Source organism: Melitaea cinxia, chromosome 15 (assembly GCF_905220565.1).
Source record: "Melitaea cinxia chromosome 15, ilMelCinx1.1, whole genome shotgun sequence".
Taxonomy (NCBI): domain Eukaryota; kingdom Metazoa; phylum Arthropoda; class Insecta; order Lepidoptera; family Nymphalidae; genus Melitaea; species Melitaea cinxia.
The window spans coordinates 10,817,955-10,962,133 of record NC_059408.1 but is presented as its reverse complement, the minus strand read 5'-3'; the positions used below and the strand labels follow the sequence as shown (position 1 = coordinate 10,962,133).

The 144,179-nt window shown below is 33.6% G+C and overlaps 2 protein-coding genes across 2 annotated transcripts; one reads left to right on the top strand and one right to left on the bottom strand.

Annotated features, from left to right (window-relative positions):
- Positions 1–6,948: 6,948 nt before the first annotated feature.
- Positions 6,949–14,728, bottom strand: LOC123660526 (segmentation protein Runt). The gene is made up of 3 exons (XM_045595584.1): positions 14,281–14,728; positions 9,235–9,369; positions 6,949–7,595 (listed from the first exon to the last, which is right to left on the bottom strand). The coding sequence occupies exons 1-3, from the start codon at positions 14,726–14,728 to the stop codon at positions 6,949–6,951; spliced, it is 1,230 nt and encodes a 409-aa protein (XP_045451540.1).
- A 73,249-nt stretch (positions 14,729–87,977) lies between these two features.
- Positions 87,978–119,655, top strand: LOC123660494 (runt-related transcription factor 3). Its single transcript, XM_045595558.1, has 5 exons — positions 87,978–88,395; positions 105,528–105,641; positions 117,185–117,301; positions 118,315–118,497; positions 119,033–119,655. The coding sequence occupies exons 1-5, from the start codon at positions 87,978–87,980 to the stop codon at positions 119,653–119,655; spliced, it is 1,455 nt and encodes a 484-aa protein (XP_045451514.1).
- The last annotated feature ends 24,524 nt before the right edge of the window (positions 119,656–144,179 follow it).

The following is a 144,179-nucleotide window of genomic DNA, read 5'->3' as shown; positions in this document are numbered from 1 at the left end:
TAGCGATCGTTACTCATAATAGTATATCCGTCATTTCGCAGTGGAGCAGCGTGGTGGTTTAGCTCCAATCCTTCTCCAACATGTGGAAAGAGATGTTAAAAAGATAATAGGTTGAAAAAGCTTAAGAAACCAACTCAAAATTTCAGAACAGTAATCATAAAAATTAAAACAAGTGAAAGCGAGAAATGTCTAGTATTGAGTAAGTAGATAGAATTCAATCAATACAAAATATATGCGGGATAACGCATTGGGCAGTCAACGCGACATGAAGGCCGCACATACGGAGCGCAAATATCGCCTAATCCAACCCGAGCCACCCCACATTGTAAGCCAACATTATCTCATGTTATTTTTCGATATTACCCCGTTTTACGTAGGCCAGGGGCGCGTAAATCAAATTTATAGCCTTTTTATAAAGGCATTAAAATTTTATCGGCGTGATTTCTTTCTATTCCATTGTCCAGTTGAGTTTGTATCCATATCGATCCCTATCCCTATCCATTTACGAGTGGCGATGTTAAATAATTGAATTATTAGACTTTCACTTTAGACATTTTATTATGAATGTGTTTTTGGTAGCGAGAAACATAATAATAGCAAACCCATAATACACGACATATTAAAGATATTTTATTTGTCTTGGCATGTATTTGGCGTATTTTTATTAATTGTGAGTAATGTAGTAAAGAAAGAAAGAAAAGTTGTTTATTGGTCATTAAAATGTGTTTAGCAATTTTTCGACTGCATACTAATGACAACCATAACGATATAAAAATATAAAATAACAATAATAGAAACATAAAAAGAATAATAAATTCAGAAAACATAACAAAAAAAGAAAAAAAAAAAAATACAAGTATGTTAGATTAGAAGAAGAGCAGAGTGTTTTTACAAATACTGCATGATTAGTATTCTGCATATGTAGCGTAGCATTTCTTTCACATTTACCTAGAAGAAAACTTAGTAAATATTTATATCACAAAGTCTATAATTTAACAACCATCTGATACACATATTATAAAAGAACTGGAATGCCCAAATTCGGGGCGGGAATCGAACAAACAGCCTCAACAACGATGACAAAAAAACAGCAAATAACACCAACAGACCAGTCGATGTCTCCCATTAAACAATACCCTATTGCCAAAAATATTAATAGTATAAAGAATTCTCAAAAAAAGGTGATATATTTTTCAAAAACATCTCGTAACGAGAGTAGATATTCGAGCAACGGTAGAGTGTGAAAAAGATCACATGTTTCCTACTTCCTGTACTTTCTCGTATCAAAAATGTGTCCATTTAAAAATTTCCAACGTAAAGGCGCCCCGAGCGCTTCGGACCATCTCGTGTTAGTGGAACAATAAAACCACGTGGATCGATCTTATATATCTGTTGGAATATTGTGAAAGGAATATAGCGATATTGTATGTTCATTATGATATAAAATTGATTGAAAAACAAACGTTTAGCTGATTTCAAGGATAAAAGTTAATAAACTCTTCACTTTATTGTAATGTTTCTAACTTGTAATTAATGATGTGAATATTTATTTTATTTATCAGTCCTTCCATTTGTTCAAAATAAGCTGTTAAAATTTAAACTTAATATATGTAACTATGACCGCTATAACGATAACTAATGAAAAGGAAACTCACGAGAAGTTTATTTTAATACCTTTTTGTAGTTCGTTCTCACTAACTTTTCTGTCAAAGTCACTGGGTTACATAACTCACTTGAGCCAACTTAGCCAACTCACCCTTGACCATTTTTTATTTAATGTAAGCCAAATATTTAGCATAATATATTCGTACATGTGTACGGCGATTTGAAATATTACAATTTTTAAAAAGCTATAAGCATAGTTACAAGTTCAATACCGAAATAACTTCAGTACCGTTTTAATCAATACTAGCTCAGCCCCGCCTTAATTTGAGAAAAAATAGTCTTATAGCCTTCGTTGGTAAATTGGCTATTCAACATAAATAATTTTTCTACCACTAGTTTTTGAAATTGGCGCGTTTAAAGAAAACAAGCATACTTCATCTTTATAATATTAGTATACATAAAAATCTATTTCCAATGGCGAAGCTTTAAAGAAGAATTTTGTTAGAGAATTTTGTAAGAGAATCATTGATGAAAGTTCCTAAAAAAATAAAGAATTAAGTTATTTTCTTAATTAGACACTAAATGTACATAAATAATTGAAAATATCCGAAATGGTTACAAAATGATGCTTTTATACTTACTGGCTCAGACTAAATTTATGTAAAAATGTTAATCAAAATGTACTTTAATTAAAACGTAAAATAAAAGGAGAAAGATTTTCAATAATTTAACATAACGGGTCTTGTCTTTGAGATTAGTAATGGTTAATTGTTTATGTGATAATTATTAAAACACCTTAAATTATTAAAATAAACTGCGTGCAATTTACACACGGCAGAACTGAATCTTCTGAAAAGAAGCCTATACGAGAATTATTTTTTTTTCGGTGAAATGTCTGTATAAAAAAAAAAAACATTGTGATGTGATGACCTATTATTTGACTAGGCCGTTGGCGCAGTTTGCCCCCCTGATTTCTGCTCCGCGGTTGTTGGTTCGATTCCCGCCTGTATCTATGGGTGTAATATTTGTGTTTATATATTGATATATGTCTTATTTTCAGGTATATTTATAAAAAAATATATTTGGCAGTCAGCTGTTACCTGCAACATAAGCAATAAGTTGTTTACTTTAGAGCACCGTGTAAATATCATAAGATATATATTTATTTATGTATTCTATCTCATTCTCTCGTCGAGTTAATCCTATACGTTTATGATTGTTTCTTTATCGTGACGCATTTTAATTTTATCGACTTTCTAAACAGAACGTTTCTAAAGAAGTTTTACTATAGAAATATTTATTAAAAAGATGTAAAATCTTAACGAATTTACGTTTCCTAGCTTATTATTGTTTATAAAAAGGGTTTGCAAATTTTCGTATTCAATCGATACGATACTTAAATAATAAAAAATTACATGAAATAATAATAAAAACCGTACACTCTCACGTCGGATACTGCGCTCGATTGTATTTAGAAAAGGTTCCATTTCGATTTTTGTTGGGTCTTCCCCGGTCGCTACAATAAAAGTACGTGGCTATCTTATCGATATGCGATGTTCGGCCCGCGGGCGAGAGCTTAAGCCGCAGTTCAATAACGGATAAAGTAATGTAGAATGAGTGAAACCTTTTTAGAAATTTTATAGTATATTGTCAAATACATTTAATTTATTTATACATTAAATCTATACCTGTATATATAAATAAATAGCCGAAATGTATATATGGACGCACATAACTTCCAAGCGACTGCACTAAATTTGATAATTGTTTTTTTTTTGGTATTTGATATTATTAGGAAATCCTCATTATCATCGTCGTCCCACACTGCGTTTGCCAAGACTCGGTCTCCACTCCAGGACCCGTCTGCTCCAACGGCCATCGGTCCTGCGACACAGATGACCAGCCCACGGCCACTTCAACTTGCTGATTCTGTGTTAGGCTTATTGTGTAGGCTATGTCGGTTACTTTCGTTCTCTCGTGGATAGTCTCATTTCTAATCCTATCTTTGAGAGAAACCCCAAGCGTAGCCCGTTCCATTGCATAGGACAAGTTAGGACATAGTTTTTATAAAAGGAAATTAAAAAAAATGGACATTTCCAGAAAAAATATGGCAGTACGAAGTTTGCCAGTTTCTTATAAATTAATTGGATCATAGATGATATAATTAGATGACAGTAATAAGTACAGTATTTTTAATTTTTATTGTTAAATCTTGATTATTCAGTTATTGTAGGAGTTTGTTTTCTGCGAATATCTTATTGACAATATATTAAATAATAACTAAGGCACATATTTGAAAACAAAACACTTAAACGTAAGTAACGTTTATAATTCTAATATTAATATACATTATATAAAGACACACGTATTTTTGAATCTTTGAAATATGCACTGAATAATCATGACGCATTGAAGCCGCTCAAACAAAATTTTATACTCAAAATACATCTACTGACGCAGGTCGGCCGTCTGGCCACAGCTTTTTAATACATCCAAATAGGACGGCTGTGATGTATGGACTCGTTTTCACCAAAAAGCGAATCATAAAGTCGACGCCTGAGATAGGAATCAAAGGCAGCATAATGAGGATACTCTATTCATTGCAAGCTCTACGAGCCCAGAGCTGGATAGGACAAGATAGGTTTAGTACGAAGTTTTGAGCAACCATACAAATTATTTATGATCAAACATGATCGTACCTATTTGTAAACGATTTTACAATTGCCTATGAATTGATTTAATGTTTATATGAAAAAAAAAATTCAATAGCCAAAGATGATTGAAGAAATCTATACAAATAAACAAATTTGGAGTGTATGTTTGTATTATTAAAATAACCGATTTTTACTAAATACACATGATGGATGGACACTATACATATACCAAAATAACATTTTTACAATTTTTGTCTGTCTGTCGGTTTGTTTCAGCTAACCTCATAAACGGCTAGACCGATTTTGACGGGAATTTTACTGGCAGATAGCCAATGTAATAAGAAGTAACTTTGTCTAGTTTTATTTAAGAAGTTTATTTATTATGTAACTCTACGAGCTAAACAATATTTTTTTTAATTCCACGTGTTCTAATATTATATTATGTTAGAATATATAATAATTATCAAGTTTTCAGATTACGTAACGATGGAGATAACAACTATAAATATGATGATGAAATAATGAGCATGAGCACTCATCCAGTTTTTAGTGTATCCCTGTGAGTTGGGCGTTGTTTGAGGAGCGGGCGGCTGACCGCGGGGCGCAGGGCTGCAATCAGCTAACCGGATCAGCTCGGGTGCAAACACAATTGATAGCGCCACGCCATCGCTTCTTTGCACCACACGCGCCTCGACAAATTTTACCTTCCCTGATGAATGGCTGACTCGAAATAAAATCTTATTGTTTTATTTACTGTGAGATTCTAAAGTACGGTGGTCTTATAAAAAATGATGAAATTTACTTATTGTTCTTTCTTTCATACGATATATGTATTTACTTATTATTCATTTTTTATGTGATTTTGTTGCATGACGACTACTATTTACAATTAAATAATGTAATAAATAAAGTAATCTTAGACATTTTGTTAGCAATCTTTTACGAAGTTACTACGTTTATAGTCACTGTTCTGTTCTAAAGAGTGGTATACTCCATTTTATTACAACCTGAAGTCTTATAACTATTCTTAATAAGGAAAGGGTTTCGTAAAAATAATTTTGAAGCTCGAATCAAAAAGGATTTGCGTGTTCAGACGAATAAATAATTAAAATAAATCTTATTATCCTGCTTAAAGTTCAGATTTTCTCTTTATTTTTATTTTATTTTCTTAATAAAATTTAAAACCATAACGTAACCTGACATAAAAAATAAAGAATAAATTTTAAGCTCAAGAGTTATTGCAAATTAAAACCTACAAAAAGTATGTATATAAGAAAGCCGACGGCATCAGAATGTGATTTCGTCATATGCATTAAGTACAATTTTTACCACGCTTTTTCTAATACCATTACCCTTAATTCGAGCGGTCCGTTTATATAAATTAACTTCAATAATACACAGTTCGTATGCAATGGTATAGTGAATAGAACTACATACGAAGTTACCATACACGTGCATTGCACGTTGTGTCCAACGAACATAAACATTCTCGGACCGTCGTCTTTATAGTCAACTTGTCTTTATAGTAATTTTATGTAGTAGGTAACTAATAACACTTTTATAAAATAATGATTGAATTAATTTTAGTAGAAATTTGTTTTCATTTGTTAAAAAATTATATATTACAGTAAGTGTACTAGAGTTTAGAAGTATAAGATTTTTTTGCGTTTGTCTTAGAAGATCAAAAATCAATTTAAATTACATTTAAAATCAATTGAAATGAATTACCTATTAAAAAAATATAAGAATATTCTATCAAATGACAATTAAAACAACAACAACAAACATATTTAAATAGAGAAATTTTTGGTTTCAAAAAGTAAAACGATAATTTTATTTAGTGATTTACAATAGGTATATTATAATAAAGTAAAGCTCGGGAATATAAAAATCCTGTTTTACTATTATATAACAAAAAGCTTAGCGAAGGTTTATTTCGATAAAAATAAAATACAGTAAATTTTTCATAATTCGTTTTTTTTTTAAATTTTCTACATATTTACACTTAATTAATTGCTTATTGTTTAGATCGAATGTACATTATTCATTAACACATAATATACATTTATACAAAGTTAGCAAGTTCCTATCATTGCCGTTAAATTTGATAGTAATCAGTCGATGGAAAGATTAATGTTATATAATCCATTAAATGAATCTACGTAATTATTTAAAGTATCTACATTTTTAACAATCAAATATCTTTAATGTAATATTTCTATAATTAAAAGCTTTAACAACCACCCATAACAATCATATTACAATTTTACATTTCTAAAGGTCTATTAGACCAGTTGCCGATAAAATTTATCTCTAACGTAAGTTATTAATGTTACATATCGGCAGCAGGTTATTAGTAGGAGTAAAACACGCCCTTACGGCCTGTTTTGCGTCAACTAATGAACTAAAGCTTTCGACAGTGTGTGTGTGTGAGTGAAGTGGAGTGTAATGGTGAAAAAGTAAAATATATCATAAACTCTTATCTGACGGATACCGTTATACGTCAGATAAATTTAGCAGCAACAGATTTAACACACCTTAAGACACCTTTCCATTAAATTATTCTCAACGAAATATCTATCTCTATTAATAAATATCTGAATTTAAAAATACAGTATGTACAAGCTCGATTTATCACATTTCAATGGTTCCGTTCCGTACGGAGATTAAGTCACTTACACTAAAAATGTCAATATGGTCGCCATACAGATTTTTGGGTTGATATTGAACCATTAGTAATTTTCGTTGATTTCGGGCTAGTGGATAGGGCGCGGGTTGTGCGTTGCGACAGCGCTCTCAGTTCATTACGCATTCTCGGCCGGTCTGTCACCGTAGAGTCCGCAGCTTGAACTTGCTTCATCTCTTGAAGTTCCACATTCGCCGGCCTCGTTGGATGAAAAGCTGATTTCACCACCTCGATTTGTTCTTCATCGGAGTCGTCAGATATCGTCGCATCATGTGTGGAGTTTACTTCTGACTTCGAATCGGTCTTCGATCTCGGGCTGACATTTGCGATACTTCTCGGACTTCCACTTTGTCTGCTACTTGTTGGTGATAAGCGAGCGCTAGAGGTGTCCATCGAGGAAACGTTGCTTTGTAAATGCCTCAGGGCATCATAAGGATTAACACCGTTTTTCAACGAAAGTTCTGGTGGTATCGTTTTCAATGCTAGTTCTGCTGGATGAGGCGGAAATGGTAGCAAACCATTTGGAGGTAGAAATGCTCCAGGAGGAGGAATTAGTCCTCCTGGTGGTAACGTGGCTATCGCTGGAGAGAAAGGAAATAGTTCACTTCCCGGCAATGCGACTGGTGATGTAGTTATCGGTGCGCTTCCTCCTATAGACAAAGCAAATTTTAAATTAGTAATTACATTACAATATATAATGCTTTGTTCGACAGCTTCCACTGTCTGATTTGACGACATGACGTAATATGAGAGACGAGCCCCCGGGGACTGCCAGTGGCACTCGGGCACTCTGGTGATTCCCTGTACAACGAGGGTGCATAATCGTGCTAAGGATAATGTACAATCTGTAGGCGTTTAAAGGCAGCTTCATCGAAAGGGATGTTTTTTTAGTACGATATTAGGAGGGTGAGGGTGCAATATTTATTTATCCGAACAGAACGTCCTTCTTTACGACCCAGACACGACATTCTACCTTAATTTTGTTCAACATGTCTCCTCTCTATTCTCGGTGTAGAAACCGCATAAGCGATGCGCGGCACGTGTGAGGTGTTACATCGGACACATGTTCGGCACAAAGCCGGGTCTATCGCGATAAGGAAGTTCGTTATCTCCGTGCGCGACTGACAAAGAGGATTCGAAACGTGAAATTTTCATTAGCAACACTGTTCAAAAGTTCTTATAGCTACTGCGAGCTTTGATTCTCGATAAGTGTAAGAGAAACGGGCGCATAAAAAGGACACGATGGAGGCGCAGATTGGGCCACAAAGAGCTCGGAGGTGGTGCAGCGCTCGTATCTCTTTTACACTTTTTATATTTGCAGCAGTGGCAGTGGTGCGCAGACCACTTTAAAAGGCAAAGGGGGTGGGTGGGGTCGTAACTAGGGGGTAATTTGGTGAGGTGGGGGCCAATATCGGCGTCGCGTCTGATTGAGGTGATCCCGACGCTCAGATTTGAAAATACTGTAAGATAATTATGTTTATACAATTAATTTTCAACTTATTACAATGTTATGACTTTCTCTTTTGACTTGGAACTTTGTTTTTAGTTCCGAATGCATAATGATATACCTTTTTAAGTAAGTATATTAAAAAGTATGATGATATGAACTTTTATAATACCGTATAAAAGTATAGGGAGTATGTAGAGTTACCGAAGAAATCTTTGAATACAAATTGCAAAGTTAAGCGTATCGCTTTGTGAAAATGAACCGAGCTTAGGTTTAATAAAAGTCGGTAGGTGTTTGAGTACAACGCTCCTCGCGTTTCAGCGTCGGAAACAAAAAGTGGCTGGTGGCGCGGTCGCCTACATTGGAATAAAATTGACTCCACACTCTCTCGAACGTGAAGGTGGTGCTTTTTATACTTTTTCCGTTCTGCACCCCCACTTCCCCCAACGAACGGACTTCAGCGGGTGGTTTTGCTTCGGTCGGACCGGTGTTGTTTTGCAGCGCTCAAGAGCCGCTTCTTTTATTTGAGCCTTTGCGTTGTACGGCCTTGAGGGGTGGTTCCGTTGCGAGCAACATGTTTTCGAGTGTTGTTTCCTAAATCGGGAATTTTTAAATTAACGAATGCCAAATAATCCGTCGATAGGAAGTTTAGCAGGAATCGTAGAATGGTTAATATCTATTTTAAGCCCTATGTAGTTTATGTTTATATTTTCTGATTATTCACATTTTCAGCATTTCCTTTGAATACTTCGTAATTTAACTATCTTAAAACTAGAAATTCTTAAAATTTGTTGAGACCAAAATTGGTTTCATAACTAAAAAAAAAAAAAAAAATGCATTACCTTTTACAAGAGCCTGATCTCTTAATTGGGGTGCCCTAAAATAATCAGCCCATGCGTAATTCAAGTATGCTGCATCTAACCATCCAGGGTTTAATAAGAACGGATTGAATGCTCCAGGGTGACCGTAACCATAATCTGAAACAAAGAAAGCAAACAATTATATTAGAAACTTTAAAGCAAATTATTAAAAAAATATAAGTTGCCGAGTTGAGAGTTGAGAGATTAGGTTGTTTTTCGTAGGTGAAAGATTTTTAAGACGCAGTTATGGCGAGGTCAAACCTCGGGTATTTCCGCAAGGAGTCGCAATCACAACTCACAAAGGCAAGGCAGTAAAGGCGGCGACACACGGCCAGCGCAATGTTTACCGCGCCCGCCGACTATAATAAGGGGCTTGTATACAAAACGACCGGTTTACTACTGCAGTTAGCCGGCATCTCTGTGCTATACGTTTTTACGACCCACCACCATCACGTTGCCTTTCGCCTTTCAGCTAGCGAAACGCTTTTTTATTTGTTTAATCGATAGGCTACTGAAGACGCCACTGCCGACGTCTATTTTCGTTTTATGATCGTTTTTAATCCGGTCGCGAGTCATCTCAATCGATTCGATCAGGTGTATCGACGTTTTTACTACGAGATTAACTATTTACGAGCACTTTGTCTACTTTGTTTTGAATTACTGAACATTGTTTAGTGACTCTTCTTGTGATGTTTTATGTTAAGCAACTTTTTAAGTAGCTAGCCTAAATTCTATCGAAATCCAGATTGCTCTTGATCGTTACATATATTTTTTTTCTCGTAAATAATCAGGTGCGTAGACATTTTTATTGCAACTTAAGAATGTTTACAAAAGCGATCACTTTATTTTCGTTTACACAATCCGTTCAGATCCGTGATTAGCGAGTGTTTCGGGCGAGCGTTTCCCAAATCGCGGGTATTTTAAATTAAGAACGTGATGGATGGCCCGTCGCGCTGTCACGTGGCAATCCAGCTGAAGAGCTCCGCCATCATGGTACATAATAAGTTAAATGTGGAACTCGGAAATGGTCCGCTCCATTTGTTAATGCCAGTATTCAATTAAATTCGGTTCCCCAACCCTTTGCACATGCGGGGCTCTGAATATTAACATGGAACGAGAGTCGGTCTAACTGTTAAGAGACATTTTGGATTAATAATGATATGTTGCTTTAGCTTTGCATCTAATTAATAATCATTATTAAGCTATAGCGAACTATTATTAAAGTGTATGTGAATTTTATAAAAAAATATTATGTGCAGCTAAACGTATTAATGCGGAGCTCCGATAATAAAGACATAGGCAATCAGACACAAGTGTCAAAATAGGCGTTAAATAACTGGGATGAGAAACGAGCGTTTTTTACTCGTAAATTAATGTGGAAGACGTGTTGGGCGCGTGTTGGATAAATGGAATCAGAGTTATAGCTCATAAGTTGGGGCGAGTGGCGACATCGTCTCATGACTAGCACCACATTTATATTGTCTTTTACTTTTGATTGTGTTGCGTTATTTTGAGACGTTCTTATAGATTCGTATTTCTAATTCTATACGCGACTTAATTTAAAATTATGTTTCGTTATTTTAAATATTATTAGTCAGATATATTCGACATTTAAATATAATTAACTTGTCTTAGAAACATTGGAAGTTACAAAATTCGTTTCGAATTCAATAAAGCCAGTTTCGAAATGGGCCAATGTATGAGTCTTTCGATTTCAGAGTTACGAGAGGACACAAATCGGTGGTAACTCCATCACATACGTCGGTTATGAGGGTCGCTGGGTGTGGATGTGGTATTAGCAGCGGAGAGACATAAAATCCATATTTTAGAGGCAGCGGGCGTTGGCGGGGAGATCAAACGGACTTTACGACGGGCCCCGAGATTGTTTACATCTGTTACGCGACCGTGGCCGCACCATGAAACTTGGTAAGCGCTTGTACAGCAAGTGTCGCCTACCTATTAAACTTTGAAATTGATCACTTTTCTCTTTGTTCGCATAATTATTTTCGAAACAGTCTTTGATACTTTACAGAGTCTTTTGAGTTCTAATTACAACTAACATCACGCCATTTTAAATTTATTTAACAAGACTTCCGATTAAGATTGTATTACAATAATTTCTAATGAAAACGTTTGATATTTAAACCGCCAATTTCATGTAAACAATTTGAGCTATGTTAATTTATAAGTCTGCGAATAAATTCAATGGTAAGACGAATTAATTAATTAGTGCCCCAGCGCGGTATTAACTCGGACGCCACCGTACGCGTTATTATACTCAGCCTTTGATGTTTATCGTCGTTAGTTAGGATGTTAGTTTTTCCGCGTCTTTTTATTATTGACCAAAGTTTGGGCGCATCGGTTTGTTTATACAGACGGTCGTATATAACGAAAATAGTTCTGTGGTGTCAAAACGTTATGATTCGAGCGTGATTTGTTGTCTCGTTTCTAATTGAGATGGGTTTTGTGTGACATATTTTTAAATTGTTCTTGATTTATTGAAGTGGGGATCGCTTTGTAAATGTGATTTTTATTTTATGAACGCTTTTGTAATCATTGTTCGTTAATACTTTTGTCGCTACGAAATTATTTATTTTTGGAATCTGTAATAAAATTATCATTTTTTTTATCTATTAACATTTTTTAGTAGTTATATTTATAAGGATTATTAAAGGATAACTACAAATTTAATTTATTAAATAATTATAAAAATAATTTTAAAAATATTTCCTTGTAATATTTAATTTTATTTCCAAAACGTTACGAATTTTATTCCAGTTCTTTTTATAATTTTTGTGTTATTTTAAAATTATTTAGAGATAAAACCACCTTTATACCTAAGTACATATATTTTGTTTGTTACCTTTATTGGTATTTTCTTAGTAAGTAATTTATAATAAAAACCATTATCGTTTTTAACTGTAATTATTTACAAAGCCATACATTACTTTTAAAAACAATTGTTTTAAAGTCCCCCGTTTCAAAGCATCGAGTCATTATTTACTTGCAAGGATATTTTTAAAAGCTCTTACCATCAACAATTTACAAGACGACGTCAACACATTACAAGTCTCTTAAAGACAATCAAAGTTATTTCTGTAGTACGCCTACTACCCGGTTGTGAAGGATTAAGAGGAGTGCGTTATTAATGTCCGCTTGATTGACTGATTCTCACGTTCCTACAATCGCACACATGTTGGGTTTTATTTATATCTGATCTACATTCTTAATAGTATTACATTTTTGATATATTTATAATTGACGAGGTTTCACGAACGCTTTTAACAATGTATAAATTTTTCAAAAAAAATTGTCAATTTTTTTTTTTTTTTAATAAATAAATACCTACTTACTTATTTTAAAAATCTTTTTAAATTTTCAGTATATGACATTTCATGATGAGTAGATTATTTTCTTAAATAGCAACTAAATATAAAAAGACTAAGTGTAATTTATTGAATATAAAAAAACTCGTGTAAATTATAATTACCTACCGGTAAAAAATGCCACATAGAAGTAACACATAATTGAGAGATAGTTCTTTCTGTTCATAAATATAACACGTGTATTTTATTACAGCGACCATTTCCGTAACTATTTTTTTATCTATTAGCAATTATTTGGTAAAGTACTATTTTATGACGCATAAACAATAAAATAGCGCAAAAATGAAATGACTTGGCTATTTTAAATGTGGTCGAATGGTCGGGACCACAGAATCTCTTGTGGACTGGCGGCTAGCCAGCGCGCGCGCATGATAAAATAATTTCACTTTGTGTGCTACGTTTATAACAAAATTATAACGCACGTTTTATTTTCCAAGGTAATAGTTATCTGGCGTTTATTTTTGCGAAGTAATTGCGAAATAAAGTTGATTATAATTTAATGTTCACGGAATTAAAGTCGGTTAAATTTTTCCAGGAATTATTTACAGTTTATCTGCATAATATATTTATGTAAAAAGTTAAATATTATTTTATTTTTAAATATATGTCCGAACATTGTGCTTCTTTATATATATAACATTAATCGTAATAAAAAAAATGTAATAATAATTAAATACACGTTTTGCACTCAACGGTAGTTGGATTATTTCATGTGTCAGGAGGTCCCGCAACACACAATGCACAAGCATAAATGCTCAGACCACGACAAATATCTATATAGCCAATTCAAATATCTGTCGTGAGTGGGGATAGAACCCGCAACCGCCACCGCAGCGGCCAGTGCTGTGATCGCTGGGCCAACGCATCGTCATTGTAATTGATAAAGTTGTAGTATGCTATCTAATTATTACTAGATACGACACGCGATAGCGATATACGCGATATATATTGGTTTTGTCATACCCACATTATTTTAAGTAAGCTGTTTATTTTCTGTTATTGTTGTTTACTGTGTGGGTTGCACCTCATATCAGTGTGTTGTGTATATACTTATTATTAACGTTTACCTTATTTTATCAAACTTTTAAAGTGAAGATATATTTTTTTTAAGAAACAATTTTGTTTTATCCAAAGGAGTAAAATACTTATAAATATTTATTAAGGAATTTAATTACTGTTACAATTTTAATCTTACAAAATTGTGTCGTTGCAAAAACATTAGTACTTAATTATATAAATTAATAACGATTAAAAAACTCAGTTGATAATATTTATCATTCAGGCAGGTACTCAAATACATTTTTTATTTATTCCCGATTTTTGTAATATTACAAATGTAAAAGATTCTAAAGTTCAAATGAGGATAGGATGTTCAACTCTTCTACACTTAAATTAGTTTAAAAAAAATAAGCTTAAAAACACTTTTTATCCGTAAGTTACGGACATACAAAAACGCGCGTAAATTCACGAAACAAAGCATATTTTAAGATTTAGTCATTTATTAAAAATCATTTAAATATACAAACACAGTATCTAATAAAAAAAGTTAGCGTCAAGTAGCAGGTAGGTATTCGCGCTGTAATTAAAATATATACAAAGTTTTAAATTTAAACACAAAATTCATAAAGAATACAATACTTACTTTGCTTAGTTCTTGGTTCTCGCGGGCCGTCTACTGTAACTTTTATAGCTTTTGTATATGTCGCCACTTGAGATGGAAAGGTACTGATGGTGATTGTGAGCGAGAAGGACTTGCCACGACCGCTCCGACCCACGAACCTCAGATCATTGAACTTTGCCACTTGGTTCTTCATCACTGCCGTGTAGTTTCTCATCTCGGCCATTAAGTTTTCGTCGTTACCAGCCTTAATAGTAACTAACGTGCCATCTTGCACGTCGTCCAAGGCGACGACCTTGAAGGCCACCGGTAAGGACTTGTTCGACCTCCAGTGGCCAGGCAGAGCAGAACACAGTACAGCAGGTGAACCGGTCTGCACCAGGTCTCCGTGGCTCTGCCGGTAATACTCGTGGATGTGTGAATAAACGTCAGTCATCATAGGAACCGGGGGGCTCGCGTGCGGAAGGTGCATCGACTCCAGTTTACCCTAAAACACTTTTCTACATGCCACTAAAGTTCTCCGTCACGTCACTAGTCTTTAAAACACTCCGCTAAAAGTTTTAAACACGCGATCTAAATTCAAACTCCCGGCAAAACGGGCGCGGAGCACTCTGACAAGTTGTTCAAAGTCTGGGCGCGAGACGTCGTGTGAGCCGTGACCCGTCTACACCACTTGTTGGGTGCGGGCAAGACGCCGGGCGGGGGACTCGGAAAAATAAATGGGCGACTCAGCGAGACCGCAACCCGAAGACGCACGATGCGTGCCGAAGTTGCGGCGAAGGGACGCGTGCTCGCGAGGACTGAGTTTCGACTGATGACTGCGATACGACGCGACTTTTTCCGATGGTCAATATTTTGCGTTCGCGCGGTCGCCGCCCCCACCCGGGTGGCGGCCCCTACGTCTCGTAAAAAGTGGGAAGGAGACGAAGGGTGCGGGCAGCGCGGAGCCGCAGTGGGAACGAACGGGATGGTCGCGGTCGATCTCTGCGTTTTTATAAAAATGCTAGCGGGAACGAGACGCCGGAGCCCCACGCCGCTCGGTGGGAGAAGGATGGGTGGATTTTTTTGAATTACCGTGGTGACGTATCACGAGGCGGCGGTAATTAGGCCACGGGGCGGCGGAAAACCGCGGCCGGTGCGAAAACCTATCAACGAGCTCATGAAAAATTATGATTTTCATGTTTGTGTCGAAAGCTTCACTCGTGGGGTGGCACTTCATTTGGCCAAAGCATGCGTGGAACTCAGATCACAATGTTCATCGAGTGACATTTTTATTCACAGAATTCAAATGAACTGCCGTTGTTTGAGCCGCACTCAGTAATTATGCTACTGTAGTTGAACTTGTACCCATTTTTCCTACTCGTACTTTTCATTAAGGAAAAGCTTAAAAGTTTGTTAAAGTAAGTAATGATTTTAACACAGTGTCACGAGTCTCGGAAGAAACGAAAAGTTTTTAAGAGTTGTGAAGTTAGTCAGAGTAACCACGTCGCGGTCGGTTTGCGGTGTGAGCGGGACGGCGCGAGGGGCGGGCCGGCGGGCGGGGCAAACAAACTTGGCTACAACTTCGGACGGAGTTTCCCGCGCTATACAATCAGAGACTCATACACGAACGTGTCAAGCTATTTCAATATCAAAAATCAAATAATTTTAAAATATATTTTTTAGAAGAAGAAAAAAAAAACGTTCTGTCAAGCAGTAGGTACCTATTTGATGTCTTTTCAGTTAACAAAAAAAAAAAAAAAAAAAAAATGAAGAGATTGCTTATAGCAATACGAACGTTTTTTGTATATTTTTCTACTAATTATTGTTAATGTTGCTTATTTATTTTATTTCTTGTTTGGTATACAATAAAGTGTAAAAATAATATACTTAATAAAATAAATAAAATAAACAATTAGATAAAGTTAACCCCTAAAATTACCTATGTTAAAAAAAGATGTAGTGGGTTTGTTCTTGCATATTATAACTATTTGTGTAGGTCATACAGATAATTTTTGTTTACATACCACGCGATCCTATGTATATAAATCCTAGAATACTTTTGAATATGAAGCGTTAATTTTTTTATACATATAGTACTAGCTGCGTGCGTTGCTGTGCCTTTTTTAGCCGACTTCCAAAAAAGGAGTTTGTTTTTTTATGTATACATCAGTTACTTTGAGTAGGTACATCTACTACCTATTAGTTACTAGGCTAGATCTCATTAGTACACATTGAGGCAATATTATACTATAATGATTATTGTACAACTATAGTATAGCTAGTCTATTTAAAGTAATTGGGTTTCTTCTAAAAAAAAACCGATTACAATTTATATTGTCAAGTAGATAATAAACTGAGAACATCATCAAACTTGATACGTTACGTTTATGATATTCTCATTTTACTAACTGTCGAAATAATAATCAATTAAACAAAGGCTACTCAAGCTTGGGAAAAAATTAAATCACAAATATTATAGCTATTCTTTATTTTATTTATTTTTATTTTTCTTTTATTTTATTCTGGAAACAAACAGTACAATAATACAGTAAATTAATAAATTCATACAGCCAATACACAAACCAACAAAGTTTCCAACAGTAAATAGAACACCTTAACAAGAAATAATCGATAAATAATATACAGAAATATAAATATAAATAATTCAAGCAAAACCAAAATAAACAATTAGAAAAACAAATAGGAAAATTCAATATAATCATCAATTAAATAATAAACAATTAAAGGATAACAAATTAAATTTTAAACAAGCAATTATCTATAAAATGATATATAATTTATGTATATATCTATATAAATAAATAAAATAGAAGTGTCTGTTTGTAATATTAAAATAACTGCTTTTTAATAGATGCATATGGATGCATACATGGTACATATACCGAAATAACATTTTTTACAAGTCATGTCTGTCTGTCTATCTGTTTGTTCAGGCTAATCAGTAAAACAGCTGAACCAATTTTGACGGGACTTTCACTGGCAGATAGTTGATCTAGTAAGGAGTAACTTAGGCTACTTTTTTTTAGAAATTTATTTATTTTATAGCTCTGCAAACTGAACAAAAGCTTTCTTGTTTAAATCCACGTGGACGAAGTCGCACGCACAGTTAGTTTTAAAATATTATTTTGTTTAGGATCGTAAGAATTATCATCAATATTTATAATAAAAGAATTCTTCGAGTTGTATAAAGTTTGAATGTCCAACGTTTTTTCTTCGATTTGTAGTTCTACTATAAAAATTATTGACCCAAGTTTATTTTTACGAATAGCTTTTGAATTGACAAAAAACGCGTCCGCACTGTCTAAAGGTACCAATATACCTATACAATGTGAACTGGCCGTTCTATTTATACATTATTATTCCTCAAACATGGTTTTTTTAATTTTTTTGTATGACTACGGTGGCAAACAACTTTACGATTCTTCTGATGGTAAATTGGTACCTGCCTAGGAACGAATGCAAATTCAAAAACACGTTGCTTCCTCAGGAGCCCTGGTCACCTCACTCACCTCAGGAACAGGAGCACAACACTACTCGAGAACAGCATTATTTACCTTGTGGTTCCCAATCGGGCTGCTCCAGATTTTGAGGAGGATATTTCCTGCTGCACCTCAATTAAAAAGTCATTAGTTTAATTTCACAGATCACGGTTAAGTAATTTATTTATAATAAAATAAATACAGAGAATTAAATAAGAAAAGGTAATAATATTTGTTTTCTTTGTAAATGAATATAATATCAAGAATTAATTTTATTTTTAAATTTTTTCAGTATCTCCACGTGATATATACGTCTTCTACACGTGAAGCAAACACTTTGTACCCCTATTTAAGAAAATTGCACCGACGGAGGAGTATGAAACTTCGCACACTTATAGTTTATATAAAGAAGGAGTGTAAAATTGTAATACTTTTTTTTTATTTATGCCTAAGGAATACATTAAATCATTAAAAAAACATTTCACACACTACCATTTATTTGACATACACACACACGCACGCATGCATATATACTCTTTTGTTTATTATTACAGAAGTAGAGTCTTTGTCAACAGAACCTTAATAATGTTCAAATTTATAGTTAAAATTAATTATGGTCGAATTTCGACCACTGGGCGACCACAAGTTAATACAAATATGTAACTATTAGTTACTATGGCAACGAATAGTTCCTTCTTACTTTTCGGCACCTACAATAATTTTGATTGTCGACTATCACAACGTAGACGGACACTGCAAGCGAAAATATATCTTAACAGTCGACTTTTAAGTCGTTATTGCATCACAGCTCAGCATCAGTAAAGCGACACTAAAACGGGCATGCTCTTTTTTACCCGACTCCGTAGTCGGGTAAAAAAGCTAAGAATGGTAATGGATTATTCCCTAAAAGAGAAGTAATGGTCTTTCCAGTATTATATGTATATTCTAATTATAAGAAATTGAGATAATTTTACTTTAATTTTACTATTTAGTTATTGTGAAGTTATTAATTTATAAAAATAATAGAAATCACGAAAAAATATTAATAAAACTTTTGTCACATGTTTTTACATAAATTCAGAAAATACCTTAACTACTTTACCTGGACTTACAGCTTACGGTGAAACATTACAACTATATCTACCTACCTATTTTTAAAGTGAGTAAGTATATTAAGACTATTACCAAACAAAAATGTATTAAAGTATTAATAGTTTTTACCGTCTTTTTGTAAAAAGCGCTTAACTTAGCTACTTAGCTAAGCGCTTTAGTGATAAGTAGATAAGGGGGGAGGTAATATGTTTTACATTTTAATAGTACCTGCGTAAATTATTTTACCTTCTACCTTGTTTGTTCTTATGGTAAGTAACTTAATGCTTGTGTTATAGGTAACAGCCGGCTGATATAGCTAAATACTTTTTTTTATAAATATACATAGAAATATTACATATATAAATACTAATATTACACCCAAACTCAGGCGAGAATCGAACCCGCAACCCGTGAAACAGAAAGCAGGGTCACTACAAACTGCGCCAACGAGCTAGTAAAAGTTCAGAGTTAAACCTAAGTACCTAGTTAAGTCAAGAAGTTAAGAAGTAGGTAATAACTTCATAGTAATGACGTAATAACTTCAATTTGATTAAAATCGAACAGGAATATGTTATTTTACAAATGATGATTTTGATATTATTTTGATATGATGGAAGATTTCTGAAACGAAGGTGTGCTAGAATATATTTTAGAAATAAATGGCACAACGTAAAAAAGCCACAGGGCAATAATCATAAAATTAGAAAGTCTTAACGCGACGGTCGTTGATTTGGTCGTTTACAGACATTTTACAATGAAATTCACTCAATTACGGTAATAAAAAATATATTGTAGGCAAACACAGACCTTTGAGTTAGAAGCCGACAGCTACCGATCGGTTTTATGCAACCCTCGAAACTATGGCGAGGAACAATGCGCCAGCGCACAACAATGACTGCTCCTTCAAAGGTCTCTTTCCTTTATTTTGACCCAAACATTGGCATCGCAGCATTGTGGGTCCTTTGTTAGCTATTTACCGACTTTTGGGTTGCTACATTGAAGGGCTGCCATCAATTCTACATGGTTGAAAAAAAAAGTGTGTACTGATCCGACATTTTTTGTGAAAAGATTCAACGACGCAGCTCAGTTGACGACTTAATTTCGTTCGTTATTTAACAAGTCGAAATCGAGTTATTCGTATTGAATAGAAATGCAATTACGTTACATCGGTGTGGTCTTTAAGGAACACCTACCGATGTTATTTACGCCTTTATTCTACATTTACTAATAATATTAATTAATTAATAAAATTATAGAGATAATCATTACATTTCGTAATATTATTATAGAAAATAAAAATAAAAAATAATAGTAGTATTACAAAGGCTCCTAAAATGATTTCATAGTAAAATATGACTTACAGTTTCAATGTAATAGGTAATTACAGCTATGCAGAATCGCATCTAAATTCGGTAGCGACCTTTCGCTAGTTGTTAGTATTGTGCCCCTTATAAGCCAACAATTTTATAATTGAATATTTATTTTTACTTTTTTTATTATTAAATATCATTTTTATGTAAATGGAAACGTTATAATCGCTAACGACTTATAACAACTAATTGTTACAAATTAAAGTTTAAGAAAACATGTGATTCTGATTCTTGCCAGAAACGAACAATACCACCTAATATCTTTTCTATGGAATTTTGGAACTGTAACAAAATCAACACATGATACATTTTTTGTTTTAAATTATGACGTCAACAATAGTTTGCGAATTCTGTGGTGCAGTAAACATTTTCGACTCATTTTATATTGCTATTTTTTGCTTGTAAATATCTTGCTTAGATTTATTTAACAGATAAGCGAGACATGATTATTATTATTATCCTTTTGAGTTTATAATGTACATAGAAATTTTTTTTTGAGTTTACTCCTTAAGTATCGATTGTTATCATATAAGGCCACCGGTATGAAAAAAATGTGAGAAAGAAATCTACTGAACGAATGAACTCGTTACGTTTCTCGTAACGCCATCTATCGCATAAAGTCTGAAGGCGCAACGACGTTTTCTAATAACGCCATCTATCCCTATAGAGTTCCGATAGATAGCGTTATTTGATTCGTTTATTTACTAATATTTGATATGGTATTAATCTTTTTCTTAGACTAGTAAGCCTCTTTGGGCCTATTTAGACAGTCGATCTGAAGGAGTAAACTCCAGTTTTGCGTAGGAGCTGACACACACACTTTTTTATTATTATGCGTAATTCCAGAGATGTAATAACGTTGAGTTTGTCTATATTAATTTTTAATATTATAATAAAGAATAAAAGATATTTTACATTGTCAACAATGCATTGAATGCTTTTTTTATTGCATTACTAGCTGTGCCTGCGACTTCGTCCGCGTGGAATTTAATAAAATAGATATTGTTCAATTCGCAGAGTTATAAAATAATAAAAAATTTAAAATAAAAGTAGCCTAAGCTACTCCTTATTACATCAGCTATCTGCCAACGAAAGTCTCGTCAAAATCAGTTCAGCCGTTTCAGAGATTAGCCGAAAAAATCAGACAGACGCACAGACAAAAACTATAAAAAATATGTTTTTTGTATATTTACAGTGTATGTATATAGTAACAAAATATGACTTTAATAAAAAGCGGTTATTTTAATATTAAAAAACAGACACTCCAATTTTATTTATTTGTATAGATGTGTCGAATGGCCTTACGAAATGACGTGTGTATTTAGTAGTATTTTTAAAATTTTATCGTAAACTAGCGGACCCGGCAGACGTTGTCCTGCCCGAAAAACAGCTACCAAATTTGATAGCTTACATACCGATAGCAGCGCCACCTACCATTTGAGATAACTACCCTATCTCCCAAGTTAGACCAAATTACAGATGCTTACAAAATTTGATAAAAATTGATTCAGTAGTTTCGGAGCTACATACAGACAGCAGCGCCACCTACCGGGTCCTATTGAGATAAAAACTACCATACCTTCCAAGTTAGACAAAATTACAGATGCTTACAAAACTTGATAAAAATTGGTTTTGTAGTTTCGGAGCTACATACAGATAGCAGCGCCACCTACCAGGTCCGATTGAGATAAAAACTACCCTATCTCCCAAGTTGGACCAAATTATAGATGCGTACAAAATTTGATAAAAATTGGTTCAGTAGTTTCGGAGTTACATACCAATAGCAGCGCCACCTATCGGGTCCAATTGAGATAAAAACTACCCTATCTCCCAAGTTGGACCAAATTACAGATGCTTAAAAAATTTGATAATAATTGGTTCAGTTGTTTCGGAGTTACATACATTTAAAATTTTTATTGTTAACGCTCACCCGCGCAATCCTTATTGGGGATGAGTTATCCTAAAATTCGCTCATTGATCATTTCTACATCCCATAAAGGAAATTCGTACCAAATTTGGAGTCGATAGTTTAAAAACGGGAATTTTCCATTGTTAACGCCCCCGCAAGAACATTATAAGTAATGTGAAATAGCTAGTTAATATCATTTTTACTGTATGTAAAATTAAATTAAAATGCGGTCTACAATTAAGATCAATTTAATCATTAATAACTTACGTAAAATGCGCCCTAATATATTACTTAACATGAACTTTATTGAATAGCAATAAAGTTCAAATTGACTCTATATTTTAGTTAGAAAACGTTTTTGTGGGAAAAGAAAAGGCATGTTTTTAGGGTTTTCCTGGAAATTATTCGAATTTTTCTCGCCGTAAAAACCATTCTTGGACTTCAATGAACATTTAAAAGAAAGAATTGGTAAAATTAGTCTAGGTGTTGTTGAGTTATGCGCTTACCAACACATTTTGCGATTCATTTTTATATATAAGAGATATATATAGTTATTGTATATTTAGTTCAAATTGACTTTTAAGTATTATTACAAATCTTTTGTATGGGAGTATAGAAAAGTGTTGTTTTTAGACTTTTTCAGGAAAATTATTTTTTTTTTTTAGAATTTTTCTCTCCGTAAGAACCATCCTCGTACTTCAAGGAACATTTTAAAAAAAGAATTAGCGAAATCGGTCCAACCGTTCTCGAGTTTTGCGCTTAGCAACACATTCAGCGACTCATTTTTATATTATAGATTACTATTATCGTAATAAGTTCAAAATGTACTAACCTGGCATCATATTTAGTACAAAATATCACACCTAAATAATACTGAACATAAGCAGTGTTGTATTCCTGTGGTGAGTAAGGTGGCAAAAGCTCCAGGGGTATGGTTAGGGGTAGGCAGTATTGGTGTTGCAGGTCTTTATAATATAGTAACTCCTTAGGGGTGTCCTTAAATTACGTGAGGTGTTTTTTTTTTTTAATTTTCTGTTCTGACTATGGGCAACACACATGAGTTCACACCATCTTTGGCGTGAACTTATGAAGGCCTATGTCCAGCAGTGGACTGTGATAGGCTGAAATGATGATGATGATGATAATCATCATATCAAAACAATAAATTTAGAAAAAAAATAGTATTGTTGTAATTAATATAATTATAGCTTCGTTTTCTTCCTGGTTAAACTTAACATTTAAATCAGTTGATAACACGATCTATTTTTAATTGATCAGGCCACATATGGTTAACATTTGACATAACGAAAAAACGGAAACGAACCCCAAGAACTTGTAACCCTTTTCATATTATCAAACTTTAATTGTTACCGAATGCCGTTTATAATTCAAACTTTTTATAATATCGTATAGTTATTTTAGTTTTTAGCTTTATATTACCTAATTTTATAATATTTAGGATTATGCGTACTCAAATCCGAAATGCTGAAGAATTTAGTTTCATTGGATTACAGTGTGTTATGTCTTGTTGTATTTACAAAACTAGTTATGATCGACACAACCTCAATAAAATGTATTCAAATAGTTTTTAATGTAATGAAATAAATTAAAAAAAAGTAATGTTTTATGAAAATCCTTAATATTTAAGATCTAGTAGTATCTAATCTTCTAAGTCTAGTAGTCACTAACTTATATTGTGGAGTTTTAAAACAACTAATGTAGTAATTTGGGGTAAATTTTTCTAAAATGTTGTTCATATAACTTAAAATTTTACTTTTGTGTATAAAATCCTGTTAATCCGAGTCTACGAAGTTAACTCATGAAGAGTTCATCTGATTGCATGCGACGAAAATCGCCCGAGTAGAATTTTTTTCGTGTTCCTTATAAGGACCGGACCGGGAATACTCGATCTGGACCGGATAAGGTATGTAACGCAGAAAATTTGTCTGGACCTGATCAGGATGAGATGAGATTTCCTTCTTTCTTTTTTTTCCAGATCAATCATCTGCGTTACATACCTTGCCTGGTCCGGGTCGGGTATGCCTGGTCCGGTCCTTTTAAAAAACACGCATTCTTGAAAAAATTGTTACCTAAAAAAAATGAATTGATATTATAGATATGTTACTTAACATAATTATTATTATATTTGTTTCCGTTTATTTTTTCCAATGTATTATTTATTTTCGTTTTTACTTTGATTTTTTAAATTATTTTTATTTATTTTTATATTGTTAATTAATTATTATTATGAATTAAATTTTATTTTTTAACTTCTATTAATTAACTACTAATTAACTACTTCCTCGTACTAACGATTGCTCCACTGTGTAGAAATGAACTCCCTGCTAGACTGTCCTGATAACTGTATAATATATATACTAAGTGCGCTTAAAAACATCGATTGCGCGATTCAGGCTCAGTTCACGTAATTTCTTTCAGGCTATCCTGATTGAACCAGACCTAGTCCTGATGCAGTTATGCCTTACCATACTTGATTATATTTTACATCAGGCTACCCTTGTCTGGACCAGACCTGGTCCTGATAGAGCTTGCCGGATATGGCATGCCTCATTCTATCCTAATCCGGTCCAGGTACATGATCTGGTTGAGCCTGACTTTTTTTCTAGTCGGGCTGGTGTATTGGTGCGTATGCCGTGACGGCAGCGCCTAAATACCGACGGTCGCAGGTTCGATTCCCGCTCGCAGTGGAAATTTGTGTTTATACAAATAAAAATTTGACGATTTTCTTTCATTTACTAAAATACTAATAAAATTTGTTTTAAATTGAGTACATTGTATTTATTTATAATGTGTAGGTACTTAAGAAACTTATAGTAATTGAATTGTTAGAACCTGCATACTTGAGACCGTACTTAAAATCCTATTACACTATACACCAAATAAAAAAATTGTAATCTTCAAACGTCTATAGCATTTAAAGTGAAAATAATTTATAATATTCATAAAGAGGTAATGTCTATCAATAAAGGAATCCATTAAAAACTTAACGTAAGTATATACCGGGGTGTGTTTTGTAATTTATTATTATTGAAGTGCGAACAATGAATAGAATTAAAACGTCCCGCTGTTACGAACGCACTTATTTCGCTATGTTTTTAAACTTTATACCGACACAAAAGGTAAATCGTTCTCAAAAATTTGGCAAAAGGTAAAGACCAAAACGTAACTCTATAATTGGCCACTTGAATTTTAAGGGAATCCTTTCCGGTTCGTAAGTAGAATTATAAATATGTGTAGAGCTGGCGATAGTTAAATAAAAATGATTTAAGATTATTTTTTGTTAATAATTTTTAGTTAATTTTACTATAAGTAAAATTTTGGTAGGAAAAACCCATTAAAAACATAAATTAAAGATTCAAAAAATAAATAATATAATAGATAGACATAATAGGTGTGCATAAATGTGCTTCAAATATGATTCGTCGTCATCGTGCCTTTAAATAAATTATAATATTTGTATATGTAGCTTAACAGCCTCCGTAAACGTATGTTTAAGTTACACGTAAGTTCCAACGTGACTTAATGTTCCATGGGCCCTAAGTTGGGCAGAGGACCTCCACAATGTATATATTTGATTGCTTATACATGTATAACACTGTAACAGCCATAATTTGATATATTTTAATATTCGGTCGATTTCTACCGTTTCATTCGCTCTACAATATTTCCTCACTCGGCCAGAAGTATTGTATAAACAGAGGAAATCCGGTAAGCGCCTGCGGACCAGTTTAAGGTTTTATGTTAAACTAATGTTGATCGTCGGATCAGGACGTGCATTTATGTAACGATTACTGCAATTATTGCGTAAAAGGAATTACATAATAGACATGAATTAAGGGAACTTAACAATGAAACTTTTAAAATTCTTGTAACTTCAATACCTACTCAAATTTAAGCTCCATTAAATGGCATTTAAATTTTCGTTTTTAATAAGTCAACGCGTTAGTTATGCGTGCACAATTTTTTTATAGCGAATAATATTTTGTGTTCACATGAAATATCGGGCATTTTTAATATAATTTGTTATGAAAATATATTAGTTCAATAAAAAATGTATAAAAAAGGAAACATTAAACGAATATATCGCTTTGGAATTGCGTAGCTATCGAAAAAATGTGACGCTGTAAATCAAAATAATCAGAGTTGGGTGTATGTGTGAAATTCCATACTAACATTGGGGAGAGTGGGGCGAATACTCATTACCGGCACGTGACACGAGTCTCACCGCGCCCACTCGACCCCCTCGACTGTTACATTCGGCAATGAGTTATTGAGTGCGCTGAAAGCTCATGTATTCAACCGTCACTACTCGTGTTTCGTGACGAGAAGAATTCGGTACGTAATTACTGATAGTCACTCTGAATTAATCACCTGCCCTTTATTGCAATGCGTCCACTAATTAGAATCTTCTCTTCTTGAGATTTAAAAATGTAACTAATTCTACAGTTGTTATAACAACTTAGCACTATAGTGGTAGGTATAACTAAGTATCTATTCTTTGGTGGCAATATTTTTTCGCAAAAGTAATAAAATATATGTACATCACGGAATAGCGCATTGTTAATTGCGTTTGATTGATGACGCAATACGAACCGTCAAATTACCCTCCAAATGTGACCCGCATCAGTGGAAAGGCGACAAAATATCAACGGTTTTTCGCTTGCCCGCCGTATTTTTCTAATTGAACCATGTGTGATTTATTATTGGTGTGATGATGCATCATTCTTTCAACAGCAGCCGCGGCACCCCACGGGCTTGCGGCCCGAATGATTGCTACAAATGTTCACATCCGCGCTTTTTAACTGCCGGCCCACTCCGCCCCGACTTCCCCTCGATTCTTTTTTATTAAACTGAGTAATCGATTTTTTGAGACTTTATTGAAGTATTTGAAGTATCGAATTGCGTTAAGTGAAAGAGATTTCCTGCTATTGTGTCATATTAGAAACAAAAAAAAAAACGCCGCGTATATTTTTCAAATTTGCGATTAAGGGTTCCGATGGTCTAGAAATTTCGATTTTTTTTCATATTTCGAAAGTATAGTATTTCAAAAATATATAGTTAAACTTTGATTAGCACGTTGGCGCAGTTTGTAGTGGTTCTGCTTTCTGTTCCGCGGGTTGCGGGTTCGATTCCCGCCTAAGTCTGGCTGTAATGTTTGTATTTACATATTTCTATATGTATTATTTGTATGTATATTAAAAAAAATAGTTCTAACAGTAGGATGTTACCCGTAACACAAGCATTAAGTTGCTTATCATAGGAACAGACGACCGTGTGTGAATATTATAAAGAAAAAAAAATAAAGCGTTTGAAAGGACTTAGGGGTATATTATATGGTGCTGGAATAGCTAATTAATCGTCAGTATACGTTCATATCTAATTTTCTTGAAAATTTCCTTGACTCATATTTTAAACGTGTTTGTCTCAAAACAAGCCTGGCGCTAGGCAAAAAATACTACTCAGTCGATTCGTTTCAAATTTTAATGTTTAAAATTTAAAAATGAATACATTAACTGCTTTCTCAAGACGAAAAATATTTTTTTTGCGTTGAATATAAAAGTAATTTAATCTTTAGTCATTGCAGAAATAACATACCTACTAGATCATTAAAATAATTGTGTTTGCAGGCAAACGAAGAAAAACCGACTTCAATTATATCGACAAGTAATACAACGTAGGTAGACGAAAAAATAGTCAAGTAAATACGCATTATCAAAGATTACTCCAAAAGTTGTAATCAGATCTCGATGAAGTTTAAATATGACCACATGATAAACACCGGCTTTCGATTAAATTAAAAATCATAAAAATCGGTAAACCCCGAAAAAAGTTATGCGGTAAGGTATAACTTATTTTCGAGAGTTTCCCTCGATTTATCTGGGATCCCATCATCAGATCCTGGTTTGTTGGAAAGGAAGAAGATATTTGGGTTATCTGGAAGAAATGGCTAAATAGCCATAAGTCCGGCCATTGTACTTCACTGTCTGTAAATATTTCTAAATGTGTTTATTGTTTAAAAAATGTAGTTGTGGTGTACAATAAAGTATAAATAAATAAATAAATATCCCAAGTGTGGTACTCTGATAAGAAAACTAGAATCTGATGACGAAATTCCAGAGAAATCGAGGGAAAATGGTCGAAAATCGTAGTGACGCCTAGTGTGTTTGTTAATTTTTTTTGTCTTGTAATTGAAGTCAGTTTTTTTCGTTTGCGAACAAACACAATTATTTTACCTGCAATACGTGATAAAAAAAAAATTGAAATTTTCGGCCTACAATTTTCAACAATGCGCCATTTCTTCAAAAAATGCGATCTGCGGTAGATTTACTTATAAAGAATAATGCGTTTTTTTTTTAATTTCAGACCCATAGAAGAGCTAAATCATCGCCCGCCGCCTAGGATCTTTTTTTAAGGAGACTGATTTCAACGCCATCTTTAAAATAGTTAAAATATTTTTTTTTCTTTGTAATAATGATTTTTGTGTATTTAAATAGTAATAAAATACTCCTTCAAAAGTTTCAAAAGTTTTGGTTGTTTTAGATATATATATTTTTTTGTCTTTAATAATCAAGCTTAGCAAAATGTTAATAAATTATAATATCCTTTATTAAACGTTTTTGTTCAACTTTTCTGACACATTGCTACAAAAAACTTACTAATTTGATTGTTTGTAACTTAGCATGCACTTTTTAAAAGTAAATGTGTCAACATTTCAAGAAGGACAATATCATGGGACAGCGTTCAAAATAAACGCTAAAATAATACACGAATCTAAGATAAAGTATCGAGAATCTAAAAATGAAAACGTGTCATTTCGATAGTTGCTCGCACTTTCATCATCTCCATAAAGGAAGTTTCCAGCACGCGGTCCCATTGTCGCTGATACCATTGTTCTCAGCCGGATCCGGACGAGCATGTGTTCCCATGCATCACAATTAATGAGAATTTTAAGGTAGTGTTTTTCATCTTCACACCTACTCGGTCACAGAACATTTGTCACAGAACAGAAAACTTGGAAATTTTAAAACCTCGGCCTATATGAAATATCTGTATGTGTAACGATAAATTTATTTAATTTGTCATGGTCATACACTTAATGTTGATTTAAAAAATAATTAATTTATATGTTGCTTTTAAAAATTATCTTTCAATTAGAAATATTTTGTTAGTAGCAAATAAGACACTGATTATTTCATTGTTAAATAAAAAAGATGCAAGTAAAAGTAGATAAACATTTTTTTAGAATTTGTTAATTTAACCTAAATAGATGGCCTGCTGTGGGGTTGCAGTAGTAAAGAATAAAGTCATCTCCTCTCTTCCCGTGGGTATCGTAAGAGGCGACTAAGGTCCACCTCCACCTTGGAACTTAAAAAGCCGACCGATGGCATCCAACTGCTGGCTTTGAAATACACAGGCCGGAGACGGGCAGCAGCTTCTTCGGTGCAACAAAGCCAGCCCTGCGGTCACCAACCCACCTGCCCAGCGTGGTGTCTATGGGCAAAACGTATGAGTTCACGCAGCTGAAGTAATGAAATGACATGACGACATGTTTGATATTATGCAGTTTTTGTTGTAAACATCACGATCTCTCTACGAGATGAAATTAACTATTTTATTTCATTAAAATTTATGATAATTGTTATATATTTTTGTAAATATATGCAAATTATGCTTTATTACAAACAAAATGTTACTTTTATGAATTTGGTTCTAATTAAAACTTCATAATGTATGTCTAAACTTTTGCAATAAAATTTCAATTATTTCTCTAATTAAATCTCTAAATTGTAACTTATATCACACAAATTGCTTTAAAAGCGATTTTTGGCTTTAATTAAGCACTCTAACCTCTGATGTAATAAGCAATGATGTAGTGAAATATGTGCGTGTGTACATGCGCGCGTGCGCGTGCTTTTTTATTTTTTTCGGGAAAAAGTTTGTGATAGTTAAATTTAAGAGACATTTTATCGAAATAATTATTTACAAAAATGTAATTTTAGTTAGTTTCAATCATACTGCAATATAGTATATTATAAACGAACAGTTAAGGTGAATTGTATATATCAAATTTAAATCTTTATTAAAAGAGGCTTAGGATACAGAAAAATTGTTAGATATATTATATTTAATACTTTATTTTTATATTATTTTAAATATAATAATTAAGCTTCTAAAACCAGCTCTAGCTATGTCAGAGGAAATTATTCTCATGGCGGGCGTGGCGAGGGTTGTCACAATGGCCGCGTTTCCGCGCCGCTGCCCGCCGACAAAAACCGCGCTCGGGCACAGGCGCACACCCCTAATGTCACCGGTTTGTGTGATCTATGGGTGATCAGTTTGAGTGTTTTTATTATCTGTCTTCTTATTATTACTACAATATACTTAGAATTACTAGATATGTTTTATTTTCGCATCTGGTGTTACCCACAAAAATATATTTAAAAACGTCAGAATATAATATCTGGGGGCACGGTAGTGCCCCCGCCAAGACGAACCAAAAAAAAAAAAAAAAAAACCGAAAAGCACTACCTATCTTTTCTCGAAGTGCTTCGTCGTTTTTTTGAACCCTCATAACTTGGGTTTGGATTATACCAGATAAACAAAATTCTGGGGATATGATGTCAATAGTGGACTTATTAAACATATAAAGTTTCAATTGCATAGCTTTTATACTTTAGATTTTATTGATATCTAAAAAACCCCGATTTCGTCACTCACTGATGATCATCAAAATTCTTAGAGTACTTCCTGAAGTCCAAGAAAGCTGAAATTTGGTATGTAAGCTAGTATTAGTACACAAACAACAAAAAAATTCTAAAACTTGGAACTTTTACCCCCCAACCCCTTAAACTAGGGGATGAAAGTTTGTATGAGACTTACGCAAATTTTGATGCTAGAGGTCTGAAAATTGATATAGGGATTCCTTGTTATTAATAATAATAATAAAATACATAAAAAATAAAAATCGGTTATTAGTTCATGTCGAAAATTTACATTTTGTAATTTTGAAATTTAAGTTTTGGCGGAGATCACCGTTTGCATATCAGTTCAACATAAAATCAAAAACAGCGTGCTTAAACCGAATATGGTGAAGATTGGATAATATTTATGGTATAAAATGTGTCGGAGGTAAAATGCAACTATAATATTGTCATAAGCAACTTACAAAAAGAAGTGAAATCCCACCAAAAACATTTTCATGTAAAATGTTGCCAAGACGAGATCATATGGCTCGCACTGTCAAAAAGTTGTCAGATCTCATGTAGAGCTAAGCTTCTAACTCTACACGTCCTAACTCTACAAGCCCTAACTTCACAAACTCTACACCTTAGTCAAAATATGTGGCTTGGCCGTTTCGTTACTACCGGCTGCCGATGTTGTAGATGACGACTTTCCTGTCTCATTTATATAAATATATTTTCTGTTTTTATTTTTATTTGTATTATATGTATATCAATTATTCTTCTTCTTTTTATTTTTTCTTTAATAGAACTATTGTATGACAGAAAAGTAAAAAACAGTGAAAAAAATTTTCACCTTACGCCCACGTGACGGTAGCGATATTATAGCGGATCAGATATTACAATTAACTCCGTCTTACACTTTTATTTTATTAAAATTATGTATAAAATTTAGATACAACTAACCAATTGATAAAATATAGTTGTTTAATACATTCAAGTATTTTTTATGGCATAATTTCATAAAACTATGATTGTATGTTTGGTTTTTGCTCAGTTGTGTAATAAGTACTTATCCCAAACAAATCACTTACACCGAAGTTCATTATCAAGCTCAGTTATGTTCGCTTATCCCATGTAGTTTTTTTTATAGGTAAGCTATTATACTATCACTGCACATGGAGTGAAAAAAAAAATTACAAATAATAATATGTGTTTTCATCAAAGCTTCTGCGTTCATAATATTTATATGAATTTTTCAATATGTGAGTAGCCTCGTGTCAACCCTTGCGCTGCCGCTGTGGGCGCGCTGAGACGCCCCGCGGAGTGATTGTTCGCGCCGAACGTATGACTTTCAATGCGCCTTTTGTTTCGCACCACCTTAATTATCTAGATTATACTTTGGCAATTATTCTGTATGGTTTAGTTCCTGGTAAATTAATTGCTAATGGATAGTCATTACACAAAATTGGTAAAAGTATACTTTCGTACAAAAATTATAATTTTATCGGAATAGTATAAATTAGCATAATTGTGTTTGCAGGCAAACAAAAACACACACACACACTTCAGCCTATCGCAGTCCACTGCTGGACATAGGCCTCCCCAAGTTCGCGCCACACATCCCGGTCTTCCGCAATCCTCATCCAGCCTACACCAGCAATCTTACGTAGATCGTCGCTCCAACGGGCCGGAGGACGTCCCACACTGCGTTTGCCAAGACGCGGTCTCCACTCTAGGACCCGTCTACTCCAACGGCCATCGGTCCTGCGACACAGATGACCAGCCCACTGCCACTTCAACTTGCTAATTCTGTGGGCTATGTCGGTTACCTTCGTTCTCTCACGGATAGTCTCATTTCTAATCCTGTCTTTGAGAGAGACCCCAAGCATAGCCCGTTCCATTGCACGTTGAGCGACTTTAAGCTTGTGGACCAGTCCCTTGGTCAGTGTCCACGTCTCGGCTCCGTATGTTAACACAGGCAGGACGCATTGCTCGAAAACTTTTGTCTTCAAGCATTGCGGAATCTTCGAAGTGAAGACTCGACGGAGTCTGCCAAACGCCGCCCAGCCCAATCGAATCCTCCTATCGGCCTCCTTCTCGAAGTTGTTGCGGCCTAGTTGGATAGTATGGCCTAGGTAAATATAATCCTGAACAACTTCGAGAAGGGTACCATCGACCGATACCGGTATCGGTATGACTTGGTTGTTAAACATAACTTTCGTCTTATCCAAGTTCATACATAGACCGACACGTCGGGAGGACTCGTTTAGGCCGGCCAGCATTTGGCCTAACTCATCCAGCGTCTCCGCAAAGATGACAATATCGTCGGCGAAACGAAGGTGAGAGATGAATTCACCGTTGACGTTGATGCCCCGTTCCCCCCAATCCAAGGTCTTAAAAACATCCTCTAGCGCAGTGGTAAACAGTTTCGGTGATATTACATCCCCCTGTCTTACCCCGCGCCGGAGGGAAATAGGTCTTGTTCTTTGGTCATTGACATGAACGGTCATCGTCGCCGCGTCGTACATAGATTTTAGTACCTCGATATATCGCCAGTCGATATGACATCTCTGCAGAGAGTCCAGGACAGCCCAGGTCTCGACGGAGTCGAAGGCTTTCTCGTAGTCCACAAATGCCATACACAGCGGTTGATTATATTCTTCCGTCTTTTGGATAATCTGCCGAACAGTATGGATGTGGTCCACGGTGCTGTAGCCATTTCGAAACCCAGCCTGCTCTGGTGGTTGGAATTCGTCGAGTCTTCTGGCGAGACGATTCGTAACAACCCTCGAAAACAGCTTATAGACGTGGCTCAGAAGTGAGATCGGTCTGTAATTCTTTAACAGAGACTTATCGCCTCTCTTAAAGAACAGCACCACCACACTCCTGGACCACGCCTCCGGCGTGGTACCTCGGTGGATGACGGCGTTAAATAGTCTTGCCAAGGCTTTCAGGACAGGTCGCCCTGCGGCTTTAAGGAGTTCAGTGGTAACTCCGTCATCCCCCGGGGCCCTTCCGTTTTTAAGCTGCCCGAGCGCTGCACCAATCTCATCCTCTTCGAAGTCCGGGATACACTCCGAATAATGGCGCAACAATGGTGCCCGTGGATCTTCGGTGTCCCAAGTCGCAGGCTTGCGTGCGCTCGACGAGTACAGCTGTCCATAAAAATTCTCAACCTCTTCTCGGACCTGAGGGCGAGAGCAGACGGTTCTGCCATCTGCTGTTTTAAGCTTCGCAAGAAGGCTTCTCCCCAATGGTCTTTGGAAAACTTTGGACCCCCTATTCTGCTCAATCAGAGTAGCAACCTCTCTCGTATTTGAGCAGCGGAGGTCTCGGCGAATAATTTTCCGTACCCTCTTGGAAAGAGCCCTCTGTTCTGGCGAAGCAGCCGGCAACTCGCGCCTCTGCCGCATCAGATCCAAGGCTTCGGGAGAAAGTTTGGACTGCTTCGTTGGCTTTGTTGGTGGAAAGTGCCTGCGACCCAGTGTACACACCGTCTTCACCACGTTGTCGGTTATCTCGTCCACGTCGCTAGTAGTTTCCAGCGAATCGAATCGGTTTTGGAGTTCCAACTGAAACTGCTCGGAGCCACATAGTATTTGGGGCAGCGTAGGTCGGAGAGTAGATTTCATCAAGCGGGTCCGCTCCTTTCGGAGACATATATTCAGAGTGCCCCGTACTAGCCGGTGGTCGCTGCCGGTGTTAAACCTGTTAACCACTGAGACATCTCTGAATATATGCCTTTTATCCGCTATGATGAAATCTATCTCGTTCCTCGTCACAGTATCGGGGCTTTGCCATGTCCACCTCCTTTGGGGCTTCTTCTCAAAAAATGAGTTCATCAAGAAGAGCCCCTCCGATTCGAGGAAGTTGACAAGCGTCTGCCCCCTGTGATTCCTGTGCCCCAATCCGTGTGGTCCGATGCTCGATCCGTCGCGGCCTTGTACTCCCACTTTAGCGTTGAAGTCTCCCATAACAACGCTGTAGAAGGTCGAAGTAGTGCCATGTATGGCCCTTGTAATATCTTCATACAAGGCTTCGACTTCATCGTATCACTTTCAGGGAGTACCTGTCGGTGAGCTTAAGTACAAGGTACGCTACCCGGGTCGACACACTACTGACTTCCACAACGTTGTTAGTGAGAGTCTTGTGAACCAGAAAACCGACGCCACCTTGGGAAAGCCCATCACCTTCACGGAAGTAGAACAAGTGCCCGGAGTCCAGGATCATCGTGTCCTCTCCCTCTCTTCGGACTTCAGACAACCCCAGTATGCTCCACTTAATGTGACTAAGTTCTACCTCAAGTTCGGTGAGGTGATGGTCCAACCGTAGCGTGCGTCCATTATACGTAGCCAGGAATATTTTTCTATGGCAGCCTCCCGTACCCCGGTGATTCTTGGCACCCTCTACCCCACCGTAACCACGGCCGCTGCCGTAGCCGGGAATAGTGGGGCTGCCGGGAACTGAGGGCCTTATTTTTAGGTTCGAACTCATGGGGGTTTTTGCCCATAGTCACCACGCTGGGCAGGCGGGTTGGTGTTGGTGGGCAAACAAAAAAACCGACTTCAATTATATCGACAAGTAATACAACGTAGGTAGACAAAAAAAAATGTTAAGTAAATACGCATTATGAAAGATTACTCCAAAAGTTGTAATCATATCTCGATGAAATTTAAATATGATCACAATCAACATCGGCTTTCGATTAAATTAAAAATCATCAAAATCGGTACACCCAGTAAAAAGTTATGCAGATTTTCGAGAGTTTCCCTCGATTTCTCTGGGATTCCATCATCAGATCCTGGTTTCCTTATCATGGTACCAAACTAGGGATATCTCCTTTCCAACAAAAAAAGAATTATCGAAAAGCGACGGTCCATAAGCGACGGAGTTATCCCCGAACAAACATAAAAAATAAAAAAAATAAAATAAAAAAAATATATACGGTCGAATTGAGTGACTGAGGTAGGGCACAGCAGGAATTTCCTGCTCAAAATATGGAGCAGCCCGACTGGGGTAGTACCTCGACCTTACAGAAGATCACAGCGAAATATTACTGCTTTCAAGCAGTATTGTGTTCCTGTTGATGGGTAAGGTGATCAGAGCTCCTGGGGGGGATTGGGGATTGGGTCGGCAACTCCCTTGCGATGTTTCTGGTGTTGCAGGCGTCTATAAGCTACGGTAATCTCTTACCATCAGGTGAGCCGTACGCTTGTTTGCCGAACTAGTGATTTAAAAAAAACCCTCCTCGTTTTTTTGAAGTCGGTTAAAAATAAAATTAAAGTAACTAATTGACGTTATCAAGCTATGTCTATATAAACACTTAAAATTACTTATCAACTTATGTACAGGTAAGTCTAGCTTACTGCCTTGGTGGAATAATAAGGTCAACTAACAATTAGTATACACAGGAATGGGCAATTGAAGCTGTCAATACTAACAGTGCCTGGATTGCAAATAATGATAATTTGATATTTCATTGAAGATGACGTATTAAATTCATTTAATTGCGTTTTAAAGTTTTGTAAGCTGATATTATCTAAAAAAAACTAAACAAAATATCGATTTGTGAAATCGATACAGAATAAGAAAATAAAAGGGATATCAAAAATTGCCTTGAGGTATTCCAGCTCGGATATTTCATCGCTGCTACATTAGAGAAAGTCTTTTAAATATTATAGGTACTTAGATTATTTCATTTAGTTAAGGGGCAAGTTTAAGCTCCTGATGAAAACAACAAGCTTCACGAAACAAACTTGGTATGATCTCGTAATCGATGCAGTTGAATGTATTGCTAAAATTCGAGAATAGGAAATAAGAAAAACGAGCGTGCTTTAGACCACACGACTGAAGTAAAACTTACGAAACGTAACTCTCTCTTCTATCTTCACTATCTTATATCTCCCTCTCAACTTCCGTTCGCCCCGCCCAATCACATTTTTCGTAACGCTCTCGTTAAGCATTCTCCAGTTTACTCCCTAAATAAAGCACGCGTAAAAAAAATTAATTAAAAAAAGAGATAGAATTGTTAAGCAAACTAACCCTGTACACTTATGTCCTGATGAGGAACGATTGCATTCTTTTTAAATATAGGTAGGATTAGAGTTCAATGAACCAAGTTTGTAAACTGCTGATTGGCGATAATTCTCACTCCATAACTAACGACCAATATAAGGTACCTATCTATGATATTAGCCATAACTAACGACCAATATAAGGTACCTATCTATGATATTAGCCATGACCAATGGGATAGTTCATGTTACGTTAAGTCAACTTCTTGCTCCACTACAGCACGGTTATCTAAGACATATTTACTTTCTACAGCTTATGTGATTTTGTCACTGATATTGATAAACATCGAGACAATTCAGTATCCAGAACAATATCCAAACCGAAACGCGCATTTTGAGTAATTGATAGTTGTATGATTGTGATTATTGATTACTTTTCTTAATTATCACCCGATAAATTAAAACATATAATCTGTGGTATGCTACACAGATCCAAATTACTGTGTCGAGTGATAACCAAAGGCTGATCAACCACTAACCACATATGAAGTGTTAAGTATAGCCACACGGTATTAAAGTAAAGCCACTAGTTGGCGTTGGTGTTCCACATTATTCTAGTAGATATACAAAATGATGAAAAGATTATTATCGGTCAAAATTGTTATTGTTTCGTTCATATTATTGTTTCTTTACAACTATTACGGTTTTAAATTGATTTCAAATACCTTCATCATAATTTTCAAAATTATTTTAAAATATTTTTTATAGTTAGATTACAAAACTTTTACACATAAATCTATAACAAAATTGACTTTTTAGCAAGTAAGTTCGACCGGTAGTAGTTCGCCATAGCGACCTAGAAACCAACCCGAACCCGCAATAGGTGTTCAATTCACCCAGCAGTGAGAAATATTAGAAGAGAATACTGCTACAGTACCTACAGCAAAATAAACGTTATTTCTTTTAACCGACAAAAAAGAAGGAGGTTCTCAATTTGACTGTATTTTTTATGTATGTCACCTCAGAACTTAACTTTTTACTGGATTGACCGATTTCGATAATTCTTTTTTTAACCAAAAGGTGGTGCTCGTCATGTGGTCTGACAAGTACTTTTCTAATTATATCTAATAATGCTTATTTAGTTGACTATTTTTTCTTCGATCTATGTTGTATTATTATACCATGTAACTTTTTTACTGGGTGTACTGCTTTTGATGATTCTTATTTTAATCGAGAGCTAATGCTTGTTTTGTAGTCCTATTATTTGATTGATTTGATGACTACTTTTTTGTGGATTCTTTGATAACTTTACTATTTTTTTGTGTACCCACGTTGTATTAATTCTCGATATAATTGACGTAGGTTTTTTTTTCGTTTGCGAACAAACGCAATGATTTAATTAAAATATCAACCTAATTAAACTACGTTAAGTGTTGTATTCATTTTTATCTTTTTATTGTAATAATTCATTCATCATACCATAGAATATTATTCTTAAGCTGAAATACACAAAAAAAAACATTCTAAATTGTGTTCCTACATCAGTAGTCAGTCATCGTAAACCCAAAATTCAAAATCCGGTAAAACCATAAACTGTTTTTAATATGTATTTTATTGCTATAAGAAAAATTATCGGCAATTGTGTAGCAATTATATTTAACCGAAACTGAATGGCCGCTTCGGCTGCACGGGGTAATGTTTCGTGACCATACCGCCACGCTCAGCTGGTCACAGGCCAATTAATAGCCCACATAAGAATTTGTAGGTACATAAGGAGGGTAATTATATGTATGGGTAAATAGTAAAAGGGTGTTTTGTCTTGCATGTGTGTCTCGTTTTCGTGCGGTAGTGTTGGGGCGTAAATTTCGCCCACTTTCGTTAACTGTTTTAAAGTCTAACTTAAGTTCACTTGCGACTCTACGGAACTTACTGCGATTGTCATTTTGAAACTTCCGATATTTCGGTGACGTTAAAGACGCCATGGTCACGGTTGACTCACTAACTTACGTTTTTGCTTACGTATTTAAAATAATTGTGTTTGCTCGCAAACGAAAAAAAAACCGACTTCAATTACATCGACGAGTAATACAACGTAGATCGACGACAAAATAGTCAAGTAACTACGCGTTATCAAAGATTACTCAAAAGTAGTTATCAGATCTCAATAAAATTTATATGTGACCACATGACAAACATCAGCTTTCGATTAAATTAAAAATTATTAAAATCGGTACACCCAGTAAAAAGTTATAGCGGATTTTCAAGAGTTTCCCTCGATTTCTCTGGGATCCCATCATCAGATCCTGGTTTCCTTATCATGGTATCAAATTACAGATATCCCCTTTCCAACGAAAAAAGAATTATCAAAATCGGTACATCCAGTAAAAAGTTATTGCGGATTTTCGAGAGTTTCCCTCGATTTCTCTGGGATCCCATCATCAGATCCTAGTTTCGTTATCATGGTACCAAACTAGGGATATCCTCTTTCCAACAAAAAAAGAATTATCAAAATCGGTACATCCAGTAGAAAGTTATGCGGTATAATACAACGTAGGTCGACGAAAAAAGCGTCAAGTAAAAACGCATTATTAGATATAACTCGAAAAGTAGTTGTTAGATCTCAAATAAATTTAAATGGGACCAATTGGCACACAAAACCTTTCGATTAAAACAAAATTTGTCGAAATCGGTCCACACGGGCAAAAGTTCTGATGTAACATACATAAAAAAAAAAAAAAAAAAATACAGTCGAATTGAGAACCTCCTCCTTTTTTGGAAGTCGGTTAAAAAGTATAAATGATAAATCAAATATTACTGATCATTTACGATTTATTACTTTTTAGGCTTATTCAGAATTAAAAAGAAACCACGTGTTAATTAATTTGGTTGAATGTTTCTTTATTTGAGTGTTAGTACTTACTTGGTATAAAGAGTTAGAACTTTAAAAAATGAGTTATATGCAAATTTATAGATTTCAAAAAACTTTGAAATTTAAAAAGAAGTTGAAGCTATTTGATTATAGCTCATTGAAAATTATTTTGCTTACGAAATTTTATTAAATTTTTTTTTTATTTAATATTTATAAGAATGTTCATTAGCAGCAACGAAACTCAGGTATACAAAGATGTGTGAACCCGTTAGTTACAGTTATAATGTAATCTCTTTTATCATGCACAATAAAAAACCAATAAAGACATAAAGCGTCTCCTGCGGCTAACCTAATGATAGCACTTACTTTGATACACTAAACAAATAAAACTCAGCGTGAAATATAACTGTAACAGGTGGATTATCGGTTTTTTCTCGACAGCTGGCTTATTATATTGTTTGAGCAATTAACAACGTTTACTATTCAACCTGCTGTTTCCGACTTCATTAATGGTATAAAAAAATCACTCGTCAAACTTATGTTGTAAGGAAGATATGTTACTAATTACATTACTTAAAAATTGTCTGTTTCCTACGAAAGATTTGCATTTGTTCTTAGGTTACGTATAAATAGGTACCTACATAATTTTTGAAGTAAAAGTTCTTTACGCACGCTTAACGTGGGGAGTAAGCTGGTGAATGCGTGACGAGAGCGTTACGAAAAGTGTGATCGGGTGATTCGTACGGACCCAGAGAAAGAGGTGTGCGAGCAAACGTTTTCTTTCTCTCTTTCTCTCATAGCCAGTTACGTTTCGTATATCTAAAACACAGTGCAGGCTTATTGTGCAAGCCTATTGCTAATAAGTTTTACTTCAGCCGTGTGTAGTCTAAGCACACACGTTTTTTTTTCAAGTAAAACTTCTTTACACATGCTTAACTTGGAGAGTAAGCTGGCAACACAACGCAAGTTTACAGGAAGTTATAAGTTAGTAAAGATAGAAAGAGAGAGTTACGTTTCGTAAGTTTTACTTCAGTCGTGTGGTCAGCAAGCACACTCGTTTTTATTTTTAAACTAGCTGACCCGGCGAACTTCGTATCGCCTAACACAAACTTTATCGTAAAGTATTATCATACTTAAAAGTCAATTTGAACTTTATCTACAAATCTTTTGTATGGGAGTATAGAAAAGTGTTGTTTTTAGACTTTTTCAGGAAATTTAAATTTTTTTTTGAATTTTTCTTTCCGTAAGAACCATCCTCGTACTTCAAGGAATATTTTAAAAAAAGAATTAGCGAAATCGGTCCAACCGTTCTCGAGTTTTGCGCTTGGCAACACATTCAGCGACTCATTTTTATATTATAGATTTTGCTTACATTTTATCATTTTTTACTAGTTTATTGAAATTTCGCTTAGATTTTATCATACAGTTCTTTTTATATCGTTCTGAAAATTTTGATGCATGTATACGTAATCAACATTTTATTATAAAAATAAAATACAATGATTATAGAAGTATTCACATTATAAGCAGTTAATAATTATCTCCCGAGTATCATTCACTCCATCGGAAGCGGTGTCGCGGCACGCCGACATCCACTGAGCTGACTCACACCGCATACTCTAGGAGCTCGTGAACAAAATAAATTGACAAAAATTAAAAGTATTAGTTCTCAAATTATTGTTCTATTAAGTACTTATATAATTTCTAATAGTATTAAAATAATTAAAATGTTGTATAAAAGTAAAAGACGTTCTTTCATGTCTCCGTCTTTATACAGAATAATAAAATTATGCGGTGTCTAGTATAGAAGCAACACATTTTGAAAAAAAATTTGTTGAATTTTATATATAATGTTGAATTTTATATTTTCTAGTTCTTGATTTTTTTTTTAATTTTGTTAATTGGTTTTTAATTAAGTTCGTAAAAGTATTTAGGAAATTTAGTATTTTAGAAAATAGCAAATAAAAAAACATATGGCTTTATTTATTTTTGTCGACAGTATAAAATTACATAAATAATTTTAATAATATTTTGGTTTTACAAACGTCATATTATACAGTCGTGTAACTGATATTACGTCACTTCCGCTATATATTTTTCTTACGGTTTTAATATAACATTTTTTTCAGTTCACTCGCCCAACCAAATGTCAAGCCTGCCGTAAGGACCTTCGTTCCAATAATAATCTTAACGGTTTTTAAGTTATTATTACCTTTAAGAAAAACTCCAATACAAATACATATTGCATGAAAGTTTTATACCACAATTAAGTATTAGTATAAAAAAATATTTAGTTCTTAAGTTGCGAATTGTAAATATGTATATTGTATAGTATTTTGTAAAAATAAATTAATTAAGCAATTATATGAACAGTTTGGTACATTGCTGTGTTTACATATACAGTATTACAATACTATATGCGGAAAAATAACCATTTTCAAAGTTCTTTATATCATAGTTTATTACGAGAAATTAGTAGTTTATTTACTTATTTTTATTTTATTTTATTAGGAAAGCATTCAGCACATTTTAACAATTGCTTAAAAAGAGGAAATATATAAGCACTATTTAGTTGCTTGCGAACCAGTGTCTTGCCAGTTTCGTTCTGATTGTTTTGACAGAAGTTTTAAAAAGGTCAAAGTCGGGGAAGTCATTCAGCTTATTGATTTGATCTGTGGAGCTCAAAAGAAAGGAATTTTGCCTATAGTTTGCCGAGCAACTAGGGACATTGAAATAGTTGAGGGGATGTCTTAAGGATCGTTTAAGCACTTTTAGGTAAATTTTACTAAGAAGAATCTTAAATGTTTATCAGTTATTTGTTGCCAATAGTCTCTGAGCTCCTACGCTATTTTCTTTGCAAACTCAGCGTGCGATCCTATCAACGGCGTCAATTGCCCGTGCCAAATGCCACATCCCCGTCCCCACACCCCGAACAACGTCTTATCTGCAACAAGGCCGCGTGATTGAATGTTTCCGTCTTCCTGCCGATTGCAAGCAACTGATAATCTTCGGTGCAATCAGCTGGATCCATGAATGATAACAGTTTTATGTACATTCTAGAATAGTGAAGAAAAGCAAGACAGAAATACAAAAATATTAAATTTTATAGTTTATCATCAAAGGGTGGCTGTAAAGTTGTTAATTAGTTAATTATCTACTTTGAAAAATATTCAGTTACTTTGATAACATATAAATTAAGAGGAGGTTATAAAATTTCTTTACCCAGTATGTAACATACATACTTTTCTCATTCACATTTGTGGGATTCTGTAAACCTGAACATATTGGATTTAAGTCGTTTAAGCATAAGGAATTTTATACAAAGTAGCGCTTACTTCGCGTATAGTTCGATGCAAATTCAGATTTAGTTACCTATTATATGTTGTAAATTATATATTTTTAGTATTATTTTACTAAGTGATAGCAATAAAGTTCATGTTTACGAAAGAACATGTTATTAACTTGTAGCTTAAAATGGTGATGTTGATTTGTAAATCACAACAGTTAATCGTAAGCATTTGATAGTTTTTTAATGTAACAAATAATAATTTGTGGCCGTTGTTCTTATGATTGCTTTACATCTATGAAGTCTATCATGATTTTTTAAGCTTACAATACTCGGTGAAGGCTTAAAAAAACAGAATCTGAAATTATAGATGAGTATAATATTTGTTCGTTTTTGTCTTATATGGATTTCACGAAGCAACTTCTTTGGCTTTATCTCAATTTTAATCCTCAAATATGATCATTGCCTCAAAAATAATAAATATTTGGCAATGTATGTCTTTTAATACTTATGAATTTAAATTTTGACTGAATATAAGAGTTTTGATGCGATCGTAAGATACGCTCATTGTATTTCGAGAGAGTCTATAAACTGTTGCGAGCGGAGCGCGGTCGCGTCGTGGGTGACTCCTTACCCGCTGCTAACCGCGTTTATTCCGTACTCGTCTATATCATACAAGTTTTATAGGTATTTTTCCGGATCTTCAAAGAATATCTAGATTATGACTTTTTAGATACGGATGTATTAGATTTGCAGCTGTATCTTTAAAAAAAATGCGAACATAAATTTATTCATCCATAACTCTCTCTGCCTCTCCTCGTGTACAATTATATTTGAGGAAATCTGTAACAATAAATACCGGTGATCTGGACCTCAACCTAAAACCTGGGCATCAATGCGTTTTTTTAAATATTGTCTTTTTATAAACATATCTAAAATTTTGTTATTTTACTTTGATGACAAACAAGCGTACCACCTGATGGTAAACGAGTAGAGTAGCCTTTAGACGCCTATACCTATACTAAGAGCATAGAAACCGTAATGCTTTCTATCTTTTGCTGATCTTCAGTAAGGTGGAGGTATAGTAGGTAGGAGTGTTTCCTCAGTCTGTGATTTATACCAAAAATATCTGCAATAAATGAAATAAATATTTTAATAGAAGGTAACTAATTTTAATCTAAGTAAGAAGCCGAACGCGTAACAAACCAAAACACTCACTATAAATGGAATGAACCTTATCGACGCTGATAAAACAACTTTGTCACAGAGACGCCGCCTCCATTACGCGAAGGCTTTGTCTCGCGCCATTTGCCTCGACATTACGTTAACGTGTGCGATTCGATTATATATATTTCAGGACGATGCTTATTTCAGTTGAAATAAGTGTGATATCAAAATATAAGCCTTTCAACTATCTGCAGTAATTTAAGTTAAAACATATTTTACTTTGGTGGTGCATGTATTATTACAGTTTGTAAATATTTTACTTTCGGTAACGACCAATAATCTGATAAGTTAATTTGGAAAATGTATAGGATAACCATTCTGGTGATGTGTAGTTACCTTAAACGCTGGTAGTTGCGTGTTTGATTCGATTTCGAGAACGCTTTTCTCTGTATTTGTGTTTGTAGAAATATTTGTTTCTGGTCTGGGTTTATGTTCTTGGTGCCTTCCCACAATGCCTTGGAGAGCACGTAAAGCTGTTGGTTCTGATTGTTATCTGATCGTTTCTTATGGTAAGGAAATTATCGCACATTTTTTGCGATCTATTATTCTTTTCTTGAAAATGAGATGAATTTCAAGATGAATGCTAACAATGCGAAATATTTTGAACATTCAGTCAGTAAGTTAGGTCAGCCTATTGCAGTCCATGTGTTTTGAGCTTTTCAACATAAATATTTTATTAAGTACAGTAATTTAAAATACTAAACATGCCAGACACTGTATGGATTATATAGATATCTTAAGGTAGAGGGTTATGTGTTGGAAATCCACGTATCAACAAAACAACGGATGGTCGAACTAACGGAGCGTATAATTTCAAGTTTATGGCGTCATTAGGCGGCAGAAGGCCGACGCGCCAGACTTTTTGTTTAAAGCATCACAATTAACCCGTGAAATGATAATCGATTGTTTCTTGGGCCCAATTTGGCCTGTCGTGCATTAATTCTTCGAATTAAATGAACAGGGGCGTTATTGTTAACTGTTTGTATTTGAATTTATAACTGTAATGTCATTTGTCATTCATTTACTGGTTACATTACTGTGTATTATTACAAATGATTACACGTTACTATATAAATTATTGTTTATTTATTACTTTACGACCTTTCTCGTTTGATAACATGTCTTTTCGATGACATGAGAAAAGAATAAATTTTTGAATGAATATACTTAAAATCATATTTTTTTTCTAATAATAAACAAAAGACAATTACTCCATTTCATGTACTGTTCGTATGTGTTCCGATTCTCTATATTAAAGTTAATAACGATCGGTTTAGCAATATAGATAAGCGAAAATTACAGAATGACATACTTGTTTACTCCCGACTAGAAAAAAGGTCAGGCTCAACCAGATCATGTATCTGGACCGGATCAGGATAGAATGAGGCATGCCAGATCTGGCAAGCTCTATCAGGACCAGGTCTGGTCCAGACAAGGGTAGCCTGATGTAAAGTGTAATCAAGTATGGTAAGGCATACTGGATCAGGACCCGGTCCGGTCCAGATAAGGACAGCCTGATGTAAAATATAATCAAGTATGGTAAGGCATACTGGATCAGGACCGATCTGGTCCAGATCAGGATAGCCTGATGTAAAATATTATCAAGTATGGTAAGGCATACTGGATCAGGACCCGTTCCGGTCCAGATCAGGATAGCCTGAAAGAAATTACGCAAACTGAGCCTAAATTGCGCTCTCAATGTTTTTATGCGTACTTGGTATATATACAGTTATCAGGACAGTCGAGCAGGGAGTCCATTTTGACACAGTGGAGCAGTCGTAAGTAGTAAGAAGTAGTTAATTAGTAGTTAACTAATTATTAGAATTTAATAAATAAAATTTAATTAATAACAATAGTTAATTAATAATATAAAAATAAATAAAAATAATTGATATTTAAAGTAAAAACATAAATAAGTAATACAAAATATGGCAAAAATAAATGGAAATAAATATCATAATAATTATGTTAAGTAACATATTTATAATATCAATTCGCTTTTTTTTTTTTGTTAAACAACTTTTTCAAGAATATACATTCGTGTTTTTCAAAAGGACCGGACCGAAACGGCCGATCAGGATGAGATGAGATTTCCTGATCTGGACCCGATCAGTAAATCTCATCTCATCCTGATCAGGTCCAGACCAATCATCTGCGTTACATGCCTTATCTAGTCCTGATCAGTCATGCCTGGTCCGGTCCTTCTAAGGAAGACGAAAAAATTTCTACTCGGGCTAAATCACAAGATTTTTTTATAGGAATATTTTTAAATGCATATCAAAAAACTTATCAGAAAGAAAGAAAGAAAGACATTTATTTGAGACATATACACTGATTACAGGCACAAAACTAACACAATGAGAGCACAAATACAATAAAAAATGAAAAGTAAAAATTTAAATAATTAATTTAAATAATTGTGTTTGCTGGCAAATGAAAAAAAAACCGACTTCAATTACATCGACGAGTAATACAACGTAGATCGACACAAAAATAGTCTAGTAACTACGCGTTATCAAAGATTACTCAAAAAGTAGTAATTAGATCTCAATAAAATTTATATATGACCACATGACAAACATCAGCTATCGATTAAATTAAAAATTATCAAAATCGGTACACCCAGTAAAAAGTTATTGCGGATTTTCAAGAAGTTCCCTCGATTTCTCTGGGATCCCATCATCAGATCCTAGTTTCCTTATCATGGTACTAAACTAGGGATATCTTCTTTCCAACAAAAAAAGAATTATCAAAATCGGTACACTCAGTAAAAAGTTATTGCGGAATTTCAAGAGTTTCCCTCGATTTCTCTGGGATCCTATCATCAGATCCTGGTTTCCTTATCATGATACTAAATTTGGGATATCCTCTTTCCAACAAAAAAAGAATTATCAAAATCGGTACATCCAGTAGAAAGTTATGCGGTATAATACAATGTAGGTCGACGAAAAAAGCGTCAAGTAAAAACGCATTATTAGGTATAACTCGAAAAGTAGTTGTTAGATCTCAAATAAATTTAAATGGGACCAATTGGCACACACCACTTTTCGATTAAAATAAAATTTGTCGAAATCGGTCCACACGATCAAAAGTTCTGATGTAACATACATAAAAAAAAAAAAAAATACAGTCGAATTAAGAACCTCCTCCTTTTTTGGAAGTCGGTTAAAAACAAAAAGTACGGCTTCAGCCTGTAATATCCCACTACTGAGCATAGGCTTCTTTCCCCATGTAGGAGAAGGATCAGAGCGTAATCCACCACGCTGCTCCATTGCGGGTTGGTGGATATATTCCCTACTATGAGTAACGATCGCTATCAGGTATACATGATAACAACTGGGACCGACGGCTTAACGTGCTCTCCGAGGCACGGTGGGGAGACCCACAAGGACTGCACAAACACCCAGACCACGGCAAACATCTGTATGGCCAATACAAATGTTTGTCATGTGCGGGGATCGAACCCGCAACCGCCAGCGCAACAGGTACAATCCATGACTGTAACCGTTGCACCAACGCGGGCAATTAATTATTAATTAAATTACAAAATAAAAAGTAAAATTTTATCATTTAAAAATTTAAAATAAAAAATTAATTAAAGGTTAATCACCCAGCAATGTGTCCATCAAATATATTATTTTACATCATTTAGACTAATTGATTTAAAAAAACGAACATTACAAATATATCGAAAAATAACAGATTTTCTCAGATCTTATACAAAAAAATTGTTTTGTAAACAAATAAACTGTTTTCATATCGCATATACTGATTGCACAGCAAATTAACTGTTGCAGCAGAAATGACTACTCTTGCAGCATTATTCCTATTGAGCGTCTTAAAATTTGCTTTACATAAAATACTTAAATTTTTATGTCTTTGTATTACATTATTTCTTATAGATGTCACAGACCACGTAACAAATAGAAATTTATAAATAATGCTTAGGAAGAATGCATACTGTAATTATAATTCGAAATTCCTTATCACATTACCCCATAATTGTGAATATCTCAATCTGAATTTCAGGCAATCTGATTAATAACTGTTATTGTGTAATTAGAAGATTAGTTCGTTAAGTTAGGTTACGTTAGATTGTTATGAATTAATTTATTTGACTGGGTATATTTTTATACTGCGCTGTTTAAAAATATTTCTAGTTGGTCAAGATTGGAAAACTTTAGACAATTACTAATTAAGTTTTGTGACCAAAAAAAAATGGAAGCGTTAACGTCCCTTTAAAGCAAAATCCGCTCTTACAATAAAATAATATTATAGAAAAGTAAAAGTTTCTATATATTTGTATGCTACTTTTTGGTAATTTTTGACTCAAGGTTTGTGAAATAAATTGCTGTTTCACTTAAATAAAAATATTAATTATCCTTTGTTTTATGAAAAAAAAAATGACGCAATAAGATTACTCTGCACTAGTCGGTATTAGATGTGCGTTCATAAATAGTCTGTACATTTGAATAAATAGTAATTAGTTAATATTTTTGATTAGAATTGTGATTCGTTCTTACAGAAAAAGAAGATTTTTCGATTTGCAATTAAATACCACCCTTTTATCAATACATATAATAAAAATGTAACGGGTGGCTGTCTGTACATTTAAGATATATGAGATAAAATATTATTGGGACCTGTATCAACGCAAATAGCACCCAAAACAATGATTGTCAGAATTTTTGTCTGTATGTCTGTGCGTTTGTGGACGCTAATCTCAGAAATAGCTTATTCGATTTAGATATAGTTTTTACTAATATATTGCGGCAAGCTTAGTTTAACATTTATTGTTTGACTTCATGTCAATAGGTTCATAAATAAAAAGTTATGCCAATTTAAAGAATCACGTTGAATATGTAGTCACTAATTCCACGCGGACGAAGTCTCGAGCACAGCTAGTAATGATATAAGGTTCTCATGAATAAAAAAAAAATATATATATAAAAATAACACATCTACGTACTGTATAATCTTGTGTCTTAAAGTTATTAAGCGCTCAAAGCGCTTAATGAAAAAGAATTTACAAAATAGAGAATTTTTAAATTAACCAACCGAGACAGAAATGCGCAGCCGCTACAAATTCTAAAAAAAAAACCAGATTTTTCTGTGGTATAGGAAAAACAAAACGTAAACTATCAATCGGAAATTCGGGCCGGGTCGGTTACTAACTTTTTACTGGATACTAAATTCACGGTTCTATTTAGAAAGTTGAACTACTTTTGTGCTTTTTTACTACACCAACTATAGTGCGCTCCAGCCAGACAGGATTACACATTCATCATTATATTATAACATGATGCGTACTTATACACACTACTACTACTAATACACTCATATTACAAATGCGACCGTTTGTGAGGTAGGATAAATGTTTGCTTGTGTTATATTATGTTATTATATTATTAATGTTAGCTAGAGATTACGATTAGGACAGGCTACTTTTTATCTCGACATTGCCACGGAACTGAATGTCTAACCACGAGGATGAAATCGCGAGTTACTAGTTTTGATCATATATTTGTGTTTCTGTCTTGATTTTTTTTATACAACCACAGTAAGCAAAAGTACGGATCGCCTGATAATAAGCAATTAGCGTAGCCTATAGACGCCTGCAGCACCAGTAGCATCGCAAGCGCATTGCCGATTCTACCCCCAATACCCTCCCGAGCTCTGATCACCTTACTCACAACAGGAAAACAACACTGCTTGAAAGCAGTATTATTTAGCTCTGCCTTTTGTAATGTCGAGCTACTTCCCCATTCGGGCTACTCCAGATTTTGAGCAGGATATTTTCTGTGGGACCTTTTTCAGAAACATATACGAGTATCAGACGAGAGCGAGTCGATCGAACCCGTCACCGCTAGCATAACTGTCAGTTTCTGTGATCACTACACGAACCAACCAACAATAGAAATGTACAAGTGTGTACCTAACACGGTTACAAAGGTGACAAATGCGCGGACAGACGGTGGGCTTGGGTTAGGACGGACTCTTAGGCTCATAAATATACCTAACATTGGAAATTTTGTAAGGAATTGTTAAACCTTTTATACCTTGATAGTGTTCGCCTTTATGTAAAAGTTCATCATTCAACATGCCATGTTTCTTTTTGTCTAGGTCTTAAGAAATAATCAACAGATTGTTAATAATCTTAATTATTTGAGAATCTCTTAAATAATATGATAATGGTCGATATTATATAAAAAAAAAAAATAATTAAACATGCCATGTCTGTTTTATTCAGCCTTTAACAAATAATCAACAGTCAACCAAGAGCACTTTAAGTTGTTGTCTGTTGAATCACTTAATTAATTGGCACGAGATGACAATGACCGTTGAGTGAACGTAGCGTTGATTTTGTGAAGATTATTATGATTATATTATGATTGATAAGAAAACCAAACAATATAATTTGTTTTGTTAACAGGTATTTCAATAAAATTAGAAAAATAGTCTCGAGCATGTTTGGGTCTTTATTCACATTGGACGGACATCTCATACTAAGTTAGGAGTTAGGTTATACTTTATGTATATATCGCTAAGCTTCTTAAAAAAGGGTTCAATAATTACTATAATGTATTTGCAACCGCGTCTATTTAATATGGCGATTATAATAAAACATCGGCTCAAACTACAAGCAATTCTATCACCTTGACAAGAATTGAATCAGAGGATTTTTGAAGTCCAGGTGTTAAATAAGATTATTTAAAAATTTACAAGACTCTTACCGGAAACGTCTATTGCGGCAATAGTTACTTTTATCACGGACGATAGATTTTGAACGGAATCCATATTCACAAATGCATCTATCGGATATCTAGATGACGTGTTTCATGCTTTAATAAATGTCCGGTCCGTTGCCTCCGTGTTGCATAACAGTGATATGCGTTAATCTGTCAGTTTGACGAAGGTCGGCTGCAGGGCTCGTGCCGGAACAGACTCATTTCGATTTTTGTTTTCTTTTCAACGTTCGGTACATATTCGCCGTCACCTTTTTGTTTTAACAGCTTTTATGTTGATATTTATCAGTGTTATTCTTTTATAGATTTTGCTTTGAACTGATAATATTCGGCTTTGATTTGTTTACTTAAGTTAAAATTTGATAACGGTGTCAACGCATGCATGGTTCTATTTTCAGCAAAGTTGAATTACGATTACGATACGATTCAGTCTGTAATATCTCACTGCTGGGCGCAGACCTCTTTCTCCATGTAGAAGGATTGGAGCTTAATCCACCTCTTTGATCCGCGAGTTGGCGTATATGTTCCCTTCTATGTGTAATGATCGCTATTAGGTATTTATGACACCAAATGGACCGACGGCTTAACGTGCTCGTTGAGGCAGACTCACAAGGATAGACATTCAGACCGGAAAGAAATATTTGCACAAATACAAATATCCATCCCGAACGGGAATCGAACCCGCAAACCGTCGGTGTTTTAGGCGACACAGCGTACCACTATATCAGAGCGGTTGTTATGTTGGATTGTTATTTATCTAAATTTAAGTAATGTTTGTTAGAAATTTATAATTATTTTTTCCTGCTTAATTTTGAATCGTTGAATGTTGCGTGAAATGAAATACAGTTTATGTCATAATCGTTAGTGATTTTTACGTTCTTCTTTATTAATCTTTTAAGACTAGTAAAAACTTCATTAAATTATATGTTATATAGTGATGTGTTAATAAAAAAAATCAAGACTTTCGATCTAGTCTCCTTATATTACAAATAAATGCAGGCCACAAACAAATAATTACAGGTTCAAGATTAAAAATATATCAAGATCGCAATACGTATCGTTTGCTGACCATTTTTTGGGGTTCATTGTTAACTACACGTATCAGTTTACAACATGACATTTCAATACCGCCGTTCTTCTGTCAAATCTCAAATCTCGAACAGATGTTTGTTCAGTGCATTCACGAAAATTATCGCAACAACAAAATCTAAATCCATACACCATATCTAATTATATCCAGCGTGTAATATGTGCGTCGGTTCGTATTGTTCAACGGGTTCCTTTGTAAAACCGTATTACTAACCTAGTTTTGGGCATATATACGCCAAAAATGCTCCTCGAGTTATCACGCTTTTTTGATTTTGAATGAGAGTTAATTTTTTTCTTTCATACGTCCGTGTATTAGTATCGTGTATTTAGTTTCGCTTAGCGTAAGATATTTGTATTGTGGTACGTTATACGATATTTTTATTAAAATATCAAATATGTATGCAGTTTTATTGATACTTATTATTGAGAATAATATTATTAAATTCAATACATCAATGTATTAAATGTATGCGTAAAGTCTTTACATCTTTTGTCATAATTTTATTATTTGCACAAGCTATAAATTGCTAAAATTCAATAAAAGTTAGTACGTAGGTTAAGTTAGTAAATATCGCACATTACTGAAGATTATATTTTTTTGTTGTCGCATGTAAAAAAATAAATAAAGCGTGTGCTTAAGACCACACGGCAGAAGTGAAAACTTCATTGCCAGTCGCAATCAAGCAATAACGCAATAAGTCCCGAGTTCATCCGTTCGAACCTTTCACCGTTCAGCAGCAAAGAGCGGTTATGTATACCTTTCTCGCTTCCGTACACTCGGTGGTCCTGAGTTCATCCGATCGAGCCTTTCACATCAGAGCGTGACGGATCAGCCTAACTTGCTAGTGCGCCAAAAGAAGTTTTAATTTCAAAAATTACTTCGTAACTTATGTCTTAACTATTAGTATTATATAATAGTTATTTTAGTTTTAGTTTGGCTAAAGGCTATATGTATATACATAGTGATGCATTTATAAACTCATGTAACGATGTACGCTATACAACAAAACATTGATGATTCGTGCGCTATCGATTGGGCTCGACTCCACTGTACTCAACTTGTTTATTTTCGAAATCGGACGGATGTAGGTTTTCGGGTTTGTGGTGTGTCTGTGCAGTTAGTTGAGGTAGACTGTAAAAATAAACAAAGACAATCAAAACGCAGCACGTTTTCATAGTTTTCCCATTTCGCGGATCAACAAGATCCACGATGTACGGGAATTTTTAAAAAGAACAAATGTTGAAATAAAACGTTAAAAGAGCGGTTATTCAATATATATGTCTTCTTGTAACAAAATTTATAGCTTTGATGGGATAGAGAAAATATGCTTGTAAAAATAATGTAAATTAATATTACAAGTGAGTAGGACATGTTAAGGTTCGGGAGGTATTTCGAATATTTCAATATTCGTAATTGTTAAATTAAAGTCGTAATTAATTTCTTTTTATTGAAATGTTATTCTTAAAAGCGTAAGGTTTAGCTCTACGTTGGAGATTTTTTTTTTATACATACATACTTACATTATTTTTGCATTACGGCTGTAGAGGATTACCTTAAAATTGGTAGTAGAATTAATAGAGGAACCGTTAATAAACTAAACTGACGTGTACTAAACTACAAAGTATGTCTAAGGTTTTGTAACTCTAATGCATTTTTTTAAACAGTATCTAATTAATTTTCTGCTGTTTCCTGCTTCCAACAAATTTGATTTTATGGACGATGGCTCTTGATATTTTTATACTTATTAACAAAAACAATCATTAAAACATATCGTCAAAGAGATTTTATAAGCAAACATTTTGATAACGGAAACATTTTAGCAAACACATCATTATAGTAATTATAAATCATTATCATTATCGCTTTTAATAATCATCATTAACGCGCTTAGATATTAGGGTACCTCAACAAATACAGACAGTGGGCTGGCTGCGTTGATTTAATAGCCATCGTATAAATCTATTCAGTGTCTGCAAAAGCTTTGTATAAACACGACTAATGAACGCGCCCCGCGCCGCCCTATCTACCTACAGGTAATTCAGTTACACTCGCGGTGTTCCTCTTTATTACTTTTTTGTTTAATTTATTAGCGATCGTTCTCTTTTTTAGTTATTTTTTTGTTTGCTAAACGGATCCACGAGTCTAATTTTGTAATAGCTAGAGTTAAAACGTTTTTGATATCGGAAATATCAACGTATTATATCAAAAAGGTCTAGACTGTGTTTTTTGATATCATCTTTAAGGTTGTGACAGCGTAAGTATAATCTGTACTTTTCTATCTAGATACACCTGTTTAGCTCAAAATCACTTCTAAATTCCCTGTGACGCTCGTGACCGTTCCTTCAAACTATCTTTATCGTTAATACTTAAATTTCCTTCTCTGTTAAAGGTATAAAATTTTGGAAAACCTTCCTCTTTCAATAAGACTAGCTCAATCTCTTACTTGTTACAAAATAATTGATCACCAAATACGTCTTAAATTCCTTTAGCATCTCCGTAAGATTTTGTTAAGTACCTTTGCATATAAGTATTTATATATATTATATTTATTTATAAAGTATATGTATATGTTATGTTTATATATTTATAGTTTTTTTAATTGTTTTTCTAGTGTACAATAAATATATAATAGTATTGTTATTATGATGTGCATTTATTATGTCTATACGTGTATTTATTATTTATATATCACATAGCATTTAGTTTCATAGTGCATTCTTATACGTTTACACATTTATTTATTAGCTAATTTTATTACATTCATTATTTTCGTTCAACTCTTTGTGCTTGATAGATTAACTTAAATAAAATAATACTTGTATATTTGTAGCTATGCATCATTTCTGCAAATAAACTAAACTAGTGGTCGCCCAGAGGTCGAAACTCGACCATAATTAAAAATTTAAATTAAAGAAAACCAAAAAAAAAAATGAAAATAAAGAACCTTTTTTAAATTTTAATTTGACTACAGACTAACAATCAACAAAAGAGTATAATATACGTGTGTGTGTGTGTCAAATACGTGGTAGTGTGTGTAATGTTTTTTTTTTTATTGATTTAATATATTTTTATGCATAGTTAAAAAATATTAGTTTTTTGCACTCCTTCTCTATATAAACTATAAGTCTAAGATATTTCATACTTCTCCGTCCTTGCAATTTTCGGAAAATTTCGTATATTGATAATGTAGACGACAATCTATACTTCCTTAACTAGTTGACAAAAACGTAAATTAATTCTTACTTTAACACCGATTAACCACAAGAGGTACCAAAGTGTTTTATATGTAAAACGCGTTCAGTATGTATTATTATACATATACCGAAGTATATAATATGCATGTGCAATGGGTATTTTCACTGGTGCAACTCGACGTTGTAATTCACCGATAAATGCATACAAAAGAGTTCCGTAACGGACAAAGGCTGCTTTGGAGTAGACGTCTCCAACATAAACATTTCAATTTTAATTCTGCGCCTCTTGTGATAAGAGATACAAGTCGAGTCCCTTGTTATGATTTTAATATGGGCTTAATTAGAAAAAAATAACGATTTTTTTCCGATTCACGTTCTTTTGTTTGTACAGTTACGGAAATAATAAACGAATGAATAAACGCTTTACACTTAACGGGCCCCAGTAGGATTTTCTGCTGTGTCGTGGGTTCGAAAAGACACAAAATACACAAGCACAAAGGCCTAGACCACGATACATACATATTTATACGGCCAATACAAATGTCTCTCGTGAGCGGGGATCAAATTATGTGACTATCGACAATTGTCAAGTTGTACCTACTCCTTTGTCGGTAATATGTCACTCTAACTGTTCAACACTATTTTTTGTGCTTTGAGATTTAAGTGCAATTGCATAAAATTTCATATTTAATTTTCAATACAAACACATTACATACCTTTTCAGAGAATACTGACTAGATTTATTCAGATATATATCTGTTGGAACCTAAAACTTTTGTAAACTGATAAAAGTCAAATAAAAAATAAAATAAAAATTATTAAGCAAGAAAGTAACTGTACAAGTATCATTTATCATTCTAAACATTTATTTTCATTATATATTATTATTAAGTTATCATTAAAACATACACAACTAGCATAATTGTGAAAAAAGATACGTAATAAAAGTTTTTTTCGTAAAATACTTTTTAAATTAAATATTTAGATAAAAAACTAAAATGTATATTAAAAGAGATTATTTTAAAAGAAGTAAAATAAAAATTAGTTATTAAAAGAATAAATAATCCGACTGCGACAACCACTAAAAAGAGAAAAACAAGTTCTAGGCACAAAGTAGTGTGAAATCCAGCCAGTCATTTGACTATCAATCTTTGATTTGGGTTTTAAAACTAAATTAAAATATATTGTAATGTGTAATGAGGTTGATTAACTCATTGTTAAACAAAATGTTCAAGTCTTTCAAAATTGTTATTATATTAGTTTTTTTTTAGATTAAGAGATTATCTAATGACCAGAAACGCACTTGCAATTTTCTCAAATGTTGCAGATGTCCGTGGGTGATGGTAGCCATTTAACATCAGATGATACCACGTCCTCATTTGTCCCCCTTATATTAAAAAAAGCAACACATTTATTTAAATAATAAAAATAAACAATTATTGAAGCACTCTGTCGACTCTTTGTCCCGCTGTATCCACTCGTCGGCCACCGATCCTCACGGGAGGTAATTATGCATGGGCGCTTTTTAGCGCGTCCACCGACGAATAAAATATAAAACTGGTTCAGCTAATGATTACTTAATTTACATATTTTTCATTAATTAACCAATCAATAACCAACGTATAAATAGTAAATTCTTTTCATTTTACCAAAATTATTATCGACAGTACAATTCATGTCGCATTAAGATGAAAAGAATAAAATTGAGTTACATTGCAGTAAAACATTTTTTTTTTTAGCAAAATCAGAGATAGATATATTATTTGTGATAAATTCGGTCCCGGTTGTTATAATGTGCACCTGGTAGCGATCGTTACTCATAGTAGGGAATATATCCGCCAACCCGCATTTGAGCAGTGTGGTGAATCTGATCTAGCTCTGATCGTTCTCCTGCATGGGGAAAGAGGCCTATGCTCAACAGTGGGATATTACAGGCTGAAGCATAGTAGCACTCAGCCTCTATCATTTAGGTAATTGCTCGGCATAGACTTCTTTCAAACCGGTACCGACATCTTAACGTGCTGGTGGGAAAATCCACGACGACGAGGGTTTGAAATATATGAAGTTTATTATTATTTCAAAAGCATATTTTTTGTGACCTTTAGAATAGTAAGCCCTAATCTATGCACCTATATAAAAATGATCACTAATCTACCTACAAATTTTAAATTATATCAAGAATTATAATTTGAAATAACTTAACAAGCGATTAAGTATGGCATAAGGAAAAACCAGATGGGTACTGATTTCATAAGCCGATTATTGAAAATGAAACATATCTCTTAGATTAGTTACTAAAGAACAAAAATAATAATTTTACCAAGTATTTTTCATAACTGATTCATATTTTCTAGCGCATTCTAATCAAATTTTGATTCTAGAGTAAAAAAAAAATTAAAACAACGCCACCTAGCAGATAATCCCGTAACTTTTAACTTTTAACATAGACGCGCTCCTTAGTTCCTCAATATCCTCCGCTTCCAGAGAGGGAGCTAGGGATGCATTTTTTATTTAAACCGTGAACCTGCATTACTGGGAGTAAGGGAACAATTTAGTCATAGGTATAGATAGGTCTAGATTCTATAGACAGACTACACTTGTAGTAAATTCGTAATTAGAGCTTTCAATATAGGTACATTTTTTTTAATTGACTGTTCTAATCCTACTATTATATAAATGCGAAACGTTGTGCGGATGTATGTTGCTTATTTATGCAATAAGTACTAAAATAATTGTAACTAAACATATTATATATCATGCTGTAAGTACTAAAAAAACGAAACTTGGCAGGTTAGATACTTAGATATCTAGAATAACAGATAGTCTAGTTTTTAATCCGAAATTACACATCAACTCGCAGAGGTTTTGAAAACAAGCGGGTGAAACCGCGAAGCGCATCTAGTTAATAAAATCCGAAAGATCGAAGATAAATGTAATAATAGTTCAAAGAATTATTTGTTAAACACTTAAACACATTCTTTCCATATAATATAACTATATGTTGATATTAGATAAAGTTTTTTTTTGTTTTAAGATTTAAAAAACTTAATTTGTATTCTTCTTAGAAGTACCAATGCATATTGTATACTATTATGTACATATGTGTCGAGACATAAATATGTTCTAAATTGTAAGTAAGTCTAAGCGCCCGTTTACCACTTTTGGATAAAGTTTATCCTACTAAAGTTCAGTTACGATTAGACTTTAACAGGAGGAGGTAGAATAGATTACTAGGACCTGTTTCACCTCAATTACTACTTTTAGATTTATTTTTGCGAAAAGGAATATCTCATAAACACAATGGAATTTGACAGTGAAAAAAAATTACATTAAAAACTTGTTGGTGTTACCTTACGTCAAGTACCTTACCAAGTAGCGTTCCATAACTGGTGAAGCAGGCCCTTACGCTTCAGCCTTTAATATCCCACTGCTGGGCATAGGCCTCTTTACCTATGTAGTAGAAGGATCAAAGCTTAGCCCACTACGCTGCTCCAATGCGAGTTGGAGGATATATTCCATACTATGAGTAACGATCGCTATCAGGTTTACATGATAACAACTGGGACGGACGGCTTAACGTGCTCTCCGAGGTACGGTGGGGAGACCCACAAGGACTGCACAAACACCCAGACCACGGCAAACATCTGTATGGCCTCTGTACGTGCCGCTGTTACGTGCCGCTGACGTGACCGCTTAGCGTACTCTCCGTGCCACAAACACTAAATACAGTTAAATAATTAAAAAAACATCGTTTAGTGTTTTTAAGATATCTTTTAAAGAGACCTTCAAATACTATATTTATTAGCAAATTATAATTAACCTTTAGGTATATTTACTCACGTGTGTCAGAGTGTCCGGAAATATAAATCGTGCCAACAAAAACTATTAGAGGAAGCGCGCTGGTGGGTCGCGGTCGGTGTCGGATTCTCTTCCCGGTCGGAACACGCGCTTGCGTTTATATAAGTTTTTATATAGCACGTGGATTAGCCGTTTATGATGTTTGTTTAGATCCTATATTGATGACGTTTTGTAGGTGGCCAATCTTTACCAGATTAGTTTGATATATACTTGTATTTAACAGTAGTAAGTATTTAAAGAAATGTATAAATTACTAGGGGTCAGTTACACCGGTTTTAGATTAAATTTATCCTGCAAATAAATTACGAAAAGACTTTAATAGCAGGACGTAGCGAAGGCTATTAGGACCTGTTTCACCTAAATTAATAAATTACAACTTTTAGATTCATATTTGCGAATAGAAATATTTTTAAATATAGTGGAATTCATTTGCACAAAAAAAAAATTTATCAAAAACTTCATATTATCTTAGTCAAATTGTGTTATCCAGAATCGGCGTAACAGGGGCCTGTTAACGGAGATTCCCTTGTAGATAAAAAAAAAACAAAGATCCTAACAGAAAGGTCGTATAATCAAATCCAAATTGCATTGCTGAATTTACAAGTTTATATATTATGTAGGTACCTACATTTATTTGGTGTACGGTGGTAAAATTATAATAGAAGCTTACAAAGATTACAAAGCAAGAAAATCTAACTGTCTGAAGAGAACTCATATTTACAACAGTGTCAAAACAAATTTAACTCCAATCTATTATTCCTTTAATTGAATAAATTTTTATTTATTTATTTACTTGTTAACTAATCTTGACATAGGTTTACAATTATCGGATATTTTTAAAGGACTATTTGGTACAATGTATTTAAAAAAATATCACTTTAACTTATAAGAGTTTGGAATTGAGATGTTTATATTATGCAAAACATACCTACGGACTGATTTTATGTGAATAAAAACAAACACTTTGTAATGTTAAGAACTTTGATATTGTACATACTATGTGTTGTTAATATTTTCTGCGTTATTCAAAGTTTTTGGGTGACATTATTACATACATACATTAGTTAAGACATTTTAGCTTTTCCCTAGTAGCTTGTAGACTAGGAAAGGTGAGGCAGTTGTCCGTTATTTGAAAAATTTTAAAGATAAAAAAAATCGTATTACTAGGACAAGCATAATTAAAATGCTTAACTTTTAACAAAAGGCGTGGCATTTTAGACCCCGTGGATGTTAACTTTAAATGACTATGATGACTAGCCCGTTGGCGCATTTGTAGTGGCCCTGCTTTCTGTTCCGTAGGTTGCGGGTTTGATACTCACCTGAGTCTGGAAGTAATATATTTATATATGTATTATTTCTATGTATATTGAAAAAATATAGTCATAACAGTAACAACAAACTTTTGACTTTTTTTTGTTGACAAATCTAAGTAGGTAAAGCGCTCAAATTGAAGTCTATTTTACGAATAGATTTACACATAGAAGTTATATAATTTACATAGACAAATAACCGGTTTCGGGTACGCGGTGTTCATAAATCCAACAATTTAGAAGTGGATCATTTGTCAGCGGTTGTCGGCGAGGACACGTCGGGTCAAATGTCCGGACACAATCATTTCATATTTTCCCGTTCCACGCCGCTCAATTATTCACCAGTACCCTGGAGTCACGAGTACGAAATTACACGTGTTAGGCACAATGATGTTGCTTACCCGCGGGTAATTCCGCTTTAGAAGTGTTACTGACTGTTACCGTTTATTTAACTGTTGGCTCTCTTTGGTCTTCTTTGACATTTCAAATCGTTTATTTCCCTGTAATTTTCTGGCGACCAATCTGTTTATGATTGCTTATTTAAGTTATGTATATGACAAAGTATTTTTTAATTCTGTACATGTTTTATGGCAAAGGAATATAATATAAGATACTAATTTTTGTATACCCCCAGTAAAACAATTTGGTATACCTATTGAGCACCATCTCCTTACTTAATATGTTAAGAAACCTTAGCTGAGTAGTTTCATGTATTATACACAAAGTTACTATCGTTCATTCTAAAAATAAATTTTAACGATTGTTCCTATACCAATATCAACGCGATAATATTTTTTGTTGACATTAAAGTGACCCAACAAAAGGCAAACAAAAAATTTTAGTGTCGCCATTCGCCGCTTTCGCGTGACCATTTCCGACGTATAGATTTATCGATCACATGTCAGCGGTCGACTCCTCCGTGACATTTGTTTTTGGCTGGCAAAAAATTGGTGCCAAGCTGTCTGCCCTGAAGTTTTTGTTGGCTTCAGATTTCGACCGTTTTTGAGGTTCTTGTCGACAACCAAGTATGAGATAAACATTAGATTTAATAATGGAGTAATCGTTACATCCGAAGTTAATTAGATAATAAGCTTATTTATAACTAGAATGGCAAACAAGTATTCGGTTTGCATGATGGTGTGCAGTTACAGTAGCCAATGGATGCCTATTACTTTACGATTATCGACTCGAATTAAGTTAACGTCTTGAAATATAATACATCTGAAATTTTAAAGTATTCGAAGTCGTTAAGACTAATCAATTAAAATCAAAATCACAAATTATTTCAAAGGCATTTATGAATCGTTATTTTACAAATTAAAATTTTATTTGTTTTAATTAACGTATTATAATTAAAAGTGAAGTTACCATCTTTCAGATGTAAAGTCTGTGAATAATAATCAGCAACTACGCTGAGTTACTCTCTAAAAAGTGTCTTTTATATTAAATGTCAAAGTCATATGTTTCATGAAATACATACAAAAATACACGTCATACAATATATATATAAATATATATATTTTTTTTTTGCAGAGAACAGAACTTACAACCGTTAGAAACAAACTCCAGCGGTTTCAGAGAATAGCATGCTCTGCAATCACTGGCTGTATGCGTACCGCCCCCACAGCAGCTCTTGAGGTTATGCTTGATCTGGCACCGCTTGACTTGTTCATACAACAGGAGGCGGCTATGTCAGCTATCAGGCTGAAACACTTGGGCCTGTGGTGCAACCAGGAGGGTCCACACAATAGACTTTGGAGCAACCTTGTGTGCTATGAGCCACTACTTGCTGCTCCTTGTGATTGGATTCCCAAACAACATATTTTCGAAAGAAAGTACCATATACAACCGTTTGAGGCTGAAAGAGACCAATCCGGCATACGCGAGGTCCGCATCTACACGGATGGCTCCAAAATGGGGTCTGGCACCGGTGCCGGAGTGTACTCACAAGACCTCAATATCAACTTATCACTAACGCTGGGCCAACACAGCTCCATCTTTCAATGTGAGTGTGTTGCGATAACCCATGCAGCCACCGCCGTCCTGTCAAAAGGCATTAGGGATTGCAATATCCGTATTCTGTCGGACAGCATGGCCGTACTTAAAGCACTAGAGAGCAGTTCGACTAACTCTAGTCTTATATACGAATGTCATCAAACCCTGGAAGTATTAGCTTCACATAATGAGGTAATACTCCAGTGGATAAAAGGACATAGTGGATCGCACGGAAACGATGCTGCCGACGAGCTTGCAAGACAGGGGTCCAGTACAAAGGTTGCCGGCCCAACCATCCTATTGCCGCTACCATTTGGACAACTGCGCTCGTGGGTAAGGCAACGTACACGTGCAAATCACAATGCCCTTTGGGCAAACCAAACCGGTTGTAGACAGTCCAAATTGATACTCACGGAAGTATCACCGCACCTAGCGTGCCGACTGCTCAGTCTCAACCGCCTGGACATCAGAATAGTTGTTGGCACGATTACCGGCCACATGGCACTCAACCACCAACTATTCATCATGAATGCAACAGACAGCCCTCTTTGCAGGGGCTGTCTGGCTGCTGAAGAAATAGCCACCCACGTAATCCTGGAATGCGAGGGAGTGGCCGCACACCGGGCTACCATCCTTAAGGATATAAGGACGCTCCGAGAAGCCTGTGAACGCCCCAGGAGGCTTCTGAGCTTCTGGAAGGAGCTGGGCTGGCTGAACTAGTCAGCCCACTTTTCACGCATAATGGACCACCTTTGCGTCTAAATGCGGAAAATCGAGCCCAATACAAATACAAATACAATACGTCATATAATAAACTGAATATTAATTAAATATTAATATATAAGCATCCACAAAAACAACTTATTTAAATTGTAACACACACTATACTTAGAAGAAAAATAAACATCCGTAAAATATTAAAAGTTTTTTATTGGTAGCAATTAAAATGTTAAGAGTTAGTTAATTAAAAATAATAAATTAAACAAATACAAACAAGACGCCCCAACTAGATCCGGTATTAAATTACACCCCTTAATATAAGATATGGGAATCTCGTTATTAAGCTATCATAAATAGATGCCATCATTGTATAGATCACGGAGTAAAAATTATAGGTAGAAATGTTAACACAAATGTTCAGGTAATTTGTCTAGATAATTATATTTAGTCTAAGATACTAACTAGACGTGGTCTTCACCTATCTGCTTTATGGATAAAAATTAAATACTTATTTTCTTTATTGTGTTAAAGATAAATCGCGAAAAAGTTGCCTAAAAATTCCTGCTCAAACTATATTATATTCGGCAACCACCATTCAAACCAGACTTTTAGCAGGCAAACGTATGTCATCGTATTCGCCAGGGGTGGATTGTGACCTACAACCCAACATTTGCATTTTCTACAAGTTTCATACTGTCGCTAGGTACTAATTTTTTTTTAACTCGTAGGTGCATTTTTAAATAAAAATGAATTTTTCAATTTTGAATTAGATATAGCCTGGCCAGGATTTTTCAGGCAACACTTTTACGATTATTTTTCTGATATACTAAAGTAAATTTTAAATAATTTTCATTCATTGGTGAAGTTTGTTTCTAGACAGATCTCCTATTAATAAATATATTTTATATCTTTACTAAACAACGTGTACGTGATAACTTATGGAAAATATTAATATTAATCGTAAGGTTATGATGTATGTATAAATACATAGAAGTAGGTACATATAAGTAATTACTTATAAATACCTGAATCAAGCAGGTATATAGTTACCAACTATTTGTATTCAATATTATTAGTTTATAAGCGTTTTAAAGCGTCAAATTATGCAATTTCGAAAAACGTATATCTATCTACCTTTTAAATCATACTGTCATCACTTAGCTTTGGTAGCTGATGCATTTTTCTTGCTTGACTAACTTAGCACACAAATACCTCTAACAATTATAACGTAGTTTATGTTATATGCACCAATTAAGACAAATTTTATTTGCACCTTTGTGCTGTGTGGCTACGGCACTAAAGAATTTAGCCACCCCCTCTCTTCCCGTGGGTGTCGTAAGAGGCGACTAAGGGATAACAAGGTTCCACAACCACCTTGGAACTTAAGAAGCCGACCGATGGCGGGATAACCATCCAACTGCTGGCTTTGAAATACACAGGCCGAAGACGGGCAGCAGCGTCTTCGGTGCGACAAAGCCAGTACTGCGGTCACCAACCCTCCTGCCCAGCGTGGTGACTATGGGCAAAACACATGAGTTCACGTTATTTTTGGCGTGAACTTGTGGAGGCCTGTGTCCAGCAGTGGACTGTATAGGCTGTAATGATTATTTGTACCAGCTGTGCGTGTTGGTGGTGTTCAAAATATTAAAATTACACATAATATTGATACCACAGTCTTGTTCTTCTTTTCCGTCTCCTACACGGAGAAAAATACCTATACCCAGAAGAGGGATGTTACAGGCTGAATCGTGTTAGATACTATTTTATCGGGCTCATTTTATCAGGCTCATTTTATCAGGCCCTGTTAGATACCATTTTATCAGGCCAGCTAGACGTACAGGAAACAGACTTGAATGAATTGAACTTTCTATGTAATAATAGTAGGTACATATATACTATAATGAAATAATGAACGGGAGTCCCAAATGTATAGTTAATCATAATTTTATATTTATATAATACTAGCCGACCCGGCAGACGTTGTCCTGCCCGGAAAACAGCTACCAAATTTGATAGCTTACATACCGATAGCAGCGCCACCTACCGGGTCCATTTGAGATAACTACCCTATCTCCCAAGTTAGACCAAATTACAGATGCTTACAAAATTTGATAAAAATTGATTCAATAGTTTCGGAGCTACATACAGATAGCAGCGCCACCTACCGGGTCCTATTGAGATAAAAACTACCATACCTTCCAAATTAGACAAAATTACAGATGCTTACAAAACTTGATAAAAATTGGTTTTGTAGTTTCGGAGTTACAGACCGATAGCAGCGCCACCTACCGGGTCCGATTGAGATAAAAACTCCCCTTTCTCCCAAGTTGGACCAAATTATAGATGCGTACAAAATTTGATAAAAATTGATTCAGTAGTGTCGGAGCTACATACAGATAGCAGCGCTACCTACCGGGTCCAATTGAGATAAAAACTACCATATCTTCCAAGTTAAACAAAATTATAGATGCTTACAAAACTTGATAAAAATTGGTTTTGTAGTTTCGGAGCTACATACAGATAGCAGCGCCACTCACCGGGTCCAATTGAGATAAAAACTACCATATCTTCCAAGTCAGACAAAATTACAGATGCTTACAAAACTTGATAAAAATTGGTTTTGTAGTTTCGGAGCTACATACAGATAGCAGCGCCACCTACCGGGTCCAATTGAGATAAAAACTACCATATCTTCCAAGTCAGACAAAATTACAGATGCTTACAAAACTTGATAAAAATTGGTTTTGTAGTTTCGGAGCTACATACAGATAGCAGCGCCACCTACCAGGTCCGATTGAGATAAAAACTACCCTATCTCCCAAGTTGGACCAAATTACAGATGCTTAAAAAATTTGATAAAAATTGGTTCAGTTGTTTCGGAGTTACATACATTTAAATTTTTTATTGTTAACGCTCACCCGCGCAATCCTTATTGGGGATGAGTTATCCTTAAATTCGCTCATTGATCATTTCTACATCACATAAAGGAAATTCGTACCAAATTTGGAATCGATAGTTTAAAAACGGGAATTTTCCATTGTTAACGCCCCCGCAAGAACATTATAAGTAATGTGAAATAGCTAGTTAATATCATTTTTACTCTATGTAAAATTAAATTAAAATGCGGTCTACAATTAAGATCAATTTAATCATCAATAACTTACGTAAAATGCGCCCTAATATATTACTTAACATGAACTTTATTGAATAGCAATAAAGTTCAAATTGACTCTATATTTTAGTTAAAAAACGTTTTTGTGGGAAAAGAAGAGGCATGTTTTTAGGGTTTTCCTGGAAATTATTCGAATTTTTCTCGCCGTAAAAACCATTCTTGGACTTCAATGAACATTTAAAAGAAATAATTGGTAAAATTAGTCTAGGCGTTGTTGAGTTATGCGCTTACCAACACATTTTGCGATTCATTTTTATAAATAAATAAATAAATAAATAAATAAATATTTACACAATACACACACGGTCGTCTGTTCCTAAAGTAAGCAACTTAATGCTTGTGTTATAGGTAACAGCCGACTGGTATACCTATAACTACATTTTTTTTTTCGATAAACATACTTATAAATAATACATATATAAATATATAAATAAATATTTATATTACACCCAGACTCGCGGTGGGAATCGAACCCACAACCCTCATTTTTATATATAAGACCACATTTTTATATATAAGAGAAGAGATATATATATAGTTATTATATATTTAGTTCAAATTGACTTTTAAGTATTATCACAAATCTTTTGTATGGGAGTATAGAAAAGTGTTGTTTTTAGACTTTTTCAGGAAATTTAAATTTTTTTTTTCTTAGAATTTTTGTCTCCGTAAGAACCATCCTCGTACTTCAAGGAACATTTTAAAAAAAGAATTAGCGAAATCGGTCCAACCGTTCTCGAGTTTTGCGCTTAGCCACACATTCAGCGACTCATTTTTATATTATAGACTAGCTGACCCGGCGAACTTCGTATCGCCTAACACAAACTTTATCATATGGTATTAAAGTTCAAATTGACTTTTAAGTATTACCACAAATCTTTTGTATGGGAGTATAGAAAAGTGTTGTTTTTAGACTTTTTCAGGAAATTAAAAAATTTTTTTTTTAGAATTTTTCTCTCCGTAAGAATCATCCTCGTACTTCAAGGAATATTTTAAAAAAAGAATTAGCGAAATCGGTCCAACCGTTCTCGAGTTTTGCGCTTAGCAACACATTCAGCGACTCATTTTTATATTATAGATAAGTCCTTATTTTTGTTTCATTCTTGACCCTTAGTTATATATTGTGTGGTTACTAGCCCGATGGTGCAGTGTACAGTGATGCAGTGCCCTGCTTTCTTCTCCGAGGGTTTTGGGCTCGATTCCCACGCCGATCCTGGGTATTATATATTTATATATGTATTATTTATAAGTAACTTTAATGAAAAAAATAGCTATATATCAGGCAGCTGTTACATATAAGACAAGCGTTAAGTTATTATTTATATATATTTATTTGTTTACTTTTATTACAATCAGTTCAGTAGATTTTGTATGAAAGAGTAACTAACGAAAATTCACCCCCACATACTTTCGCATTTGTAATATCTATTTGTAGTATAGAACATAATACATGGTTTAAAATTATCGTACTTTTAATAAAAAACAAAAATATATGTATATTTAAAGGAACGAATGACTTTACTATCGGGTCACTTGCTTTTAATTAAATTATCACGATGTTTGTCTCTCTACGTTGACTTTCTGTTCTAAGGATATTACGTTTGTATATTTGACGTATGCGTGTAATGAAATGGAGTGTGTTTATTACGTTAATTAAGCCGTTCTTGAGTCGAGAGGGATGAGATTTGATCATATCGCACACATATTCAAGACACTAGTAGGGTATGGGGTATGGTACATTAAAAAAAATTTAAATTCTTTGTAAAACAAATATAATTAAATCTTAATTACAATCAAACAATACTAAAACCTCTGGCTGAACACATTATCACTTTTGCAATACAACTTCTTTAAAAAATATATCGAATAGTTATTAGTTACAAGAACTCGTTAAAAAGGCTCAAGAGTGTTATGTTAACAATAATTACACAATAAATAAAATATAAACTACAATGGCTTGCGATTTCATAAGGTGAACACCACATGCATATTATGTTTGCTCGCAAACGAATAAAAAACTGACTTTAACTACATTGACAAGTAATATAACGTAAGTAGACGTAAAATAGTCAAGTGCATCCGCATTATAAAAGATTACTCAAAAAGTAGTCATGAGATCTCGATCTTTAAATGGAACCACAAGGCAAGCATCAGCCAATCATCAAAATTATTTATAAAGAATAAACTACTACTGCCCTCTAGTGGTTAATATAGCCCACTACGTTACAGTAGATCGATAGTCCGAACTGAAATAGTTTTACTGAATGCCGATAGATGACGTTGCGACAAAGTCTCGTCTATGTCATATAAAAATGCGTCATCAAAGATTTTTCAAAAATTACTCATTATATCTTGATCATATTTAAAAATAGGACCATATGAAAAGTATTTATTCTATAACTTATTAGTTATAAAAGAAACATTAAAGTCGATGTACCCAATAAAAAGTTATGAGGTATAATACAACGTAGATCGACGAAAAAATAGTCAACTAAACACGCGTTATTAGTTATAACTCGAAAAGTACTTGTTATGTCTCAATTTAATTTAAACTAGATGACACGTATCACCTTTCGATTAAAACAAAAATCATCGAAGTCGGTCAACCCAGTCAAAAGTTCTGATGTAACAAATAACACAATCGAATTGAGAACCTCCTCCTTTTTTGGAAGTCGATTAAAAATAAGTGTTATATAAAAGAATAAAACAGTAAATCAATATTTAAAAAAAAAATTAAAAATCGAATAGAACTAACCTCTGAATGATTGAATAGTAACTTTTGCAATACATAATTCTTAAAAAAATATCCTTATTTATCAGTTACAAAAACTCGTTAACGTATGTAAAAAATGTATTTCATCATCAGTTTGCCTAACAGTTACTAGAGTCATAGTAATTCCCATTAGTTCTAACTACGAAGGGTGACTAAATTACTTCGAAAGGGATGAGTATATGAGTATGTAGATACGGAACACTAATATGACAGTTGTGGGAGCAATCCACCCTCGGGATGCTTGTTTTTGTGAAGTTGAGGATTTTACATTTATCTGCTTATTTCTCTGAATTGTCGAGAAATGTTGCAACAGAAAACACTTTGAGAAACACATTTTGTAGTAGGAAATGACTAAGAACTAAAGTCTGTTTAAGGCTTTCTACTTATCACTATTGCTTTATAAATTTTATACGTTACGTGTAACACCAATTTAGGATGAACCGCATTTTTAGAGGTTTCTGTACTTTCCGGGTTTCAAGTTATTTGGACTAGCTAGTGTATACTTAACAAACTAACAACTTACTGTATTAAACAATTAAAGTTAAATATGCGTTTTGTTTTTGATCGCTTCTCTTAAGAGCCAGGTTTGTCATATGCGGGGATCGAACCCGCAACCAAAACAACAAACCAGTGCTGTGACCGTTGCGCCAACGCGTCGTCAAATAATGATAATTAATAATAAATTAAAGGAATGTTAAGTCGGAATCAAACAATAAAATGACAGTGGAAAGTGAGCGTATTAAAAATATATATTTTTTGGCATTTTTTTTTTATTTCACAACAGAATATTCGCAGCTACAAAGTTTATATTTGATTGAAATTTAAAAAGTCATTATCATGATTTCATCTGCGTATTAGCTCAAACGTCACTTTGTATTCCATATTTATACAATAAGACGAGTATATTAGCTCTACCCTCGTATAAAGACGTATTAAATTTAGTAATTCTTAACAATAATGAGACATTATTACGGAAGCATGTCATATTTAACGTTTGAAGAATTGACTACCGCTCTAATGAAGCGAGGGGAAACAATTTATTATGGGAATGTTCGCGAACATACGACTTTCTAAAGATTAAATTTTAAGAAAATTTCTCATACTTCAATCTAATTTAAGTCACAACATTTGAAGTATGTTTAACGACAAATATTAAGCGTTGTAATAAAATGGTATAATAAAGAATTTATGCTTTAAAAAGTTAATTTATTTTAGTAAATTTTAAGTTAATAAAATAGGCACACTACAATTTAAGATGTTAGATGTATACGTGATTTGATTTTAATTGAATATCAAAACCCATATATTGCCCTTTTTTTAAATTTACTGAATTCTTGTAGGTACGCGATCTAGTAATGTAGGTCGATGAGTAACTTTTAAATTGTGAGGTGTTACTAATAATTGTGGTCTGAGTGTTTGTGCAGTCCTTGTGGGTCTCCCCGCCGTGCCGGAGAGCACGTTAAGCCGTCGGTCCCGGTTGTTATCATGTACACCTGATAGCGATCGTTACTCATAATACGGAATATATCCGCCAACCCGCATTGGAACAGCGTGGTGGATTAAGCTCTGATCCTTCTCCTACATGGGAAAGAGGCCTATGCCCAGTAGTGGGATATTACAGGCTAAAGCTACTAATAATTCAATGTTCTACTTATATCTTTAACAAATGTCATTTACTAACTTATTATGATATTAATTCTTATTATTTAAATATAAACTAGAATTAAATATTGTTCAAAATATATAAAAGAAAAAAAAGTTGGTAACAAATATAAAAAAGCAATTTTTTTTAGGAAAAGTAATTCTGAAATATTTCATTAAGACGTTGATTCTTATCTACTTAAACAATTGTGTATAAACCGTGTCAATAATTTGATTGGTACAATCAATACAGATACACCAATGCCACTGACAATGGTTGTATTCGTCTCCAATAAATCCCACAGCTTCCCAAGATATACATCACTTCGACAGCTACAACTCTTTTAATGAAGACAATGCTATACAAACTATAATACGCCATCTAAATTCACCGTTGACAGGCATAAACAATTGAAATAATTATCAGGATAAGCCGCCCGGATCTACTGGGAAAGCCCTCGAGATTTTAACCCTTCTGAGAAACTGACAGCGTCTTATGCAAATTCTCAAATTTAATCTCGGCTACTGTTCACTCACTACCCTCAAAATTGTACTGGAAATTTCCCATTAAGTACATACTACTAAAGTTTATTTTTGTTTACTCTTGCATGTTAAATGTGACGTTTTTATATGATAAAATGCTAATGGTTGCTCAATTGGCTCGAAGATTCCGATGTGGAAACTTATGTTTTGTTAAGTCCTTGGATATTCATACACTATTAAGACCTTACATTTTCTTACACTGTCTCGTCAAGTTTAAATTAAATAGCACAAGGTTACTGTTATGTAAGTTATCGTAACATACGTAATAACGAACTGAATAACTAACATTTTTAAGAATAATATGCTATACGATAATTTGTTGTATGTTTATGTGTTAAATTTTTATTCATTTATTATTCCAGCATAGATATGCGAGAAGCATTCCTTGTCATCGATTGTAGCATTTTTGATTCTTGCTTGTACATATTTGTTTTTACAAATAATTGGCAAAATCTTTTTAAATTAGAAAAAAAATCCATTACATGGCTCGAAGAACATGTTAATACTGTGGTGCCGATTATTATCACAAAGACAATTTTAAGTGCTATTTTCTTAATTTTTCATTTCATTAATTTTTTTTTACAATATATCTGAAAATCAACTAAAAAGGATCAGTTGACTCGGTTCAGCAGATTCTGAGTTTTGAGCTTAACAACATATTTAGCAAATAATAATTTTTATTTATATATCAAGATAATTTTATGTTGATGTTATTTAAAGACTTAGAAACATTAAATTTACCAAGTAAAATCTCAGTAATAGTGCGTTATTTGAAGACGGTTTGATGAAGTATGACATACAATGAATCACTTGAGCAGCGATACGTGTATGATGTTAAAAAAAATCACAAACGAGTAACATAGTTTGATATTTGGCTCTTAAATGTGGTTGTATATTACCAAACTATGAATTTCTAATTATAAGCTACTAATATAATTCAACTGAACTATAATATTCTAGGTTAGATGATATTCACCATACAATTAACTCAATTAACTCCGACTTAAGTGAAATTGTTAATTGGAGTAACTCATTCGGTCTAAAAGTAAATCCTGTGAAAAGTCAAGCTATTATTATTGGCAGCCACCATTTGATTCGTCGTTTGGATCACTCTCTTTTGCCATCAGTTATATTTAAAACCAATGTTATTCCTTATAGTTCTGAAGTAAAAAATCTGGGTATTATTTTTGACCAAAATTTGACCTGGAATTCACAGATTATGGAAATTAGTCGTAAAATGTTTACTGCTATTAGTTCCATTCGTAGGTTACGAAATCTTTTGCCAATTCCCACCAAGATTGCGTTGGCACAATCCATCCTTCTTCCTATTCTCGACTATGCCGACACCTGTTACCTCGACCTCAGGGAAGATCAATTAAATAAACTCGAGCGTATTCAAAACCTTTCTATTCGCTTCATATTTGGACTTAGGAAATATGACCACATTTCTGAGTTTCGCAAAAAGCTCGGGTGACTCCCAATTCGATTTCGCCGGAATACTCACATTCTTTCACTTCTCTACTGCGTACTGTTTAATCCAAAGACGCCTTCTTATTTAAAAGAGCGCTTTGAGCTACTATCAAACTGTCACGATCGGTCTCTTCGATCGGATAATAATCTTATTCTTAAAATTCCTTCTCATACTTCTTCTTTTTATACTAACTCTTTTTCGGTATAAGCTGTTCGGTTGTGGAATGCTTTACCCGTAAATATAAGGCGGGCACAATCACTAGACACTTTTAAAAGTTACTTAAAGAAACACTATTTAAACTTATGAGTCACATTATAAGTTTATAAATTTAATTTACTACAAATATTACTGACAATGACTTTAGCCGGTCCTTCCTCTCTTCTGTCGTATGTATATTCGTATTTTCATATTCTTTATATATATTTGATATATACATGTGTATGTATATGTGTATGTATGTGTGTATGTGTATGTATGTATATGTATGTATGTATATGTATATATATGTGTATGTATATATATATATATATATATGTATATGTGTGTGTAATGTGTATATGTATGTATATTTACGTATTATATGTATATATTATGTATGTACATCTCCATGCCGTCTAATTCTTTAGTCATGTCCTTTTCATGCTAGAGGTTGTCTGGAAGAGATCGCTCTTTTAGCGATAAGACCGCCTTTTGTACATGTCTATATTTTCTTTTACGGTGTAAATTTTTTCTCTGATAGTGTACAATAAAGAGTATTTGTATTGTATTGTATTGTATAATACCTCTTAAATCTCGAGCCCGTCTTTCCGTCGCAAGCCACAAATACTATTAGGCCGCAATACTATTAAGGAAGGATTTCTTTCTTTCTTTCTAAGGAAAGGACTGGTAAGGAAAAATAATAATTAACATCATTAAATATCATCATTAAATATCATTATTAACATTTTTGTTCCATTAGGCCTATAGCATCCCACTGCTGAGCATAGGCCTTTTTCTCCATGTAGTAGAATGATTGGAGCTTAATTCCTTTCCTTCTATGAGTAAAGATCGCTATCAGGTATTTACAATAACAACCGGGACCAACGGCTTTACATGCTCTCCGAGGCAAGGGCAGACATTGGAACTTGGACTGGAAAGAAATAATTGTACAAATAGAATATCCCGAGCGGGAATCGAACTCGCAAACCGTCGGTGTTTTAGGCAACTACTTGCATAGAATTCTTTTTTATTTAATTTATATTAAAAACATGTACATGTTATGTAATATAATAATAACAAAATTACTATTAAATATGGTATATATACCAGTTACCATCATATTACATACATCATAATATTTTACATTTTTTAAAGTCCAAAATATTTACATAGATATTTTTATTACTAACAAATTTTGTTTTAACGAAAGGCAACACTGATATAAATATAAAAAGTTGTTTTCTTAACCATGTTTACCTAACGTCTATCTGCTCGAATCAACATTTAACGAGGTAGGAAGTGGTTACATCAAAAAGATATCTATTTCTCCTGGGCGGCCGAAGGGCCGTTACGAAATAATTTCCGAATCAAAGCGTCTGCTTGGGTGGCCGCCGATAACAATTATTGTTTTCACCCGGAATTTGAAAGGAAACACCGCCGAATATCTAATTGGAATTTCTAATTTCACTTCTAAAGCTGAAAGCGGCTAATTAGTTTTCAATGCGGAGCGAATTTTGTTGTTTCGTTGAACTTATATCGCATGTATATTAATTCGTTGAGGAGGGTGTCTTGCATAAAAATTAATTAATTAAAATTGTGGTTACACGTACTTGTTATATTTTAACAGAGATATTCGACGCAGTAGCATCGCTGAAGTTTTTTATTTCCTAAGATTAGAAACTTTTTCTTTTGTTGTATGTAGGTGATAGTCCACCGTTCTATATTTTTTTAAATATAATAATGAAAATATAAATAAATGTAATAGGCACCTTCACGTATAAATGTTACACTCATATTCAGGGTCATCAAATACGACCCTATAGCGGAAATCAGGGTCACTGATAATTACGTGTGAATCAGCTTGGCTCCAGTCTTTCCAAATGCTGTTCTTCATCTTAATAAGAGACAAAGTCTTTGCCTATATACGGGGCATCAAAGGCTATTCAATATTATCTAAATAATTATTAAATTAATTACGAATCATCAAGGTGTATCAAATCATTGGACAAATATCGATCTTATTGTAAGAAAATTATCTAATTGTGTGGCGTATCCACATATATAAACTTTTTATATAGAAACTAGCTGACCCCTCAAACGTTGTTTTGCCATAATACAATATTTGAAATATTTTTCTCAATTTGATCGCAGCACCAACTGTCAGGACAAACTGAAATTAAAATAGAATAATTTTTAATATTTGATGCTGCGATTTTAGCGCAGTCTACCGGATCCAATGTAAAACATTCTAAAATTAACAACTACTTATAAATGAAAAATTAGTTACATAAACATTTTCCAGTGGACCAAATTGTGAATCTAAACCATCCTCGAATCCCCTTGAACTCACACAAAAATTTTCATCAAAATCCGTCCAGCCGTCTAGGAGGAGTTCAGTGACTCACACACGCACACAAGAAATATATATATATATATAAAGATTGTTGTACTCATTTCTTGTTTTTATTTTGTTTATAAAAATATTTTTAGATAGAAGTCAAGAATTTGTATTTTGAATTCTTCTGTATAATTTATGTTTACAATTTATTAATTCTATACTGCAATAGGCTGAACTGACTAACTAACATACAAATACCTCATCAGTCATCTATGTACTCATCTACTGTAATAATGTTATGAGTAATGACAGAATTTGAAATACAATTTATGGATTCTAGTGACAATATTCCGTGCGAGTTTAGAATTATTATGTGAAATAATCAACATTGTTTTCAAAGAATTCCGTTGGTCATTTGTCATGTTTTAAATTAACTGGGATTCACAAACTAAAAATTTGTTTGTTATTATAGTATTCATCATTATCATCATTACAGCCTATACAGTCCACTGCTGGACATAGGCCTCCACAAGTTTACGCCAAAAATAACGTGAACTCATGTGTAGCCCCCCTCTCTCTTCCCGTGGGTGTCGTAAGAGGCGACCAAGGAATAACTCAGTTCCGCTACCACCTTGGAACTTAAAAAGCCGACCGGTGGCGGGATAATCATCCAACTGCTGGCTTTCAAATACACAGGCCGAAGACCGGCAGCAGCGTCTTCGGTGCGACAAAGCCAGTACTGCGGTCACCAACCCGCCTGCCCAGCGTGGTGACTATGGGCAACACACACGAGTTCACGTTATTATAGTATTCGTTTAGAAATTATTTTCACTTTTTATTTAACCAATTTTATTTTCGTATATCAATATATTTCTTAACATTTTTGAATATCATATCAAAAATTGCGCCACGGTTCGCTTAAACCGAAAATAAAAATCATCATATCAAAAATTTCGCTCTAGCGGGTACATCGTTCCATAGCTTAATTGGCTAGAGCGCCGACACGGTCAGTCGGAGACGCGGGTTCGAATCCCGCTGGAGCGGTCAATTTTTGATATGATATTCAAAAATGTTTAGAATTTCTAATGTGGGGGTAACACAAAAATAAAATCGTAGGTATTAATATATTTCTTTACTTAAAATTATTTATCTATACTAATATTATAAAGCTGTGGAATTTGCTGGTTTGATTGCTTGAACGCGCTAATCTCAGAAACTACTACTCCGATTTGAAAAATTATTTCAGTGTTAGATAGCCCTTTTATCGAGAACGGCTTAATATCCTTACAATAAGACCAACAGGAGCGGAGTCCACGCGGACGAAGTCGCGGGCAGAAGGTAGTTACTAAATAAAAATTGTGTATATGAGTATTTATTCAAACTTATTGATTTATTTATTTATTTATTTTATAGGCAATCCGACAACGTTATGTTACAATAGTTTGTACAAATATGGCCAAAATAGGATCACACTGATATAAAAAAAAATTAACCATAAAATACATAACTAGACACTATAACTAAAAAATAACAGAAAGTAATAAAAATTAAACAGCGGAAACGGCTGATTTGCACAGATTTTATGAATCTATTAATATTGAATAATAAACTAACAAATACTACTAGGTAACAGTTAATCTAAAGAGATGTAGCAGCAGAAGAAAGTGCACTTAATGGTACACTTAGGTTTTCTTGAAGAGTTCAAATTCATGCATTAACGGATAATTAAAAAAAATGTATATTGGTCTGTGATAACAGAAACTATCGTATAGAAATTCAAAAAGACAAACATCCATACTAGAAAGAAAATAGATAAAGCTCCTGGGGAGGGTTAGGGATAGGGTCGGCAACGCTTTTGCAATGTTTCTGGAGTTTCAGGCGTCTACAGACTAAGGTAATCGCTTACCATCAGATAAGTCGTACGCTTGTTTGTCACTCTAGTCATATACAAAAAAAAATCACATCTACCAATTCACGATGAACCACTTTGGTTGAAATCGAATCCTTCATAATTTAGCTTAGTAATCCCAGATATCCGTTGACGAAATAAACACGCATTCTTTTAGCAGAACATATCCTGCTCAAAATCTGGAATATTACGAAAAGGGGAAGTACTTATATCAACAATCATTAATTAAATGAGGTAGGGCGTAACAAAATTGCTTTTTCTATTTATGTTTATAAAGAACTATTTAAATTACGTCATTGTTCTATAGGTATAAGTCAATATACGTATTAGTCAATATACGTATAGCAGGACATATCCTGCTCAAAATTTGGTGTAGTCTGAAAAGGGGAACTTACAGAAGATCACAGCTAAATAATATTCCTTTCAAGCAGTGTTGTGTTCCCGTGGTGATTAAGATGACCAAAGATCCTGCGGGGATTGGGGGTAGGGGCGGCAACGCGCTTGCAATGCTTCTGATATTGCAGGCGTCTATAGGCTTCGGTAATTACCATCAGGTGAGCGATTACATTGTTTCCAATTTTAGCATAAGATTGATTAATATCAGTTTATATATAAATGTATTTTATGTTTCATAATCCATAATTTTAATTTTAATAAGGTGACACATTTATTGGATCTCATAGTGTATCGCAGGCAGTTGTGTCACAGTATCACAGTACTATTGTGGCTGCCGGCTGCATATGTTTGTTTGTTTGAAATATGAGAATTTGAAGTATTGTAGCATGATATGTTAACAGGACTGAACAAATAAATTATTGTTATTAAAAAAAGACAATTATATTACATTACATTTATGTTAAATCGCCAACCCGCAATGGAGTAGCGTGGTGAATTAAACTCGATCCTTCTCCTACGTGGTATAAGATGCTACAGGCTTAATCATATCTTATCGTAAATCGATTTAAATCTTTATTTTTTTTTCAATAAAAAAGGAGAAACTTGAATACATAAACAACAGTACACATCTGCTCACAACACTTGTCCTAAACGTCCGAAATGGACGAAAATTAGTCCGAAAACACGCATAAAACACGGCAGGGAACGATTCTCTAAGCCCTTTCACATAAATCGCAAGTGCGATTCCCATTTAAAACACACGAACACATTAGGGCTCCTCAGACGCGGGATGGCCGGAGTGGACCGCCGGTGCGCGGAAGAAAGGGCTCATTTTCATTAGGCAACTAAGCGGCAAAATTATACGTAGATTTATATAGCATGCAAATCATTGTGTTGCTCAAACTTGTTTTTATTATTCCACTTATTTGTATATTAACGCATACCAATGTAATACTTGCTTAAAAATGTAGAATTATTATTATCACTAAAGTTAAATATTTTAAGATTATACCCCATAAGTAAATTTTTGATTATTTTTGGACTATGTACTTCTCTACATACGCCTCTCGAAATGATAAACGATGAAGAGTTTCATTTTAGTATATTAACAGCAGTACACATAACTTTAATTTATTACTTGATTTGTATAAAATAAGGATTAATCTAATTAATATCAACGAGAATCTTATATTTTCATTTGAATTACTTGTTATATTATGAATAGAATATGTTTAAACAATAAAATAATAATTATGAATAGTGTTAAATGTGAAAAGAGTTGTTTAAGGCTCAATCAAAACACAAAATATGTTATAAAAATAGCAAAATATCTTGAATCAAAACATTTTTAACTAAGCAAACTTTGGTAGCCAGTGTCCGTGTTAACGATAGGCGAGGGCAAGTACAGTGACCCTTTCGTTTGAAGCGAACGAAAGGCACTTTTTGCCAGCGCCGGCTACATTCCGCTAAGAAACCACGCGAGGCATCTGCAAGCTACGCTCATGCACACCGTTCTATCTATATAAATAAGAATAAATCGCTAAGTGTGTGGCCAAGCGCAAAACTCGAGAACGGCTGGCAATTCAGCTACTTAAGTTGCTAAGATGTACGTAGTTCTGTAAGCTTTTTACCTTTATCAAGTATAATGTTTTATGTTGGTAGAGTAGTGTCTACGTTTTGGTAATCTAAGAGTTATCCCCAACGTAATTAACTAATTAGCACTCTATTTCTAATAATAATCAAGACACGATACCGTGATGTAAATAAAAATGAGATTACCTGGATGTTATTCTGTTAAAGATATCTATTAATGTTTATTTTTTAAATTTTAAGATTTTATTAATTTATTAGACAACGTTCCATAGCTTAATTGGCTAGAGCGCCGACACGGTCAGTCGGAGACGCGGGTTCGAATCCCGCTGGAGCGGTCAATTTTGGATATGATATTCAAAAAAATTTTTAGACAACCTTTCTTGGTTTAACTGTCGAGTTTTTTTTTATGGCAGTTATATCTCTGGTTCTATAAGTTACAACGTAAGATTTTATTTTGTATTAAAATTATACTTCGTAATGCAATTTAATTTGACTGGTCACGATACCATATGTCTAAGAGCTCTCTCTAGTTTGAAGCATGTACCAAAGTTATAATAAAAGTGAATACAATAACTTGAAAAATAACAGTATTTAATCGTACATATCACAATAATATCCGCCAACTCGCATTGGAGCAGCGTGATGGATTAAGCTCTGATTCTTCTCCTACATGGGGAAAGAGGCCTTTCCCAGTTGTGGGATATTACAGGCTGAAGCGTATCATAATAATAGAGAGATTATTGTAAAATAAAAATTAAGTTGAATAAAAATTTATCGCATTCTTTAACATTTCAAAACCCTTTATTTTGCTAACAGTGTTTTTATATACTACGTATGTATCACCGTGAAGGGTGAACACGTTATTGCCATTATCTCCCGAGTGAGACCGACTTTTGTTTTAAAACGTAGAAAATTAAAGTTCCTTTTTTCGTTGAAACAATTCTAAACTCGCCTACAACTTCTATTTTAGCTACGTCCTACATGTTTGTGGAACTTCAAAAAGTTCAGGCGGGACTTTAAAGCGGTGATTTGTTTCACTTTATCCTCGCAATTCAGTTAAATGCTTTAATTGGAGATACAAGCTTGATAAACACTTCCATTAATATTAAATCGATGGTTTCGTCTTTAATTACTTTATGATTTGTATTTTTGATTTATAAGTTACTCGTTAGTTTTCGTGATTGAGGCTTGATAAAATAATATTGATTATTAATATTATCTGTAGCAGTGATTTCAGAAATCTATAGCATTGATGTCGGACGTAGTCAGATATTTCAAATATAGATTTTTTTTTACATTGTAGAAAGTTTTTAAATCAATAGGCAACAAAACAGGAGTAAGAAATAATTTGTCTATCGCTACTGGCGACACCACACGGCAACCACGGTTTTTTTTACATAATAATATGTCACATTTTATACTGATTAATAATTGTATTTGCTCGCAAAGGGAAAAAACCGACTTCAATTACATCGACAAGTAATACAACGTAGGTAAAAAAAATAGTCAAGTAAATACGCGTTATCAAAGATTACTCAAAAAGTTGTTATCAGATCTCGATGAAATTTTGCTTGAGCTTTCTATTAAATTAAAAATCATTAAAATCGGTATATTCAGTATAAAGTTATGTGGTATAATACAACATAGGTCGACGAAAAAATAGTTTAAGTAAAAAGATATAACTCAAAAAGTAGTTGTTAAATCTCAAATAAATTAAAATGGGACCACCTTTCAATTGAAAAAAAAAATGTCGAAATCGGTCCACCCAGTCAAAAGTTCTCAAGTAACATACATTTAAAAAAATACAGTCGAAATGAGAACCTCCTCTTTTTTGAAAATCGGTTAAAAAAGGAGCACGCTGTTTCCTCTTTAGGTACAAAGCCTTTGAGTAAATTAAGCACCAGATCTTTAGTTACAAGAAATGTGAAACTAGTAATGTAAAATTCTTGTAAAACTAGTAACAAACACGATCTATAAATTATTATATAATTATTACCAGACAGTTTTTTTTTTTTAATTTCCAATCAGAATCATCATTATATTCTTATGGGCTTGTACTAAACTTAGTTGTTTATGCGATTCTTATTGGATTTGAAGCGTTACATGATAAAGCTTTTCAGACTGCTATGTTGAAAAAAGTAAAAGAAAAATGTGTGTGTGTTTCAGCACGACTGGACCTTACTCTTTCAGATCGACTGTCTAAATAGGTACAAAATAGGCTTACTGGTCTAAGAAAAAGATTAATACGGTATCAAACGGTAAATAAACGAATCAAATAACGCCATCTATCGGAACTATTGGGTTCCGATAGATGACTGATGACGATAGACTAATGTTTAATTAATAACTCACATGTAATTAAAAATAACTGACATGTGTTGAAGTTTCTTTATTAGACACAGTCACAATCAAAAGCTAATTTTGATATCCATAGACATAAAAGTAAGTATATTCGGTTTCTTAAATCACATATAGATTCTGCAATGCAATTGTACTCCAGCACCTTAGAACAATGTAAATGTGGCTGCCGTGTACAGACATTATACGGTAGTCCGATTAATCAGTCCGTGCGTAGTGGTAGCTGGCAATTAGATTTAAGAACAACTGGGCGTCAGGCGGAGAATGGCCTGCATTAATTTGAGCTTCTCTAACGAGGGCGACGGACCGCCTGACCGACTGGGACCTTGCATTTCTCTACGTAGAGTAGAGCCGGTTTTGGAACTAAATTATTTCTTTTCTTCGTCTATTTTGTAATATCGTTAATTTCTATATATTTAATATAATGTTCTACTTTTAAACAAATTCTTTAGGTATGATCCAGCAAATAACGATTACGTCATAAATATTGTCGAAAATTAGATTAAGAAAGGTCCAACGTTAATAAGATTTTATATAGGTATATATTTTTTTTTTCAATAAAACCCATATAATTTTTTTTTTACTTTAATTCATTTGTATTATTTTTTGTTGTATTTTGTATATAGTGTATGGTTATGGCGATTTTATAACTAAACCTGTTACGGTTTCAAAATAACAGTCCAGTGATAAACGAAAAACCTTATTTTGAGTAGTTTTGTTTTACAAAATTTTAGTCACAAATATTCTGTCGATGGAAATGTGTGTTTAAATGTCGAAAAGATGAGACTATTGAAACAACAAGTACGGAAATAACGTAAAAGTTATGATCAGTTATGTTACAAGTATTAGTGAGGTTTTTACTTTTTTCTTTTCTTCTATGTTAACTATTTTTCACAATAGTTACTATCATATAAATAGTGTGACTGTGATTCTAAATCTGATTTTAAAATTTTTGTCTTTCTTTCTGTTTGTCTGAGCTAATCTCCAGAACGGCTGATTCGATTTTTATTGGAACTTCACTGGAAGATAGAGGTGAAGATAGAGGAGAGATTAAGGTGTCGTCTCCTGTCAAAGATTTTCATTGTAATATGAAACTTTGAATAGTTACGGGGCTCTGTAAAGAACTCACTATAGACGGCGCCACGGTTTCGCTTAAACCGAAAACAAAAATCATCATATCAAAAATTTCGATCTAGCGGGTACATCATTCCATAGCATAATTGGCTAGAGCGCCGACACGGTCAGTCGGAGACGCGGGTTCGAACCCCGCTGGAGCGGTCAATTTTTGATATTATATTCAAAAATGTTCAGATATAGCTTGTTACCCTTGTCATATAAAATAATCTATCTCTATCTATCTATTTCTCATTATTTTCTCACTGGATGTGTTTGCTGTTAGACCAACTTTATTAATTTTAGAATTTTAACAAATAAAATCGATTTTTAAGTTAATAGTCACGAGGAAAAATATACCATAACGTAAATTATTTACTACTACTCACTTAAATAACTGTTCTAAGAGCGCATCGAACCTACGACTGTCGACTTAGAAATTTCATACCACTACGAAACCAGAACGATAATAAAATTATGCATGTATATACAACATCATAAATGAAATTGTAATCAAAACTTGATTTCATTAAAGACAAAAGTAATCTTTTATCAACTCTATAGAATTCCTTGCGCCATGATACGTCCAGCGTAGCATTGGGCTACGCGTCCACCGGGCTATGTTTATTGCAATCTGGCGGCTAACTGCTGCTTAGCCGGCTTACATTGCCCTTTTGTTATGCTGGATTTTAGCCCCTGAATATTCACCGAAACCTTATTAGATTAGTTACAAAATTAAATTATTAAAATATATATCTACATGATTTAAATGTTAAATCTAAATTGTTCAAGTGCCCGAAGTAAATACCAAATAGATGGATGCTTTACAAAAAATAGTTTCCTGTAAAGTTTTGTAAACCTTGCATTTTCGATATAAAAAATTAGTCAACAATTGCGTTTACAATAAGCACTTAAATACTCCAAAGCGTAAAACTTCTTCAGTTATCTAACAATATCCTAAAAATAGTGTTTAAATTTTTAGGGAATCATTATCAAGTTAAGGATATTTTTATACTTAAAAAATATAACAGAAATTGCCTTTATAGCATAATCGTAGCGTACGTTTAGCCGCAAATTTTGTCTACTTATGACTGACATTTGGCAAAAGATCCAAATTTAAAGATTGGTTGTCATTTTCGGTGTTATGAAAATTTGTAGTAATTCGGAGTTTTTAGCATGTAGATCCAGCTAGTTCGGATTAAATAAAACACAGTTAAAAAAAGAATTGTAGTGTTGGCAAACCAAGAACAGCAATTGCTAATTATTATGACTAGTGCCCTGTTATCAAAATTCGACCATAATTAATTTAAATATTATTAAAAGTTCCGTTGTCAACTACTTCTGTAATAATAAAAAAAGAGTATATATGCGTGTGTCAAATACATGATAGTGTGTGTAATGTTTTTTTTTTTTCATTGATTTTTTATAATTTAACAAAAATATTAGCATTTTGCACTCATACTCTATATAAACTACAATTTTGCGAAATTTAATATTCCTCCATCCCGCGCAATTTTCGTAAAAAGGGGGTACAAAGTTTGTGCGTTACGTATTAACATATAGATAATTTTATTTTTTCACAAAAATCTTCACATGGGTTGGTGAAGTTTGTTGCTAACGATTACAAATATAATAGTAATAAGTAAATTAATAAATTTCTTGTAAAATTTTAATTTAAAGCATTGTACAAATTAAAGTGTTTATAAAAATAATGTACTCTGGTAATGCCTGTCGGCTTTGCAAGACTGGAACAGCCTACTGATTTCTTATTTTTATCCTTAAACCTAAGTCATAGTAATTCAAATTATTGTTTATTGAATTAGAAATAATCAAAACTGTAATTTAATCGTAGTGTTAATTACATAGCTTTTATTCGCTTATACATACACAAGCGTCTATTTAAAATGATTTCAATCGTCTGGTGAGAGGATAATACATTTTCTAATGGCTCAGGGAATCTGCTTACGCTCTGGTCAGTGAAAGGGTTGTTGAACTATCTCCCTCGACCCTCGCAAACAATGTGCCCTCTGTGTGCTCGGACTTAAATAAAAGGTTTGATTTTGTGTTGTAAGGGCGCTTCAATATTTGCCGAGCGGACCGACTGATCTGCATACCTTTATTATACTTTAGTAGCTTTGAGGTTGTTTCTGATTTAAAACTCGGGTGGTTCTCTTTTTATGAATGATTCATTCTTCATTCTTTCCTGTCATCTATACGTGAAAAATTAAGGGGATTATTGTTTATGTGATGTATTTATGAAATTTGGTATACTTATATACATTAAAAATACTTATTTTTATCAAATGTGTGAATGTAATTTGTCTATTCTGGCATTAATCAACGGTCACTTTATCGACTGGACCTTTGATTAGAATTACAATGTTTATAGTGTATTTATTACAAAAAATACATGCCTTATTTGTAAAATTAAAACGTAATTTTTTCAAATTTTCCTATATTAAATTGTATCTAATATTGTCATATCTTGATGTTGTATTAAGTAGTGAAGCCTGAGTCAGGGTGTTTGTGAAAGTGACAGCTGCAGCGAACGTTACTAATGGCTATCAGGAGCTACATGACGCGAAATGAAATGGGAGAGATTTGTCAAAGAAATACAAAATTAGAAACCTTATAATTGTAGCAGTAAGAACTATTTTAGATAAACAGGTCTAGACAAACATTAGGAGCGTAAGGCGATAGAGAAGGGTCCAAAATGGACTGCTACGTCGGTTCGTGTGAATCCACACGAAATTCGATATTTATGAGTGTCGTTTTCGTGGTGAGATAATTACAGTTTTGCACAAGTATATACGAAATGATAATATTTTAAGAAATATTTGATAACAAAATTATAAAGTGGCACATCAATATTGCTTATAAATTTTCTACACAGTGGCAAAGGCTTTTATGAAAGTGAACAACAGAAGCATAATCTGCTTACTTTTTTAAAAGTTTTTAGACCAAAAGACCATATTTAAAAAAATAAAGGAAGGAACTACATACTACTATTACAATTTTGTTTCTATACGTTACATAAATAAATTATTACACAGGTCTATCTAGCGAGTCATTTTATCTAAAATAACAAAGATTTAGAAGTTTAAACGATTTTAAGAGTAAATATAATAATATTCTATTAAAACTAAAAATAGTATAAACGTTATCTTTAAGGTGATATTATAATTAAGGCTAATCTAAATCTTGACTATAATCGAATAGAAGGTGGCCGGTGTTTCGGTTCTAAGCGGCTTCATTAACACGAACCCTGCGTCCCTTCCTATTCTCGTCAAGCGACGTTACCGACTACATGAGGGAAATAAGATTGAAACTGCTCTAAACTTAGGTAATTACAAAATTTATCACAAATAATTTATTTTTAAGTTTGAAGATTTTTAGATACATACATGTATGTATATTAGTAATTTTCGTTTCTTGAAATTTTTATGTTTTGTAATATTGAAAAATATATTCAGGAAATTTCAGGTGTCGGAAAAGAGTCACGATTTTTATGATTTTATATAAATTTGTATGATCGTATTTCATGTAATACTTTAATGTAATAATAATGTACCTAATATTATTAAATTTATTGTAAAAAATAATAATGAGTAAATTATTAATTGAAATTGACATATGTATTGTTTTGTCTTAAGAAGCTTCTGAGACAATTTTATTTAACTAACTTAAACCATTTTAAATATTAAAGTTTAAAATTCTTAAGACTTAATTATTCTGTAATATAAGGTATCTGAACGTTCCTTTTAAAGACTGCGTTAAGTGCAGCACTCGTGTCTTTTACCTGTATTCATCACCCCACATGCTTTTCTTTTCTAGAGATTTCCAAAACTTTCTTAATCGTACAATATCTTTAAGGTTTTGTATGATAATTGGATAAAACTTTTTGTAAAAATTGATCTGTGTGAATATACTTTTTTTAAACTTGTTCATTATCTATGTTTAAAAACCATTAAATATTTAGTTATTATTTAATTTTTTGCTAACAACAATTTAATAAACACCAAAGAAATAATAACTTGAATTAAATAATTTAATTTGCTTTGTTTGCTTGTTGAAATGTTTTTTTTTTTAAATTTGTACTATGCTTGAAATAAAGGTGTTTTGTTTTAGGGAGTTTAATATAAAATTAATAAAATTAGAAAATAAGCATTTGGAAACATTCGAAACTCATTTTTTTACATTTAAAAATAGAAAATAAATTTGAAAAGTGTTTCGTAATAAGTAAGTAGTTCCAGGAATATTATTATTCCACATATGGGAAATTATAAAAAGTACATACATACAAAATTTTATGATTTAAATGTAGTTTATTTAACCGAAATCACGAAAGTAGAAACTAATATCAAAATCACGTCACTTAACACACTTTATTCATCAACAGAAATAACATCGAACACCGTCTCCTGGTGTTACAGTTACGTCGATGACGACAGCAAAGGCAACTACGGACGGATGGCAGGCGGCAGGCGGGTGCCGGCAAGCAAAGCGGCTGGTAAATGCCGCAAGAGCGGCCTCCGTCCCGCTTGCTCCACCGCAATCAGCGCACCTCTCGCTCGCGCCGGCGCGAACACGTGTTTATTTGTATGTTTTATCCTTCGGCGGCTTTAAACCCAACCCACCCCGACCGCAAAGTGCGCTCCGCCGCCCGCCGCGCCCGCGTCGTCGCCGCCTCTCGCTCGCCGCCACCGCTGCCGCGGAGCCACACCGACTCACCCGCGAAACTTTGTCCGAAGTCGACGGGCGCGGACGTACGCCGCGTATTAATAGCCACCGCGAGCGGACACCGAGACCGAGCGATCAGAGGCGGCTCCACACGTCCGCTGAGTCGCATCACGACCGCGCGCTCCGACGCACGGACCCTCACGTTCGACAATAATACACCGTACACAAACTAAAACCGAAATTGAGTACAATTTTTTAAAGTGAAAAAAGTTAACCGTTCGCGTCGAAAGCGAAAGGCACGTGCGTGCGATCGTAAATACGGAGCGCAAAAAGTGCCGCCGTCATTGAAACTAGTGAAAAGTTTTTTCGCCGCGCACGGGGGAGACACCCCTCTGTTCCGGAAAAAATCGGCCCCTCACGTCCCTCTCCCGCCCGCCGCCGAACCTTTCATTCACCGGGAAAAAAGTGTGGCAAGGCCGTGTGACGTCACCGCATCTAGTGGCCACGCGCTCGTTCCCTAGCAACGTGAAGCATCTTACCATAGGTCCTTCCGCAACGGTGCAACTTCGCGGGTGTGCAATGTTGAAAACAAGTGACCTAAACTCGTACCAGTGGATGTGACCAGTGTGGAGTGGGAAGTGCGATGTAGGTGCGGACACAGTGGACTCTATGTGCAGCACGCAGCGCGCGCGGGTGTCGAGGATGCACCTGACGGGGGCGTCGAGTGGTGCCGTGTCGCCGGACACAAGCTCCACTCTGCTCCACGAAACCTACACGAAAATGACTTCCGACATTCTCGCCGAGAGGACATTGGGAGACTTCCTTTCGGAGCATCCAGGCGAATTAGTGAGAACCGGCAGTCCCCACTTTGTGTGCACTGTGCTGCCTCCTCACTGGCGGTCAAACAAAACACTTCCTGTGGCATTCAAGGTGGTGGCACTGGGTGACGTCGGAGATGGCACACTGGTGACGGTCCGAGCTGGTAATGATGAGAATTGCTGTGCGGAGCTGCGGAACAGCTCTGCGGTGATGAAAAACCAAGTAGCGAAGTTCAACGACCTCAGATTCGTTGGCCGTAGTGGTCGCGGTGAGTGCTGAAGGTGCAGTTATTGTTACACAATGATATATGTATACTCGTTTGAAAGATGTACCTCGTACGGAAAATTGTCCTAGTTAACAAAATTATGGTTATCGGTTACCAAATTTATTATTTCAAATCGTCATGAGATAACACAACAATTTAGTTTTTAAATAATATACAATATAATTTAAATTTCAAAAAGACATTTTGATATTAAATTTATAATAAAAACACACGCTAAGCTGAAGCGAAAAGTGAAAAAGTACAGAGACGATAAAATTTCCCACAAAACACTTGCTAAGGAGGTAAATATGGCATACAAATGTTTTCCCAAAGTTACGAAGTAGGGTAAACTTGGAGACATCGCAAAGAGATTACAACTTTTTCCGCGATACTTAAGAAAGTTTGTGAATGTCAAATAGGGCGGGATGGCCGACATAACCGCCCTCCCCGCCCTAAGATTTTTGTTAAGAAAGTCACAAGCGCGAAAAATATTAGATAATTTATGCTATGACAGAAATGATAATGTTGTAATAAAATATTTTATTTTTGTAAAAGTAATGGAGCTTAATTAAAAATAAAACACACTTTTGTTGATAATAAAGTTATTTCCGATATTATATTTAGAAAAAATCTACGGTAAAAAATAGCTATCATAATACTCAATATCAAATATCATTAATTAAAGTTTTATTTATCTACATTATGTTTTAAATTATGTGTCTATTAAGTATTAAATTCTATAGTACAAAATTATTTAAACTAATATAATACTTACAGCAGATAAATAATAATTACCTGTTTAAATAAATAATATTGAAATTAAGAAAATATTAAAATGCTTGAAAAACAATACTCAAATTAAATAATTATTACTTGCATTATAGATATTATTATTTTTTTTTTTATTTATTTAAAATACAGAGAATCTTACAAAAAAAAGTTAGCATTTAACGGTGTGACAAAAATCATCGTTGATTTATCCGCACACCGGCATTCGTCATCGTACGCTCACAATATCAAAAAATAAGTCGTAGCATAATTATAACAACTTAACAGTAACACACGATCAACATTTTTACACATCTACCCTCCAAGTTTTACAATGAATCAGTCACTAAATAATACAGTCGCAGTAGCAGGATACACACGGGGTGATTTACTTTGGCGATATTATTTAATGTTTATTTTTTATTAATGATAAGAAATATTATTTTAATTTATATTTTATATTTGTTTTTGTAATTTCATTTTTTAGTGAAGCTGGTAGAGCGTTTATTAATTTTGGTATTTGATATTGTAGTAGTTGTTTGCCATATAGATTATTGTAACTCGATACTTTTAATTCAACTTGAGACGCACTACGTATTTGGTAGGTACGCCTGATGACGTGTTGGTGTTCAGTTCAATTGAATCAGATAACTACTACTTACATTATAGATATAAACATATTTATGCGGCAATTATCAGATTAATTTTGAGGCATTATATAATAAATCGTAAAAATTGATTTAATTCAGTCATTAACAAACTAATTATATTTACGAAACTGACAAAAAATTGTTAAGTACAGCAGTAAGTCTACGAATGTTATGTTTTAATCCCTTGTTCTTTTAAGTAACCTAACCTAAAAAAAATAAAAAAATAAAATTACATATAAAACCACCAACAGAATAGAAGAACGCATGTAACATAAATAAATAGAAGTATCGTAATCCCAAAAAGAAAAAAAAATGTCCTACATAGTTTCATAAAATTTGTTTTTAATTAACAAATCTATCAGTCGATCAAATATTATTCAAAGGTATTATCTATATAAATAAAATATATTATGTATATAAATAAAAATGAAACGCCCAAATGTAGTCATGTGTCATTCGGAAGTTACGCGCTTATAGCGCGTAACTTCCGAATTGTATTGTTCTTTTTTGTGGATTCGTTTCGCATTTGTAAGGACTAAGTTCTTTATATACATATAAGAGAATAAAAATATAATATATTCATTAAAAAAAAGTATAAAGCAAATCAAAGTTCGCCGGATCAGCTACAAGAAAATATTCTTGACGACGATAATATTGATATATATACAAACAAACAACCTACGACATAAATTTTAATATTGACAAACGCCCAATCCTAATTCACAAGGCTGTAAAATATAGTTTTGTAGAATTGTGTGGCGTAATCGTAAAAATTCATTATCTAAAGAAAGTTATTGAAAAATCGATTGCCTATGAATTTTTTGAAAAACTTAGTTTATTCTCTAATATTACCAATGGAAAATCCTATTGGGACCTTTTTATTAAACTCCTGCATGATCCAAAATTAGTACTGCAATGTGTGTTTTACTATGGATTTTTTTAAAGAAACAGAATATATAGAGGTAACTACCAAAATTTTTAAACACATCCCTGATACGTATATAAAGCCAGATGATGGGGCGAGGGACATTCAGCTGAAAAATTAATATACGAATCGTGTGGCACCACACACGCTGTTCTTTATGATTACTACTTAACTCTTGCTATAGTCAGATGTTTTATACCATACAAGCTTCCGACAAAACTATTCAAACAAAAATTAAATACATACATAAATTGTCTCTGTGGCTTGATTTTAACTCGTAGATGTGATACATTTAGTATCATGCAAGTATTGATTTAATGACGCCTACCTTTTTAACTGCATTAATAATAAAAGTCGTCATACGCTCAGATGGCGAAGAGTACTCGTAGATATATCTATCGATGATTTCATTAAGGCTGTAATCATTAAACAATGATTTACAGCCTTTAAATGTTGCAAATAGACATCCGTTTGACAAACATTTCAAAAGTTGCTTGTACCACAAGGAAGTGTCATAAGTAGTGTTTGAAATGTTAGTATATCTTTAATTAATTAATTACGTATGATATGCTTAGTATAAAATTAGAAGTTAACAAATACAATGACAGTAAAAAATTTAAACATTCCTTTCATATTCTTTTATATCAGTGATTAAGCGATGTCTAAATTTTTCCTTTGTTTTTGCACTAGTTTAAAACAGATTTTCCTTTAACAGACAAAAAGGCCTCAAACTACAATGTGAATGAACGCGTTTTACGAAATTGAAAGCCCGCATATCTTTTAACACATCGTTGTCGCGAGTGTACTGATCAATAATAATATAGCGATATTGATGTATCCATTTAAGTGAACTGTGAATCCGTTTATTAATAACTAAAAAATAACGATTCGATGCCTTTATACGATATTAAAATTATGACTTTTACAGGAATAAACTCAATACTATGTGCTTGAATGATGCAATACCGTATAATATAAAAGTGCAAAAAATAACAAGCTACAAAAACAAACTAATAAAAATAAATAACAACATTCATAATAAAATTACTAACTACAATGAACTATTTTAAGAGTGAATACAATATACTTCTTTCCGTACCATTACAAGCAGGTCAAACAGATGAATGTTTATCGTGATGTTGTAATTAATTATTTAAGATTCTTAAATAAATATTTTTAAATGTATTTTGCGAGAAAGATAAGATAGTTAGATGCCCCTATCAATATTATGTACTCATGGCTCATAAAATACACAGAACTCAGGTTGATAGAACAGAGTACAAAGTCGTTACTTCTTACTAAAAAAAAAAAATAGTGTGTACGTAAAATGACACGGTGATTCTTCCGACATTATATTCACAATTCAACATTTACAGATATGACAAATCGACGAATTTTTTAAGGCGACTAAAAAGTTGTTTGTCCTTTGAATAATTTTATTTTTGTGCTGCGACCGGCGTTTATTTATTTGAGTCTTAACTAAATAGCATGGCGCTGGATTGAGCCAAACTGTTTTTTATTTTAAATATAGCCCTTTAGTTATCCGTTAAAATATACGAGCTTCAGAGGCAAAATTAAGACAAATTATACTGACACGCTACGAAATAAGTAGCCACTTTTACTTAACGTGGCTAAAAATACGGCAGACGAAATTTAGGTTTTATCTTTGGTTTCTTCAAATATTATAATTTAAGGTTTATGATCGACATATACTAGGTACAGCTGAAATCTACCTAAACATAATTATTGTTATTATTACATTACTCTCAAAAAATAAAGTGATTTAAATAATCGAATATCCTCACTCTTATCACGCGTATGCTTTGTAAACAGAAATGTTTATGAATAGCAATTAAATCCAAAATAGTGGTGTTAAAGAGTTGGTGGAATTGATTTTAGTTTTCTACTCAGAATAATTTATGATTTCGATATTAACAAATTAAACCGAAGATATTTTGACTTTCTATAAAATGGGAGACCCATAGCCTTAAATTGAAATTAGTGTATGGTGGAATTCCAAAAAAGGCTTCCAAACTATGTTAATATTTATTAGAACTTACTTGTGACTTTAAAGCAGTGACAGTAGGTATTCCTATAATAGCTTTCTCGTATCTGTGTATCGCTTATGCGTATCTTTATATTTTATCTTTAAATATATCTAATTTTTATTTATAAGTCTTAAAAATTAGTGACACTATATTTTTTTTCTTTTTAAGGATTACGTGTAACATGCCACGATATGAGACATTAATAAATACTCATATAAATCATTGCAGTATTCAGATAATGCACTAAATCTCTTATCCATCTATAATTCCATGTCTAGTTTGTACTAACGTGGTTTTGCGGGTAGCTAGATAATGCACAAAGCGACTGTCACGTGACGTTTAGTTAGCATTAGGCTATCTAGGTCTTGTCTAATAGATAAATAAGTAATAGGGTAAGCTGGGTTAATGTAACTGGGATATGCGTATATCTCCCAGCTTAAGATCGTGTCAGCGGCCGGTATGGCGACGACAGGCACGAGATAATCTGACTACAGAGTATGTTATTATTATTAATGGGACTGCAATAATATATTGTATAAATACCATACCATTTAGATAACTGTTAGCGAGATAATAAAATAAATAGTATTATTATTTTGTTCGTAAAAAATGTATTAAGGGTCTTAATAGAAACCAGTAAGTATATATATAGTATTTTACTATACACTCGAAGTTGTGGACCTCAGCTAGTTAAATTTAACAACTAATTTGCTAAATGGGTAAAAATTTTGCGCAAAGATCACAGTCGTGGCTTATGGCTGTTGAGCTGGCGGTTGCGGGTTCTTATATAAACAAATCTCAAAATCTCAATTATTGGGCACTCCAAATAATATTCACGTTAATAATGTGAGGGAAATTAAGTTTTTTTTTTTAATATTTAAATAACTTCACTAATTGTAGTCCTAAAAAATATTACAACTTACATGTGTTCAATGTTCATTACGAATAATAAAGAAACACATAAAAGCAGTTTAAAGTCCACGGGTCTGTGCTTAATGTTTAACGCGTTAGGGATCCGCGGTTAAAATGTTAGAAAACATAAATAAAATGTTTGTTCTTTTTGTTTAATTTTATTTCTGTACTGTTGTTTTTTTTTTTTTTTTTTTTATTACGTAAAAGTGTTTGATTATATGTATGCCAGAAGTGATAAATAAATAAATAAATAAAAATATTTAAAAAAACACTTTAGTTATACTTCCGTTGTATACCTATTCTGTAGTACCCGTTATTGTAGTAGTGTAGACAGTGTCCAATGCCCTAGGTAGTTATAAAAAAGTGTGTGTGTGTGTACTTATGTACGCACGAAAGAAGTTATAATTCATTGGCCAGCCTAACTTCATGTTGCTAACTTCTTTTTCGTAGACTAGCTAACTTCATGGTGTCAGTTTTTTGTGACGGTGTGCGCGCGCATTCATTGGCTAGCTAACTTCACGTTGCTAACTTCTTCTTCGTTGACTAGCTAACTTCAGGGTGTTGATGTCGGTTTTTTTTGTGATGGTGTGCGCGCGCATTCATTGGCTAGCTAACTTCACGTTGCTAACTTCTTTTTCGTTGACTAGCTAACTTCATGGTGTCAGTTATTTGTGACGGTGTGCGCACGCATCGTAAAAATTTACTCTCATCATTATTCACTAACGCGCCAAAAGAAATATAAATTCAAAAAACAAAAAAGTACAGTTTTGACGTCAGTGTGGTGTCAGTGGGACGGTGTGTAGGATGACCAGTATCATCTTATGAATTACTAGTTCTAATTGATAATCTGTTAATTGAGGAATTCCTAGAAGTTGCTAGAAGATGCTAGAAGTCCAAGAGGGTCAGGAATAGGGCAACTCGAGGCTCTTGGTGTTTCAGACGTCCGTTGCCTACTGTATCCGCTTATCATCAGACGGACAGTACGCTTGTTTGCCACGTGTTGTGTGTGTTGACTTGTTTTTTATAGTATAAAAATATTTATATGTCGGGTACATTACAATACAATATATAAACAATTTACAGTCGAGACAAGAAATTAACAATATGTAGGGTAGTATTAAAATATATATACACGAGTAAACAGAAATATGCGAAACTGGAAGTGTCATTGTTAGGGAGTTAGTTATGTTTCATTATATAACAAAAAATTAATACACGTATTAATTTTTTTTAAGGTAAAACGTATCAATTGTTTTGCTTTATTATAAATTTTAGTATTCTTTATTATAATCAAAAAAAATATTTTATTATTATTATTATCCTTATTTCCTTGCCAAATTTCATAACCCGTAGTTTAGTTTTAATTTAATGACATTCATGTAGTTTAATTTTTAATTAGATATTTTTATGAAATTGAAATAATTAGTGTTTATTTTATAAATTATTATCATTATATAATTCGATTTTTAATATAGATTTTAAGTAGTTTCTTAAAAGTAAAAAGCGATTTAGCTTCCCTAACGTCATTCGCCAGTTTATTGTACAGTTGGGTAAATTCGAACATTACACATCTCTCTCTTTGGAACATTGACTATTTATCACATACTAGCTGTGCCCGCGGCTTCGCCCGCGTTGAAATCAGTGTGTCAAAAAGTTTCCCGGCAAACTTCCAGTGAAACTCTCATCAAAATCGGCTTAGCTGTTCCTCTTGAAGCCCTTTCTTCATTGGTGAAACCGCATGAAAATCCGTTCAGTAGATTTTGAGGGAATCGATCACATACACTTTTGGGGACTTTGTTTTATAATACACTAACTGTTGCCCGCGACTACGTCCGCGTGGTTATGAAGATATGCATCACGATGTCTAACGCAAATTATTTTTCTATTTCAGTCACTTAAAATGCTTATCACACTGAGTAACTTTTTAAAAGGCACAATTTAGTATAATTTAATAGTTATTTTTATAAAACCTATAGGTACACCACATTTTTAGTTTTATTTTCAGGTTGCAGTATAAATAACCTATCAGGCGAACTTATAGCTGCTGTATATGTTTCATACAAACTATTAACCCCAATTAAACCCCCTTAGCGCTGGAATATCGCAAAATCCGTTCTTAGCGGACGTCTACTGACTATAGTCTACCTCCCTGCTAAATTTCATCTTTGTCCATCCTGAATGAATGGACCATACAGCGGTTTTTGAGTTCTCGTGATGAGTGAGTCAGTGAACTTTCTCTTTATATATATATTTACGATGCATAATTTGGACATCTTCTCACCATCTATAGAGCATTCATTTTAAATTTCAAGTCTCTTACTTCAAAAACTTAGGACTTTTATACAAAAATCCAAACCCCGTTTTATCCCCTTAAGGATCGAATATCGTAGAATCCGTTCATAGCGAACGTCTACACCCTATACCTACATGCCAAATTTCTAGTTTATAGCTTTTATAGTTTCGGAGATTTCGTGATGAGTGAGTAAACCTACCATCCCCCGTTTTAACTCCAAAAGGAAGTTGATTTCTAAATATACATTATTTGGACACCTTCTCACCATCTATAAAGCATAAAATTTAAATTTCAAGTCTCTTACTTCAAAAACTTAGGGCTTTCATACAAACTTCCAACCCCCGTTTTATCCACTTAAGGATCGAGTATCGTAGAATCCGTTCATAGCGGACGTCTACACCCTATAAGGAACCTACCTGCCCAATTTCAAGTTTGTAGCTATTATATTTTCGGAGATTTATTGATGAGTGAGTCAACCTACCATCCCCCGTTTTAACTCCAAAAGGGAGTTGATTTCTAAATATACATTATTTGGACACCTTCTCACCATCTATAGTGCATAAAATTTAAATTTCAAGTCTCTTACTTCAAAAACATAGGACTTTCATACAAACTTCCAACCCCCGTTTTAACCTCTTAAGGATCGAGTATCGTAAAATCCGTTCTTAGCGGATCTTTACACCCTATAAGGAACCTACTTGCCAAATTTCAAGTTTGTAGCTGTTATAGTTTCGGAGATTTCGTGATGAGTGAGTCAACCTACCATCCCCCGTTTTAACTCCAAAAGGGAGTTGATTTCTAAATATACATTATTTGAACACCTTTTCACCATCTATAGTGCATAAAATTTAAACTTCAAGTCTCTTACTTCAAAAACATAGGACTTTCATACAAACTTCTAACCCCCGTTTTATCCCCTTAAAGATCGAGTATCGTAAAATCCGTTTTTAGCGGATGTTTACACCCTATAAGGAACCTACTTGCCAAATTTCAAATTTGTAGCTGTTATAGTTTCGGAGATTTCGTGATGAGAGAGTCAACTTACCATTCCCCGTTTCAACCCCAAAAAGGAGTTGATTTCTAAAGATACATTATTTGGACACCTTCTCACCATCTAAAGAGCGTACAGTTTAAATTTCAAGACTCTTACTTCAAAAATATAGGACTTTCATACAAACTCCGAACCCCCGTTTTATCCCCTTAGGGGTCGGGTTTCGTAAAACCAGTTCTTAGCTGATCTCTACGCCCTATAAGGAGCCTACCTGCTAAATGTCAAGTTTGTAGCTGTTATATTCCGGAGATTTCGTGATGAGTGAGTAAACCTACCATCCCCCGTTTTAACCCCAAAAGCGAGTTGCTTTCTAAAGACACATTATTTGGACACCTTCTCACCATCTATAGAGCAAAAATTTTAAATTTCAAGTCTCTTACTTCAAAAACATGGGACTTTCATACAAACTTCCAACCCCCGTTTTACCCCTTTAGGGGTTGAATTTCGTAAAATCCGTTCTTAGCGGATGTCTACACCCTATAAGGAACCTACTTGCCAAATTTCAAGTTTGTAGCTGTTATAGTTTCGGAGATTTCGTGATGAGTGAGTCAACCTACCATCCCCCGTTTTAACTCCAAAAGGGAGTTGATTTCTAAATATACATTATTTGAACACCTCAATCCAACCTCAATTTTATTATTATTTAATTTGACACTTTCAGTAAATTCTGTAACATAGTAAAAAACTACTGTATTAATTTAAAAAAAATGCATTTTCTTCTAAAATATGCGTTAGAGAATATACACTTACGTTATTATTTTATATTTTGCAACCCCGCACTAGATTTCAAACTTTTCTATTGAGGTCGAAAGTAGTAATAATAATAATAATAAAAACTCTTTATTGTACACCAAGAGTGAGCAAAATTACAAATATAAAAGCAGGAGATAAGTACAAAAGGCGGCCTAATCGCTAATGAGCGATCTCTTCCAGGCAACCTTTAGTAAAATTAAGCCAATTAAATAGACAAGATGTTGTTGATATGTGGGGCTTGAAATTGTTTTCTACTGAAATACACAACTAAGCGACCTATATATACGACAATGTAATTTTTGAGAACCTCTAATATAGCGAGCGTTCTGAAAAGTATGTTTCAGCTGTAAGCATGCACTTTAGGAATAAATGTCTCACGTTTCAGCATTATGACCTGAATCCATAGCGAAAACTTAATATGTAGTACTAGACCGTTAAATAGGAAGGTTGTGTCTATCGAGACATTAGAAATTTTGAGTTACTTAATTTTGACTATTTCGACTAAGTTAGGGTTTCTTATGACACTGGGTACATTACCTGAGTTTGTAATGTACCTAATTTTAAGATGTAAATTTTCATTTTATTGCTTGATATTTTGCTACCTTAGCTTTTTTTATTATTGTTGAATTTTTATTGTAAATTATATTGTTTTTGACTTTCGTTAAGTGTGTGTATCACCTTATGGCAAAATAAATGTTTCATTTTATTTCATTATCAATTCTACTGCGGTAAAATTTCAAACAACACTCAGCAAAATTTAATCATAGAACTGCGCATATCGGTATACCAAGAAACATACATAACAATACCACAATGCCAGTCAAAAATAATTCTTCAGTACCACATACGACATATACCTACTACTTTAGGCTAGACAGAGCATTACAGCGTATCGACCGAAGTCGTATACAACGGCCTCAACCTTGATGTCGCAGTATGAGGGACAGAACGTGTCCCTACTGAAATCGTAACGCAGATCGCGTCGCTTGCGTCGCCTATACACAAGACGATATCAACACGAAATACAATAGAGATCAAACCCTCTCGTCCTGAAATTGAATTATCAAGAACTTGCTGTAGTATCCGGCGCCATGCTCGCACTGTTCAGTGACGTGTTACCGATATAAGTAGATATGAAGTGAAAGCTCAAACTCGTCGGTACATTGCAAACTGATTAATTGTTATCTTTTATTTTTGTATATTTATACGCAGTGCTTTTTCCTTTACTTACCATAAAATTAAAGATTAAAATTATAGCCAAGAATTATTATAACTAATATTAGTAATACTAATGATTTAGAGTCATTTATGATCAATTTAAAGCACTTGATGAATGAAACTTTAATGAATGGTCGATGAAACTGAATAAAGTCCGTCGATCGGTCGTTGAAAAATAAGAAAAGATTCGTAAAATTCTAATTAAAATTCTAATAGATAAATAAATAAGAATAAAGTCATCCTACTCCTTTACTTATAATTAATCTGATTCATTACTGACTGTATGAAAATGGTAGTCTCATATCATGTTAATGTAAGACAGGTACCATAAAACCATAACTGATAATTTTTAAAACTTGTATTTTTTTTTATTTTTTTTTTATGTCACTAGGTCGGCAAACAAGCGTACGACTCACCTGATGGTAAGCGATTACCGTAGCTTATAGACGCCTGCAACACCAGAAGCATCGCAAGCGCGTTGGCGACCCAATCCCCAATCCTCCCAGGAGCTCTGGTCACCTTACTCACCAACAGGAACACAATACTGCTTGAAAACAGTATTATTTTGCTGTGATCTTCTGTAAGGTCGAGGTACTACCCCAGTCGGGCTGCTCCATATTTTGAGCAGGAAATTCCTGCTGTGCCCTAACTCAGTTAAAGTTAAGTGTAAAGTTGTTAAAAAGTTAGTTGTATTTGTTTTTCTTAATATATAATATATAATTTACATTTGATATTAGATTTCAATTTATATGTATCTAATGAAATGTAAATGAGAGCCCTATAGTAATCCTATTGAGTATATTACATTTTTGCATACTACGTTTAAGGCAAGTTTTAATGGTATCTTAGCATACTCAATTAAGTAAGTTCATTACTAACATTGTGTTCTTATCACACTATCATTATATAGTATAAAACAAAGTCACTTTCCGCTGTCTGTACATATGCTTAGATTTTTAAAACTACGCAACGGGTTTTAATGCGGTTTTCTTAAGTAAATAAAGTGTTTCCAGATGAATATTATATGAATAATATAGTAGAGGGGCACTGATAGTTTTTGTAACCGTGCGAAGCCGGGGTAGGTTGCTAGTTAATAATAATGTAATGACAAACTCACTAGTTAAGTATTCCTTCGACTACCCGGTACCCCGGTACCCGGACCCCTTAGCAGTGGATCAACCAGCAATAATGTAAAAACTTTTTTGTAAAAAGATTTTTGTTTTTTTTTTATAATCAAATTTTTAGTGACAGCGAATTAATTTCTAACATTTTTTCCAAATTATACTTGACAATAATTAATATATTTTATCACAATTTCATCAATATATTACTTATTATTTTTATACCAACTAAGTTAAAAATCTATTTTTATAACATGTAGTATTTGAAAACGCAAATCGTAATAGACCTATATTATATAGATAGAGTATTAATGTATTTCTGGCATTCGATCGAAGTTCCTTACGTAATATTTCGAAGACGATGAAATCACAAAAGCCCTTACCATATCTATTATTAATGTACAATTTATTAACATCTGACAATTATAGGAAGCGGAAAATAATGGTTGTACTGACAACACGTTAAAAACACAAAATCCTAATAGTAAAAAATAACATAAGCTCGTAACTATATTTTAGTGTAATATTCATTATTTTATTTATAAATTTTTAACATGCATTACAGATTTAATGTATTACGATGGGAGATGAAGAATCCTTAGCTTCGCTAAATAATTATGGCTATGAATGTAATGGAAAATCCTCCGAAGATAAAAAAGAAGCGAATTGAAAAACCGCATTGAGAAGTTTCGCGCAGTGTTTTAATCTGGCAATATTTCAGAGTTGTGCAAATGAAAAGTTGGTCTCGAAGAAGAAGACACGACCCGCCTTCCGCGAGCGAACCAATAGAAAAGGTCGGAAAAGCAGCGTCTTTCACGGAGGCGGGGCCACGCCTGCGGTCACATAGCCATTTGAATAAAAATTTTCCTTTGAAGAAATTCTTTATTCGAATATATTGTGGTGCCTTGGCCCCGCTTTGATTACTGTTGCATCCCGTTTACGAACGACTCAGATTTCCATGCATACTTATCAGAAGACGAAACTTTTTAAATAAACATCCCGATTTTATTACGTTTCTTAGTTTATCGAAGGTAATAAAAACTTTATCTTTTCAATTTGCTTGTAAAAGTTAGCAACTCATGTGTAGACGTCTTGAATATATAAAAAAAATTAAAACAAACTTGAGCGGTCGCGGGTAACACGCAAACATCGTGTAGGTTGTGGCACGCACGCGGTCGGAGCCCGTAACAGGCCCTTGTCAACCATAACGCGGCCGCAACCGGCCCGGTTAACCGGCCCAGCCGACCCAGCCGCGCCCGGTTAGCCGCGGAAAACTACCATTTCATTTATGGTTGCCTCTCGGTTTTGGGGTAGTTGCGCTAACTAAGCGCGGCCCACAAGTTACGTAACTATGTATTGTGGTGTCACGCTGATTCACACTCGACATCATGCATTAGAATTACGGATTGAATATTTCAACTGGCTGTACAACGAGTTTCATTTACAACATCGATAGCCTTTTAGTGCAAAATTTATATTATTGTGTGGGTTTTAAATGGTGGGTTAATATAGTTGTGGATTTGTGATTGAGTTACATCGTTCAAAGAGCAAACACACAGCTTACATCAGCATATTAATTCAGTCAATTAGCGCGCACGTAAGCATTAGCACGTCGTTACGTCCGACATCGTCGTAATCGCCGCGACTGACACGGCAAGGAGTGTATTTGACAGGTGTCAAATTGGATTGCATCTAGCTATTAGGAAATGTCGTCTGCCTCGACGGAGAGAGCGTTAATTTTGTGTGGATATGGCATGTAGCATTGTTAACGATTTTTGCTTTGTAAATTGGTTCTACTTTTAAGTAAGAATATTAAAAAATATGATAACTCTACTTGAATAGCGTCCAACATACATAATATCTTATAAACTTCATGGACTTTCTTTTCGTAGTTATCTACAAAACCGTCAGAATCGCAATTTTATTTGAAAAAATATCCACTTCTCTTCTTAAATAAAAATTTACCATATTTTAACCGGCCTGACCTGATGTGTGAGTTGAATGTAAATTAAAAAAAAATCAAACTTGCGTTTTTGAATGAGTAAGAACCTTTAGTTTAAAAACATACTTAGGCCTATGATTGGTCAAATAATGTAAAACATGAAGTCAACGTTAGCGTTAGATATTTCATTCAATTTTCTTAAAATGTTAAGATATATTATTAGTTGTCTTATCCAACCCACAACCCCTCATTTCGAGTACGTTTCAGTGGAGTAGTATCTGTAGTCGCGAGTAGCGGCACTAAGCGCAGTTCTACAGTTTAGCTACTAATTGCGTCATGTGTATCACTTGTTGTACAATTAAATGCGCAATTATCTTGAATATAAAGACAACAATAACGTTAAAAGTAAAAGTCTTCTCAATATTCCATTAAGCTACACTGTAGCTGCTAGTCTCGTTAAGTCTTGCATGTACTGGCTTTCACTTTCTTATACAGAATTGTTAATATAAAAATAATATTTATACTCGTCTATAACAAAAATAAACATTAAGATTTTTTTATAACTATTTTGGCAAACAAGTGCACTGCTCACCTGATGGTAACCGATTACCGTAGCTTATAGACGCCTGCAACAACTAGAGCATCGTAAGCATGTTGACGACCCTATCTCCAACCTTCCCCAGAAACTGTAGTCACCTTCCTTACTACAGGAACACAACACTGATCGAAAGCAGTATTATTTAGCTCTCATCTTCTGTAAGGTTGAGATACTTACCCAGTCAGCCTTTTTTTTATTTTGAGCAGGATATTTCCTGCTGTGATCTACCTCCGTTGAAAAGTTAAGAGTTTTGATAAATTTTGCTAATTTATAGTTTTTAATGGAAATTAGAATAGTTAAAACAACAAAAGGTACAATACAAATATTAAAAATACTTAGTAAGAATTATAATATAGACCAAATGATAAATATTCTTAATTCTAACGCTCAAGGAAGATTAATTATTGATCTTGTTTAATTTCTTAAAACAAAGTTACATCAGTGTCATGTCTATGGCGCGCTAACAAAGTTAAACAAATAATTGTGACGTTTATGCCTTACGTCTCCAAATACCGAAGCTTGCGTAATAAAATCATGTCCCACATAAATCAATCTCGAAAAATAAAACGTCCATCATTTAGCGTGTGACAAGGGGGTGTGTGAGGAAATTGTGAACTCGTAAAGCGTGTCGTGCGCCGGTACATTAAGTAGGGGGTTATTTATTTAGGCGCACTGTTCTGGCGCTACGTGGTGTTCCGTGGCACGCCGCGACTGGCACCGGTACATCACTTGTCTAGCGTTCAAAGCTATTTGTTTTGATTTTTTTAATAACTGTTCCGTAACTATTGTTGGATATTTGAGTGTTGTTTAAAACGACATCAATGTCGAGACTGCTGTAAATGTAGTCGTCGTCTAGTTCAACGTTTCAGGTTAAGGATAATATTTAATGTTACCTACTCAGTATACAACCAAATTTTGAATTAATATAAAAATATTTACAATTTCAACTGCTTGTGTCTTAATATTATTATTCGTCATTTGATTTTAAATGAGTCAATATTAATATAGTTCAGTTTACAAAAATTATACATTGTTAAAAAAAGTATACATTGTTATTTTAGGCCAAATCGTGTTTAATCCCACAAAATTAATCTTGGTACATACATCGAATATCATGACACAAAACACGAGTATTCCCATAAGTGTTAACGACGTGAGCGCCTCTCGAGCCGCATTAATAAACTCCGATAGCCGCAACAAGCCGACTCGTGTACGGCCTCCATTTTTAACGAGCACACACCGTGCCCGCAGAAAGTAGCCTACACATGAAATCACGTATGAATGAGGCTTTTTTCAGTTTTTTCGCGTGTAGCCAGCGGCGTGCCGCTTCAGGCCCCATTAAAGCTTACATGTCACTCTCCCACCACCCCGCAACGGGGTGGAAAAAATCTGAAAATCGGTATTGGCTGCATCCCGCTGCGAGCGGCCGGCAAAGCGCTCCACAATACAGCTTTGACGGACGGTCATTTAATATTAACTGTGGTTTTTCCGCAGATGGAAATGTTTTTTTTATTGCCGGCGTTATGCTGTGATGAAGTGGTCGGCCTGTTGTTTGTGACGTGCTCTGATATGTTGTGGACGAGTTGCTCTTTTATGCTCTCCACTTTGAAACGTCATTTCACTTCAAGTGCTTATTTGTTCGGTATTTTGATAGTTGGCGAGTTATTGCAGTTTTGATGGTCATTACTTTAGGGTTAATTTAATTTATTATGCGTACTTTCGACCAGTGCTGCATTTCAGAAAGCAATATATGACAATTTTAAGAGATACTAGAGATAATATCTTTCAGCTGGAATGACATTCGATGCCGGAAAATTGAAAGCAATTCTGTAATAAATTTTTAACTTTTCGAACAAGTGATCAAAATCGAACTACAAAAATTGGACGCTGGCGAAAAGAGTAGCGACCACAGATTGAATTTATTGCTTCCACTCATTCAGAGTAAAAAGTTTGTACAAATATTTTACAGCTTAATCGATTTCATAGTTCCATTAGGACCGAATTTTTTTTAACCAACCACCCCGCTAGTTGAAATTTTATTCAACTTTACAACATGTAACATGTTAATACACAAATTTTAATGAAAAATTTGTTTAATTACACACTTTTGAAATTACACTCTTCAGCTGATTTAATTTTAAACCTACACGAGAGAAAATATTTAATTGTTTGTTTGCATTGAATAGGCTCCGAAACTAGGTACTGAACCGATTTGAAAATTCTTTCACTGTTGGGAACAACAGTGAAATAATAACAGCTACACTATCCGTGGGTGACATAAGCTATATTATATTTTCAAAAAAATGAGGGGAAAATATATGAAATTTTGATAAATATCCGTACGAAGCCAGGGCGGGATGCTAGTCTTATATATAAAATACTCGTGTCATAATGTTAGTTAACATACTCCTCCGAAATAGCTGGATCGATTTTTATGAAATTTTGTATGCATATCGGATTGGTCTGAGAATTGTCCAGCATCTAAGTATTTTTCATATCCCTAAGTTACAAGAAAACTCTTATTTCTATAGTTGCAATAAATATGTACTTCTTTTGTAATTATTCTTTTTCTTTTCAACATATTCATAATAAAAACAAAACAAAATGAAAAAATCAATAAGAAAAAATAACCCAATATGGACCTTAGTCATAAATAAAGAGTTTATTATTATTATATAATGTCGATAAGCTTATTACCTTTATTAACAACTTTATTCAAAGACTAACACATTACTTAAAAGAAAAAATAGATTTGATTCCAGTTTTATTATATAGTTATAATAATATACATTTTTCAAATTGATAAACTTTTATTCCGTTTAAGACATAAAAAATTAACGTTTTGATTTGTTACAGGTAAATCTTTCACGTTGACAATAACGATATCGACGACGCCGCCACAAGTGACGACTTACAACAAAGCCATTAAAGTTACCGTCGATGGACCGCGGGAGCCGAGGTCAAAGACCAGTTAGTATTGCCATTTAAATAATTTTGCAAATATCTACATTCCGAATCGAAAGTGGTAGCTTCACTTTTAAATATAAAAAAATAATTTAATTTGTAGAATGACAATTCTATGGTACTTTTGAAGCGTATTTGACCAAAGTTATTTGACATTAAAAAAATATGTCTACCCATTTTAACCTTTTAAATGGACTTATTTTCCATACATCTTAACACGTCTAACTCTTCACAAATCGATAAACCCTATCATTTTTAATCGACAGAATTTGTACTGTGTCTATACATAGCATTACATAGAGGAACAATTTTTACTTAAACGGCGGTTATTATATTATTGCGTATTTATTTATTATATATATATATATTATAGTATTATTTTGTAGTATAGTAACTACTCGTAATTTAGATAATTATTTTTATTATTACTAGGTAGGGAGTGACGCATAATACCCATAAGGCAGTTTTCTTTATACGTATAAAATATATTATGACCACTTGCGTGTATGTTTATCGTCCAAACTAAATTCAACTATTTTATTTTTAAATTGATTTTACCACTAAAAACTTATCAAATAATTATCTCTCTATATATTATAGTGTTTTTATTTTTAAAAGAACATGCACGCAACCTTTTTTGAGTATTTTTAAATTAATAGAACAGCCGATAGAAAAGAAATCAATAACATTATTTTTATTATTTTTGAATTATTTTTTTTTTGTGTAGGAGACAGAATGCGTAGAAACGTTTCTTTCAAATGAGTACCTATCTGAAAGGAGGAGATAGTAATGGTGGTATATAATCTATAGAAACATAAAAATAAAAAAATAAAAATTGTAAGTTTTGAATTGGCGCCGACCAAGCAATACAGAATGACACTTTTATTTACAGATTCATTATTAACGTTATGCTAATTGAAAACTTTGGTATTAAATATTAAGATACTAGCTGTGCCCGCGACTTCGTCCGCGTGGAATTAAATAAAATAAAAGTAGCCAAGTTACTCCTGATTACATCAGCTATTTAAGTAAAAGTCAAAATAGGTCCGAGAGTTTCAGAGATTAGCCGGAAAAAATAGACATACAGGCAGACAGACAGACAGACAAAAGTTATAAAAAATGTTATTTTGGTATATGTACCGTGTATACACATGAACTTTGTAAAAAGTGGTTATTTTAATATTACAAACAGACACTCCAATTTCATTTATTTGTATAGATTTAAGGATATTCATTAATGAATTGTTCAAAAATGTGTCACTTTGAATTCCTTCCATTATCTTATCATTATTATTAATATAAACTCAAAAGAAATGTCACTTAAATAAAACATATTCTTTAATTTATATTAGGATTATATTACGTCATAAAAAAACCACAGTAAAGAATTTAAATAAATTAACAAAATGTTTTTGGTCGTACAAAAACGTATAAGAAACGTTTAAAGATTTTTTTTTATTCTAGACGAGAATATATTAATTATGTAAGTCCTGAATTTAAAATAAGTCGGGGCAAGTTCTGCCGTATTTGTACTGATTACTTTTTGTTTTATGTATATTAACATGAATGATTGAGGATTATTTATCGTAACATTTTAGATACAATTAATGGTCTGTAAGACAAATCGTTCATTTCATTCATATTTTAATTTTCATCGCTTCATGTCATACAAATCTAATGATTGGACTTTAAGGTTCACATTACGAGTATAATGAGTACACTTGTTAAGAATTAGAAATAATTAAAGTAAAACTTCTCTGCGTACGCTGGACTTGGGGTACTCCCAACAGCACACAGCATACAGCATACGGCTGATGAATGCGTTACGAGAGTGTTACGAAAAGTGTGATCAGGCGAGGTTAATGAAGCAAGAGAGAGGTGTGAGCACACATTTTCTTTCTCTCATAGCCAGTTACGTTTCGTATATCTTAGATACCATTCAGGTCTATTTTGCCAGTCTATTGCCTCAGAAGTTTTACTTCAGTTGCGAGGCCTAAAGCACGCTCGTTTATTTTTTAACCGACTTCCAAAAAAGGAGGAGGTTCTCAATTCGACTGTATTTTTTTTTTTTTTTTTTTTTTTTTTTATGTATGTTACATCAGAACTTTTGACTGGGTAGACCGATTTCGACAAATTTTGTTTTAATCGAAAGGTGGTGTGTGCCAATTGGTCCCATTTAAATTTATTTGAGATCTAACAACTACTTTTCGAGTTATATCTAATAATGCGTTTTTACTTGACGCTTTTTTCGTCGACCTACGTTGTATTATACCGCATAACTTTCTACTAGATGTACCGATTTTGATAATTCTTTTTTTGTTGGAAAGAGGATATCCCTAGTTTGGTACCGTGATAAGAAAACCAGGATCTGATGATGGGATCCCAGATAAATCCAGGGAAACTCTCGAAAATCCGCAATAACTTTTTACTGGGTATACCGACTTGGATAACTTTTGATTTAATCGAAAGCTGATATTTATCATGTGGTCACATATAAATTTTATTGAGATCTGATAACTACTTTTTGAGTAATCTTTGATAACGCGTAGTTACTTGACTATTTTTTCGTCGATCTACGTTGTATTACTCGTCGATGTAATTGAAGTCGGTTTTTTTTTCGTTTGCGAGCAAACACAATTATTTAAAACAAGATTTACTTTTCTTTCTTTTTCAATCAGACATAGAATCGTGCATTTAACAATAAAAGGTTGACAATAAACAAATTATTTTAACAATAATAATACAAACTTTAAAATATCCCCTAAGTCTTCTATAAGGGTGTGTACGGGTTAACGCACATTGAGCAATATGATTGTCTTGCAAACTAATAACCTCCTTAATTTAGCTTATTTATTACGAAATTGTTATTTTACTGATGCAGATTTCTAATGAAATTGTTATTTGTTTGCTCCGGATGACGTCTGTTATTTTGCCTCTATAATATACTCAAAATAATCTTAATAAACTTAGTGTTAGATCGACTTTATTTTGATTTCCCTCATAACCTTCCCTCACATTTCTTCTCACATGTTTTTTTTGGTCGGAGTGTAATATTAATTAAGTCATTAATCTTAAAAAGAAAGATATATACGTATATTAAATAATGAATTGATTAATTTTATTATTTGTATAACTATTATAATAGTATATGGGGTTATGTTGTATGGGGTATTGGGTTGTCTAAATAGCCATAATGCCGCCCATTGTACTTCACAGTCTGTACCTGTATTTAAATGTGCCTAAAGTTAAAAATGTAGTTGTGCTGTACAATAAAGTATTAATAAATAAATAATTAAATAAATATATACATATGTCACCAACCCGCCTGCCCAGCGTGGTGACTATGGGCAACGCACATGAGTTTACGCCTTTTTGGCGCGAACTTGTGGAGGCCTATGTCCCAGCAGTGGACTGCAATAGGCTGAAATGATGATGATGATGATACATATGTCTATATATATACAATTATAACAAATTCAGATACAAGAATCGTCCCGAATCTCGTCTAATGCTCCATCAATCTGTATCGTGGGGATCTGTTCAAATGACTCAGTATGGACTCAATTAATGTTAACATTTATTTAAACTACACAAACTAATATTTATTATAAAGAATCTTCGTCAAAATTAAACACATGAGAAAAGTTAAATTATTGATTCAACTTGTAAATATAAAAAAAAACAACATTCGTGTATCTTAACTTACATGGATGTTAGAAAACTAATAATTTTATTTTAAAATAAAACATGAATCAAGAAACACAACATTTAATTAAAAATCTTGTTAAAAACGAATTCGATTGAGCTATTTATTTTGTTAAAAAAATAATTAATTATTTCACAGTTCACAACTTCGAACGCTTTTCATTAAAAAACCATTAGGTGTCTTTTCATTAAAAACCCGTTACGAGGTATTTTCAGTTCAGAAACTAATCAACTATTTAATTCAACAGACATGCTCGTACTATTCGAACTATCTCCGATGAAAAATGTAAAGGATCTGCTGTCTGTACCCCTTCACGAGACGAATGTGAGGGCACAAAGGAAGGCTGTAATGAATCGGTTGTTTAATTAATTAGTCAAGAAAGGGCCGGGTCGGGAGGTCGGGCTACCTCCCCGTGTGTGCATGCCCTGCATATTGATTTATTATTCCAGCCTCCACGACGATAAATTATTTAATTCTAAGTTCCGACGAATTACACATCTATATGAAGATGCGGGCATATTAATGACTTGAGCGATTCCTTTATGTTGTGCGTTTGTTATGTATAACAATGTGTGGATGTAGATATAAATAATGGAATTCCTTCTACAGTTATAATTGTTTTTAAGTAATATATAATATGAAAACAATATAACACTTTCTTGCTTAGTAAGTCGTAAAAAATAACTTTTTTAGTAGAAAATTTTTTTTGAAGAAAGAGCTTTTAATTAATATATTAAGTTGAGCTAAGATTTAAATTACATTAGATTTGATAAAACCAATGTTATTAAAATGACGTCAGTGTTGTGGCACAATGGTCGATCCGTTGATTTACCATTTTAAAACAATATAAACAAAGATATAATCCTGCCAAATGCATTTATTTTACATGCACGCTTCAGCCTGTAATATCTCACTACTGGGCATAGGCCTCTTTCCCCATGTAGGAGAAGGATCAGAGCTTAATCCACCACGCTGCTCCAATGCGGGTTGGCGGATATATTCCCTACTATGAGTAACGATCGCTATCAGGTGTACATAATAACAACCGGGACCGACAGCTTAACGTGCTCTCCGAGGCACGGTGGGGAGACCCACAAGGACTGCACAAACACCCAGACCACGGCAAACACCTGTATGGCCAATACAAATGTTTGTCATGTGCGGGGATCGAACCCGCAACCGCCAGCGCAACGAGTACAATCCATGGCTGTAACTGTTGCGCCAACGCGGCGTGGTTTTTTAATTTTACATATTGTACCTATTCTATATTTCAAAAAAATAAACAAGATTGACAAATACATCAGAAGACTCGCGACCTAATAGCAAAAAAAAATATTGTCACAATATTTTTTTTAAATAACTTTATTTTAATTTTATTTCACACTATGATAGAAAAGACTTTTATCCAAACGTTTTTTTAAATAAGTCATAAAATAAAATTGTATTCAATAATCACCTGTAACTAAAACATTATTTACTCACTACACTGTTTATTTAATTCAATCGGCAAGCTTCCGTAACGATTTTAAATCAACAACTAAAATTATTTTTAGTTAAAATAGCTTTTAACTGGTAAAATTTTCAAAATTGATTCAAGTAGTAATACAATTCAAATCTAATAAAGTTCTTGATTGTTCTGTTTTGAAAATGAAAGATAATACACATCACGATTTAGACTGTAACATCCCACTGATGGACATGGGCTTCTTTTTCCACGTAGGAAGAGGATATTAGGGCAGATAATATACATATATAAATATAAATATAAATATCTACGACACACACACACACACAGTCGTCTGTTCATAAAGTAAGCAACTTAATGCTTGTGTTATAAGTAACAGTCGACTGATATAGCTACATTTTTTTTTTCGGTAAACATACATATAATTATAACATATATAAATAAATATATATGACACCCAGACACGGGGTGAGAATCGAACCCATAAGCCCCGGAGCGGAAAGCAGGGTAACAACAAACTGCGGCAACGGGCTACTCTATGTAAGACAGTAATTGTAATATTACAAAATACCTAAACGACAAACAATTCCTCTTCCAAATAATGGTAAAGACAGTTCGCTATTAGGCTTGTTTAATACAAGTTATGAGCTCTAAGCTCACTCCCCCTATTTTTAACATGCCGGGTGGGTGGTTCGGTTTACGTCTTTGCGCACAGTAGCCGACAACGATATCATAATCGTAGAAACTATTAACAGTTTTTAAGACAGGGCTATTTCGGATGCGTCGGACCAGACCACCCGCGCTCCGACGCGCTTGTTTACAATATCTGTAACTTGATTGTTTACTTTACTTGTATCGTTTAAAATCGATATTTCGAAAATTATTACATATTTTTTTTTACCGTTTATAGAAGGTTAATGAACTATTATATGAAGGGAGTAACCACGCAACTGATTTTTTTATAACTATAGCTATAGCATATATGTTGGATATAAAAATTGTATAAAATTTTGAGCTTTTTATAGTGTAAATCAAAAAAATGTCGAAGGGCTTTAGTTTCATTATAAATAAAAGAATGAGGAGAGAATAAGTAAAGAAAATCCTTTACATCTTTGCTGGGCAAAAACATTTTTGTTTTATTATAAGTTACGTCTATCAAAAGGTTATCAAACATTACTATGTTTACGATTAATTAACATTACATTAGTTAATATCTTATTACATTCACATATCGTCCGTTCTTAAGGTAAGCAACTGAATGATTGTTATAGGTAACAGCCGACTGCATTTTTTTTTTTTTTTTTTTTGATAAATTTACTTGGAAATAATACATATCTAAATATATAAATACAGAACAATTACACCCAGATTTAGGCGGGAATCGAACCTACAACCCGTAGATCAGAAAGCAGGGTCACTACAAACTGCTAACGGGCTAGTTATTCCTACTAATATTATAAATGTGAATGTAAGTTTGTTTGTTATGCTTTCACGCGAAAACTATTCAACCGATCATCATGAAACTTTGTACACATATTCTTGGAGGTATTAGAAGTAACATAGGATACTTTTTATGAAGAAAAAGAAAATTAGTACGAGCAACCCGCGGGTAAAAGTATAAAAATAAATTTTTAAATCATTTGAAAAGCAAAAAAGTAAACTGTTAAGGAATCTGCAACCGATATTGTGCGATTAATAATTAAAGTATATATATCAACAAGTCTAACGATTATTAACTATTTTCATAGTAAACAGATCAGAAATAAGGCAGTGTTTCCACCTGTCTAAGTATTACTTTGACTAGCCCGTTGGCGCAGTTTGTAGTGGCCCTGCTCTCTGTTCCGCGGGTTGCAGGTTCAATTCCTGCCGAGGTCTGGGTGTAATATTTGTATTTATATATGTATTATTTCTATATATATTATTTCTATGTTTATTTAAAAAAATAGTAATAACAGTCGGCTGTTATCTTTAACACAAGCATTGTGTCGCTTACCATAGGAACAGACGACCGTGTTATGTTATAAGATATTTATTTATTTATATACTTTTTCAGTATCTAAAAACTAATTAGTAGATTTGCCAACTATCGTAATTATAAACAATGTTTTATATGTTAGGTACAATAACAATCGTACCTAAACATATAAAACATTGAATTGATATAATTTAATTTGAAGGGCGACTGAAAGCGATTATAGAAAACCTGGCCCCAGTCGATTATTAACGAGAACGATCAAAACTTTTACATAGGCTATTATTCAGAGCATACTTACATATTGGTCGGCGGACTTACCTAAAGCAAGACTAACTAGTTGAAATACTTGGCATAATAAATCTAACTAGACCGGACGCCACCCCAGTGTAATCCTTTAATCAGGTCCACGGTAGCCCTTGCCGACACCCTATTTTTCCCTCCCATCTGTAACATACCCCCCCTCCTCCCACACAACCCTCGAACGGTGCAAATGACAGTTTCTAATTCCAACTTGCCATGAAAGTGTGTAATTGTTGCGCCGTTGATTTATACGTTGAATCTTTTACGCGGGAAGTGAACATGTGTGCGTGATAAGACGCGTGTGTGTAAGGGCGCTTTCCAATTGTTTTCGAATGTGTGCATTTGTCAATTTAATGTAGTGAATAAATACGCTTATGTGAAAACGCCGGTGTGTCGGATTTTTAATCGCCATTAAATAATTTTCACTATGCACTAATGGATTAATCGTATCGCGTTTCACTAGAAATTTAATTTTTTTTTAGTACTTCACAGTTTTTCAATTGAGATCAACTGCGATGACTAACACGTTAAAATGGTTTTTGTACACTTTTTCTTATTAACAAAACAATATTGTATAATTATTTTAAGGCTGCTACTAACTAGCTGGCACAGCGAACTTCATATCGCTATATTTTTTATTTATAAGTTATATTAGTTTCATTTAATTTTATTTTTTGGGTTGTCTGGAAGAAATGGCTAAATAGCCATAAGTCCGCCCATTGTACTTCACAGCCTGTAAATATATTTTTTTAAATGTGTTTATTGTTTAAAATGTAGTTGTGGTGTACAATAAAGTATAAATAAATAAATAAATAAATATTTTATAATAACTTTATCCTGACAGTAACGAATACAAAAAAAAAATATTCAAAGAGTAATTCAGTGCAGTCGCTCGGAAATTACGCGCGTATATTAAGGCGATTGATTTTTTTTTGCAAATATAGATGCAATAACTCACAAAATAATTAATTGTACATAAGCATGCCGTTATAAATATAACTTTAGTTAACGTAACTATTTAGAACTAAACTTATTTTTTGGTCGCTAGTCATCTGCGTTCATCAAAACATTGGTGTTGATTAGGGCTGTCGATTGGTTTGTAACGCAATTCGGAAATACTGAATCACGACTAAAATCGGTATCGCGTGAGGCATGTTCAGAACTTTTTATGGTTTTGTTTCTATATTAACAGTCTGGAAATGTCTGGTAGAGGAAGAACTACTAGTATAATCGAAAAATGTTAGGTACGGCAGTAGGTTTCCCATCTTGCGATGAATGATCTGTTCTGAAATGTGTAAACAGATTCATTGTTTGATAATATTATAATAGTTTCGAAGAAGGGTTGCTGCAATAGTAACAAAAGCTATCGATATTAGCCGGTGTTGTATGGGTGTTTATATTACAGGATTCATGGTTTTCTAACATGTTTAATTTTAATTTGTGATTATTTTTGAACTTCGGGGACTTTTTTTTTGCTTATTTTTATCAAATATTATAATTATTATAGCCCTAAGTAACTTAAAATACACTGAACCGCAAAGAAAAAGGTCGGTTAGAAAATCTTCAATATCTTTAAATGCACCTGACCTAGCTTTATGAAATAAAGACCGAATTAAAGAATATCGCTATATGGTGTCCACAATTTTGAAAAATCGCTTTCTTACGGTTGTTGAATTAAAGAATCATCATTTACGAGCTGGAGGAAATAATCTGAGTACGGATACAGTAAGATGGCGTCTGGCTGAAACATATTTAATGCCCTTAAGATCCGCAAATGGCCTAAAACTAGAAAGACACCACAGAAACTCAGGTTTGAGCTATGGTGGAGAACACGATAATAAGACTCTGAACGAGTGCTCAAGAGTTATGTTTTCAGAGGAGTCTAGATTATGTTTATATAAGCACGACGGGAGGAAAAGAGTGTACAGAAAACCGGGAAAGTGCTATAATCAAGTCTGTATAGAAGAAAAGGTACAATACGGTGGAGGCTCTGTTCACGTGTGGGCTGAGATTTCTTTCGAAAACCGGACTTCGAGCTAGTGGTGATAGAAAATGGAATATAAACTGCAGAAAGATATGTCACTGAAATTCTGAATGACTATATAGGTCCATTTTTAGTGGACATGGCCGAGAATGCCTGAATTAATGAAGATTTTTGTGCAAGACAATAGCTCATATACAGCTCAGATAGTGTTTGCCTATTTTCAAGAAGTCGGTATCACACACGTTGAGTGGCCAGCACGCAGTCCCAATTTAAAGCCAATTTAAGCCCAAAAACAATATATTTTTTATTTAGTCTTTATTTTATAAAGCCAGGTCAGGCATTTTCGAAATTATTAAAGACTTTAACCGACCCTTTATTTTTGCGGCTCAGTTTGTTATCGTATTGATGATTTTATTTTATTTTGTTATAGACCTATAGCATGAATTAGTTACATAATGAAAACATTGAAATATTATATAAAAAAAAAAAGTGATTAATGACTTCGCGAATCAATTTTTCTATTTATTTTTTAATTGAGTTTTAGGCTTGTAATAATGCTATAACTAATTTGTTTTCAATAATTGTGTTTGCTCGCAAACGAAAAAAAAACCGACTTCAATCACATCGACAAGTAATACAACGTAGATCGACGAAAACATAGTCAAGCAACTACGCGTTATCAAAGATTACTCAAAAAGTAGTCATCAGATCTCGATAAAATTTATATGTAACCACATGATAAACATCAGCTTTCGATTAAATTAAAAATTATCAAAATCGGTACACCCAGTAAAAAGTTATTACGGATTTTCGAGAGTTTCCCTCGATTTCTCTAGGATCTCATCATCAGATCCTGGTTTCCTTATCACGGTACCAATCTAGGGATATCCCCTTTCCAACAAAAAAAGAATTATCAAAATCGTTACATCCAGTAGAAAGTTATGCGGTATAATACAACGTAGGTCGACGAAAAAAGCGTCAAGTAAAAACGCATTATTAGATATAACTCGAAAAGTAGTTGTTAGATCTCAAATATATTTAAATGGGACCAATTGGCACACAAAACCTTTCGATTAAAACAAAATTTGTCGAAATCGGTCTACCCGGTCAAAAGTTCTGATGTAACATACATAAAAAAAAAATAAAAAAAAAAATACAGTCGAATTGAGAACCTCCTCCTTTTTTGGAAGTCGGTTAAAAAGAGTTTATAGTGTTCGTACTTAGTCAAGGAGCTACGGGCTTGATGAAAACGTCTTTTCAATCTTGAATCATAAAAGTAGCACCAACGTGTATTGGGGGAACATCACACGAGTGTCGATGAATTATCGAGTGTCGGTTGACAAACAGGAGGGTACGTGTGTTGAGTGTTAATTGAATACATACTACCTTGCTCTACCTTAGGATATTAATTAAGAAACACGTTTTTAAACTTAACTGCTATAATTTCTTTGAAAAATTATTGTCAGCTAACTATAAATGTATAGATTTTTTTTTTTTCTGTTTAGATATTATTCGTTAAGAATATGATAAGGTTAATATGTCTTGAGTACAATATTTATAACATACTAGCCGCCCGGACAGACTTCGTCCTATCAAAACTTAATAGTAAAAATTAAATTTGTCCACGCAATTTTCGTTTTTTTTTTTTATATTAAAACCTTCCGTGGGCCTTAAGGAAAATAAAAATATATAAATTAGCCGAATTGGTCGAACCATTCTCAAGTTATGCGCTTAGCAACATTCATTTTTATTTATATAGATAACATATGATTACTTACAAGTCTTGCTACTTCATATTAAATGTTTTTATTAAAAGTTTGTTACATGAAAATTAAACAGCGTAGTATCAAAATAAATGTAGATACTATGTTGATCGTTTTAATACTCTGTATAATTTGATATAATAAAACTTTGAATAACCACATCATAAAAACTTACAAGACCATTTTTTCTCCAGAAAGCCTATTATTATATAATTAAGATGTTTTTAAGAGATCAAACAACGAGACTTATAACAAAGACGGGAGAAATGTGCATACATTTATCTTTTATTTACACAGTACTTTTATAAAGACCTCAATGTTTGTGATCTAGAACAGCCAGTATCGTACTGATATAGTGTTGTCTCTCCTAGGGCAACAGCAGCAGTTCCACTTCGCGTTCGGACAGAGACCGTTCCCCTTCCCGCCGGACCCACTCGGTGGATTCCGGATGCCTCCTATCACTACATGTCAAAGTAAGTAAAAATTAATGAAGACATGTTAGCACCTACCAACTACTACGCCTGAAAAGACTTACTACCTACTGCACCAACAACTACTTAAGCATGCACCTACCTACCTTTGTACTGTTATTGTGACATGCTCGTATATTACTATTTGATTTGTGTGATGTATGTACGAGGTATTTTATAAAACTCACGAGCCGTATAATTTCTATAGAACAGGTTCTACTGGACGACGTGTTGGCGCAACGGTCACAGCACTGGTTGGCAGTTTAATAACCAAACACGATTAAGAGTCATTTTCCTTAATTATAACGATCATTCTAGTTTTTTAACTTAAATTATTCATTAAGGTATCATAATTTAAATGATAACTGAAGTAGAAACTGTTCAATTAATCGGAAACCACACTAAAACCTTATAACACATTGCTCAAAAGTGAATGAGTCATCAAACCGCGCGCGATACGCTAAACTACGTTCACTAAAGCGCGGATTCAATCAGTCACCGAAAAAAAATCCAGATGAAAGTTGACTGCGAACCCAATCGAACAAGCATGCATCGAGTCCGCTAAAATCCACGACCGTCCCAAAACAACTCGAACGGGTCAAAACGGGAAAAAAAACATTCACAAATCGACGCGGCGAGCGCGTATCGTATAAAAACCGAGTCCGCCGATCGTCGGCCAAAAACGGAACCGTGATACCGAAAAATAAAAGCCTGTAATACTCCGGAAAAAATAAAGTGGATGCAACGTGCGATCTGCCTCCACTGTAGCGTGCGTTTTGTCCACTCTCGATATCTTTATAAGTGGTGCCCGTATTATTTTCGACTTTATTCTGTGCACGGCATATATTTCACGTTTGTATTTTTTTCTAGAATGTTCAGATTTTCTAAACGGCAAAAACGGTGAATTAAAAAAGTCTTTAAGGAGTTTTTGTTCAGTTGTTTTAGTTTGTAGCTTCTATATATTTTAATATGCTTATGATGTAATGATATGATAATACTTCAATCTTCTGTATTAGATATGAGTCAGTTCGGCCTGAGTTCGAGTAATTCCCACTGGGGATACGGAGGTGCAGGCGCATACCCTGCGTACTTACCATCGTGTGCAGCTCCCGCCGCTACGCAGTTCAACCCACCTGCCCTCGGGTTTGCTGGAACTGTTCCGGACCAAACTCCTACCCAAGATTTTACTAATAATACAGGTAAATATTTACTTCAGTTCTAGTATAAGTTGAACCATCTTTGTTTGTTGAGAAGTATATTTTCTAAAATTTTGATGAAAAAATTCGATATTACTTATTAGCTTTAAATTTTACTGTTAGATATATTTTTAATTCCATATATTTATTTGAAAATTCTTGACTAACAACTAATCCAATTTTAATGACGATACATTATCGGAAATAAGCGGATGGTTTAGTACGTTATATGAGTCTACAAACCATCAAACCAGCATGGTGAAATTAAATGTACCAACATGGTTTACGACTGACATCCTCCTTGAAACCATACGGGTAACGTTGTGGACGCGCCTGCCCGCCGACGCAGCGGACATTAAACCGGCTCTCATTATAATTTACAGCGGCTCGGCCACGTCCGATCCAGCCGATGAATTTATTGCTGATGCGTGCCCGCGCACATCACGAAAAATATAGCCATATTAAAACAATGTAAACATTCTGTTCTATCTCGAATATATTGCTTCTGAATTAGGAACGCCTTTCTCTATTTCTGCAGTTCTGCCGGATACGACAGGAGTTGATCTCGACCAGCAGCTATCAGGGCTTGTCGGCTCGTCGCCGTCGCACCACGGCAGTCTCCTTCCGCGCTACAACAACAACACTGACTATAGCTTATCGACAGGACCCCGATCACTAAGCGACAACAGCTCGCAACCAGAATCGCCAGTTCAAGATGACTTACTCACTTCAAACTCGAATACGAACATCGGGCACAATCACTCGAACAGTACGAACTTCCCATCTCTAATGGGATCTCAAAATTCGTCGTACGGGAGCAGTAATTGTAACAATTCCCTATATCCCGTTCTGCCCGCCAGTTTGTTGTATAGTCAGTTGTACACGGCAGCTAACCAAACGCACAATTTTCACCCGTTGCATTCAAACTCGATCCATTCAACGCAGAATCACCATAACGAACTGCAGACGATGATGGATCAAATATCGTCAACGACTAACAATCACAGACAACACGGGAGTCACGGACAAGGGGACTTGTTATTAGGAGGTGGAAATTCATGTGCCGCAGCGGCGGCCAGGGGGGAAGATGGCAGGGTTAATAGCCTCGGACAACGAGGTAATCCGCAACCAGACAGTAACACCGTATGGCGACCGTATTAAACGTTCTTATAAAAAGAATGAGAATATTTTGAATGCACTCATTGCGTTCGTTTAAATGCTCATTATATCGAGACGTCAAATTCTAGTCTAAGAAAAACAGTAGCCAACGTGACAGAAATTTCTTCGAAATATAAAGAGATATGAATTCGTTAGTATAATTTGGTCTTATGCAACGAAATAGGTATTCTAATTATTGGGGTTACTTTAAGGTGAATTAGTAAATGATTTTATAAAATTGATTTGTCATCATAAAACGTAAAAACGCTCCCGTCCTGATATGATACGAGTTTTGGATTAATGTAGACGATTATATATGCGAGAAAAGGAATTTTATTTCATTGAAATCCCTAGGTTCACATTTGAAATATAATATTTACTTTGCTCACATCGATTAACGGACATTAACATTATTAAAATTATTTTTGTCGCTTTTTAATGACTTGATGTTTTAGCAAAGATAAAAGGATTGTAAATAAAATTGTGAATAATTTGTTGTAAATGCATCTTGTAAAGTGCAATAGTTGTGCAATTAAAAGTTGAGTAGATGTATACAATATTAGGTATAAGATACACTATCTGTTGAATATGTGAAGTCTGTCCATTGTAGATAATCAAAATATCATAGGATTCTATTATTTTAATAATTGTGGATTTTTGTTGTTTTATATTATAATTTTTTATTTTATTACTATTTATTATTGTATACCTAAATTTTAAGTCAGTTATGTTACACAAGTGCTTGCTTTTGTGTTTTATTACAGTATTAAATATGTATGTACAGTTGTACACACGCTTAGAAAAAACTATGTATGGCAAATAAAATAATGATGGTTGTGACACCTTATTGGTTGTTATAAAAATGAAAACCTATCTGCCAAAGTTAGATAAGTTTATAGTTAAAAAGATTTATTTCGAATTTCCTTCGTAATATAATTAATAATTAGTTTTGTTATTTTTCATATTATAGTTATACTAAAATGTAGACACAATATTGTTTTATGATACGTTTTTTAAAACTGTGAATTTTGCGTAGCAATTAATTTGTGAAACGGCTTGTTATTACGTTACGTTGACTGCAAGTAGCGGTATCATTTTGTATAAATAAATTCTAAACGAATACTGTTGTTTGATTAATATAATACCCACTCTATACACCGTAAATTATAAATAAAAATATATAAAGTATCAACTTAAAACACTTGGCTGGATTATTCCATATACCGATTTCAATTATTTACAAAATAACTTTAAAAATATTTCAATATTCTATTCAATAACGCTATGATCACTTAAAGCTCGAAAACGTTCATAAACATCACTGAAAATCAAAATTCATGAATTATAATTTAACAGAGTGCACTAAACCACTTGACTGTACGTCTGCTCACAATTTGATACCGTGATCCGGAATCCAGCAGTTAAATAGTTGAGCCGTTATGGGCCGCAACTTCAATAGGTATATCAACTTTAATGAGCTCATTACTGCAGCCGGCCGTGGAGCGTAACATTTGCATATCACCTGACGTAACGCACACATACAAATAGGGGAATTGATATTTTGTCGGGCGACGGCAAACGAAACCCTGGAATAAATATCCCACCCTCATTAATTTGCGCCAATGCGATACGATGGACAGACGGACGCGAGTACGCGGACCACGCTGTTTTATGTATTGAGACATTGCATCTAATCAATGTAGTTTTTTTTAAATATAATTCTTTTCGTATTTGCAATCATTTTAGTGAAAATAAAAGGAGTTAAAAAGCAAGTACAGTTTGTTTTACAAATTAAAATCAAAATAACAAAGTTTACTTTTAATATATACCTACTTCAAACACTTTGTCTTCACAATAAAAATGCATGTATTAATCGGAAAAATACTAAATCACATTTTGTTAACTGTCCACATATTCAAGTCACAATATTGTTCAAATGGTTTATATAATGTTTTTTTTTTTTAGTTTAATGACATTGTTATGCTTATGATTGAAATCATTTTGTTAATATTCTATTAATGAATGAAAGATATAAAACGTTGAGAAAGAACACAACGATTACATTAATTATCTTAATTATTACTAGCTGTGCCCGCGACTTCGTCCGCGTGGAATTTAACAAAAAAGTATTGTTCAGTCCGCAGAGTATTAAAATAAATAAATTTCTAAAATAAAAGTAGCCTAAGTTACTCCCTATTACACCAGCTATCTACCAGTGAAAGTCCCGTTAAAATCGACTCAGTTTTTTTTTAGAGATTAGCCGGAACAAACAGACAGACAGACAAAAATTATAAAAAATCTTGTTTTGGTATATGTACCGTGTATACTACATCCGTTTGCATTTAGTAAAAAGCGTTTATTTTAATATTACAAACAGACACTCCAATTTTATTTACTTATTTGTATAGATATAGATTATCTTCCTACTACAAACAAATAAATTTTAAAACTTGTATGGAATAATTGCGTCCGTGTATAGTTATGGCCTGAGTAATTTTATATTTGGTTTCCTAGTTTCATTTACAATTTAGCAAAAGTATTTATATGCAGTATCTCTTGTTCACAAAGTGATGGTAACACTAGCATGTCACCTGATTACCTACGATAATATATGCGAGGCCACCCGAGCATCTGCGACGGAAAAATCGATGTCAGGCCGATTTGGACGACAATAATGAGATTTAAAATTGCGAAGTAATTAATGAGGATTAGTGCGGTACTGGCAGTGATGGATGCGCCGCGGATATTACTCGTGCATTATGCGATACGATTTTAATGTACGTTTTATTGAGTACAAATTATTTATAGTTATCGTTTTTATTGTTAACGAAAGAAATTTATTGATATTTTTTATTTTATTTTATTTGTTGGTAGCTTCCTATTAATTTTCTTTATTTTTAGGCACATCACCATCATCATCATCACTTCAGCTTATTACAGTCCAATGGTGGACATAGGCCTCTACAAGTTCGCGTCAAAAATGGCATGAACTCATATGTGTTCCCCGTAGTCACCACGCTGGGTAGGCGGGTTGGTGACCGCAGGGTTGACTTTGTCGCACCGAAGACGCTGTTGCCCGTGCTCGGCATGTGTATTTCAAAGCCAATTGTTGGATGATTATCCCGCCATCGGTCGACCTTATAAGTTCCAAGGTGGTAGTGGAACTGTGTCATCCCTTAGTCGCCTCTTACGACACCCACAGGAAGAGAGAGGTTGGCTATATTCTTTACTTCCGTAACCACACAGCATATTTTTAGTAGTATCTACTAAGACACAAACGTGATTGCAACATCTTTTTTCAGTTTTTTAATTATGTTTCATGGAATTATAATTCATATTATCTGTACATAATATTATTTTTGCAACTTTTTCCTGATAAATTAACACCTTAACTCTTATAAATTTAAAAATTAAGTCTTAACATTCAAATTAACAAATTTGCAGTAAGTTTAAATGTGTAGTTTTCTGCTTGTGCCGTAAACTATAAAACAAAAATACCGAAATACATATGAATGAATAATTAATTAAAATTACATATTATAAATATGTCATACAAAATTTTACAGAGATTATTTTAAAATTAATATTTATTTTATCGCTGTATTTGCTATTAATTACAACAATCAATAATTTCGCGCTCCGTCGAGCGAAAACTACAACACACTGTATGGAGCAGATAACGGGAATACATAGCTATCTTGTTAAATAATACGCTTATTATGTATTCAATTATTATAAACTAGCCTCGAGCACCGTCCTTCCCTGTTTTAATTTTAGCTGGTTCAAGAAACATTCCAATAAATACTCTAAAAGTATTATATATTAGAAAGACTTATGTTTTAAAGATTACTTCGTTTTGTACATTTAAAGATAAGATCCATTTTTCAGTCCGCTTTTCTTAGAATGCGGGTAAAGTTAATGTACTTATGTGTATATAGGCTTGATAAGTTTCTTATTCATATTGACCATTCAGGTGATCACGTATATCTCTAGTAGATCTTTTATAAACTTTGGCATTTAAATAGTAATTTTCATTTAATGGTGGTTATTTTCTAGAAAGAGACTGCCGGAAGGATTGCGTGGATTGCCAACGATTACGATATTGCGCTACATGAAACTGCATATTTGGTATCACTCTCAACAACATTGCTATAGTATAACCTATATTCATTAGGTATTACGTGCGACAGCGTAAGCACATTCAGTGGTCTAATACTTTGCAGTCTCACGAAATAGCACTTAATGCAAAGATGCGCCGGGGATGTCACTTTAACTTTTGTTTCCTATATTCTTAATTTGATTATAAGTGTGTTTATTTAGAGAGATTAGATTTTATAAAATTATTAAAATGTTGCGATTTCGCAAGCTGTCCTTGTGATTGTCACTCTTGATATACGATTTAGTCTGTAAAATCCCACTGCTGGGCCTCTTTCTCCACGTAGGAGAAGGATAAGGGCTTAATCCACCACACTGTTGCACTGCGGGTATATGTTCCTTACCATGAGTAACGATCGCTATCAGGTATGTTTTATAACAACCGGGACCGATGGCTTGACGTGGCGAAAGCACGATGGGGAGACCCACAAAGACAGACATCCAAACCGGTAAGAAATATTTGTACAAATACAAATAACCATCCAGAGCGGAAATCGAATCCCCAAACCTTCATTTTAGGCGACTATATACACCACTACACCAGAGCGGTTGTTTATAAAATACCTGTTAACTCGTCACGTAGTAATAAGGTTGATTAAGTTACAACCCTTATTCTACACGAGCAAGACACCTTCCTTAATAAAAGGACAATTACAGACTGTTACAGTTTGTTTCAGTTCATTATATGTCTGTAAAGCTAAATATATACCGATTGTTAATCTGTAAATTTTTTTATCTTTATATTATAGTACAAAAAATATTAACGACAATCAACGATATAAAATCATACATATATAAAAATATGTGCTTTTAATGTCTATAGGTATAACAAAAATACAGAGATCAATAAAATTGAAGTGCCAGTAAATAGAACATAACAATAACTTAAGTAACAGTAATATACAACATACATATTTATACATATTACATATATAAGGTACACTTAATTCGGAGTGATTTTTCTTTATAAGTGCATACAACATTTCATACTTTTTAATCTTCCGCTAAATTATATATCAAAGCCAGCACTAAAGGCCTTTAACGTCAATATGTTAGCAAACATAAAAGTACATAAGTAGGGTCGTGAATGACAGGCTTATCATCGTCATTTTCATAATGCATGCATCCACTCCTGTATAATGCATGCGTGCGCCGCGGGCGACGTATTAATTACATATATCGCTTAATTATTGATTTTTAGCATTAAATTCACGAACATTTTGGCTTCGCCCGTACAGATTTATGCCTCGTTCGTAATATACGGCGTCTAAATAGATTTAATATTATCAACCGAGGAATGGATTAAATTTCGATACGTATATTTTAAACGGCTCTTACAATTATAACAGGGTTATAGAGATCGAGGACCCGATATATCAGTTGCTGGTAAGCTGTCTGACATATACGGATATCCGGAAGTTAAAATTTATAGTGTTAGTTCGCAATATTTTTATGAATACAAAATTTGTAGTGTATTACTTGATGAGAAACAGAGCCTAAAGGCTTCATCCTAGTGATAAAGCCTGTCAGTAACTTAAGTATCAAATAAAGTTTAACAACAAATGCTGAAATTTAATAGAAGTTACACTTATACCGTCAGATGAGTAATCGCTTTGTTAATGACGTTTTTACAACCAACATTCGACCTTTTGACTGAACTTTGCATTAGTTTCAAGTTACCAAAATTACTAAAGTACTATCAAAGTCATGCTAAAACTTATTACGTTAAAGTAAGCTCAAAGATAACGAAAAGGTTTTTATATTATCATTAAATGAAAGAAAAGAAAATTATGTTTCAAAACAGCCTATCAAAAATCCATTCACTTCCGAAAACTAAATCATCGAACTATCCCATCGTAACTAGGCTGTCGATGGCATGGGGGAGTGTAATTTAAAACCACACCGCGCACCCCCTCCCCCTCTTGCGAAATTAAGTGCGAGGCGGTCGGTACGTGACACCGGCAAATGCGCCGTACCTACACTGTGTACCGCCTTAATTGTGCCGCTTCGTTTGTGCCGTGTCGCCTATGAATGCACGCCATGTAGATGCGGTGTCGCCGTCAATATTCTAAACCGCGGTCTATCGGTGCTTAATGATGTTTCTATATTTAGATAACGATTAGTTTTACTCACGAGCCGTTGAGATTCAAACATGACGTGGTCTTAAGGGCTCTTAAGCAGAACGCATCATGTTCTTAATAAAGGAACCGGTGAGCTTGGGTAACCTTAAGTGTACCTCTGCTGATAAAACCTATGTAATTCATAAGAAATTGTTACTTATTAAGATCCAATTGTTTAATTATGTTGAAAACTTTAGAATAAATATTACACAAGCAGAAAAAAGTTTAGATAATTTTAACCTTAAACGTTTGTGGCCCTTGAACTTAAATGATAGCGCAGTGTAGATTTTCAAGTCAAAATTAAATAGTTCGACCCACCTTTAACCGTATAAGAATAAAGTTTACACACAGTGAATTACACAAACTCTTATTTTTAGCAAATAAAGACTTGTAGGAGAAATAAAAATAAAACTAACTTATGAATTGACACGTTTGGGTAAAGTATTGCTGGAGGTACTTACGAGTATGTCAAGAAGTGGTTGTAGTTTAAGAAAACATTGTCTTTTGCTCTATCTCATAAAGCAATTGTTTACTGTACATGTTTGTTGTGTTCTTTTATAGACTATTTCAAAATAAGACAAACTGAAATGACAAAGTAGATGAAATATTCAATAAATACCGTACAGCATAACATAACATATTTAAAGATTGAACTAAAATCACCCAGCAATACTTTACGGAGATACTTCCACTTGTAACTTTATTTCATTTGTATCATTAATTTTTATTACAACTATAACAACGTAGTAGATAACGAGGTACAGAGACCTAGAATAGTTCGATCTATTTCTTAGCTATCAGAACACACGGGTATATCCATATTGTATATACGGGAATATTGTGAGCAGGTGACATGTGGTGGTTTCGACACACACGACTGGCTGTCTCGTGTTTGTCCTGATAATTTCATGGTCATACTATTACTTTTTGTCTTGTATATGATTTTAAATTTTTAAAAGAGTACTGAGAGTTTTTTTCCTCCGGCTTTTTTTTCTCTCGACCTTACACTAGGGACATTAGTTTATCTTATTTATTGTAATATTAAATAAAGCTGAGGACATAATAGGAAGGTAATGTCTACCGAAATATTAGAAATTTAAAGTAATTTAATATTTTGATTATTTTGACTAAGTTAAGGTTGCACATAACACTGGGTATATTACCTAAGTTTGTAATGTACCCAATGTTAAGATATACATTTTTATTTTATTGTTCTATTTTTTTTGCTACCTTAATTTTTTTTATTATTCTTGAGTTTTTTTAAATTGATTTATATTATTATTTTTGTAAATTACATTAATTTGACTTTCGTTAAGTGTGTATTGTCCTTATGACGAAATAAATGTTTTCATTTCATTTCATATCAACAAAGATTTTCATTTCAATATAAGCAGCCTTAAGACAAGTCAGGTTGGAAATGTGAAAATTCAAAAATATAACACTTACTTACAAATTTTACCCACTTTTATAGCATACAAACACTTCTTTTTTATTTTCATAATAGGAATAAGTCGTCATCCCTATAGCTTCTGAAGCGTTAAAAAATTACTAAAACTACTACTATTACTAATTATTTAATTACAAACATCGCGAATAAAGCCACGAAGGTATTTATAAAATATGCCTATATTTTATTTTACCTACATTCAATTTATCCAGTAAGTATTGACAATTGTAGACAAGTGTACCCATAATTACGAGACCTTTCATACGGACCCCTTAATTACAGCCGTCTTTGTGCTTTTGTTTATGTGAAAACGCCAATTATTACAATAACCATATTCGCTCCGTTTGTCTCGTCTGACATTACTTAAGGGAACGAATTTTGATTAATGAATACTAGTCAAAGCAAAATATAATTATGATAATCAAGCGTGAATGTCAACACACGTTACTATTTTGATACTTCGTTTTACTTTAAAGCAAAAATAAACCTTTTGTTATTTTGACATGACAACGTCTAATAAATCGATGAACGCCGACTGCATGCACGAAAAGCGATGTATCATTGTAGCGTTACGCACATTGTGGCGTTACGCTCTCGATTGGCCTATGCGTCCGAGGAGATGTTTTGTTATGACGTTGTCGCCTTGAACTATCGTCCGTAAACCAACTTCACAGACAATCAATTTTTTTAATATTATATAATTTTTCTTATTTTTTTAATAATGAACTTAATAATATATTAACTATCTATATCTGAGCTAATTTAATAGTTCATTTATAAATGTTTTCTGTATTTATTTATTTATTTATTTATTAACCATAAAAGAAGATAAAAATTACACGAAGTTGTTTGTTTTATTTAAGTATAAAGGCACTTGTTGTTAAGTTAGTTTTTAGGTATAAAACAACAAGACTTACCAAAGTTTACTCAAATGCTTTAATTCAATGCAATAATAATTCTGTAGTAAAATAAAAAAATAAAGTGTACGGACCTAATATAATATTTAAAAACCAACAATGTTTGTATCAATCTTAAAAAATTGCCATGTTTGGAAATACATATAACATGTACCTACTTTATAAAAGTTGTTACTTAATAACTCCTTTATCTCTAATTATTATACTCTCTAACTCAACTCTTTCTCTATTTCAAATTATCTACTCTCAACTCTCTCTATAGGTACTATCTAAGACTCCCTCAGTAGAAAATATTTGTGTAACTTCGTTTATTCTTAGCTATCTAATATTCTTTTGCTTAACATTTAAAAAACAAAGGTTTTGCATTTACATGACAGGAATCCTTTGTGGTGGACTTAGCCGGACGTTTATAATCTCAGTCAGTGTATGTCCTGGAGTGGAGACCGCGTTCTGGCAAACGCAGTGTGGGATATCCTCCAGTCCGTTGGACCGACAATCTACGTAAGATTGCCGGTGTAGGCTGGATGACGACTTCCTATGTCTAGCAGTGGACTGCAATAGGCTAAACTGACTGACTGACTGACTATAATCTCGCAATTTATGGCTTACTTGCATGTGCTGAGCTGAGTTGAGCGATTTCCATTTAATAATTATCAGGTAATATATAACAATATTGTAAAGCTGAAAATTTTGTTTATTTATTTGTGTTTTATAGCTTATTTGTCGAGGAAGATTGAAATTCTTTCTTCAAATTAACGAAAGTAGAACCGCGGGGCACAGCTAGTTGTGATAATAAAGGAATTACCCATTGCCCCTATTAAAAAGTACCTTCGACTGTTCTTCTATTGGGTATGTACATAGCATATATATTAACTCTACCTACAATGATAAGCTTCTAGAGTAATTACATATTTACAATTAGAGACCAAATCCAGAAGTAATCTTCGATTGCAGATTGAACAGAAGCGGTAAGTTATTTTAAATAAAATTAAAAAAAACGTAACAAACTTTAGAAAAAGTAAGCAGGAAACAATAGAAATTTCTCTCCGCTGCACTAAAACTAATAAAATGTAGTATTTTTCTAAAATAGTAAACTAACCAAAACGTACACAGCATATCGTAAATTCACGTAGCAAAAGCTGGCCGTTATTAAAGTGTTAACGTGGAGGCGCGCGGCGTACGGTACGAAGGGTTGAAATCAAGACGGGCGGTAATCAGGCGGTGACCGCGTAATGGCCCTTTTGGGACGGCCGCGACGACTTGAGACATTGCTTATACAGGGTTGCCGCGCCCTTGGAAAAATTTAAGTACATTATTTAATTTAGGATTATTTAAAATTATAAATAAATAAATAAATATCTACACAATACAGACACGGTCGTCTATTCCTAAAGTTGGCAACTTAATTCTTGTGTTATAGGTAACATAACACAAGCATTAAGGCCTGTAGAAAAACATACTTATAAATAATACATATATGAATATAAATATAAATAAACATTTATATTACATCCAGACTCGGGGTGGGAATCGAACCTACAACCCTCGGAGCAGAAACGCACAACCCTCGGAGCAGAGAGCAGCAAAAAATCTTAAAAGTTACATAAATATGTTATTAGCTTTATTATTGGTAATAAATATCGTTTAAGTATACTTTATAAGTAACTTTTTCTCAGCAATATTTATGACAGAAATTATAGAGACATTTGAGAAAATTTTCAGCTAATATTGTGGATACCATGTTTAAATACATATTAAAGTAAATATGTGTGTTTTTGGTAAAGGCAATATAAAAAATAAAATAAACTGAACCGCAAAGGGAAAGAGTCGGTAGCAATTTCTTCAATATTTTCAAAAGTACAGTCTATGTTTGGTATTTGGGGATGAATAAGTAGATACGTATTAAATAAAGTTATATCTACTTTTTACTTTTTACACACATAAAATACGACATTCTTAAAATAAACTTAGTTAAGTTTGTAGAAGTGTACCGTAATCATGTTAATGTATCGTCTATTAATTAATAAATATACAAATAATAAATAAGGTTTTACTTTGTATAATTTCCACCAAATAGTTTGCAAATAATTACGATAATATATAACTTGTTCGTGGCAGCCCTTACAGCTGTAATTCTTACGAGGGCTCAAGACAATGCTGATGTTTATTCTTTATCGCAGCCGTGGGAAATTTACGCTCTTTGCGATAATTAAATATTTACAATCGCGGTGCAACACTGCGCTTAATTAAGCTACCCTAATCAAATTGCATACAAAAATGTATAAACCTCACGCTAACACATTTTTGTATACAAATCAGTTGTGTAATATACAACATGATAAAAAAAGTGTTATTTCTCCATTTTAAATTTTTATCAAATTGTCATTTATTAAAGGATAGTTTTTTATATTTCCTAGTGGCCTATTCTACCTCCCGCTGTCAAAGTCTATATGTATCGTTATCCGTCAAATAGCGCTATACATGACTGGTGAAATAGCACTAAGGCTCATATATTTTTTACAAAACTGAATTTTTTTTAATGTGACATTATTGGTGTTTTAATCCAAGGTTCATACTAGCTACTAATCTCATCACTTTATCATCCCGCCATCGGTCGGCTCTTTAAGTTTCAAGGTGTTAGTAGAACTATGGAATCCCTTAGTCGCCTCTTACGACACCCACGGAATGAGGGGGGTGGCTATATTCTCTACTGCCGTAACCACACAGCCATTAAAAACCAAAAAGACACTAACTAAATAAAACTAAATACATTTTTAATGATATAACACAATTATAAATAAACATTTTGTATATTTTAGATATTCAGGTACTTTATTTTTACCGTTCATACTTCTGAGATTTTTATAAATTAATAAACGCCTACTTGCAATAGAAGTTTTTATTTTAATGTGTAAAGTTAAATTAGTTACCTAATTAAATTTACTACAGTGTACTTATTCTAGAAGCGAAATATTCTCTCGTAACCACAAAATTTTCTACTTAATCTTATTTGAGCGCTAAGATACCCAGTACCGCCATCTTACGGACTTTTCCAAAAGTGTGAGCACAATAGCGCCACGGCTACACACACTTTTATGCACCCTATGCCTATAAACACACACACACCAACAGCAAAGAAAAGATGCCAAAAATACACTAGAACGAATTTATACAAACTTTGACATTAGTTGTATTCAATATTATATCTTACTAGTATAATTTTAGGGTTTATATTTGAATACCTGTCGATGATACAAAGAACATTTCAGAACGATGTAGACAAATCGTAAAATTTTAAAATTAGAACCGAAAAGACGTAAGTTCTGTTTTAAAGGAAAATTCGTAAAGGAGTCGTTCGAATGAAATGAAAGACACACACTCACGTTGAACATTGCGTTACGACGTTTTGGAGTTACGCGGTTCTTGGACCCTTTCGCTTTGGTGTGGCGGATAACGTGAATGTGTGCGTGCAGAGGGGTTTTATACGAGAACTTTCTTAAGGCGTTTGCTTTCTTAAGAAGGCGAAGAAAGCTAAAAGGTTCGCACTTGAAGGAGTTTCGTTAAAAATGCTCACAACACAGTTCCATCCGCTTTCGCAAGAGGGCGTTGTCAAATTTTAAAAATTTAAGACTATTTTAGAATTTAGTATTGTATATGTAGTACAAGTAAGTACAGTATATATTAACTAAAGTTCATACTTTTTTATTTAGACACTAATTACAAATTAGGGAAGGTGTAGGTTATTTTGTTGGTGTAGGTGTAGTTTCGTTTTTAAAACCTCAATTGTGAGCGATTTTTAAATAAAATTTCTTTTGAAAATAATAGAATGTATTGTAACTGTAATTGGTGTATATGAAGTAAGTAGTTCGCCACTCGCGGCGAATCAGAATCGACACCTCCGACCGCAGCGAGCGACGCGTGCCAAACAAACCGATGACAAATCCTTCCAATTGTGTCGCACCACCCATTACAATCTTAACGAATAGCCTCTTGCGGTTAACCGCAAATTATTACCGCCGACCAATCGCGTCGCGCGACTCGTATATTTTCCGCTATATATTTTTCCACGGGGTGAAAATCTTAGAAACCGCAGGACTAACCACAAAGGTCAGGTGATCGGCCAATGGGGATCGTAAATATAACCACAAGCCACGCCCATTTAACCGCAAACCAACCACAACGCGAGACGTTCACTTCTCGTTATCGATTAACATATCAACGATGTTCATTTTTCGAATAAGGACCCTCGGTTGGTTAAGTTATATACCGTTTGTGGAATTTGACGTTTCCGAGGAACGAATTTCGAATTAGATTCGAAATTTAAAACATACAAGCGTTTAAAAACGGTAAGCTAGCCATTAGTGGAATGTAATTGATAAAGGATTAAGCTGCGGATAGGAGATACCAAGTCGACCCTAAACTGGTCATTGTCCTTCATCACAAAGATGAAATATTGATTCACCGCGTCGTTGAGAAGGCGACGCACACAGAAGCGTCGCGTAGAGACGCACGGACACAGCCGCGACCGCATTATATTCATAATGAATACAGCTATCCCACTCGTCGGTCGTCTTTGACTTTGTATAAATATATTTTGTCCCTCTCGCTCGGCACTTGAGCGGACTGCTCCCCCTCGGGTGAGAGGGACGGGTGAAGGTTAGGAGTTTGTCTTCGAGAGGTCGCCAATTTCTATTTCATTAAGTGGCGCGGCTCTAACCGCAATGGATCGATGGGACTTTGACGTATGAAAAAAATGTTCCTTGTTTCCTTGTTTATATATTCTGGACTACAAATGTTTATTGAGTAACCAAAATTTTTACAAGGATTTAAATAAAAGAGCCATCTCTTTGTAGTATAAACTTATTCTGGCTTAATCTTACATAATACAAACATAAGAAATAATTGTTATAGACTGAATAACTTTGAGTAATTCCCTTTACTCGTTAAGGAGAAGCACTGTAGCTTACTACTTATTATCTACGGATATTTTAGTTTGAGAACTAAATTTCTTCCGTATCTTTTAGGTTGGTATTATCGTATTTTAGTAAAATACATGATTATGGGCAGTGCCAGTGACAGGTTAAATCAACATCTGGTGAGGTTTAAATAAAATGTCTTTTGATAAACTTTCAAGATTCAGTGTTAATTTAATATTCTTTTATCACATACCAATTGAGTTTTATTTCGGTATATACCTATACCTACTCGTATATTAATATTGTGAAATACTAGTTTAAGATATTACTTAGCAATATTTATTTATTTTTAGAATTTCGAATTAAGTAACAATAAAATCAATAATAGCCAGAGAAATTACAGAAATAAAAATTATCTAGACTATTTTTTATTTTATATTCAAACATATACGTACATAACGTACATTATATTTTCCAAAAGCGAAAAAACAAATGAAAAGATAAAAAATTATTTAAATAAATTTTTGTGCTCTCATAACGATCGCAGGTGATAAACATCTTAAATGTTTATAACACGCTTCAGCCTGTAATATCCCACTACTGGGCATAGGCCTCTTCCCCCTTGTAGGAGAAGGATCAGAGCTTAATCCACCACGCTGCTCCAATGCGGGTTGGCGGATATATTCCCTACTATGAGTAACGATCGCTATCAGGTGTACATGACAACAACCGGGACCGACGGCTTAACGTGCTTTCCGAGGCACGGTGGGGAGACCCACAAAGACTGCACAAACACCCAGACTACGGCAAACACCTGTATGGCCAATACAAGTGTTTGTCATGTGCGGGGATCGAACCCGCAACCGCCAGCGCAACAGGTACAATCCATGGCTGTAACCGCTGCGCCAACGCGGCGTCCATCTTAAATGTTTACTTTCCTACTATTGTAACTTTTGACTAATTTGCAAACATAACTATAAAATATTCTATGTAAAATAACGAATGATAATCATATAGAAGTATGATCGAATGAATAAATTTATGATTGACTAGAGTTCACTAAAAACCTGTTGATAAGACCTTCGACGACTTTCCTTTCCTTACAAGAGGAAAAAGATAAACTGAAATAATTTAAGCTACCTCCTATTAACGCGTGCTCATATAATATTAATTCTACACGTCATACACTTATCTGTTATTCACATTATGTACAAATGGATATCCTTTGAAAGTCGTCGTCTTATTGTGATTTGAGTACGCATTAAACATTCAACAGAGGACGCGCCCTCCTGGGAGTACGACTTGTATTTATATTACAGCCTTTGTCCGTAGGTTTGCTTGTATATTTGAACTACTCGTTCGAATATATAAAAAGAAAAAATTGAAGTTAGAAATAAACATATCGAAAATCGCAACTTTTCTTTTTATACACCCGAGGAAGTCTGGAAGTGTGTTGGTTCATGTGTTTGAAAAGTCAAAGTGTTTGTCAAGAAAGGAAAGGCATATTTCTTCATAAAGGAGAAATAGTGAAGCCTGGTCAAGCACACTCCACTCTGGATAGGCAGGATATTTTCCCTACCATGACTAACGATTCCTATCAGGTGTGGTAAGTTGTAATAGCAAGTAGATATAAACTGTAGAAATTCTAAAGCATAATATCAATAAGTGTCGGCCCTTAAAATTATGTCAAAATAGACGAAAATTTCCTAACACATGATTAGCAAGTTTCTGATTATTATCATCATCGATTTAAAGTACTCATAGAACTATTTGTTAAAATAATTTAAATAAGGAACATACAAACAAAATCGTTTTTAGTTTTAGTACTTGTAAGTAGAATGACTATAGAAAGAGTGCTAAGATACGCTCTATACGAGTATACAAAGACTGACGGGCAGCGAAATCTTATTGTAATAGATTTCTTTTAGCACCCTTTAATAAAAGATGCCAACAACCATCAAATCTAATTATTATTTTGTGTATATGTCTATACGTTTATTCCAGAATTGAATGAAGAAATTGAAAGGTTTTTTTTATACACACCCGGTCTGTTTCTACGCCAACCATATTAATACTTATGTTATAGGTAACAGCCGACTGTTATAGCTATTTATTTATTTTTTGATAAATTTAAATAGACATTATACATATATAAATAAATACAAATATCAACACCTACACTCAGGCGGGAATCGAACCCACAACCCGCGTGGCAGTAAGCAGGGCCACTACAAACTGCGCAAACGGGCTAGTCGATTTTAATCGGAGTAACACCTTTACATAATTGAACTTATAATGAGTAACTGACGCAGATTATAATTAAGATAGAAAAGCAGTGATATGCTAAAAAAATCACATATTCACAGATATCAGCTAGTATTTAATTTTAAAATTACAATAGCTCACATTTCAGTTATGTTTTAATAATTAAAATGAAAACTAAATGACCTCATCGTATTCACACGGGAAGCCTCGCTTCGATCCAATAACAACTGTGTGATGTGTTCATTAGCATGTTAATATCTATCTAGCCGCTGTTGGACAGCGGCCTCTATCCAGGTAGGAGGACTCAACATGAAGTATCTTGCTTATAATTGTGTTTGCAGGCAAACGAAGAAAAACCAACATCAATTATATCGACAAGTAATACAACGTAGGTAGACGAAAAAATAGTCAGGTAAATACGCATTATCAAAGATTACTCCGAAAGTTGTAATCAGATCTCGATGAAATTTAAATGTGACCACATGATAAACAACGGCTTTCGATTAAATAAAAAATCATTAAAATCGGTACACCCAGTAAAAAGATATGCGGATTTTCGAGAGTTTCCCTCGATTTCTCTGGGATCCTATCATCAGATCCTGGTTTCCTTACCATGGTACCAAACTAGGGTATCTTCTTTCCAACAAAAAAAGATTTATCAAAATCGGTTTGACGGAGTCATCCCCGAACATACATAAAAAATATATATATATATACGGTCGAATTAAGTAACCTCCTCCTTTTTTGAAGTCGGTTAAAAACTAGGAGCAGTCTGACTACTTCCAGTACTTCCAGTATCTGAACTATAATTCAGCAGTATGATTGATGGTATATTCCCAGCCAATTAATACTGCTCCAATTTAGTATTTTGTTCATAAGTAAGGTTGCTAAAACTCCCGAAACCGCCTTGTTTCGACAACAGAGATGGGGTTGGCAACGCGCTAGCTGATGATTTTAGAATTGCAAGCGTCCATAGGTTTTGGTAATCTCAACGATCAGTTAGAGCGTACAATTGTTTGCTACCTTGTGGTATAGAATTTTATGTCAACATTTTTAATTTTATAATTTTGTTGCCAAGTTTTTTAATTTTCTAAATATTGTAGTCGTATGTATCTCTGACGTTTTATGCTATTTTCCTTTACAATATATATATACAAGAATAGTGTATTATATACGAGCTTATCTATATACTCTTTATTTATTTTTAAGCGATGATGGGAGTACGTTCGTTCCTTCAGCCCATCGTGAATAATGGATGGTCAGCTCCGGACTCTTCAAACGTATGTAAATCTGTTCCTTTACCAAATGCACCGACGATCTTGCCATACATTATGTAAGCATGAATCGATTTGTTACTTAAGTATTAATGTACGTTTTTCTGTTATATACATATGAAATTTATGTAACTATGTTAATATTGCCTTTAGCTGTTATTTTATATATGTAGGTATTCGATTCAGCTCGAAACGATTACCGACACACATTGTACTGAGTGTTGGTTCTAATGGTTCCTAGAATTATATTTCATAAAGTATGTACTTACAACAATGATACATTCGTATCCGGGTGTTGTCATCTACATTTTTTTTATCCTTGGTAAGGAATTGTAAACACGTAGATGTGTAACGTTATGGATTAAGCTCTAACCATTCTTCAATATAGGATAGACGATTAAGGGCAGCATTGAGTAATTTTTAGACTGACTTATATGCTCCTTAAGGCACTCTTAAAATTTGAACTATAGAAAACGTTTTTTTTTTTTTTTAAGTTATCAATGAGGTCCAGATTACTAGACTGATTTGAAATATGAAACTTAAACTAAATGAAATATTTCAGAATAAGTAATCCAAAAATAAATTTTCCAACTACGTCATAAAATATTAAAGATAAACAAAAAGCGGTTAAATAAAGGCTTAAACACAAACACGCGCTAACAAGCTATTCGGAAAGCCCTTTTACAGCCCCTATATTAATTAGAGAGAAAATTCTCGGGTTATTATTTACGTAATAAAGCCTTATTTAGCGCCACGCAAATGAAATATAAGCAATTCAGAAGAATAAGTACTTAGTACAGTCATTCATACAACATTTATACTTCTATAATGTAAGGGTTAGAATATTATGTATTTATAACACTTTTAAGGTATTATCAAATCACATGTATGCTTTTTATAGGTATAAAGTTATTATAATATGACCAGTTCCCGCATTTACCAGTGACTGCGGAATTAAGAACTTAAGAGCAGACAACCGTGTGTGCATGTCAAACATATATAATTAAATACAAAAGAAGACAATATAAGTTTATTGTAATAAAAAACGTAAAACTCATAATTTTTTTATCCGAGTAATATTCTGAGTTGGTTTCATTAGAAAAGCATAGTAGGTATCTAGAACTAAAGTGTTTTTATATTACAACTAATCCATCACATGTTAAGTCAATAAAAATATTAAATTAAGAAACTCACGTAAATCAGTAGACATTTTAAAATAGTTTGTATCCATAAAGGTACGATTCTACTATTTTTAAAAGACACGCTAAATTAACTGATACTTTACACTTTAATTTTTATTACAGCATAATCCTTTATTTGTAAAATAAAAAGCAATCTGCTTTATTTAGATTGGTTTCTGATAAAGATGTCGGACGTATAACGCTATCTAACAGATAAAGTTTTGTAATGTATTATTTATATGTAATTCATATGGTAACTTAATTCCTTAATTTTTTTCTTTGATATATTTTTTTATTTAGTACATATGTATTGTAAGGATTGTTTCATAATAAAAAATATAAAATATCCGTCGAATATTTATCGTTATATGAATTCGAAACTTGTTCTGCTTGTTATCATAGACACCTGATGGTAATCGTTACTCGTAATATGGAATATGTCCACCAACCCGTAGCGGAGAAACGTGAATTAAGCTTCGAATTTTTTTATGGGTTTCGGTTTCTCCTACATGAGAAAAAAATCTATGCCCGGCTAGTGAGATGTTTCCGGCTGAATTAAGTCAAATCGTTATCTTATTTTTATAAATTCTAACTGACTGTTCTTCGTTCTGACTGTTTTGACGAGCGACGACCGTGTCGTCGGCGCCTAAACGGTCGCGGTTTCGATTCCCGCTCGGAATGGATATTTTTGTTTATACACATTTCCGGTCTGGTTGTTAGTACTTGTGGATCGCCCCAGCGCGCTTCGGAAAGCACGGTAAACTGTCGGTCCCGGTTGTTATTATGTACACCTGATAGCGATCGTTACTCATAGTAGGGAATATATCCGCCAACCCGCATTGGAGCAGCGCGGTGGAACAAGGTCTGATCCTTCTTCTTCATGGGGAAAAAGGCGTATGCCCAGCAGTGGGATATTACAGGCTGAAGCGATAAGTTTTAACAATTAATCAATTATGATATAATTATAAAAAAGGAAGATAGAACAAAAAGTTACTGATAGGTACATAGCGTGACAGTAGTACGATAGTACACGCATAGCAATTGACATCAAAATGGGACCACACTGCCAAATTATTAATTTAATATTGAAATATGTATAAATAATAGATGTGAAAATTGAATAAATGTGACAAGTAAATCGAAATCTACGTTATCTTATTATTATTATTATTATTATGTATTAATTATTAAAAGCCACCGCTGTTAACATTCAATCGAAAAATTTATCGTGCTATACCGAGCCTAAAACTCTCAAAAAACACTCACTTATTATTACAATATCAGGAAGTCTTATTACAGTTTACCAAGCCAACAAAAAAAAAACATCAAAAGAATTAAACGTTATGCAACCTTTCTAAATCAAATCAAGCTATTCTTACAGACACAAAAAGTCGATACACGCATTATTTAAATACAATGGTCGTTCGTTAGGCGGCCTCAGGAGTTCGATGCAAGATTTAATTAAATCCCTCCCCAGGCCTCGTCCCCTCCCGCCGTCGGCAATTTCCTAGAGGCTTGATTTATAGTACCGAGGCCGCGAGCCGCCTGCGACCTCTGACGCGGTAAAGGATTGTGGGTAGTTTTTCTTACAAGCTACGGATACATTTTTATATGCCAACTGACCTAGCGACAAATATTCGTGAATATATCAATTATTTCAATAAATAAATAGCTTATTATATATAACTGACTCTGACAATAATAAAGACATAAAAAGAATTATCCCATTTGGTGCAGTCAGTAAGTGTTTACAATATGGTTTGTTATGAACAGTAGAAAGGTTTTAATAACAATATTCTAACCTAAATATAATACTAATTATGACCACAATTATATACATATATACTTGTGTATGCAAGTTTTTAAGCCTATACACAGTCGTCTGTTCAACAAATAGGTATTTTACAACCTAGACTTAGGGCGGGGATCGAACCCGTAACTCTCTTGAGCACAAAGCTGGGTAAACCCATCGAAGCCATCATGCTAGTAAATTAATTCTCGCCAAAGACTGATGAATAAAGATGCCAATATAATATAGATCTGAGTTTATATCTATAGGAAAAACAATATAAAAATCGTTAAACCCTTAAATTTATCCTTTTTCTTTAACTCAAAATCCGTCTACAGCGAGATTTAGTATAAGTGTATTTCCTTGTCCAGCGAGGTCAAGTTACTTTTTCTCGCAGTATATTAAGGCGGGATAAGTTCGTCCCTCGCGGCCAGCTCGATAGGGGTGTCTATGATTTATAGCCGTTAGTTCCTGGAGAATTATAATTTTTTAAGGAATATATAGTAGAGAGCTCATACCTACAACATTACTGCTGATAATAAAACTCAAAGACATCTTGGCTAAATAAGAATATTATTTTATTTTTTAATGTAATTCTAACTGTGCAGTAATATATTAATTTATAAAAATTACTCACTCAATTAAATAAAAGTTTATTGGCAAATATAAATCAGCATAGAAACTATTTTTTACATATCTCGATTTATCAATATCAATATATATAATAAAAACGTAATGGATCGCTGTCTGTACATGGAAGATATATGAGAAAAAATATGATTGGGACCTTTATCCATATATCCTTTATATATAGTATCCAAAACAATGATTGTTAGAATTTTTGTTTGTTTGTCTGTGCGTTTGTGCACGCAAATTTCAGAAACGGCAGAATTTTTCAAATCGGACCAATAGTTCCAGAGATTACCTACCACGTTCAAGCAAACAAACTCTTCATCTTTATAATATTAGTATAGATTTAACACTTATAAAAACCAGTCTTCAAGATATTAATTTTACTAAATTTTACACATACTTTTTAAACCTAAGCAAAAATAATAAAAAGAGAAGTAATTATATATAGTAAAGTAATTTAAAATTCTACGATTAATTAACACGAATAAAAAAGCGACTCTTTACACAAGTAAATAAAAACTAAAACGGGACACGAATTTGATTATTGGAATTACATTTCATAAATTGATCTTACTAACAAATATTGGGAAATTTTATGTAAGAAAATGTTAAAATTCGAAGTAGCTCCGAATTAACTTGTTCAACAGCGAGAAAACATATTTGAGGAGGACTTTTCTAATCCCGCGCAACTCTCATCAAAGAGCCCAACTTTCAAAAAGACTTTCTGGAAGTTTCTTTATTAGACAACAAACTTGAAGAGGCTCCATATTATCCCTACTAATTAATCAGATACGAATCTAAACAAAGTATTAAATTACGGAACGAAACTCGGTAATAGCGTTAATTAATAGAGATTTTGTTAAATAATTTATATATTAACGTTCGCCTGTTTTACACTGATTGTAATATTGATATAATAAATGTTGTGCTAATTATTATTACTTTGATAAATATCATATTTCTTTTTTTAAATATTTTTTAATTAAAAAAAAAAATCAAATAGTTTAGAACCAGTCGATCTTTTATAAAAAATAACAAAAATAATTAGTGTTATTTTTTTACTGTTTCTTTCGTCTTTTTCAAATTCTTTATTTTCGCAACTAACACTACATAAACATAATACACATACACTCAGTTATTTGCGTTGTTGAAAATTGAAATTAATGATATGTACTGAACCACAGTACCTACGCACTTACAGTACTTAGTTTTAGCTATATAATAAGTTACTAGTCCGATACAAATTTACGCGTAAGATAACAAAATCACACGAGCAATAAATAAAGCGTTCGTTGAGTTATGGAATCGTCTCGGAGGGCCTTGACTCGATAAATCTCTGGGGTGGACAAAGAAATGATAAATACTGGAGTGCGTGTGAGATATGAGTGTGTGTTCCGAGTGATGAAGTGCGTGGCGGAGAACTTTAGTTGTAGCGAGAAATAATAATCACGTTCTATCTAATTAATTTTGGTGTTGTACAGAACACAGCTATAACAATATATTTACTAATGGTACAAAGCTAATAAAATAAAATGAAAAATTGTTTCGTACTGTAATAGGTCCGGTCGTGTACGTTGAAGATATTGTATAAGTTTTTTGGATGGGACTCTATGATCGATATTGAAACTAAAACTGCAATTTTTATCTGTTTGTATCTTGGACACGCGTCACGCCAACACTATTAATTGATTTAAATGAAGCTTGGTATTACGTGGCTCTACGAACTAGGTCTCTGGATACTTTCCATCCCTATGTTTAATATGGTTCAGTCATGTCCTGATTACAGCTGATTTTAATTATGTTTTTGTTTGTAAAACTATTTACTGATTATGGTTAACAAATTAACAATTTTGAAGTGAAACTTCTTTAGTCGCATGAGAGTAAATTTTTTACGGATGAAACTACAATGTTTTGATGAAACGGCAACGTTTTTGTCGGTGAAGCTGGAATGGAAATCTAAAGCTTTAGATTTGTATAAATATAAATGAGACTTAAATATTTATTAGTTTGCCAAAGAAGTTTCACTTCTCACATGTGTACTTTGTACGCACGCACTTTTTTGTATATTCATTGTAATCTTTGGTCATTAATACTTAAGTTATCAATAATTTAGATCAGATTTTATATGCATAAAAATTACTTCTTATTTCAGCATCCATCAGAAAAAATAATGTAAAAGGAATACACCTACTTCATGATCTAATATTATTAGATTAGAAATAGTCAAGTACATAGTAAACGTAAAAAAAAAACACGAATAAGCCTGAAAGATTCGAAAGAAATTTTGAGGTATTTTATCCGGCAATCCGTATCAAAACCGTGAGAGGATTAAACTCTAACCAATTTTATGATGCTGAGAACTTTGCCCAGCAATAATACGAAAACAGAATATGTTATATAACGATATATGGTTTTAACAGAATATTTAGTATTTTGACTTTATTTGCATACCAAACGACTGTTTCTATAATATATCCAGCCAATTCAGTTATCTCCTTATGTAATCGTCTAATACGAATGCAGGCAACATTTCTTGAATAGCTTAACGATCTGATTATAAAAGACAAAGGACAGAGGGCGAGTCTATCCACAACCGGGATACTATTAGCGAGCACCGCCCGATTGCTATTAAAGGATTAACGTTGGGTACAAAGCGATGGCATTTTGTTCGCAATGCCCCTTGTCCACTGCTCACCCTCCTAGCGTCTCAACCCTCCAACCTTTGTACATTTGCATAGCTTTAAAAGGTTTAGATTTTTTTGCTCTTAAAGGATAGATCTTCTACATGTTTTCAGTCTAAATCTTAAGTCGATATTTGAATTTGTTGATTTCTTTCGATAACGTTTTAAGATCTTTTATATAAGTATACATTGTCGTTACTCTATTACGACTGTTGTTGTAAACTGACTAGTACAGTATTTAATATTTTTAGTGTTACAATATAACAATGGGCTTTGATTATTCTTCCTATTCTTATTTAACTTGTGTTGTCTTGTGCAAGGTTTCTATTGTTATTAAATTTGACTGTATATTTGTGTTTATCGAAATTCATAAAATAACAAATAATACTCTAAGAAAGTGTACAAACGCATTTCTTCTCCCCATTAGAAAATAGTATGTACATAAAACTAGTGTCCAATTACCACACGTTTTAGCAGAATGTAGCTAGTCATTTTCGCTCTTTAGAGCGAGATTTCCTAAATTCTGGAATATAATGTTCAACTAAGAATAGCTTAAGTTTCACGCGTCCTTATCCCTGTTGCTTTGCCAGTGTAGTGCACTTAAAGCTGGCTTTCTCTTAAATATTTAATTTTAAGCCCGCGGCGTCCTCTGTAAACTAACTTAAATTAGACATTTTTCTGATTTACACAGAATTTTTCATCTATTCTATTATATTTTTATATATTATTATATTTAAATTAGCAGGTATGGCAAAATATCTCTAATTGAATCAAAATTAAATAGTTTTAGCGTCGTAGATTTTTTTTATCGCAATTTTGTAAAGAATTTGCTATGAATTGATTTAAAAAAATAAATTCTTGCTTCATACAAAAATTTTCTTACATCTATACAAATAAATAAAATTGGAGCGTCTGTTTGTAATATTAAAATAACCGCTTTTTACTACAGGCATTTGGAGGTATGTATACACAATACGTATACCAAAATGACATTTTTTTAAATTTTGTCTGTCTGTCTGCCTGTTTGTTCCAGCTAATCTTTGAAACGGCTAGATCGATTTTGATGGGAATTTCGGGATATTAATATTTGTAATAGTTACAGTAAAGTGATTGTAGAGGGATTCATAACTAGTATGTTTGATAATATAA

Bases quoted from the DNA above. Each gene is read 5' to 3' on its own strand.
- LOC123660526 (XM_045595584.1), bottom strand. From the start codon at position 14,728: ATGCACCTTCCGCACGCGAGCCCCCCGGTTCCTATGATGACTGACGTT. The intron at 9,370-14,280 runs GTAAGTATTGTA...TCTTTGTTTCAG, and splicing joins AGAACCAAGAACTAAGCAAA to ATTATGGTTACGGTCACCCT. The intron at 7,596-9,234 runs GTAATGCATTTT...CTTTGTCTATAG, and splicing joins AGATCAGGCTCTTGTAAAAG to GAGGAAGCGCACCGATAACT.
- LOC123660494 (XM_045595558.1), top strand. From the start codon at position 87,978: ATGTGCAGCACGCAGCGCGCGCGGGTGTCGAGGATGCACCTGACGGGG. The intron at 117,302-118,314 runs GTAAGTAAAAAT...CTTCTGTATTAG, and splicing joins TCCTATCACTACATGTCAAA to ATATGAGTCAGTTCGGCCTG. The intron at 118,498-119,032 runs GTAAATATTTAC...CTATTTCTGCAG, and splicing joins AGATTTTACTAATAATACAG to TTCTGCCGGATACGACAGGA.